The sequence below is a fragment of the Ceratotherium simum genome, chromosome 11 (genome assembly GCF_057802395.1).
Source record: "Ceratotherium simum simum isolate JZ-2026a chromosome 11, ASM5780239v1, whole genome shotgun sequence".
NCBI lineage: Eukaryota > Metazoa > Chordata > Mammalia > Perissodactyla > Rhinocerotidae > Ceratotherium > Ceratotherium simum.
Genome location: NC_141910.1, coordinates 17,742,120 through 17,884,467, shown reverse-complemented (window position 1 = coordinate 17,884,467; position 142,348 = coordinate 17,742,120). Strand labels below are relative to the sequence as shown.

Genomic DNA, 142,348 nt, shown 5'->3' with positions numbered 1-142,348 from the left:
CCTGTTTTTTATCTTCTGTTTTATATATGTTCATATAAAATTCTATTGAATGTCCAAACTCTTTAGAAAGGACCATTCGATTAATTCTGAATTCTGGCTTGATCTATCAGTGAACTCTAATGGTATCCTAATTTTAAAAGCATCTTGTTATCCTCATTTTAAGGACTTAAACTATTTCCCTTTTGTTTTTGCTTATAGTTTTGTTTTTCTTTCTTTTCTTTTTTTTTTTTTTTTTACTCACTCTCATCTCTGTCTGCCAGCCAAGACTATGAATAGAGATGATATACTTCAGGAAGGGGCTATAGATCCAAAATTAATCTCCACCAAAGTTAATTCCTGCATAAATTAAGCTGAATGTGTTTTTCAACACCATAAATCAAGTGTAATAGGTATAAATAAAACATGGACCCGGGTTTCCTCATTTATAACTTCATATCTATGACACTTCAGTGTGGAAAGGGCAAAGTCGTTTTTGTTTTTTCTTCTTTTTGAGAGCTGTTGGTCTAGCCATCTCAAAGCCTGCAGTAGGTATTGTAACATCAACTAGATTTCCTCTCTATGGCTCAATGGTAATGATCAGAAGCCCACAGAAAAATTCCCTCTGCGTACTTAGGCAAAACATGATGACCCTCCTCTTGGGACCAGCAAATCAATAGACTTGCCAGTGAAGATTTGAGAATGGGGTGGGAGAGGAACCAACAGCTCTAGGGGTTGGAAAGATTGCTCTGCTGCGTGAAGCACATGGCTAGTTGTTGGCTTCAGGTTATTTTATGGCTACAATTCTGTTTTTGGAGAATCCACGAGGTGGCATGGAAACAGGACGTCGGGATAGCCCAGTTAATAAGTAACCTGTAGAGGGCGCTGCGATGCACCTCATCCCTTACGTGGCCGGCTCACCCACCCCTCAGCTGTGTGAATGTCCACTGCTAACAGCCTTGCCTGAGAAATTATGCCCCGCCCACCCTCCCACCGGCAGCCCACAGCCAATGAGAGCACAAGAGGCCAGCCTTCTCGCTGCAGTTCTGTCTTGAGGCTTATACTCCAGAACCACGTTGCTCGATATGGTAGCTATTAGCCATATGTAGCTATTTAAATTTAAAATTCAGTTCATCAGTTATGCTGGCCACATTTCAAATGCTCAGTGGCCATATATAGCTAGTGGTAACTGTACTGGAGGGTGCCAATTACATAAAACATTTCCATCGTTGCAGTAACTTCTAGTGGATAGCACTGCTCCAGAGTCTCCCCCCTGTGGATCAGGCCAAGACTAGGGTTCACCTGAGCCCATGTCCTTGCTCCTTCTTTCCCCTTCCCTATCCTGCTTCTCTGCCTCCCTTTTATTTATTCGTTTATTTATCTATTAATTTATTTATTTTCTGAAGAGCACTCCCTCAATAAATCACATGCACCCAAATCCCTGTCTCAGGCTCTGCTTCTAGGAAATTCAACCCAAGACACCATCTAGATTGCTTTCAATTCTAGGCTCATTGTAAACCAACAACTGAACATATATATATGAAAGCCTTAGATTTCCTTACCCGAAAAGATACTCATGCGTGCTTGTTTTGTAAAGCATAGGCCCATTGGGTCAATGGGCCAGGATTCCATAAAGCAAAAAGGGCTTTGGGACACAAGGAAGTATTTTTAAATCTCCCAAGATTGTGACTGAGGAATGTAAGTCTCTGCAAGAGGCATGCAACGCCCAGATGAGGGGGCTGGCTGAGGGGTGCTAGGAGAGCAGAACAGTGTGCATGCCATGGGTGTGAAGGCAGGATACCTGACTGGTGATAGATGAGCCGTTGACAGGACTATCATGAAGCAGAAGCAACAGTGCTAATGATGTAGCCCCTTCCCCCTTTTCAGCTAGAATTCATGTATGATTTAATGACAGAGGGAAGGGAATCTTGGTGCTAGTATTAAATGACCAGCCTGGTGAGTGGGTTTCCAGAACTGGATAAAATGTGTCATAAACACACAAGTATAGCCATCAGGGAAATGCAAATCAAGACAGCAATGAGATACCACTACACACCCACTAGGATGGCTATGGTCAAAAAGGCAGACAATAACAAATGCTGCAGAGGATACAGAGAAATCGGAACCCTCACGAATTGCTTGTGGGAATGTAAAACAGTATAGTTGCTTTGGAAAACAGCCTGGCAGTTCCTCAAAAGCTAAACATAGGGTTACCATATGACCCAGCAATTCCACTCCTAGGTACGTACCCAAAAGAAATGATATGTGTGAAATGAAACAAACAAACAAAAAAACATGTACATGAATGTTCATGGTAGAATTATTCATAATAGACAAAAAATGGAAAAAACCAAAATGTCCCTCAATTGGTAAATGGATAAACACAATGCAGTTTACCCACAGGATACATTCAGCAATCAAAAGGAATGAAGTATTGACACATGCTACACCATGGATGGACCTTGAAAACGTTAAGCTGAGTGAAAGAAGTCAGACACAGAAGGACACAGATTGTATGATTCCATGTGTATGAAATGTCCAGAATAGGCAAATCTGTAAAGACATAAAGTAGATTAGCGGTTGCCAGGGACTGGGGAGGCCAGAAGGAAGTGAAGAGTGACTGCTAATGGGTTACAAGGTCTCTTTCGGGGTGATGACAGTATTCTAAAAGTGATTGTGGTAGTAGATGCACAACTCTGTGACTATACTAAAACCACTGTACACTTTAAGTGGGTGTATTGTATGGGATGTGAATTATATCTCAATATAACTGATATAAACACGCACATAATAATGTGAGTTTTCCATCTGCAAATTGGGAAACGAGACTAGGCCATGGAAAGACAATAGTCTGGTTCATGCCTTTAAGATAATTAAATTAATTTTAAAACCATTTCTTACTTAGTTTAAAAGCAAGGAGCTTTACCCATATACGTGTGAAATTTAATTGTATATCCACACAAATATTAAGTAAATACATACATACTCACAAGGATATTTATTGCAGTATTTTTTATTATAGCAAAATATTAGAAATAAATTAAATTTCCACCCAAAAGCAACTGTTAAAAAAATAAAATGAGTGAGGTAGTTCTAGAATGAAGTGGAAAGATCCCCAAGAAATTTTATAAAATGGAAAAAGCTAGATCCAGTACAATGCATACTATCATGTGTGAGGGGAAAAGAATATACACATACATGTTGCAAATGCAAGGAGCACTTCTAGAAGATTGCAAAAGAAACGGATAATGGTGAATGGTGGATGTCTCTGGGGAGGGGATCTGGGTGCCTAAGGGATAGAAGAGAGGGGGAGATGGACTCCTACTCTTCCCGTGAACCTTTTTATACCTTTAAATCTTGTGCATATATTATCTATACAAAAATAAAATTTCATTGACTATTTTTTAAGTGAGATTAAGAACAAAATAATTTAGAACAAAAGTTCTCAAACAATTAAACTTGTCTGCCTTACAGGTTAGTTGTAAGGATCCAATAAGATTGTTCATGTGGATGCCCTGCACAGCCTGACACATAGTAGATGTAAAATAAATCATACATAGGTTGGAATCAAAATAATAAAAATTACAGCTACCCTCATTAAAGTTTAAGAGACACAATTTTAATAATGAATTGGTTTAAATCTATGATTTTCCAACTGCGATGACACTATTTCACGTAGGAGCGTGATGGGTTGGGAGAACAGAAGCTGGTGGGAAGAGAGGGCTGGGCTGGAATCCCACTAAGCCACTTATTACAGGGGTCACTTTTGGCAAGGTATTTTCCTTTCCTTTAAGCTCCACTCCACATTTGGGTGGGGGAAGTCTGCCAATTTGTACATTAATCCACTCTGTGCATGGGCTTAAAAAGACAGAGAGGGGGCCGGCCTGGTGGCGTAGCGGTTAAATGCGCGCGCCCCGCTGCAGCGGCCCGGGGTTCCATCCAGGGCGCACACCGATGCACTGCTTGTCAAGCCATGCTGTAGCGGCGTCCCATATAAAGTGGAGGAAGATGGGAATGGATGTTAGCCCAGGGCCAGTCTTCCTCAGCAAAAAGAGGAGGATTGGCAGATGTTAGCTCAGGGCTGATCTTCCTCACAAAAAACAAACACACAAACAAAAAAGACAGAGGTACATATGGAAAATCTCAGCCTCACTTAGGAAGCCAAAGAGGATACGCTTAAAATGTGTTAACATTGCCTGTAGACACATGTGGTGTTTGCTTCTCCCTCTTGCTTTCTCCTGCTCTTCCTCCGTTGAACTCCTTTGCCATCAGTCGGGCATCCAGCCTGGAGATTTGTATCAGAACTGTACACTACATCTGTCTGATAAAGGCTACGTTTGTCAGCGGAAAGAAGGAAGAAACAGGTAAAGCCAGTGGGGTGAGACAGTCAAGGAGAGTAGTGTAGAAGCACCAATTGTCGGGACAAAGAAACTTCCTGGTCACCAGCCCAGGAGAAATGAAATTTGGATAAGACAGTAATGAAATCCCCCACAGAAAGAATAATTGAAAGACTCTTGATTCTGTTTGGCAACACAGTGAACAACATTACATCTATTTCCAGAGTATTCTCACTGGGATCTTCCCCATCCACATCACAATGGCCCTAGGTGTGGAGCAACCTCACTCCAGAGACCCTGCCTGTGGGCTGTGCCACTATGGCATGGAAATCAACACATTTTTCAAAGGGTGTGGTCTGAGACCACACGAAATGCGAGGTGTTTGAAAATTGGAATACATTTGGGAGAAGATAAATTTTTAAAGAATATATTATCTGCCTTTTCAAAGAATAGGCTTAGTATGTTTTCAGGTGAAATACTTCTAAATTTAAAGCAATGAGTCCAATTTTTAATTTGAAAAAGATACAATAAGTACTCTATTATCCACGTGGTTCTCAGAGCTTTTCAACACCCTTTGGACTTTCCAGGATGCATTTATTGTATTTTTTTTCAGATTAACAGTTGGATCCTTTGCTTTAATTGAAAGGTTATTTTCACTAAAAAAATTTTTAGCCTGTTATTTGAAAAGGTAACTAACATACTGTTTAAAAGTTAAGTTTATCCTATAATTCCCAACTTTGCAGATATTCTATAGAGCCACTTGGTTAAAAACACAGACTCCTGGGCCCACTCCAGACCCACGGGAAGGGATTTTCTGGGAAGGTAGAAATTTACATCAGTAGCTGCCCGTCTGCCTCTGGTGATTCTTACATATGCCAAAGTTTGAGAAAGGACCACTCCAGAGGGGCTGTGCAGGCTACTGCATAGCTGTCAGCTAAGACAGATCCTGAGGGCCAGCTGCGTCAGTGCCTCTGATGGGCCTCACAGCATAGCGAGCCAAGAGCACTAGCTCTGAAGTCAGGTGTGGGGGCTTGAATCTGGGCTCTACCACTTCACAGCTGGGTGACCGCGGGCAAGCTACTGAAACCCTTAGCTTTTGTTTCCTCATGTACAAAATAAGTTAATGATTGACCTAACCCGTAGGGTTATAACGCTTCTCTGAGGCAGTGTGATGGTTACTTTTATGTGTCCACTTGACTGTGCCACAGGATGCCCAGACAGCTGGTAAAACATTATTTCTGGGTGTGTTTATAAGAGTGTTTCTGGGAGATATTAACATTTGAATCAATAGACTGAGTGAAGAAGATCACCCTCACCAATGCAGGTGGGCATCACCCAATCTGTTCAGGGTCTGAAGAGAAGAAAAAGGTGGAGGGAGGGCAAATTTGCTCTGTGCTTGAGCTGAGAAATCCGTCTTCTCCTGTCTCAGACATCAGTAATCCTGGTTCTCAGGCCTTTGGACTCAGACTGAGACTCACACCATTGGCTCCCCTGGTGTTCAGGCCTTTGGGTTTGGACTAGAACTACAGCATGGGCTTTCTGGGGCCTCCAGCTTGCTGACTGCAGGTTATGGTACTTCTCAGCCTCCACAGTCATGTGAGCCAATCCCTCATAATAAGTCTCTCTCTCTATAGCTCTAAGTATCCTATTGGTTCTGTTTCTCTGGAGAACCCTGACTAACACAGACTTCACCATATCCTTTTAGGCGGACACAGATCAACCCATTACATGATACAATGGCAGCAGCCAGGGAAGACAAAAATCAGAAAGAGTTAGGAGCTGGCAGCCGTGGACAGCAGACCCACATCAGGCATCATGCCGTGGATTGCGGAGTTAGGGGTTTGGAGGAGAGTGAAGGCAGCTAGATACGAGCTTCTCTTTCCGTCTCTGTTTCCAGCCAAGGAAATCAACTGCAATTCTGGAGAACACAAAGGGAAGCACTCCAACACATGCTGCAAAACGCCTCGTTCCTGACCCAGATGCAGTCAGTCTGTGCTGTACTAGAGCTAAAAAAAGAAGAGAGTGGGGGAAGATGGTGACTTTGTACTTATTTTTCTCCAGTCGCAAGTACCCAGTGAAAAGAAACACTTTCAGCTCAAAACTTTTGCTGCAAGGATTCTAGTAGGGTTTGTCAAAATGCCCTAACCAATTGTGCATTCATTATTCCTTGGGAATCCCAGTTCTATCGGCATTTTCTACAACCCATTCAGACCCCATCAGCATCCAAATCTTCCTAGAGGATGTCTCTTGATTTTATTTCATCAGAGTTGAATGTCCTGGTCGGAGCCCTCAGGATGCATCCCTTAAGATGTTACTGATTCAGAATTTCATAAAAGGCCAAAGAGAACCATCCAAACACATTCTGAAGCAAAAGCCACATCTGGAGCCTTCTAGATGCTGCACTCATTCCTTGGCTCGTGGCCTCTTCCTTGCATCACTACAACCTCTTGCTTCCATCATCACATCTCCTACTTTTGTAGTCAAATCTCCCTCTTCCTTCCTCTTATAAGGACACTTGCAGTTACATTTAAAGTCCACCTGCATAATCTAGGATAATCTCCCCATCTCAAGATCCTTAACCACATCTGCAAAATCCCCTTTGCTGTGTAAGGTAACATTCACGAAAGATTAGCACCTGGATATTTTGGGACCCCATTTTTCAGCCTGCCACATACTCATTGTGTCAGAGACTGCTGGTTGCCAATAAGTATCCTTTCTCCCATCCCTTCCTAGTAATGAAAATACTAATTTTTAGCCAGGCTTATTGCAGGCCTGTTAAAACTCCCTAGTTGTTGTTGTTATTTTGACATCTAGATGTGGCAATTGGGATTAAAATTTTGCCAATGAGTTGTAGGTGGCAGTGCTACGTGCAACTTCCAGAATACCTTTTTAAAGAGAATAGGCATGCTCTTCACGGCCTTCCTTCCGCAGTGCCCTAGAATGTGGATATCTGCAGCTCCAGCAGCCACCCGGGACCACAGAACAAAGGTCTTAACGGAGATCTCGGAGGATTCATGAACTGTAAGGAAACAGGCCCATGACGAATTTGTGGTGAACCTGACCTGGATACCTACTTCCTGACTTCTTTTACATGAAAACAAATAAATGTATGTTTAAGGCACCATTATTTGGGTATTCTGCCATGTGAGGCCAAATTTAGTCCTGATTTAATCATTGTGTCTTGTTTCTTTGTGTGTTTGGTAATTTTTATTGTGATCTTTTATTTGGCTTTATGTAGTCTGCGGGAATCGTGAAAATCTAAATTAATGACACCTTGCTCCAAAAGGGATTTGCATTTACTTATTCCTAGAGCTGTGTGTGCTACCAACAGGGGCCGGCTTTAACCTTCTTAATTTGGGCATGCGCCCTGGCAGCAGGCTCAGAGTTTAGCTTCTAGTCCCTGCATTGGTGGCTGGCATTGGGATTTGTCCTCCAAGCTCCACAGTTTGCTTTCTTCTCTCGAATCTAGTTTTAGTTCACTATGTGTGTTTGTTATGTTGCTATTTATTTTGTTTTGTTATCATTGGAAAGTTTCATTTGTTTCTTGTGAGAGCTCAAGCTCTCACAAAAATAGCATATTATAACCTGGATCTAATGCCATTGTAGTTGGGTATTACATCAGGGTATCTTGTTCACCGTTCCACCACAAGTGCCCCAGTTTCACCACTAAGATGTACTACAAAGGCTGTGCATCTGATTGGTCCATCCAACATTTTGGTGAAAATTTGGTACAAGCAGAACTCTTCTGAAAACCAGATTGACACCACTTCCTCTGAACATAGTCTCCACTCATTTATTTGTATTGGGGCTTCAGCTCACACTCATTAACTATGATTTTCTCTTTTAGAGTTTCTGGTAGCTCTTTCAAATTACACAGCCTCACTCCTCTGTCCACAAAGATTCTGACACATCTCTAAGAATATGTATAATAAAATTCTATTAATGGGATCATATTATACTTATTATAACACGTATAATATTCTGCCACTTCCTTTTTTATTTATTAATACATGATATTCCATCTCAGTACTTATAGTCCCTTCACTCTTCTTTCATAGCTGCATAGTATTCCACAGTATGTATCACAGTTTTTGAACAATTTGACTGGTGATAGACAGGTTGTTTTCAATTTTTTGATATTATAAATAGCGCTGTGCCATAATAACCACATATATATATATATGTATAGATGTGTGTGTGCAAATGTGTGAGGAAATATATAGAAAGGATTTCTAAAAACAAAATTTGGGGTTCAAAGGGTACGAATATTTAACATTTTATGGATGTTGCCGATTTGTCTCCCCCAAAAGCCATGCAAATGTAATGGTGTTTGTGACAGAAACTACGAATGCCAGCTTAATGTCCGTTTTCCCTAATTCATTGGTAAGGGATCCCCTATTTTGTTTCAGAGTGGTGGTGTGCCTAGCTAAAGGCTGCATTTCATGGCCTCACTTTCAGCTAAGTGTGACCCCGTGAACATCCTGGGATACTGCTTACTGCAAGTTATGCCACTCTCTGCCCTTCTGCCTTTATTCCTTCTTCAAACCCGCGTAGTGGCTTGATGACTAGATTCCAGTAGCCATCTTGGACCATGAAGTGACCTTGAGGATGGAAACCACGCACTAGGGATTGTGGAGAAGAAAGAAAGTAGGCTGACTCATGGAGAGCCACCATACAACCTGCCTATATCTCCATCTACGTACAATGCTGCCTACATCTTGACTTCCATTATTGGAGAGAATAAACTCACCATTTTCTGAGTCTTTGTTACATGCAGCAGAATGTAGTTCCTAAATAACACAGGGTTCCTGCCAATCACTTAACCAATGAGCCAGCCTTTGCTGAGTACTTGCTGTGAGCCCAGTCATGTGCTATGGATTATCACCACAGTGCACTTGTCTGTGCCCAAAACGGGCTGTCCTTCTTGGAGGGGTCACTGCAACCTGGGATGTGACCTTGTACATTGACCACCCCCTATCCCTTCTTCCCCAAATGATGATCTCAATTAGTCCATGGAACTAATTGAGCAAACTTTAAATTCCCATCTTTGGCTCAGATGACCTAAGGAAATCAGTCTATAGACACACACACACACAGCCCCCCCACCCCAGTGCATACAGAAAATCACATAGCTTCTCACAGCATTCACAAAGCTTCCTTTACTAGAAGGAGTCCTGACTTCAGCTCAGGAATTTTCCAGAATAACTCTTTGGCCTCCTTTAAGAGAAGGCCTATCTAATGAAAAATGTAACAGCTCTATGGAATAAAAAACTGCAGATTAATAATTCATAACCACTATTAAATCAACGAATTTCCTGTTGGTTTGTCAATATAGACTTTTTCAGTTAGACAATTTTATTGCAGTGATGAATACCAACGGCACAGAGACGACTGTTCTAAGTGATGGTCGGTTTCTCCTAACAATCCATATTAGCTGTTGAATAAGTGTGATGGCTGTAGCCTTCCCAAGGTTGATGGGCCTCTACCGGCAGCTGAGCCTGGTCCTGTCCCTGGTGAGGATTGGGCAGGGGTGACTTCCTCACATTGCCCCATAGGGTCCTTCCTGACTGTTGTAATGGCCCGTCACCGCCCTCCCCAGGGTCCTCTCCCACTCCACGTCAGGAACACCCACCCTGCTGGTGACAGGTATTATGGACAGTGCCTGACAAGTCAGTTCTGAGTCCCAAACCAAATCCCACGTTTCCTGGTAAATAAAGACAGCAAATAAAATTCCTTTTTAATCTACACGAGGTCCTGTAGAACTTCTCAAATGGGAATCAAGTGTGACAAAAGTTCACAGTCACCTCAGTCAAACCCAAGAGATGTCTGTTATGAGTAATGTGTCATTGCCACCTGAGTTATTCAGCCTGCTGGAAGGGGAAGGGACATGGGATATGGAGCCAGAAGAACGGAGGGAAATGCTGGCTCTGCTATATTCTTGCAGCATTTCCTTAGGCAATTCACTTAACTGCTCTGGGCCTCAGTTTCCTCATCAGTAGAATGGGGATAATAATCTCTACTTTCTAGAGTTGGAATAATTACATAAGAAAATTGTACATTAATTCCTCTGGCACATGGCAGATACTCGGAAATCTATTGAGTATGTTGACAGGCAAGCCTTGTGCCTCAAGGAAGGGGCAGGAGCCTCACCTCTCCTCCCATGACAACATTTTATTATTGCTTTTCCTCTTTATCATGATTGAGAGTACCTGCTTTTTGGCCCATGAATGATCAGTGGGCAGCATTTTTGCTTCCCCTGTGACTTGTCTGTAGGACACCTCTCTTAGCTTGCAAGTCTTCCATATTTGATCATAAAGATGGTGTCACCTGCCATAAAGCGAATGACAAGCCCCCAAAGGGCTGACGACTTGGTTTCTCTCCTTGTTTTACGGCCCCCAAAGCTTGGTCAAGCCAGGTCTTAATTGGCCCTGTTTGCCCTTCCTCCCCTCACACGCTCTCCTGCTCCTCCTGGTCGGCTCCTCAGAGGTCAGAGGACAATTCAGTCTCATAAAGGTGACGTAGGGTGACCAACTCATCCTGGTCTACCTGAGACTTTTCCAGTTTTCGCACTACAAATCCAGCAGCATCCCAGGACAGGTGGGGGCATGCGCATTTGAATGGCTTGTCTTGGATGCCTTAGCCTATTGTGTGTGAGCTGGGTGCCTGACTCACTGGGTTTGCACTGCCTTCCATCTTGACTTCAGAGATGTCTCCTCCCTGGGGACCAGCCCCAAGGTCACCTGAGCACTCCTGCCCTCAGCCTTACTGGGCCTGGTAAGCAACAGCCCAGCCCAAGGGACCAGCCCCTCTCAGGTGCCCTTTCCCCAGGACAGGTAGGCAGTTAGACATGAGCTACACTAATTAACAGGCCCCAGTTTTCTCCTTGCTCTCCCAGGTTGAGCCTGACAGAACTGTGAGGAGAGGGAGGCCTTGGAGCCTGGAACTGCAGCCCAGTCTCCCCTGCTGGTTACTAATGAGAGTCTCACTGGGCTGAGGCCTGCATTGTTACTGTGTTTACTCTTCTGCAAGTCATTTATCCTCTGGCAGTGTCTGCCCTTGTCTCCAACATCAAATAGTGACCCAGCACCCATGCGTGGCACCATGGAGCATGTTCCCCTTCCTTACGGAGTTTGCCATTTTTGTTTCTATGTCCTTTCAGGGTTTGCCACACCCATTTTGGTCACTCTGTTCCCCATCTTCTCACTTGAGGTGTCTTCTCTCTTGTCCGACCAGGCTGGTTTCCTCTTAATGATGACCCTTTAGATTTGAGGGGAGCTGACTCAGTTTCCACAGGGCTTATGCCTGCCTTCTCCCATTTGATGGGTCCATTTTACTGGCCTCGAGCTAGACCTGGAGCTCATGAAGAGGAGGACTGGGACTGAGCCTCCTAGATGCATCTCTGTTTTGGCCCCGCAGCTTCCATTCCCCTGCTCCTGGTGACGATGGTATCTTGACTTTGCTGGGGGAACCACCCCAACCTTCTCCACACTGTTTGGAATGTGTGGGCACATGATTGGGCCTGAATAATGAGACCACCCATTCTCTCTGACCATCACGATTAGCTCAGGGAGGGCATGGGCCCCGCCAGGCCAAGGAACCTCAATCCCAAGGCTTCTGCTGGAACTGTTGGGGGAACGCGCCCTCTGCCCATTGGGGTTGCTCAGCTGGGGTAACATACACTCAGTCACTTTGGCCGCCATGTGAGGACACCCTGCCTGAGAATGCAGTCACCCAGGAGAAAGAGGGCCGAGACTCAGAAAGACACTGCCCTGGCAGCAAAGTGTGAGCTTTGCATCTTTGGTTCAGCCACAGCAGAAGGTAATTTATCCTTGGCCTTCACCGTTACACACCTCCCCTTTTTTGTTAACCCTGTGCAAGCTGAGTTCCTGTATCTTGAACCCCAAGAGGCATGACTAACACACTGCAGCTTTCTGCTCTGTGATCAGCATCCTTTCTGTTCTACTGGGCCGTCTCTTTCTCCCCAACACACCACATGCGTTCCCATCATTCATTCTGGGCAACCTCCCCTGGCCTGTCCCACCATCCTTCAAGCCCAGGCCAAGACTTCTCTCCTTCCACCGAGACTTTCTTAACCTCAGCTTCCTTTACTGCTCTGCCCTTCTTCTCCATTCTCACACAAGTTGGCTCCACACAATTAAACAACGCCAAGGTCATTGGCTCTTGTTTCCATATGTTGATCTTATCTCTTCAACTAAATTTTAAATTCTTTAAATTCAGGGATTCTGTCTGACACTTCCACAAACCCTGAAGCAGTGTTGGGAAATAATGACTACATTTGTGCAAGCACATGCTGTGTGCCAGACACAGTTCTAAGCGCTTTACATGCACTAACTCATTAAATCCTCAAACAAACATATGAGGTAACCATTATTGTTGCCCCTACTTTACAGATGAGGAAAGCAAGGCTCAGAAAGGTTAAGGAACTTCCCCAAGGTCAACCGGCTAGGAAGTGGTGGGATTAGGATTTTCTCCCAGGCATTCTGGGCTCCAGAGCCCACAGGTTTGATGACTACACTACATGGCCTCTTAGTGAATCTGTGATAAGTATCAATTGCTGGAACACACGGAATTGCAGAGTTTCACCAAACCTAAAGCAGCAGTTCTTACCCTTGGGGGAGTCACGTACTCCTCTGAAAAGCTGAGAGTTGTGTACCCTAGAAAATGTGTGCACACACACGTGTGCACACACACTCCTGACGGACAGAAGGGCGGCACCCCTGAGCCCTGATTCTGGGGCTGTTTTGCCATCTTCACTCTACACTTCAGTCCTTTGCTACGGCTAGGTCCTGGGAAGGGATGTCACAGAGTATGAGAAAGATGGTCTCTGCTCTCCAAAAGCTCCGCCTAAGAATGAGCAAGGCTGGAGCTGACCCGGCAGGAGAGCAGCTTGTCTCCAGGGCCTCCTCCCTCCCCATCTGCAGCATTCACAGGCACAGGGGGCACCCATCGTGTCTGCCTACCTAGCACGTACTCCCCTATTCCTGCAACAGCACTTTGATTTCCCTTTGGGGGACCACCCCCCACCGCATGCAGTGTTATGTGGACAGTCAGCCAAGGTGTCCACCCTCTTCCGGCCGAGGAGTGAGCACATGGGCCACACCAGCCAATGAGACTCTGTCATGGGAAGTCGAGCGGTACAAGGAGGGAATGTGGTTGGAGGTGATTCCAAGACTTAAGGAGAGGATGAGGGTCATCTGCCGCCCAGACCCCCAGAGCTGCCTTGCTGTCCTCCTATCCACAGTCCCGTTCCTCAGCTCTCCTTCAGCTCCACGGGCTACCTGACGTGGCTTTATAATATGCCGACCTGGCGAGACTCAACTACATTTCTCAGAACTCCCTTTCCCGGACGCTTCCGTTAGGGTGGCCGTGAGAGATTCCAGTGTGAGATTTGGAGGGTGGAAGTGGAGTGGCCATTTTTGTAGCTCACACCTGTTGTCATTTATGGGCTGGCTCACCTTGTCAGCACGAGGCAGTGGCCTGGCCTGCAACTGCCCTGCCCTTCCCAGGAGCCTCCTTCAGCTTGTCTGACTCCTGGGCCAGGCGGGTGTGTTTGGCAATGTGACACAGAGTCCTGATTTCTGCAGGACATCCATGCCACCAAGGTCAGAGGCTCAGGTTTCAGGCCTTCCTTGTGGCCCCCAGCTGGTGCGTGGCCCCCAGCTTGTCCTGCTCTCCCCCACTTTACATCCATCTCCCCTTCCAGCTGTCTGCCCTGTGGACCGCAAGCTCCAGCACCAGAGCTGAGGATGGCGGCCTGACAGAGGCTGCTTCCCCAGCTCCCACGAGTGCGTAAGCTCAAATGCCTGTAATAAATCCCTAGTGATTTCGCTTTTCTAGAGGTTCTGCTTCTCTGGTTGAACGCTGACTGATAAACCACCTGAAATCCTCCTGATAGAGTCCTCTTTAGTATGTTTAATCCAGAGTCTATTTCCACTGCTTGCAGCCCTAAAATCTCAAACCATACACATTGTGTAATGCATAAGAAAACGTTTTCAAATTACAAAGCACTAAATACATGCATATTCCTATTACTTTTAATAGTATAGACTGTACTGGAAAGATGAAGAACTCCGGGATCAAACAGACAGATTCAAATCTGAATTCTGCCAGGTAATACTTGTATGACTTTGGATAAAGTTACTTCCTCTTTCTGAGGGTTTTCGTCTCTGTAAAAAGAAAACAAAATTAGTAGTTAGGAGTAGGTATCCACGCATAAAGAGAGAATCCCGGGTTATTAGCGTCAACAAGAATCAGGTTCATTTTTCCGTCCTGTAGAAGTAGTCGAGGTGAACAGCCTCAGGCAGGTATAGTGGCTCCGGAATCATCAGGCACCGAGCTGCTCACCCTCTAGATTCCACCATCCCTGGAGAACAGGCGCATCCTCACGATCCACCTAGCTGAAAGGGAGGCTGGCAAACATAATCTTTGCTGGGCTAAAATAAAAATTGGGCTCAGATTATTGAGGAAAGAGTAGGCATGGGAGGCAACCTGCCACCCACCACAGTGGGAGACAATAGCAGGGCTGTGGTGAGGATGGATGGAAACCAGTGCCCAGTCCACACCAGGCCAACGAGGAGGGTTAGCTTTCCTTCTCCCTCATCCTCTTTCAGGGCTCTCTTGCTCTCTCCTGATTTCATCAAAATCCCTCCCAAAGTCTCCATTCACTATAATAACACTTTTTAATAGGACTTACATCCGTAAGTTCAAGTAGTGAAATTGATGGGGAAAAAAAAATGCATTAAACAGCTTCCACCTAGACACAAAAAAAGATGAGGTTAAGACTTTGGGTTCTAGAGATGGACAAACCATGTCCGTACTTCTGGATGTCCTGCTTACCGGCTGTGGGACTTTGGGCAAGTCTCTTAACCTCTTGAAGCCTGTTCCTCAGTCGCAATTGTCAACATTCAATAGTACTGACCTCAAAGCTTTGTGGTGAGGATTGAAGAATAAAAGGCAGGAGAAGTACTTAGTATCGTGCCTGCTGCATAGTAAGTGCTCAATAAATATTAGCAGCTATTACTGTCAAGATTATGATCTCTATAACAGTGATGCTAGTCAAGTCTCCCTAGAGAGGTTCTCATGGTTTTCCCTCTGGATTCACTTTCACTGCTTTCTTCATCTTCAGTAGGCTGAACAGTGAGAAAGAGAATGAGGCTTCTGAGGTTTCTCCTGTCTAAGAAGCTTTGCTGAGCCGATGTGGAAAATCCACAGCATGTGCCAATCATCCTTAGTGGATGAGTTGAGACTGTGGCTGCCAGGACTCCCCTGCTGAGACTTCTGGGTTTGTCTTCTCAGGGCTCTTTAGCCTGTGATCTCCCAAGAGTTCAGGGCCCCCTGCGTGGGCGGTAAGAGGGTTTCCCCTTCCCCTGACCCTGAGCCCTGGTTCAGTGGGTATGAGGGCCAGGCCAGCGCTCAGTAGGCTTCCAAACGTGTTGACTGCAAGCACCGACTCCCCCTCAGTGGGAATGTTATCACTCATTGCTCAGCCCGGATCAAACCCTTGTTTATCTGCAGGGGGGTGAGAGCCAAACCTCTGCTTCTGTGCCTCCCTGGGCCTTACTTGCTTCCCCTTATCGCCTCTGACCGGCGGTGTTATTTGCACACCTGATCTCAGCTTCCGGCTTGCCAGACTGAGAGGTGCCCCGCTTCTCAGGGCGAATGGAGCGCGGAGCGGCCTCCTGGGGAGATGGAGGGAGCAGAGCGCCGGGCGGGGGGAGTCAGGAGCCGCGGCACCTGTGTCTGTCTGCAGACAGAGGGACTGGGCCCTGCAGACTCTAGACCTCTCCAGCGAGCATTCTTATAAAGAAGAAACGTTGCAGAGGAACAGGAAGCGTGAGCGTCCTCAGCCTCCTGTGTGAGGGAGAAGCGTGCGTCTCTTTGACCACATTGTTTATTTGGGGTTTCTGGTTTTAGCTGCGTGGTCCACGCTGCCAAACGTGGGCAGCTGGAGGGCTCCTGCTCCTCGACTCGTTCGTGCAGAAATAGCTTTTAAAAACAGTGACTACGTCCCATGCAAATCCGGAGCAAGGAGGGTGGGGAGGCAGTCTAGCATTTTTGCAGGAAGATAAGCGCTGGTATAAAAAAGTCCTTACTTTGAGAATATACTGCATATTAAAATCAGAACTTACAGAATGAATTGGTGGTGGGAGTTGAAGGCATATACTATTTATTTACTTTGCAAAACAATTCCTCATTTTATAAAAAGGCAAATGTTTCCTCTTGGCAGTCAGCTCTCACGGTGCGCTATAAATAAGACTGAGTCTATACCAAAGCTAATTACACAACTTTTGGCTAAAAAACCCATTGTGTAAAACAGGCATAGCCATGCTAAGTAGCGTTATCACAAACAAAATGTTTCTTTTCAAAAACACACATTTTGGGAAGAAATTTCCATAAGATAAGGTCTTTCTCGAGGTCCAGTTTGACTTGTGTGCCTACTGTGAACCGAACAGTGAGGATTTTTCCAGCTGCATTTGAAAGGTAAAATCCGTTTTCTCCTGGAATGAACAATCTGCAGTGTCCACCTTTTCCCACAAGGGGGCAGCGCACCACAGGGTCTTTAGTTACAGCAAAGTCCTGGGATTCAGAATGCACAGCCCTGGGAGAGCGTGCCTCCTTCCCAGGGGGAAGACAGACAATTCACTAAAAGGCTAAGAGGCAGATCTGATAGTGCTTCGACATAATTGAAAGCCCTGAGTATTTGCCAGAAACTTTTTGGCTGTTCTCTACAAAAAGGATGAAATCATTTTGTGTGATGGACAATTCTTAGACATTAACAGAAACAAATTATTTTTTCTATGTCAATACAAAATTGATCAACCTAAAGCACCAGCAAAAGTGATTTTAGGCAGGTACCAATACACAATGAATCATAAGTATATTGTTTTCCCTTCAAGTTTCTTTTCTGAATTTATAGAAATGCATGAGGTAAAGTGTTCCAAACACGATTTACCGCATGTGAGTTTGGACTGCCAGGGGATGGAAACAGTGCTTAGAATTTGAAACAAATTATTATTAAGCAAAAATAAATTCCCAAGGAAAAAAATTTAGGATAGAAAATTAGTCTGAGTTTTTAGGGGGAAATTCCTTCTCATATTTTTGTCCTGGGCCAGGCTCCCATTGGGTGTATGAAAAGGATAAGTGATTCAATGGGTCAGGAAAACAAGTGATTCTGCTGTGTCTTGGCTGTGCCCACTGATGGAGAAGATACAATAGCCAAAGCGCATATTGGGTGCCAAGACCCAGATCCAGCCTAATGAAGCACGAACAAACTCCCTAGTCTTCATCTCATGGGAGAACTTAGCCAGGGAGACTTTATGCTTGACTGTTCCGTCACACTAGCAGAATCCACTTATGTCTCCTCATATCCATCTCCCTGTTTTCCTCAGTACCAGAACGCCTGGCTGTGAGTTACCATTACACAGAATAGAATCTATTTTTCTCAGCTTACTATGGTTGGTGTGGCCACATGACCAAAACCACAGCCGACGAGATGAAAGCAGAAGTGGTATTCTTTAAAGGGGCAGGGTATCCTTTTTCTTACTTTTCCTTCTTTCCTGATGGTTGGAATGTGGATGTGATGGTTGGAGCTGGAGCAGCCACTTTGGATGATGAGGTAAAAGATACATGAGGATGGTGGAAAAACAAGATAGAGTCAGGTCTCTCATCACTGTGGAGCACCATAGCAGCCTGGACTGCCTATGTAGATTTTTACAAGAGAGAGAAATAAAAATATTTTGGGGTTTTCAGCTACCTGCAGCTGAACCTAGTTGTAATCAATAGAGATAGCTTGAGAAAACAGGTCAGAGGTAAGATGGTCTATGTTTTCTAATTATTTGTTTTGTCATTTATTTCATAATTTTTATCACCAATCAACATTTATGGAATGCTGTGTGAAGGGCACTGCTGGGAGATCTGGGGTTTTTTTTGTGAGGAAGATCAGCCCTGAGCTCACATCCATGCTAATCCTCCTCTTTTTGCTGAGGAAGACCGGCTCTGAGCTAACATCTATTGCCAATCCTCCTCCTTTTTTTTTGTCCCCCAAAGCCCCAGTAGATAGTTGTATGTCATAGCTGCACATCCTTCTAGTTGCTGTATGTGGGATGTGGCCTCAGCATGGCCGGAGAAGCGGTGCGTCAGTGCACGCCGGGCCTGGGCCACCAGTAGCGGAGCACGCGCACTTAACCGCTAAGCCACGGGGCCGGCCCTGGGAGATCTGGTTTTAAGTTGGCTGAAGGATAGAGTGGGATCAGGACGCCACAAGCAAAGTTCAATTGTTAAAAAATTCTTCATGAAAATTGCTCCAGCACTTATGTATAATTGCAGCTGTATTTGGTCACAGCCATAGCTGTTTCTGACATCTCTGTTTTCCCTGGCAGCAAAGGTTGTGCTTATCCTGAATCTCCCTTTAGGACTTAACCCAAAGTCAAAATTCTGTTCCTGCCTTCAAAGTTGATGTTTGATGCAAAACATACAAAACCTGTGCACAGCTGCGTTAATGGCCACGGCACTGTGAAGCCAGTCTGCGTCCACTCCCTGTGTGTTGTTGATCGAGCACCACCCACTTTTCTGGCTCGAGGTGGAGCACAGGCAGGCTCTTTTCCCTCTAGATCCCTCCACAGCGACACAGGTTGACAGGGTCTGGATGAGACAGAGTTTCCGTGCTGCCACTCGTCCACCCTCCACGGGGAAGATGGAGGGCGTCCACTGGCCAGAGTTTCTCACCACTCCAGGCAGCATTCAGGATGGGGGTGGAGTGGGGTGGGGACATTGTTCTAGCAGCCCTGAGTCCTCAGCTGGCTGGATGGGGGACAGGACTTCTGTCAGCAGATCCCAACAGGTCTCAGAGCAGCATGGGCTCAGTGCCCCAGGCTTGCTCAGGAGGGCGCCATCAGGACCCCTGGCTTACAGGGACGGTGGGGTACAGCCCAGCTCTAAGGGAGAGGCCAGGAAAAAGGGGCCCGGCAAAGTAATGAGGTGGGGCCGCATGACACAAGGGTGGCCAGACATTCAGGGATGGGAGCTTCCTGGGCAAAAATAACCAACCAGCCCTTTTTAGAAACATAGCTGAAAGCCAACTGCCCACTTCTTTTCCAAACTAGCCACAGCACCTGAGTGCAGATTGCGATATTACACTCAGGCTGCACAAACCAGCTTTATATCCAAAGCCCACTTGCTTCACCGACTTTAGGGGACAGTCTGGTGACCAAAAGAAAAACATGTCCTGACAAAGTACCACTTACCTGGAAGGGCCTGGGCCCCACGATGAGAATTACTCCAGGGACCCCTTACCAAAACACTCTATGATTTCCCACCACACCTAGCAAAGTGCTACATGTTAATGCCAAAGAAGGATGGAAACCAGTGCAGCAAAAATGTGCACAATAGCCAAAGGCCTCACTGCTCTGAGGTGGTTTTTTTAGGCCTCACTAAGGCCTGGAGGAATTATTTCTAAACACTGTCAACGTCTGTCTCTAATTCCACACTCACAGGAAGGCTTCAGAGCAATATGCCAGATAAGGCGACACGACAAAGCGGGCGCACCAACTGGCAAACCCAAGCCCCGTGGTGCCTAGGGGACTCGTCCCTCACGGTACGTGAATGGAGTGCCAGTCTGGTTTCTGCACGTTTGGTTCACATGGTCAAGTGCAGGACAGCCTCAGCATTTCTTGGGATCCTAAAAAACAAAGCCAAGGATGGAGGGGGTCCACACTGAGGAAATGATGCCTGGTCCAAGAGGCTAGCTGGCCTCCAGGGCATCGCCAACAGTTGGTAGTAGCTCCTAGTGTGATGAAGCTTGTGAGGCTCAGAGAAAATGCGTGCCATGATCGATTAGTAATGTCTGCAACAGATTAGGGGCAGGAGAGGATGATTGATTAGTAATGTCTGCAACAGATTAAGGGCAGGAACAGTGGTAGGCAGGTGAGTGGAACAGGAGGTCTGTGTTCCAAGTGAAGTGTTTCACCAATTCCAACAAGCTGGTCACTCACTCCCTATTTTTACATCTTTGAAATTGAGATGCATCTTACAACCACTATACCAGACTGTATTTTCCATAAAAGGACACAGTATTTCAAGTCTCACATATCCTTTCAGAACATAGCCAAGCCTCCATCAAGAAGTGGAATACATGTCCCCTTCCCCTGAACTGGGTGGGGGCGAAGGGGCATTGTGACCACTTCAAGTAATAAAGAGTGGAAAAGTGATGCTGAGTGCATTACGAAGCTAGGCCATGAAAAATGACATTGCTTGTACCTGACCTTCTCCTTGGGGATGTTCATCCTTGGAATGCAGGCACCATGCTCTGAGGAAGCCCATGCCCTGTGGAGAGGCCCCTGGTTCTCAGGCCTGGCTGAGGTCCCAGCTGACAGCCAGCACCAACATGCAAGCCATGTGTCACCCTGGAGGCAGACCCTCCAGCCCTAAGCAGGGCTGCCCGACTGATGCTGCGTGGGGCACAGATGGACCTTCCCTGGGGAGCCCTGCCCAAATCGCAAGATTCGTAAGCAAAGCAAATGACTGCTACTGTTTTAAGATGCTAAGTTTTGCAGTGGTTTGTTCTCCTACAGCAGCAGACAACCGAAACCATCGAGGGAAGCCTGGCAGCAGTCGTGGCAGCAGTCACGACCTACACGTGTACACTAAAGCTTGTAGAATAGGTGTCAGTTAATTGAAAGGAAACCCTGAGGACAACAGGGAAGCATGTTTTAAAGAAATGCTGCATCACCAATACTTTTTATGGTACAAAGAATAATACAGTAAGGAAAATATGAACACTGATGACTCTGTTTAAAAAGTGATTTAGAAGGATGAGACTCCGAAGAGGAGGAAATCTGAGGAATACCGTACCAAATCTGTTTTGAATATATTTTCCTTTTTAAGGATGCACAAGAGTGATACATAATGAAAAAACTTACATCTAAATAAACTTAAAAGAACATTCAATGAATATTAAAGAAATGCTAAGTGATAACAAAGCATTCTGTCAGCTTCATTGGCAACCTTTTCCTTTCTCGGTGGTATAAGATAATCTTACAATCAATGACATCATAGATTTCATGAAATATAAGTATTGATTGTTCTTGACTTAAATCTGTCTAATTATCCTGCCAAATACAAGTGTTCTAAGAAAGAATTTCATAAATTTTTCCTTTTTTCTATGAAAATTGAAAAAAGCAAACAAAAACAAAAACCTAGCAGGGATAGGTTTTTTTTTTAAACTCAATTTAATTTTTACTTTCATAATTATGTCCATGGCATTGTTCTATAAAATATTTTGGAGATTTTTAAAAAAGTTAATTTTCTGGGGGCCAGCCTGGTGGCACAGTGGTTAAGTTTGTGTGCACAGCTTCGTCAGCCCGAGGTTTGCAGGTTCAGCCTGGGTGCAGACCTACACACTGCTCATCAAGCCATGCTGTGGCAGGCATCCCACATATAAAGTAGAGGAAGATGGGCAAGGATGTTAGCCCAGGGCCAATCTTCCTCAGCAAAAGAGAGGAGGATTGGCAACAGATGTTAGCTCAGGGCTAATCCTCCTCAGCAAAAAAAAAAAAAAAGTTAATTTTCTGAATTTAATACTCCAAACAAGTGGCTTTCCAAGAACCCCTAAATCACATGAATTTTACATATTACGAATGTTTTAGGTGGCTCTGTCTCTTGAATGGGGGGCGGGGATGAGGCTTAATGAAGGTGTGATAAAGCAAATACCTCTGAGCTTAGCTAAAGCTATGGTGAGAATTAAAGAAACAAAGTGATGTAAGAGGTAATTATTAAGCATTTGTAAAGCAAAAGAAGTGATGATGTTGGCTTTATTACTATTAAGTTAAAAGAATCAAAGATTTCAAAAACAGAAATTTATTCATAAAATATATAAAAGTTTCACAAAAAATAAGGCTACAAAACCCCACAATCTTGTACATCTCAACATCACCAGTCAACAATCAAAAGTCTCACTAATTCAACTTCTGTTTTTTAAGTAAAAAAGAGGTCTTTGTAAATCATAGTATTTCATTTTATGAGTTATACTGCTGAAAACAGTTACTCAAATCTAGTCTGACCATGCCATGTTGGTATTTTATAAAGTAATATTCTTTATAGAAATGTACTGACACTGAAATCTCTCAGAGTGTATTTATGAAGGGTAATTCACAGTAGTCTTACCAAAGCAAACGATCTTAAACCAAATTAAGTGATCCCTACCACAACATTGTAACCCTAAAACACAAGTGTTATGATAAATATGGAACTCTGGGGATGCAGAACAAATTTAAAATATGTTTAAATATAGACAAGTATCAACTTTTTATTAGGAAAAGAACAGAGCTGGAGCTAGAGACAGTGGTGGCCCCACGAGCAGCAGCAAACCAGCATCCAGCCAGGTCGCCGGGACACACCACTCGGCATTTCACACCCAGAGAGAGGCTAGCCGGAGGTTTGCTGGGGCCTTTGTTCATCAGTCAAATCCAACTCTGTTCAATGAGGGTCAGAGGAAAAACTTATTCTGAATTCCATGAGTGTTCCTCTGGAAGGTTTCAAGTCCAAAGTCTTCAGATCAAATTTTATGGAGTTTTGTAACAATCAGTACTCTCACCATTTGATCAAATGAACTACAGATGCAGAGACCCCTTTTATCTGGACTCCAGTCCAAACTGGAAATGGGCTGGGTAGACAATGTCACATTCTGCAGGAGGCTGACCGAGCCCACAACTCCCATCTCCACGCCCTCGGAATCTTTCTTTGACCGCTGAATAGGGTATTCGCTGAGAACAAAATCAAAGTGGGGAGAGGAGGTCAATCTTAGCACTCTCCATATTATTTATATACACATACTCCAATAACTCTATTTTTATGTCTCAGTTGATTACTGGTACTGATAAACACTTAAAGAATCTTTCTAATGTTGAGTTGTACGCAAATAAAGAGAGACTATTTCAACCTCAACCTCATCTGCTAAAAATCTCATAAAAAAGGGTTGGTTCTATTTAAAACTTTGAAACATCATTTCTGCTCAGCATGAGTCTGTATTTTCTCTTTTAATATGAAAGTTCTAGGTTGATCTAGTATTCCTTAATAAATTTACTTGGTGCTCTTGATAATCTTTTTTTGCAATTCTCCTCTAGATTCAGATTGCTAGATGCCACGGGCAAACAGCATGTGCAGAGGCAAAAGCTGTAACATCACAGAACCTCATCTGAACACTTCCAGAATGGAGAAGAGGTGCTGATTTCTAACCCCAGAGCTCCATTACCCAGATCCAAGCCTAAGGACCTTTGGGTACCATCTCTATAGGACGGCACTGCTGGGAGGAGATTTTAGACCTAGATAACATTGCTTCAAAAAAGAAAAAAGCAATTCCGAGAATGTTTGATTTTTTTCCAGCTGAAAATATAAATTTATAAAGGAAGAAGAGCTGAAGGTTAACAACTCACAAATACTATTTGGTCTAGATTGGAGAGAGGGGACAAAGAAACAGCCCTCCCCCACAGAGATGTGCTCCTCGTGAGATACAGGGGCACTCCTCCTCAGAAGGCCTTTTAGAGCCTGTTAGGTATCAACTATGACACCACCTTTATTTCCTAAGTGCTAACAAAGGCCAAGAGTCTAAGAGGCACAGAGCAAGGCAGAGGAGGAGCAGAAACAGAAGTGACAGGCAGATAACTCACTACTGTTTCCTTCTCTCAGATCCTACAGCTTCTTTTGATTAAAAGGAATAAAACATTTAGACGAATAAACAGTTTACAGACTTCTTTCATGTCTCTTGGCAAAGGATGCAGTTATTTAGTATTTAAAAGATAACATAAGGATTTTTTTTCAAACCTTCTTGTGTGTGTTTCAAATATGCAAAAAAAATCAGCATGTTGGGGCCCACTCACTCAAAACACAATTTCTGAATAACCGGATGAGTTCCTCTAGGAACTCTTGCTTAGGTGCTCAGTAAACATTATGATTTAGTTGCATGACGACCAAGAGAGACTGGCAAATGGAAATAAAGCTAAATCTCATTTTTCTTAAACCAGTTCTCCTCTGCTGGTGCAATACTTCACAGCAAAGCCCCAGACCAATTTGAAGATTAGACTAGACATCTGTGATGGTAAGGATTAAAGTTCAGATGGAGATAACCTTCCAGTTTCTAAATACGTACAGACCCAACTTTACTGATATTAACTAAATCCACCACAGTCAAAAATTCTAGCTGCAAACGTGTTTGCATGTCACATGGAATACAACTCCATGTGTGCATTATGTAGAAAACAGACCAGTGCCTCAAGTAAGCTGCCTAAAGAGTGGGCATCAACAGGACAGTGATGCGCTGCTGCAGGGCTTAGGCGATGTGCAGGGCCTCTGCTGGAGTGGAGAGTGGGTTGGAAGAATCAGGGAAGGACAATGGGCAAAGGTGCCAGGGAAAGCAAAATTTCCAAGTGATCTATCTACCAGGCATTCTCTCCCAGAAGTCTTAAAGCTTTTCCTCAGCTTTTTACTCACAGAAACTATGTATGCAGTTTTCACCTAGAGCATTCACTCTCGGTTTGTTGTCGGCTATAGCCCTAAATACTCTAACAAGTACTTTCCAATTGTGGCCCTGTTTTCCAGAATTCCTTCTAGCTTCTAAAAGGAGCTAATAAACAGAGGAGTTGTTTATAAAAGTGAAAGTCCCAGACATACTGAAGATGGTGTTTTTCTTCTATTTCTTTTTTTCAAACTTTATTTTGGAAATAACTTTCACTTATAGGCTTGTATTGGTCTTTTTTTCTTTTTCTTGAGTGACGTTTAGAGAAAGAATTACCATTAACTCCTAGTTTTTCTCAGGCCTCTTAAATGAGCAGCTGACCTCACATCTGCTCCCTCAGGGCCCTTGGGGTTGAAAGCACAGTGCACAGCAGCACAGCTCACACTGTTAACTCACCCTGCCGCCGGGGTGCAGAAAGTGAACTCAACGAGCCTCAGGGGCCTGGGGCTCTGCGTTGGCTTCTATCACAAGGACTTTGTCTGAACTTGGGCAAGTGAATTATCAGGATCTAACACTAAGAATTCCAACCCTTTTCCTAGCTTCTAGGGGTAGTGTTCTAATGACCAGATGATAACACTTCACAAAAGCCTTTGGTCAAAGTTTTCCTATTTTTTAAAAAACTAGCAAAAACCTTGATTTCAAATCTATGAAAAGAATTGTTCCTGAGCTACTCTAATATACGGAAGACACAACCCAAATAACAAACACATTTAGTGCGTCAAAAGAAGGTTAATATGTACTAACTGTAAAATGACTATATTAGTAAAAAAAATGCTTAGAACATAATACTTATGTAATACCATGAAATTTAAAATCATATCAAAATGAGCTAAGTCAAAGGAGGAAAAACAGACAAAAAAGTTAATCTAATCCTACTTGCCGCCCACAAGTAACTGAAAAAAGAGCGCTGTGCCCTGGTGGAGACTTACTACTTCCAGAGGTGAAGGCCGCCGGCGCCGCCCGCGGTCAGAAAGAGCTCCCTGTTCTGCGGCAGGTGTCGGACCTGCCACACAGTCGATTTATGAGCCTAAATGGAACGAGAGGCACACAACTGGTTTATAAGTTGTTATGCTAAATAAAGACTGCCCTAGAAGAGAAACCTGTCAATAAGAAATCTTGACTTCTATAATTTCAACAAATTTATAAAAGCAATTAACGTATTTTCTGGCACTTCTCTTTATTACGGCCATAGAGATTTATAGAAGCCCATCAGAAATCAGGAAAACCATTATTTTTCTTTATTGCTTTAAGAAACAAAGTTCTACTAGATGGAAAAAAAAGATGTTATAAGATTAAAAGTCCATTTAAATTTATAGTACCATATAAATTATGCAAATAGATTTTATACATTTGAATACCTCTAGCTCACTCTGAGGAGGGAAAAAAAAACTCAAAATACAAAAACACTTTTTCCTAAGGGAAAAAAAAAGGATAGATTGAATTTTCTTTTAAACAGACTTTATTTTTTAGAGCAGTTTTAGGTTCACAGCAAAATTGAGTGGAAAGTACAGAGGGTTCCCATATATGGAATGGATTTTAACTTAAAGCTCCCAGAGCTTCATTTTCAGTTTATACCATTTGACTTGTCTAGGCTTCAAAATAAGGACCATGAGGACTTATAGGCAGTGTTTAGGGTCATAATAAACCAGGCCTTTATCAGTCACATTACACCAAGAGATAAAAATGGCAACTGAAGAAGGTTAACACCTTGTTAGCACCTTAACAACACCCAGGAAATCAGTCCTAACAGTGCTGTATTCACTGGGGGAACGTGATGAGAGAGGGAGAGAGGAAGTGAGAGAGAGAAGAGAGGAGGGGTAGGGAGAAAGAGAGGAGGGAGACGCAGGGAGACTGGCTAACCTGATCTACGCCACACTTAGACCTTCACACTTCAGTGAGGGATGTCTTCACATCTGATTTTAATAGTCTTTTAAGCGAATTACCATTAGCAGATAAAAACACATATCTCAAAATACATGCTTTAAGTGTGTGAGAGCCCTCGAGTGATTAGGCTCAAGTTGTTAAAAATTTGTTTTGTAGCTTAAATTTCTCTTTTTCTTCTGAAAGTTGATAAAAATACAAAAAGCAAGAGGGGACATGACCTCTTAAAATAGACCAGAGTCATTTGTTTGACAGATCTAGCAATTACTGGATTAACTAAATGTAATAAAAATTTTTGGAGATGACACTATCATTTACAGACAATGAGAAATGCGTTGAAATGGTACATGGAACAATGCAGTAAAGTGCTTTATGTTGTTGGTAGATACTTAATATATCCTGAAACGACAAAGGCAAAACAATACTACAATTTACAGCTACCCTGTTAAGAATGGAGTTCATTAGGCAGTGACAGTAAATTACACACAATAATAATAATTATTGTAATAATAAAATAAGACAAGATAGGAAGGTTTGAGAAGTACTACTGACTATACGGTGGAGGGAGAGGAAGCAAGGGAATGAATCTTTATTTCCTGAGCAACATATATATTTTAATCTTATGGAAACTACAAATCTATAACTGATCTTCATTTTCATACTCAAGGAAGCTCAGAATCACATTTCCAACCCATCTTTTGCAAATGACAGGATGTTACAACAGGAATTTTATGCAATCCTCTTCCTCTAGATATCATCGTTTTTTTTAAACCAGTATTTTCCCTGTGCCCTGCTTTCTTCATCTATTTTTCTAACACTGTAATACCATATGCCTCCTTCTTTTTGTTGTTAGTGCTAACAAGTCAATTCCGACTCCAGCGACCCTGTGCACAGCAGAGCAGAACCCTGCCCAGTCTTTTTGCACCATCCTCTCACCTTCCAGTGCTACCCAGGTCCCTCTTCCTCGTCTGTCTAGTCTGGAAGCTCCGCTGAAACCTGTCCACCATGGTGACCTGCTGGTATTTGAAACACCAGTGGCATAGCTTTCAGCATCACAGCAACATGCAGCCACCACAGTGTGACAGCCGAGAGACGGATGGTGTGGTTCCCTGATCAGGAAACGAACCCAGACCGTGGAGGTGAGGACACCAATCTTAACCACTAGACCACCAACATTTCCTTCTAAGCTACCTCCAAAACTATCTGGAACTAGGCAAACTATGTATGTATGTATACATATGTGTGTATAAATGAATGAATGAATGAATGAATAGTTTTGCATCTACTATGTACCAATCATAGTGATTAGTGCTTTAAATAATTTCATTTAATATAGCAAACTGAAATATAAAATACAATGTGATGAAATTATATAATGTATATATGTTTTGAAAAGTACACAATTAGGTATTAATACTAATATTATATATTTATTAGAAAACACCAGGCTAGGCCTTGTTGATCAAATTCCTAACATCAGCTAGTTTTCTTGTGATTGCTCCTAAACTACAAAAAAAGATTCCTAGCCAACTGAGGCTTTTATTATAATCAAGAAGTCTAAACTGATAAACTCTGGGAAAGTACTCTTTGCACAGAAAAACTTGTCAGGATCCCACAAGAATATATTAAAAATAGCTCCCCTTGGGGGCCAGCCCAGTGGCGCAAGCGGTTAGGTGCGCGCTCCGCTGTGCCGGCCCGGGGTTTGCCGGTTCGGATCCCGGGCGTGCACCAACGCACTGCTTGTCGAGCCACGCTGTGGCGGTGTCCCATATAAAGTAGAGAAAGATGGGCACGGATGTTAGCCCAGGGCCAGTCTTCCTCAGAAAAAAGAGGAGGATTGGCATCAGATGTTGGCTCAGGGCTGATCTTCCTCACAAAAAAAAAATAGGTCCCTTCATATAAAGACCTGGAAGGAACATTGGTGACTAATTCTATTTATTAGTCTCAAACAGGCTATGAACATTCTTTTTCATAGAAAGACATTTCCATCACATTTACCTTTTCCGAAACGGAGGCAAAACCTTTGGTTGGATGCTGTGTTCTCATGTCAAAAACATGAAACTTTCCCTCCAGGGACGTAGCTACTAATTTATTCATACTTATGTCTTTTCTGTCAAACTCCAAGCTACATACCTGAAAACAGAGAACATTTATTATTGATGGTCTAAAGATTATTATGAACCAACAACTCTGGTTCATGTGAGAGCCTTTTAAACAAACATTTTATCTTTTGATTCAATACATTAAATACTTTTGAAGGTAAAAAAATTTCTTCTTGGTTAATAAGATCAACAAAACCATCTTGAGTTCCCCTGTCCAGTAGATGCATTTGGAATGCCATAAGTGACTTTTTTATAGTTATTACATAATTATTTTATACAGTTAAGTCAAGGCTGATTTAGAAAACAAGAGGGAACTACACTCTTCATTAAAGGTGTACAACTCAGGAACCAAAAACCTGAGAGCACTTGGAGAGGCTATGAATATTTCAGGCTCCCTAACATTAGCAGACAGAAGGCCTCTTACTAGCTCATTTTGGTATCATCCTGCATGGCCCACAGGGGTCCAGGGACAGGCCGCAGTGGGTGGTGACTCACTCGGCACTGTCATACCACATCTGGGTGTGTGTTCACTTTCTGAAGAGGGGATCTATGATTTTCATTAGATTCTCAAAGGGCTCCACAGCCCCATGAAGTTAAGAACCATTGGTGGAAGGGTTGTACCAAGAGGAGTAATTAGAGGCGCTTTCCTTTTGTAGTATTCAGAGGTGGATGAAACACACTCAGAGAAACTACAAAGAATCTGAATGTACATTACCCCATTCTTTATGTTTGTCTCCCACCGCAATGACATGTTTCTGAGATCAAACAGTTTGATATCTCCATTGTCATAGCCAGCACAAACAACACGCTCCTCTTGATTATAAGCGTTGCCTAGAAATCAAGATACAACATTTCAGATCTTTATAAATGCTAATTTGAAGGCTTCTAAAACATCTTATGCAACTACACATATAACTTGTACTAAATCAGATAAAAAAAAAATCACTGTGGGTAGAATCTCATTTTACCAATCCTGACATCAAGATTATTAATTTGATGTCTAATATTGTATTAAAAAAGAGCTCATTCACTGAGATTCTATAGTGAAGGGATATGTGAAAGTATTTATTGGATCCTAAGTTGAAAGCAAATGTTCTCTAGTCTATCTGCAAAGACTAACAGGCCAACGACAGCTCAAACACAGCAGGGTTTGGCAGAAAACAGCTATGCTTCTGTGGCTTTCTTTGGCAGTAACCATATTTGAATGCAAACAGAAACTACTTTAAACTTATTTATTTTGCAAAATGTTGTTCTGGTTTTATCTCATCTTTGCAAGGAAACCTGAAATAAGTTTAACACACTGATGTATTTATAGTTGTATGGATGATCACACCAGAAGTAAGTTTATAACCCATAAGTTCATCCTGCTCAGATCCAGGAACTTTTTCCGGAGCACCTCTTGCCATGGAAATGTCTTAAGTGAGATGGAGGCCTCTGTAACTGTGCTCGGCTATCTGGGCATCTTATCCCAATGTCTTTGTTCTCTGCTGCCTCCAACTTCCTCTTCCTCATAAACTCCAGCCCTGCATTTCCACTGTGGGTTCCACCTAGATGACACAAGAGCATCTTAAACTCATGACGTCCAAGACTGACCTCACCATCTTCCTTTACAAACTATCACACCCCTTGTGGAACTCCTTCAATTAAAAACATCATTCACCCCACAATCAGCCTCAAAATTCAGTCATCTTGGACATAATCCTTTCTCTTGTTCCTCATCTCCAAAAAATTGCCAAATTCTATTTATTTTGCCACAATATTATCTTCTGAATCAATCCCCTCTGCTCCATTCTCATTGCTTCTAACCTATGCCTTTCCTGGAATATTGCAAAGAGCTTCAGAACTCGTATTCCCTTTGCCACTCATCTCTCCCCACTACACAACAGCAGGTTAATCTTCCTAAAGCTCTGATCACATCTCATCCTTGCAGAAACGTTCAGAGGTTTACCACCACCTCCACACCATCTAAAACCTCTGGCCATGGCCCTGAGCCATCCTCAAGGCTATTCCTTCCACCATTTCCTTATACACACTTACAAAGCTATTCTTTATGCTTGAAATTTCCTCCCAATTTCAGTGATTCAATCCTATACATCCTTGGTCTGAGATCAAAATATTCTTCCTCCCCAGTCACCTCTCCCTGGGAGATGCCTTCTGCATTCATCCCTGCCTCTCACGACCTTTCATCACTCCTACCTTGTACTGCAATTAATGTAGCTATCATGCCCCCTTTATTAAACTATAAGCTTCTTGAGGCTAGAATATGAGGCTGTTTCACCTTTGTATGCTCACAATACTTTGCACATACTTGGCATTCATAAAAAATTGTCAAATCAACGGATAAATGTTTTCTTTTTTAAACTTAATGTCCTATATTTAAAACTGTGCTTATGTCCCTTAGATAAATGATAAAAAGGCTTTAATGGACCCAAAGATAACTACTTTTTAATTATTACATCAATTTTTAGATGATGATTCTAAGTACTAATCCTGAAACTTCTCCCCAAAGCATACGTCTTAAGTTTATATATATTGCTCATAATACACACACATAGTAATTCCCATACAATAATTTATTTTTAAAATTAGAAATCTAAAACTTTCCTCTGATCAAATAACAATCCAATTTTAAAATAACATAAAAAGTTAAACAGTTCACATGTATTGTTAAACCTCACTTTTAATGTCTGTTATCTACCCAGGATTATACCAAGAAAAAGGGGAGAGAAAACAGAAGTTTAAACTAAATATGGCCCATATCCTTCATTAGCAAAAATTATTTTAATTTTGGTGCTCAGCAAGAGATACAAGGGCAAACACTAATTAGTCCTACAAAATCAATATTCACTTTAAGTATATTAATAGAGGAACATGGCTATCAAATTTATAAGAAATAATTTTGTAATGGCATAACTATTTTCTAGAAAATAAACATACTCTGTGTAGAGTATAATGTAAGATGTGTTAGGTTACCGTTTGCCTTTGAGGCTCTGTTTAGCTCCACTAATGGCATCTGGTTCCAAACTAGGTCAACATTATCTAGTTAAAAAGAAGTACATAATAACAGCAAATACTTTTGAGCACTTAATAATCCAAGCACAATTCTAAGCACTTTACATGTATTAACTTATTGAATCCTCATAACAACACTATTAGGGAAATTCTATTATTATAAAATTCCATTTTACAAATGAAGCAACCAAGAAACAGAGAAGCTTGGTAACTTGCCCCAGGTCACACAGCCAGTGAGGAGCACAGTAGGATTCACACCAGTCCCTAGAGGCTGATATTAACCACCATGTCTATCTGCCTCAGTAAACTGTCAGAGTAATCCACAAGACAGACTATAAACAGACTATCAGGACTTGAAGCACTGTGCTTTTTACCACCTGATACTTCAGATGCAAAAGTTCTTCAATAATTTACCAAATGCCACAGTCCAACAGTCTCTCCTGTTTTCTCCTTGTACAGGTTCCATATTGGCAACAGGATCATCTTTCTGTCTTGGGTCCCACACCTTCACAGTTCCTGTTGTGAAGAAAAGTGAGTTGGCAAAATTCAATAGTGAACAAGGACATTTCTTTTCTGTATTCTCTTCCTATGGCTTCCTGTGCATATGGCAATATTACAGATGTTTTAACATCTGAAAAATATTCACATTTTTCTGACTTCTAATTGGGCAAGTTGTATTTAATATCAGAGATATAACATAAACGTTAAAATTTCTCATCGTAAGGAAAAAAAAACAAAAGAGAGAGATAACCCTTACGTTACTGTCTGATTTGATTTCCAAATTAATAGATACCCAGAAAAGCCAACAACTGTTCCTAAGTTATCAACAACATATGACTGACAATCAAACACAAATGTTATGTAATTCAAACTATGCCTTATTTTCTGTGAGCCTAAAACTAATGTTATTTATTTACAATAATACCAGTGTCATTGTAATTTTTTTCCTTACTACCCATGTAATCATTGGCATTTTCCTTATACAGATGAATAAACTAATTTTACATCTGTGATTTCTTATATGGGATTTTAGAATACTATTTCATACACAATTAAGTTTAATTTTCCTGTGGCAATAGAGAAGAGGGAAATATTAAATAAAATTAACAAATAATTCTTCTCAATTTAATTTCAACTCCCTCATTGTAATGCAAATTACAGGAATACTAACTAAATGGCATTGGCAATGAGAAATACACTGCCTATGAGAAATACAAATGCATGTAATAAAATAGCTAAAAGGCAAGTACCTGAGAAAGAATAGGAAAAGGGTAAAAAAAACCTTTAAAAAGGATAATAAACTCAGGAAAAGGGGAGCTATCCCACTAGATTTATCGCCAAGGATAAAGTTGGTCATTAAAAAGGCTGCTTTAAGGAGAAAAAAAATTTCCCACAAATGTGACAAGAGGTAATTATATTACTCTACAGCATTCATACAAACTGATGATTCATATTAAGTTTGTAACAGTTAAATGAGCAAAGAACATAGACAATTCACAAAGCAAAATTAACTAGTAAACAAATACAGAAAGACGTTAACACAAGGTGGAATGGAGTACCATTTTTAACTATAAAATTAGGGAAAAAAAGAAAATCAATGGTGGTAGGATAGACTAGCAATCTACCTTATTTATTGTAGCTGATAAGGTAAACAGGTACTCTGGAAAGTTTAACAATAAATTTTAAAAATCATAACATACATTTATTCCAAAAGAGTTATATACCTGACAATACTCATTTCTTCATTATTTTTAAGTCACTATCCCCAAACAATAAACAAAAAACTTAAGTCAAATTAAATGCTTATTAACAGGGGCATGGTTAAGGACACTGTAACACATCCATAGGATGGAATATTATATAGTCATTAAAATGATAATTACAAAAACTATATGGAAACAGCAATGTTTACATATGACAAAACATTAAATGAAAAACGTAAGATACAAAATTGTATTCACATTGATAACTATACAAAATTGTATGTAAGACTGGAAAGGAAAACAAACCTAATAGTTACGCTAGTGTGGTAGACTGAATGCTATTTTTTCTTCTATATTCCATATTGTTTTTATGATTGGAAAAAATATTTGATTTCTAAAACACAGCTGCTCTTGAGTAACTATGAGAAAATTTCATCTCACTTTTCTTTGAAAACAATTTCCTCACGGTCTTGAGCAGCCATTACAAAACTAGCCAAGCCCACAAAGGTACCAAATCTCTTACGTATCCCTCGTGAAGCAACAAAAATTCTGACTCCATTAGTCATTCAGAACAGCTTTGGACATCAAAAGACCTGTCTCCTGTTAGTCACTGCAGGGTGGAAAAGCAGAGCTGGTGACCTTGGACCTTTCTACAATGTTCTGTGATCAGTGGAAGGATCACAGAACTTCAGTGTTCAACCAGCTGTCAATATGACAATTTTCACAAGTACTAATTCTGCTTTTTAAAAAAGGAAAATGAAAAGCTGCCACCCACATTATATCGTCAGCTGCCTCAAAAACCTGTAAAGAAATTTTAAATCCTTCAAGGTTCACAGGAAACTGTGGTTGTTAGTAGTTGAACTAGCTCAAAACTAAATAAGTGCTATACCTCTATATCAAAATTCCCCAACGTCTGAAACAATTGAGGGTTACACAATCAAACATGCCTATTAAAAAAGAATGTTAGATTTAGGTAGTCAAGGCTACCAAGGAAGATTTCCACACAGAGAGAATGCACTGTTGCACAGAGATGTAACTGAAAAAAAAAACAATTAAAATATATAGAATATTCTGACTTACCATCTCGGCTGCCAGTCACGATTTCAGGCGCTCCTTCCCCGATTCCTAGTCCACCTACACCATCTATAGCATTTATAATTTCTTTATGGCCCTTTACAGAATATACTGGGATCTCCGGAGCTTCCAAATTCCTAAACAACAGAACACAGCTTCTTACTTACACTACCTGTCCCAAATGTTTAGGACACTACTAAAAGTTAAGAATGCATACCATGTGTAGAGTTTCGTTTAAAAATAAGGGTTTTGCTCTTAAGTTAATTTATACATTTACTTTCATATTTTTCTCTCCACTTTAGCTTCTTTCAAGCCCTCAGTGAGAACTGTCATCATTCAATTCGGGATTCTACTCTGGAGCCCACTTTACTCAGTGGTCCTCAAAGATGATCCATCTAGGACCTCTGCACATGAACTAGCAAATATGCTTGTTAACAGATGCAGATTCACGACAGACATTCCACAGACATAATGAATAAGGACCTCTGGGATGGGGCCCCAAACCTGCTGATTCTCTGGTACACTCAAGTCTGATAATCACTGCTTTAAATAGAGAATAATTCAAAGTGATTTAGAATGTTTCCAAAGTAGGCTTTGATAGTTTGATCTTGAGATCTTTTGAAGGTTAAAATATGAGTTGTGCTTACTTGGTATACATTTCTTCCTTTATAATGTATTCTTTTCTCACTGAATTTCATACTGATTTTCATCTAGTTATATTGTGTTTTTCAATTTATCATCATGCTGGTCACAATAAATATTATAGTCAAACTGGCTGAAGTTTGTCTAACTCTAGGTTAGTTAAGAGATCGGAATCCAATAAAGTACCTATTACAGAGTGCCTCTGTGTCTACAATGGATGGCTGGGTGACGAATGTCAAGTAAGTTATGTTAATACATCCCTTTTCTTGCCTCCCTCCGTCTCCCCCCTTCTTTTGCTTTTCTATTAGAGCCTCTACCCATATACCTCTTTAACAAGTCAGCTTTCAATAACTCACACTTTTTCTTTTTAATGAATGTAGCTATTCACAACATGTAAACCCAATTTATTACTGGGCCAAGATTTATTAGTAAAATCTCGCTAATCAAAAATTGAGATAGTTTAACCTAGTTTAGAGACGAAGTTTATCTTTGTAGCATTACTGTGAAAGAATCAAGAGATTAAATAGGACTGAAGTTCTACTTAAAAGAACTGTTTCACTACTTTTACAGACTTTGAAACACTACTTTAACATGAAATTATAACACTTACCCATAGAAATAAGTCAGAAATATCTGTATTATACTAGGAAACTCTATTAGGAAGATAGTCAACAGTCATATTTTTGCATATTCTTATGTTGAAATATATTTACTCTAAGAAATAACATTCAGACTGGTCTCTCTCCCAATTTTTTTGAAAATATATGACACAGCATATAAGAACTGATGCATTCTAGTAAATGCTAACTTAATTAGCAGTTAAAGCAAGGGGAAATTCAAATAGCTTAAAACAAGGGGAAATTCAAATAGCTTTATTCTGTTTACATTATGATTCTAAGACAGATAAATATGTCAAAGCAATTTGATTACAAAGTAGCAGATTCTAAGTTAGAATCAAGAAAGGTCACAATAGAAAAGATGAGGTAGGGAAGATAGTGTCTCTAGAACATTACCGTACACTTTAAATGATTAGGTGATATTCCTAAAAAGTAATTAGAGAGGAATTTCAATTCACTCAACTCTAATTTAAATATGAGGAACTAACTCAAGGTAAAACATGAAAATTAAAAGCATTTGGCACAACTGTGATTGTGCTCATTTAAAACAAGTGTATCTTGATTTGCTCATAAGATGTGTTCCTAAAAAGTTGTGCTTAGATGTTAGCTACAGCATTAAAAACAACAATTTTAAATGACTTGGGAGTTCTATATTGAAAAATTAAAACAAACAAAAACTCAGCGTACCATTCTGTAATGCCAAAGATCTTGGTGAATTATAAACAATTAATACCTAATTTTTCAGTGTTACACATGTGCATTTTTATATATTGTGTCCTTCAAGGTGGAAGGGAATAGCCCTTTACGTATAAATACAGGATATTAAATGCTAGCGCCAAACAGCATGCGTGGAAATAAATATTGATAACATTATTCAAAATATCTAAAGAAAAATAGGTTAGTATTTTTAAATGGATTTTGAACATGAAATCTAGAAATATACACTAAAATTCTCACATTTTTATAAATAGTTAAAATTGAACAAGGAAAGAAACATTTTAAAATTAGAATTCTCTCTTTCAGAGGAAGGGTAACAAGACTATCAAAGAAATAGCTTATCTCATGTCTTATTACTGATTAAACAACCTTACCATATATGAAGGTTTCCAGCAAAATCTCCAGTAGCTAAATATCTCTGCTGTAAAGATGTTGCACCAAATGTTCCACATTTAATGGGTTTGGCCTTTTCAATCTTGATAGAAGGGAAGGAGAGAGGATACATTATTTACATAAGTAGCTATCTATAGTCCACGACCTTTATGGCTCTAATATAGGATTTAAATAAGGCACATAATATGAAAGGCAATTAAAACATTTTCTGATAAAAATTATCATGCTTTCCTTTAGTCATTTTTGTATAGCTTAGAAGTATGTAACTGTCAAAAAGAATGAGTTTTGCCTTCCTCTCATCTCACTAATGAGACATTCAAATGCTGACAACTCTACCGTCTCCATTGGTTTGCAAATATGAAAATTTCAGCATTTAATGTGGTATTCTTCTTTAAGATCCTCAGTAGAAATAAGAACATAATAACATATTTTTTCCAGATGGCTAAGGGAACAAAAATGTCTACGTGTCTCTTCTAGTTTTTCCCTGCAAAACCCTATCAACTGAGACTGTTTATGTCCTCTTCTCTCTGGGACCCTTTGAATGCATAGAGATTTGTACAGCCGTGTGTACCAAACAAAGGCACTGCTATCAGTATGGATCAGCCGATCTTTTGAAGTTTCTTTAATTTAAAAGACTATCGCAGCAAGTATTGTGTATAATCACATTGGTAAAACAACCCCACGCAATGCACTATTTAAGGTCTACGGCTTATGGAAATCAGGTGAAAACGACCATATCACTGAAAAGGTCCTTGGAAATGATCTAATGGAATAGCCTCCTGCGACAGACGAAGAGACTGAAGCCTAGAGCTTTACAGATTCACCCAACCCAGGCATTCAACATTTAATGAGTTCCTACTAAATGCAAGCCAATGAACTAGGCAGAAGAGGTGCAAAAATGAATGAGATTGGTCATGCTCTTAACGAGTTTACAACACAAATATGTATCAGTTTCTGACTCCTCCCACACATATCCACATGCAATACACTACTCTCACCTACTCCCACACCTCTGTGGGTCTTCCATTAATCTTTCATTTCCCTGCTGCCCCCACCCTCCCAAGTCACTGAAGTCCCTCCTGGCGTCTGCTTGTCCTGCCCCTGGAAACTCTGAACAGCCTGGAATTAGATAAGGCCACACTCTAGCCCCATAATATCACCTTCCATTTACTGTCAGCCTCAACAGGGCAAAACTATTCTTCTTATTTAATCTCTTACAATCTTTAAATTTTTTATCCTTAACAATTCCAAAAGTAACACATTTTCAATTCAAAACATGTTCAAAAATTCAAACAAAAGACTGAAGGGTAAAAAGTGAGTCTCACTTTGACATTCCCCTAAAGTAATCACCATCCTTCTAGACCTCTTTCTACACATTTACAAACACATACAGGTTTGTTTTAACATAAAGAGGATCATAATACATTGTCCTTTGACTTGATTTTTTTCAGTTAACAATATATCCAGATAAACTTTTTTCCCTCTGCAGAGTTCCCCAGTTTCTAGGGCATCTCCCCTTGTAACCTTTCAGTTCCTGGGACAACCTTCATCCCTTCTGCTAGGGTCGGCCTGTTTCATGTACTTTAAAAAATAATTTCCCTACCACTTTCGATGTCTGGTGGGCATTTCCATACAGGGTACACATAGTAATTTTCAAAGAAGAAGAAAGAAAATAAAATTCACTTACCACAAACTATAACTAAACTTTTCTTTCATGATTCAAAAGATATCACATGGTACAGGGCTTTAGAAACTCCAAGCTAGTTGAGTTTTCTCCCTGTTTGGGATCTGGATAAATTAGCAGTTACTATGAGCCAGGTCTAGGAGAAAGCATTCACAGCTTCCTTGGAATTGTCTACTAAACAAAATCAGTCATCTACAAAAATATGGCTGTAAAAGATCACACTGATGAGAAGCACAGAACCACAGAATGTTAATTTTTCTTTTTTTAATGAATAGGTGGTCTGAGATAGTATCAGTTATTCACTGCATCAGAAAATTGATATTAATTTATTTCAGTTATTTTTCCAATTTTCTGAAAAAGTATCTTACCATGGGGCAATACGCAGGATCAAAACTTTGTCAATTTAACAAAGCAGACAGTTCCAACTCCAAATCACTTATGTCCTCCTCATCTTCCCCTTTCCCCAAATAAAAGTACCTGAAATAATATATTAATAGTGATATAGCTAATCACTAGTAATTAATTAGTCACTATTAACTAATCACCTAATCACTATTAGGACACAATTTCTATGGTTAAACTAATTCAGAACTCCAACTTACACCAACAGATCAAACAGCTACCTAGTCCTTCCCCCCATTTACCTCACACTGAGCCTCGGTCTCCCCCAGCTCCATGTCACTGGTGATGGCTCCCACGGTCTAAGGCAGAGCGTGAAGACAGGCCTCTCAGGTGAGAAGCAGGTGCGCCCTGACGGCCAGGAATATGGTTCCAGGGACTCGGGGAATTAGGAGCTGCAGGGCAGCTGGCATCAGACCTTGATATAACTCTCTGGGAAAATACTTCTCAGAGAAGCCTCGGGAAGACTGGCCACCCATTTTCTTCTCTTCCACCAGCTCAAGTATTCTGCTTCCCATAACTCCACTGCGATCACCTGGAGCAGGTGGGCTGTTCTCTGATGGGCTCTCTCTTCTTCCTAGGCCATGGAAGAGGTAAACGCTAGCCTCTACTTTTCAGTCCCTACAGTAAGCACCAGGTTCTTCTAAGATTTTACTGCTGGTAACAAAAAATTGGGAAGCAAAAACTTTCCTCCTGGTGTTATTCCTTTACCTAACTTCCGCCTTTAGACCCTTTGGATAGAGAAACCACGCTCCTGGAACACACTGATATTCTGGCAAAGATCACAACACAAATTCACGAAAAAAAAGCTAATGGATATGTTTTTCTCAAATTTAAGTTTTCTTCAATAATTTTTTTTAGCTTGTCTGTTAAAAAAATACTAGCAAATGAACACTAGTAGGAAAACCTGGAAATGAGGATAAAAAAATTTTATGTATGGTTACTTGTGATGTAAAGATCAGAATATGCATAATACAGCCAGATTTTTCTACTGGAAAAACCCTTCCCTGTGCAGAGATGGAACTCACTATCCCAATATTTCACGGTGTTCCAAAAACAGGACCACGAGGTCCAGATGTTCCGACACCTGAACTCACCTGCGGATTCCTACCTTAGAAGAAACCAAACTGAGAGCCACTCCATTACATGACAGGCCCTACAGTAGTTTCACATTTGTCACTGCATAGATTCTAAAAGTGGGTCTTGACTGCAAATATAACGGAATGAAATAAAATGTATCTCCGGTTAGAGGCACAGACTCACAGGAGCAGCACCAAGGCCTGTGGTACACAAAATGTATGAAGCCCTTTGAAACCCGGCCTTGCCTGCCTCTCTCACCTCATTTCCTGCTTCTCCTCCCCTCCCTACTACACTCCAGCTGCACCTGCGGCTTTCTTTTTGTTCTTCAGACCCACCAAAGTCATTTCTACCTCATTTCTACCTCCCACTGCCTGGACTGCTCTTCCATCAGATCATCATGTCTTCCTTCTTCTCCCAATTCAGATTTCAGTTTAAATGTCACCTCCTCTAAGAGGCCTTCCCTGCCCCTCCCATCTGAAGTAGAACCCACACATCACTATCACTTGCCCTGTTTAATCTTTTTTATTTCACTTATCAACAAAATTATTTTATTCTTTAAATTATCTATCTCCTCCCTTTCTAGAATGAGTCCCGTGAGAATGGGGCCTTGTCCAATTTGTTCAACACCTGGTCGGTGTTCATCGTTTGTTGAATGAGAGTATAAATGAACATCTATTAATCTCTCAGTCCTCGAGCCGGGGGGAGACGCCACTGCTGGAGTTCCACTCCCATTTCTCTCAGCATGTTTTCACGTGACACACCGTCCACTTTCTGGTGTGATTTATATGCAATATAATATTGAACACCTGTATACTAGATACTGTTCTAAATGTCCTTCTAGACTAGACCATCCCTTATTCTAACACACACAACCGCCCACTAGGTGTTTGGAATGCCCCTTTCCAGATGAGAAAACAGGCTCAGAGGACAGAGAGACTTGCCCAGGGTCCCTAGAACCAGGTAGACTCCAAGCTCTTTCTACTAAACTAGACTGCCCCTAGGTCCATCTGTAAATCAAGTAAATAAACATTTTACTATGTAGCCCCCACTCTGCGAACCTGAGAGCCATCAGAAGCACCAAAGAAACGTTCCAATCCTGAAATGGATTGCGGAGATAAACAGCACAGGCATGAATTAAACCTTTCAGATTTGTGTCCTTTGGTTTTTACCTTCATTCATATCTTTAAAGATATAAATATACAGTATTTATGCTTCCCTCATGTTCTTTTCTCCTTGTATCAAAGAAACATAGACATTTATAGAGACTCGTGGTCTGTTGTGTGAGAATCAAATTAAACTCAAAATACATAAACATATTAAAAATAAACTCAAATGTATAAACATCTTATTATCTGCAACACAGCAAAGACAGCACTTTGCTCAGAAAGGCTGAGCTATGCTGGCAAGTGGACTGAAAAACGCAGGGGTGTTTTCTCTTTCCTCAGACATTCTTGGAAATCATAATAGTAGCTAAATTAAGAGAGGACATTGGAATGAAGCTAACTTTTTATAGTTAATAAAAGGGCTCCCTCCCTGCTCCCGGTACATATTTTATCTTTGGAAAAGAAACGATGAAAAGAATTCAGTGGTTACTTAAAATTTTTCTTGCTGGAAAACGGGTTTTAAAAAAAATGAAAATCGATTTTGTGAAATTTGTTCCACAAATGAGTATAAATTAACTTTTGCTGTATGATAATGAAAATGACCATCAGTGATGGTCATATTTGACCTAACTGTTGGTTCTCTTTGCTACAATAAGTTAACATAAGTAAAGAAGCCCATGATCAATAATTCCCACCAGAGCTATTTTTGTTCTATCTGTGGGTGGGTCTAGTACAGCTTGTCAGTATTTCCTCCTCCACATCCTGGCACTACTTAATTAACATTAAAAGGCTTAGTCAACCAAATGCTAACAGGCAGTGAATTCAGTGGCACAGGGGCTAAAAAAGTAGAACTTTATTAGCTTATTACTAATTTTTAAAGTGTAAACATCCCTAACTATAATTCCATTCTTCAGGCCACCCTAGTCCTTTGCACCAACTAGAAAAAAGGTGCCCTTTACAGGCTGATGAAGTCTCACATCTGTAAGGCTTGATGAGAAATAGATGGACTTCAGCTCTCACCTGAACCCTTGGTCAGGCACCTAGGTGTGGTATAACCAACTGCTCATCTGTACGAGGCCCTGCCCTCATTCCCTATCTACCCAACAAGACAAGGAAGGCATCAACAAGACCTATCTGCTTCCTTCCTCTTTATCTTGGATAAAAAGCATGGGGTTTGGAGCACATGACTTGAGGTGGTTCCACAAGGATAGAATCAAGAATGTTTCCTAACATTTTAATAAATAATTCATCTAGTCCAATGGTAGTTAACCCTGGTATTCATTAGAATCACCTGGTGGAAGTTTAAAAAATACTGATGTCTAGGCCTCACTCTAGTCTAGACGCACGAGTCCCAGTGCATCAGAATTTCTAGGGGTGGGACCAAGGCATGAATATTTAAAACACACACATACACACAAACAACAGCAACAAGACACATTCAGGTGATCCTGATGCACAGTAAGAGATGGGAATCAGTGACCCTGTACTTAACCTATATTCTTTTCCACTGCATCATCATAGCCAAATACAAGTTCTTAAATGTGTTTCTACATGTTTTATCCTCTCTTCAGACAGCAGGCTCTTGAGGAGACGGGACTCATCTTTCAAATACCTTTGGTCCTTCTTTAGCATAGTACCTTGAAATAATAAGGTCTTAATAGATGGTTTATGACAGAAAAAAAAAGACCCAAAGGAAACAGGTGAATATATAAAAAGTGGTTACTCCTAGGGCTGAGATTATGGCTGATGTTAATTTTCTTCTTACCCACATTTTTAAAACGCTCTATCATAAACACACAAAACTTTTGTTAAAAAGCAAGATTATTTTTTTAAAAACTTGCTAGAATCCTCCAGAATCTCTAGAAGGGACAAAGAGCACTATTTCACTTCATGGAACAAGTGTATTCCTGAAATGTACACAAGTCATCGAGTCTTATTAAAAAACGTCACAAGTCTGTAGATGCTCTCTGCTTAAGCTGTGACTGGTTCCTGATACTTCACCATTAGGTTTCTTTCTCCTATTCCAATGTTTCCCATTCGTTCAATCCCCGGACTCCAACTGATTAATGATCAGTAAATCAATAGTTAAGTTTCCCAAGTTAGATCCTTTCACAGACATAGATGTACTCATTCTCTTAACAAGTCATTCATCGAGTGGCTGCTCCTTACAAACCACACTCAAGAAAGACACTGTTCTTGCTCTGCAGGAGCTTACACTCCAATCAGGGGTAAACGGGACAGAAGGATATATCTCTGGCACAGATAATAAGCACCATATGAATGCAATGTAAAGAACAGTTATTTTGTGTGGGGCTAAGGAAGGAACTTCATAAATCAGATCATCTGAACGGGACCTCAGAATAGAAATAGGTGACTGGGGCCTAAGGGGTGAACAACATAAGGAAAGGTGGAAAAGAACAAGCCATGTTTAGGATCTCTGAGTAGAGTGCCTGGCTAGAGAAGACAAACTAAACAAGAAGACTGGCACTCATAGAAATCTAAAGTGGGAAGGGGCCTTACATACCTTCTAATCTAAGCTTTTCTATGGAAATTGTATTCATTCTTTACCTACCAGGTTAACCCCTAGCTCCTCCAAGCAGATTCTCTCCATAGCTTTTGATCTCTGGAGTTCTCAGCCTTCCCTGTAGTCTATTAACCCTAAACACCTGAGTATGACTAACCTTTTTTTTTTCAGGCAACCCACGTCAAAGCATTTTTAAAACTGTAAACAGGTATAAAAATGTTAATTAATGTCATTATTCTCCAATTCTTTCGCTAGTGATCTTTACAAAACTTGTAAACCTGATCTTGCTACACCCTGTTGAAAGCCCTTCAACATTGTCCCATTTTTCTTAGAAAAAAAGCATAAACCTTTTAAATGACCTACAGATCTTGCGACTTCTGGTCCCTGCTTACCACTCATATTTCTTAAGGCGATAACCTCTCTCCCGGCGCTGAACTCCACATATGCTGTTTCCTCTGGAAACCTTCTCCACTCCTAGTTTGGCCTGGTTAGCTTCTACTCATCCCAAATCTGTTTTTACTCTCAGAGAACTGCGTTCCTTTATGTTAGAGAATTCATCTCAGTTTGTATTTGTGCACTGTTGATTTGATTATTTAACTGATTCTCTCTTCCACTAGAAAATAAACTCCAAGAGATCGGGGACCTTGTCATTCACATGCCTGGGAATACCAGGCAATCAACTGATACTAGTTTAAAGAATAAATGTTAGGTTGTCTCCTCCAATTACACAGCAGGCATTCTGGTGCCTGCTTTGGCTCTGCTTGTGTGGAAAAAGCATGTTACTAACATGGTAACATGTTATTAACAGACTCTCCACAAAGAACTGCGCACCGCCCAGAAGGGCCTCAAAGTTAGACACGAAATCGTAACGTCACTTCAGAGACCTCGCGCTGGACTGCGAGGGTAGCTGGAGGTGGATGGAGGAAGGGACCGGCAGGGCGCAGATGAACTAGCCCGCCGAGGAGAATTCAGGACTCGAACGAAATCGTTTAATGTCGGAAGTATTCCTCAATCTGCGATCAGCTTGCTAGCCCCACGCAGCTGGAACTGTGCTTCTCGGGAACCCTGGAGGAAGGCTTTGGCAAAAAAGAAATGCAGACCCCCTCCCTCCCCCCAGGACCCGCACTCGCCCCACAACGGCACTTCCACATCCCACAACTGCGCAGTCTCGACCCGGCACCCACCTCCCGAAGCAGCTTTAGGTCACCGTGCTGGATCTCGTACAACTGAATGACGCCGGTCCCCCGTGCGAAGTTGCCCATGGTCACAAATTTGGCGCTGCAGGGCACCCACTTACAGTCAAACACCGTGTAGTTGAGGCCCTTCTGGATATGAGCGATGATCTGAGGCTTCTCGAAGGCCGACATGGTCCAGCCGATTTCGCCTCTGCCAACGGGCACACCCAGACCCTGACAAAACACTAACCTGGAAACCAGACTCCAAATATTGACGATTGTCCCTTCCGTTTGCGTACTCGCCCCTAAACCCTCGCTAGTTGGATTTAGTTGTCTCAGGTAATGCCAGATGCGCTACTGAAGTCACACAAGATTTTTCTTCATGACGGCCCAAACGTTTATCGTTTCTACCTACTGCCTTTCGCACATACACAGATTAGAGATCACAGAATACTTTGGCTGCCAATAGCGGGGCCAGAGGGAAACTCTAAGAATCAGGCATATTGTAGGATAGCCCTGCTTCCTCACCAACAAACACACAAAATCATGCTTCAGGTCCCCTGCGTGGGACCTCTCAGGGAAGGGGGAGGAGCCCTGGGGCTGGTTGGCGAACGCCGGATTGCGCGAGGTGCGCCTGCGCAGTACAGCAGTGCACGTGTTCGAGCCGGAAGCGCCCACTGGGACTGGAGATTCCTGGGGATGGCAACCGAGATGGAGGCGCAGAGTGTCGGGGCCGAGGACGGCTTCACCCAGGTCACCCGCAAGGGTGGCCGGCGGGCGAAGAAACGGCAGGCTGAGCAGCTGTCCGCAGCGGGGGAGGGCGGGGACGCGGGCCGCATGGACACCGAGGAGGCCCGACCCGCGAAGAGGCCGGTCTTCCCGCCCCTCTCCGGGGACGGGTTCCTGGTACTGGCGGGACCCTGGGACAGAAACGGGGCAGGGGCCGGAGGCGGGTCAAGCCGGTGGTCTCTGGGTGATGTTGAAGCTGCTGGGGCTCTTCTGACGTGAAGTTCTATTAGAGAAGTAACTCTGCTGAAGTTTAATTCGTTCAGTTAAAGGAAGCTTTTTGTGGATGGGCTGTCACTTTACAACTCCACGCCCGTTCCTCCAGACGTCTCCTGAGTTGTGTGTTCTTTTATTGTAGGGTGGGAAAGAAGAAACAAGGAAAGTGCCAGTCCCAGCTAACAGATACACGCCGTTAAAAGAGAACTGGATGAAGATATTTACTCCTATTGTAGAACATTTGGGACTTCAGATACGCTTTAACTTGAAATCGAGGAATGTAGAAATCAGGGTAAGGAGAATGTCAGGCATTTCCAAATATAGCAGGGTTTCTCCTACAGGGATGAAAATGCACCAATAGACTTTCCTTAAGGGGACTTATTTTGTCAAATGGTTTTCTTCCAGTTTTCTAATTTAGTGAGTTTGAACTTCTCAAATGCCTTCAGGGTCTGCGTTTAACACAAATATTAATTAAATTCATATGTTAGGTCTGAGATCGAAATACTGGCTATGCCTGTGCCTGTTTTGTACAGTAATGTTCTCTGTTGAATTGAGAAGAGGTCCAGAGGCCGGCCCTGTGGCGTAGTGGTTAAGTTTGCGCCCTCCGCTGCTGGTGGCCACGGTTCGGATCCCAGGCCCACACAGAAGCACCGCTTGTCAGGCCGTGCTGTGGCAGCGTCCCATATAAAGTGGAGGAAGATGGGCACAGATGTTAGCCCAGGGCCAGTCTTCCTCAACAAAAAGAGGAGGATTGGCATGGATGTTAGCTCAGGGCTGATCTTCCTCACCAAAAAAAGAAAAAAAGAGGTCCAGTAAAGAGGTTATCATAAACAGAAGTATGTAAATAATGAACCCAAGTGCATGCTGCAGTACAGGCAATATATATTTTAAAAGTATTCTTTTGGGGAAAAATATGTATTTTGAGAATAAGTATAAATTATATATATATATGTATTTTTTTTTCATTCCATGGTGTCAGTCCAGAAATTAGACAATTAAAATTAATTGACTTATGTCTTCTTTTTCTGGATGTCAACTTTGTTTCATAATCAATGACCAAAATTAATTACATCTTCCATTTTGAGGACTGTTAATGCTGTTATAGATTTATCTCTGTTGAAAGACCAGAATAATGGAATAATGCAGAGAGGCCCTTCTCTAAATAGTTGGTAAAGGTTAAAATAATAGAACTTGACAGTAGAACTCCTCTTCGTTCCCACTGCCACTTTCATTTTCTGGTTTCATGCCAAAACTTCTTGTTTCCTTATGGGTTTCTGTTGTTTCATTGCTTTAAATCTCCTTTCACCACTCCACCCTTTATACCAGAGCCAGATTAATTTTCCCAGACCATGCTGCTTTTGTTATGATATCCTGGTATCTTCAGTGTCTCTGAAGGATAAAAGTTAAGTTTTTGACTGAACTTGCCTTTCAAGTACAAGTCTCAGTCCTAAGTTCGTCTCACCATCTCTGAACATTTGTATCTTCACACTTATGGGTGGCTTTGCTCTCTGAAGAAGGCCCTCTCCTCCCTACCCCCTTTCTCTTCCTATCTCAGTTCCAGTCATCCTTCAGAGTCTAGCTCAAGTTCTTTCTCCTTTATGATGGGTCCCTTTTTCAGTCGTGTCGTCAGTGCCTAGACTTCGATTGTGCTTAGCTGTCTTGTGTATTGCAGTGTTATCAATTTGGATTCCACTAACATTTGCTGATACTACTCTTTGCCAGACACAGAGTGGTGCTTTGGCATGCACTACATCATTTTGATCTTTAGGACAGCCCTATGAGGTGGATGACTTACATAGCCCCATCTTATAGATGTGAGGAAACTGAGGGGCAAAGGAGTATCTTAGCCAAAGTCATCAAGGTAATAAGTGAATCGTGATGCTAGTAGGGACCTCTCAGGATCTCCTACTCTGACCTCCTTATTTTACAGGTGAGAAAGCTTAAGATCTAGAGTGTCTATGGGACTTGCCCAAGGTCACATATAGGATTGGGACTGGGCTCTAGTTTTAAATGTGCCATTACACAGCCCTGTATTGTTTTTGTGTGTGTGTGTGTGTGTGTGTGTGAGGAAGATTAGCCCTGAGCTAACATCTGTTGCCAATCCTCCTCTTTTTTGCTGAGGAAGACTGGCCCTGGGCTAACATCCGTGCCCATCTTCCTCTACTTTATATGGGATGCCGCCGCAGCATGGCTTGACAAGCAGTGCGTCAATGTGCGCCCAGGATCCGAACCAGCGAACCCTGGGCCGCCACAGTGGAGTGTACGCACTTAACAACTACGCCACCGGGCTGACCCCAGCCCTATATTGTTTTAAATTTGTCAAATATGTGGTCTCTTCTACTAGATTGTGTGAGTGGAAGAGTGGAAATAACAGTTTTGGAATCAGATCTGTGTTCAATCTCACTTTTTCCACTTTTTAGTACTTTAGTTTCCTCACATATAAAAGTATTGGGTGCCCCGTAACATAGTGGTTAAGTTTGGTGTGCTCTGCTTCGGCGGCCTGGGGTTCGCAGTTTGGATCCCGGGTGTGGACCTGCACCAGTCATCAGCTGCGCTGAGGTGGCGACCCACATACAAAATAGAGGAAGATTGGCACAGATGTTAGCTCAGGGACAGTCTTCCTCAAGCAACAAAAGAGGAAGATTGGCAATATATGTTAGCTCAGGGTGCATCTTCCTCACCAAAAAAAAATATATATGTATATGTAAAAGTATTTATATTACTTAATATTCAGAGTTGTTGTGAAGATTAGAGCTATAGCGTGCAAAGCACCTTTGTCGTGCATCTTTTACAGTGGTAGGCATTTTAGGAATAGCAGCTATTTCTGTGATTATTGAATAAACTCCATGAGGGTACCATCCTCGCTTAAACCATTCTTGGTATTAGTCCTCGAGTTGTTGCTTTGGGAAACATCAGCATGTAAATGATGACTGAAGTCAGGAGATAGATCAGGACTCCCAGGAGACTGGACTGAAGGGGAAGAAGACCAACTTGGGCATTGACGGGATGAACCGGGGGCTGGAGCCCTTCAGAATGTGAGCGATTGGGCTCTGCCAGAGGCATCTTGCTGATCGTCCCGGAATCCAATCAGGCAAGGAGCATGGTCGGTCATTTGACGGTCTTTGGGTGGAACTGCCCAGCTGTGGAGCTGGAACCTTTTATTTTGCAAATTAAACACAGTACTTACCTCACCAAAAACAGAGTCATAGAGAATATATTGGGGAAGGGTGATGGTGAAGGAAATTACAGTAATGGGAAAGGTATTTTGTTAGAATATTGTCTTTTTCATCCCCAGCTATAATTTGTGCTAATTTTTTTTTTAACAGACATGTAAAGAAACCAAGGATGTTAGTGCTCTGACAAAAGCAGCTGATTTTGTGAAAGCCTTTATTCTAGGGTTTCAGGTGGAGGTGAGTGACTTCATGACGTCTGAAATGGGGGCTTGAAAAATACTGAGTAAGAATGTTTCAATGGATTTGGGCTTTTTTTTTTTTTTGAGTTTTCTAGTTCTACAGTTTGTGAATTTTAGCTTACCGCTCATTCTCAGGTGTTTATTTTTATATTGTAGGACGCACTTGCCCTTATTAGGTTGGATGACCTCTTCCTGGAGTCTTTTGAAATTACGGATGGTGAGTGTGTGGTGGTCTTTCTTATGAAATACTGTACTTTTGTATTGTGTGTGACTGTCAGCTTTCTAATAACATCAATTGAGCTATATTATTAGCAGCTTTTTAAAAAATACATATTTCGTGTCTTTTAGTAGGGAAATTTAGTTAATGATTAAACTTTATGTGGAAGTGGTGGTGTACTGGAATACACTGGAATGGCTTACCTCTTGACATCCTGCTTTTCTCATTTAGTTAAGCCCTTAAAGGGAGACCACCTGTCAAGGGCAATAGGAAGAATCGCTGGCAAAGGAGGAAAAACCAAATTCACCATAGAGAATGTGACACGGACGCGGATAGTTTTGGCTGACGTGTAAGCATGTGATCTTGAGAAAATTACTGTCATCATTTGTATTTGATATTTTGCTGGTCTCAAAAAGTCGTCAAGATTGTATTTTATGCATAATGTCACCACTAAATCTTTGTTAATGTATGGTTCTGGATGAATAGATACCTACTTTGAAAGCAGATTGTTAGTTGAGAAAATCTTAGAAATTATAGCTTTTTTCTCAATTAGCAATGAAGGAAATGTTTAGAATCACTATTAAAAGAAATTACATGACAGGTAAAGATTTAAATAGTATTTCAGGGGAGTCTATTAAATCAGTAGGGGAGAGCAAGGAGTAGGTGTTTTAAATGCCATTGTGAGGCTTTCCTTTAAAATATATATATATATATATATGTAATTTATTTATTTATATATAAAAGCCTTTCATAAAAGGAAGGTGAATATTGCACGTTGGGTGAGAGCAATTATATGTGAACATAAATAAGATGATACGGGCTTAAAAAAGGGTGTAGGAAGTCAAGCTGGGATTACCCCTGTCTGAGGCTGAAGCTGCTCCGTTGCCAGGTCGGGATTACTGGCAGATGGCTCAGGGATTATATAATGCCAGGAAGTTGGGAAATGAAGAGGTTGACTGAGAAGAGGAGGGATAGGCCTGCTACTAAATCCGGAAATAATTTTATTTAAAATTATGCTATCTTTGCTCTAAACTGCAGGGCTTACCATTATTTAGAATCTAAATTTTAGACGATTTTTATAGTTTTCAAGATAACCATAATACTATGTTGGTGGCCCTCTTTACCTGAAGACAGGTGTATTATAATTCTGATCTTATATGAATTGAGCCTAGAGTTGGAAATATGGAGCCACAGGAAAAGCTTTTTTGAACCAGAAATTTCATAAATTTTGAAATGTATACCACATTTAAAAATATCACATATAGCCCTAAAAACTTTTGTGTACTTAGAAGTCTAAAAATGTAACTGATTTGCTGATCACATTGTGGGTAGTATGTCATATAAATTTATAAGTATATTTATAAGTGTTAACTTAAAAACTGACTAGTTGAACTAATTTTTTTAACAGTTCTATTGCAGTATGATTTACATATAAGAAAATCCACCTCTTTTAAGTATACAGTTCAGTGAGTTTTTTGGCAAATGTTCTGTAGTCCTGTAACCCCACCACACTCACAGACTTCATCACTCCAAAAGTTCCTTGTGCATCTTTGCAGCCCCACCCAGTTCCTAGGCAATCACTGATCAACTTTCTGTCACTATGGTGTTGCCTGTTCTAGAAATTCATGTAAATGGAAATACACAGTGTGTAGTCTTTGGTGTATGGCTTCTTTTAATTAGCATGTTGTTTTGAGTTTCTCCATTTCATTGGGTGTCTCGGTGATACCATCTAATGGCCAAGTCCTCGTCCATTGTGTGCCCATGCCACATTTGTTTATCATAGTTGATGGACATTGGGCTTGTTTTCAGTTTGGGGCTATTATGAATAATGTTGCTGTTGAGTTGCTGTTGACTTGCTTTTTATATCTTTTTTATTTTTCTTACAAACTGAATTACATACTAAAAATTAAAGAAAAGTACTGTCTTATAGTTTTTGCTATAAATAGGCTAATTGAAAATCCACATGTGCAATGACTTGTATTAATTAGGATATAGCCATAAGATGGACTATTATGTGCCTATCAGTGTTATTTTTGATGAGTTGCTTATAACCTGGCAAAATACAGTGTAATGTGAGCAAGATATAAAACTAAAAACTATTTGTTCCAGATATATTCAGTATATCAGATGGGAAATAATATTGCTCATGTATCCTGACAGGTACATTCCATTCCGACTACTGCCCCATTACTTTGGTTGTTTTTAGTAGGAAAACTACTCACACTTCATATATTCTTGCTATCTTTATTTGCTCATTGTTCATGCTCTATTTTATTTTATTTTATTTTTTGTGAGGAAGATCAGCCCTGAGCTAACATCCGTGCTAATCCTCCTCTTTTGCTGAGGAAGACCGGCCCTGAGCTAACATCTATTGCCAATCCTCCTCCTTTTTTTTTGCCCCAAAGCCCCAGTAGATAGTTGCATGTCATAGTTGCACATCCTTCTAGTTGCTGTATGTGGGATGCGGCCTCAGCATGGCCGGAGAAGCGGTGCCTCGGTGCACGCCCGGGATCCGAACCCGGGCCGCCAGTAGCGGAGTGCGCGCACTTAACCACTAAGCCACGGGGCCGGCCCTCATGCTCTATTTTAAAGAATTTTATTTTTATCAAAGTTAGACATACACATACTTTAAAAAGCCAAAAATTTCTGCTGCCTACCTCCATTTCCCCATCCTCAGAGGAGCCAATTTCTGCTCTTTGGGCTAATTTTTAAAAATTATTTATCTCCATATTTCCAAATATCTTGTTTACATACCAGCTTCTTGATTTTTTGTTCAGATTCACTGTTGGCTTTCTACCATGAAAGATGAAGGTTTAGCCTCCTTTCACCCCTCCCCCACCTCCACCCCACACTCCTCCTTTCTCACAATCCAGTTTACTGATTCCTCCCTCTCCTCCCCGCACATCGTGGGTTTTACTAGACCAGTGTTGAGTGTTACCTGAGCGTATTAACAGCTGAGCCAGTTGATAAACTGTTGATTACTCTATCTGTTCTTTCCAACTTTGTTTTCCCTTGAAGAAATAATTCTTATGTGTCTGTGTGCTTTCTGAATTTTTAGTGTACTAATTCAACAAAAAGCTGTATGTTGTCTCTATCTCCTCTTGGTGTATTCAGATGCATCACACAGTTTAGAAATCTCTCCTGGAGCCTTCCATTCTAGAAGCACTGCCACCCTCTCTGCCTGGTGCCCAGCTGCCATCCTGGCTTCTCCTTTCACCTTTGCCCCTTGCTGTTTGGACCCCGTGGCTCTTAGATTCTTTTTCCTGAATACTCATTGATGTGGGTTTTTTTTTTTTTTTTGATATTTGTATATATTGCAAAATGATCACCAATAAGTCTAGTTAACATCTGTCACCATACATAAAGAATTTTTTTCATGTGATGAGAACTTTTAAGATCTGTCTTAGCAACTTTCTGATATGCAATATAGTATTATTAACTGTAGTCACCATGCTGTACGTTACATCCCCAGAACTTATTTTATAGCTGGAAATTTGTACCTTTTGAGTTCACCCATTTCACCCACCCCCTTGAGTACTTGTTTTGGTGCTATATATAGTCCAGGAGCTAGCTGAGCAGAGGAACTACATATTTTGAGACCTTGTTCTGAAAAGGAGTTCTATCCTGACCAAGTATACAATTCTGTTATAAATCATTTTCATTCAGAATTTTGAAGGCATTCCTACATTATTTTCTAGCCTTCAGCGTTGCTGTTGAGAAGTCCAAAGCCATTTTGATTCCTGATTCTTTTAGCTCCTTCCTGGCAGTTACACTGTCGTCTTCAGCCCCCGAAATTTCATAGTGATGTGTGTTGGTTTATTTTTATTCATCTTACTGGGCACTTTCAAACTAGAAACTCCATTTTCTACCGTTCTTAGAAATTTTCTTGAATTACTTCTTTGATTTTCCTTCTCTTTTCCCATCATATCTGGAATTCCTTTCTCTAAGTATCTTCTAATCCTTCTCTTTAGTTTTCCTAACATCCTGTCCTTGATTCATGGGTACATGAAAGTAGCTTTTCTAATCTGGCTGGCTTTGTTTTGTTGTTTTTATTCCTCTCTCCCTGCAGTCTCTGTTTCTGTAATGCTTTCTGCACCTCGCTGGTTGTGGCTCTTACCCTGTAGTATTAGATGCTTCCTCGGATGCTGGTGATCTTCAGTGTGTGCTGTACATAAGAGGGGGGCCGTAACGAGCAATAGAAGCCCTGAGCTCGGTGCATGGTGGGGAGATTGACTGTAGGCTTCACTTAGGATGACTGGCCAGGCTATTTCTTTGGGGAAGCCCTGATGTCAGTGTCTGTAATCTTGCTTACTGATCAGGTCAGGTTCTCCAGAGAAGTATTCTCCAGTCTCTTTGCTGCCAGACATTTAGAGCCCAGTTATGGAAGACAGTTGGAGGTCTCAACATTCAGTGTGCAGATGTTTGCTTGATGTTGTACCTGTTGTTAACATGGTACTCCTCCCTCAGCTGTGCCTGATACTCCGTGGTCAGACACCATGTTTTTTGTCTTCTCCAGTAAGCAGCCCCCGCCCCCCTCTCATAATTTTGCAGTTACAGAGCCGTGGTTGCCTGTTTGCACAGGGTGGGGAAGAAAATCTGGGCATCATCTTGAACAGACTGATTTTCTTGTTTTTAGCCTCACTTTTACCCCAGTTTCAGAAATACCTGAGCCTATGGGGGTGAGAGAGTTCTGCTGATGTTCCCACTGCGAATTCAGTGTCAGTTACTGACATTTTGGAAGATGGGTTTGAAAAGGCAAAATGCTCTATTGTCAATCTCATTTGACTCATTCAGCAAGGAATATTATAAGGATCTGGATGATCCTCAGTGAGTACTGAAGAAATTTAGCTAATCTTTAGAAAACTTTGTGGATGAAATCCAAAGATGTTTTAATTAAGTACAGTATTTCTTGCATTTCTGGGTACTCAATAATCCTAGCTCTGCCAGTGTGTAATTTTGGACAGGTTTCTTGATTTCTTTTAAACTTCTTTCCTCATCTGTAAAGTCAGAATGACATCTACCTAATAAAGCTGGTGTGAGGATTAAATGAGAACATGTATTTAGAGCCCTGGCACGGAGGGAGCACTCACTGGATGGTAGCCATTATTAACCAACAATCTTAAAGAACTTAGTTTTTTAAAAATTTTTTGTTTATGTTATTTCTAATAATTTTGGGGATGTATAATTCACATACCATAAAATTTTCCCTTTCAAAGTGATTTTTAGTATATTTACAGATCATGCAACCATTACCACCACCTGCATTTAGGAATCTATGTAGCATGATTTTCCAGAGTTTCTGAGTTACAGGATTTAGTTAAGGAAATGCTTTTTGTTGCTAACTTGTGTCACTTTTTCTCTTGCAGGAAAGTTCACATCCTTGGCTCTTTCCAAAACATCAAGATGGCAAGAACTGCCATTTGTAACCTCATCCTGGGTAATAGTTTCTTTCTTTCGTGTTGTCTCTGGAAAGGAAAGAATAGGAATCTAGGAACTCAAACCACATTTGTGCATCAGTTTAGGATAAGGGTCATGTTAAAGATGGCAAGTAGAAACTCCGGGGGTTCACAAATGTAGGCCTAGAGAAAAAAGTAGGAATGTTTTTGCTTGGATTCCAACTGTCTGCCTGCCAGAGAAGAGAAAGGGTTTATTGGGTTATATTGCTTAAATCTTTGCTGCTTTCCCCTGATGAGCTGCATGGAAAAGCCATTCCAGAATAGCAGGCAACACCGTGTTTTAGTTTCAACAATAAGGGAGCTGCTGATCAGCGCCCATCAACCTAATCCACTTAGTCCCATTTTCAAACTGTGCAGCAAAGTCAGTAACTTCTGATGAGAGTTACAGGATTGTAGCAGCCTGCTCAGAAAACACTTGGGATTCTCCCTCAGTGCCCAGGTCTGACCAACTAGCTTCTTTTTGAAATATTTGACAACTCGGTGCCTTTGGTTCTTAGGATTTCAAATGTTTTTTGGAGAATATTTGAGTATGGTTTCCTTTATGATTCTTTTGTTGATTTAAGATCCAATGCAAAATGGCCCTGTTCTTTTTAATAAGGAGTTCTAGACCATTTTTTATGTAGCTTCTATATATGTGAGTATATTTGTATAGATAGATAAACTTTTTTTTTCCCTCTGCAGGAAATCCTCCATCAAAGGTTTATGGCAATATTCGAGCCGTGGCTAGCAGAGCAGCAGATCGATTCTGATTTCAAATAAGAGACTTGTTATCTTGTCTTTGGACTCTAGAGAAAAAGACCTTACCCTCTACAAGTGGTCACAAGAAACCATGTGAAGAATTTTTCAGTCACTTTAAGCCTTGGTCCCTTCTTCCATTCTCAGCCAGAAGCGTAAATAGAAAGGAAAAGTTTGATAGTATTCACACTCAACAGCTTTGAGGATAATTTAAATATTGAAATTTAGTACCATTGTTATACTTACATATTAATTCTAATTTATCATTTTTTAAATCACGTGCAAATTTTCAGTTTATAATACTCTCATTTGGAGGGAAAACTTCTTGTTTAAACAGTTCTGTATGAGTTTATAAGTTTCTTATTTATAGATTTATAACTTTTTATAAATTTATAAACACTTCTCTATAAGCAGTAATTGAAGAATGATCTCAGAAAACCTCTCTCCATTATGACCCTTAATACTGGGTGGTATGTGAATATTTTAGAATCAGTTAAGAAGCAGCAGCTTAGCTGTAGTATGTGAACCAAGAAAGGTTAATCTTGTACCTGTTTTGCAGTTTATAAAATTAAAATTAAAGACCTACATCACAAAGTCGACCTGAGCAAAGAGTTTTATTTTTCAAGTAAGTATTTAATGAAAGTAGTCAGACGTTACCAATGTTGGGTATATTTCTTCTAAGTAGTAATATGGTAAAAGAATGATTTTACAACCCTAAGAAAACTACTGCAAATGTAGTTCTGTGTTCTGCAAATGTAATAGATTGTGTTAACTAGTGTCTGCCTATTTAAATATTACCTGATTCATTTTACACATTTTTTAAATGAAAGGAACTCACTTCATTAAATCTGTGATTGTGATACTATGTTCTCTTATACATCTCTCAAACTCTTGACCAAAACTTTTTAACTTTAATGGTGGGAGTGTTAGAAAGTTCATGTAAGAACTAGAAAAAGTATTATTAGCTTCTGTTTCCTTTATATCAGTTAGATGTGCCACTGTCCAAAACTGGTTTGTATATTGCATGGGATTGGATATACTTATGTATTAGGGTAGGAATCCAATGGGAAATTGCTAGAAACATCCCTCCAATAATTTTTTCTTTGGCAATGCAGTAGCATGGAGACAGTATGTGTATGATTTTATCAAATCTCTTTACTCATATCTTTTTGAAGAGGAGGACTTTGTTGGGACTTTCTTACTCTGGAGTCTGCACAGGCTTCAGAGGTACTTGCCCACCCCCTTGCTTTGCCCAGGAAGTTATATTCAAAATTGTGACCGCTTAGGTATACTCTTCTGGGGAATGAGTCCACAGTTTTAATCAGCTTTTCAAAGCACCTGCACCGTGGAATGAACCATTCCTAGGTAACCACAAATGTTTTTGGTTGATTTTTAAGAAAAGAGCATAATTTTGATTGGGAAAACATGGGTTTTCTATGTTCAAGTGCATGAATGTTTTCGTTTGTTTGAATTGACTTCCTTTTGAAGATTTCTTATGTAGTTAGAATCATCAGTAACACAAGAGAGGAAATACATGTCTCTGCCAGTTGCTAAAATTTGGGGTGGTGAACTTGGGTTTAGTGACTTGTGTTTTGGGCCCCTCCCTGGTCAAGCATTTCTCTCTCCTCCCCTGGGGAAGTAGTACTACTTGGGCTTTGCATGTGAGACACAATGTTAGAGGAAACCCAACTAATTCTTGGAATGGGAATGATGAAGAAGGAATAGAGGTAAGAAATCTGTTTCACAGTGGTAGTTAACAAACTCAATCAAATCACTTCTTGAAAGCCCCCTCTAAGGCCTGGACACTAAATCTAACTCCTCAAGCCTTAGCCATGGTTGGCAATGTTTCTGTGGCAGTTGTCATGCTATATACTGCAGTTATAGTGTCTGCCTCCCACAGTAAAGCCTCTGAACTTGGGATACTCAGTACCTAGTACACTTTTTTTTTTTTTTTTTTTAAACAATTTTTTTTTTTTTTTTTTTAAAGATTTTATTTATTTTATTTTTCCCCCCAAAGCCCCAGTGGATAGTTGTGTGTCGTAGCTGCACATCCTTCTAGTTGCTGTATGTGGGACTCGGCCTCAGGATGAACGGAGAAGTGGTGCCTCGATGCGCACCCGGGATCCGAACCCGGGCCACCAGCATCGCAGCGCGCGCACTTAACCACCAAGCCACAGGGCCGGCCCCCTAGTACACTTTCTGACATGTCACAGTGTACGTATTTATTGATACATTGGCTGGGGGAGGGGCCTGAAAGAGGAGTATTTTCTTCAATATTCAGTGGCTGATAAAGGAAGAGACCTTGGTAGTTTCCTGCTAGACATTCCAGAAGATTTGGGTTCCAACTCTAATGCTACCTAGAACTAGGATGGTACAGAAGAAAGCTCACGTTCCCTGAGCATCTGGGAAAGAGACCTAGTTTTCCCGATCCCAGAGCCATGTTAAGATTGGCACATCATGCTTAATGTTAGATTACAGAAATTATACAGTGACAATGTACATAACCATCCTACAACTTGCAAAATACTTGTACAAATGTTACTTATTTGGTCAAACAAACCAGTAAATCTTCAGGTTTGAGAGAGCAAGGACTCGCTAATTTGATCTGGTTAGCAGATTTATAATGCTCAAAGGTATTGAAAGGTTGAAGTAGCAATGGACTTGAGCTTAAATGTTAGCTAATGCAGAGAGAGATTTTTGAGCATGTGGGAATTTTGAAGACAGGATTAATGATTCCAGACATACATGAGCTTGAACACCATTTCTTTCTTTGTGGGTAAATGCTGGAAACTGTCCAGCAACTGAGATTCCTTTTTTACCATCTTTTCTACTCTTCTTTTAAATTGTAGTAATATATATATATATATATATAATTTATCATTTTGAAGTATACAGTTCAGTAGCATTAAGTACATTTCACATTGTTATGTAACACCTCCATCCATCTCCAGAACTTTATCTTCCACAACTGAAACTGTACCCATTAAACGCTAACTCACTCCCCATTTCCCCCTCTTCCCCATCCTTGGCAACCTTCATTCTACTTTGTCTCTATGAATTTGACAACTCCAGGAACTCATATAAGTAGAATAATACAATATTGTCCTTTTGTAACTGGCTTATTTTACTTAGCCTAGTATCTTCAAGGTTCATCCATGTTGTAGCATGTGTCAAAATTTCCTTCCTTTTATGGATGAGTAATATGCTCTTGTCATGTTTATACCACATCTTGACTATACATCTGTAATGGACGCTTGGGCTGCTTCTACCTTTGGCTATTTTTTTTTTTTGTGAGGAAGATCGGCCCTGAGCTAACATCTGCCAATCCTCCTCTTTTTGCTGAGGAAGACTGGCCCTGGGCTAACATCCATGCCCATCTTCCTCCACTTTATATGGGATGCCGGCACAGGATGGCTTGCCAAGCGGTGTGTCGGTGCGCACCCGGATCCGAACCAGCGAACCCCGGGCTGCTGCAGCGGAGCACGAGCACTTAACCGCTTGCGCCATGGGCCAGCCCCGTACCTTTTGCCTATTGTGAATAATGCTGCTATGAACGTGAGTGTACAAATATCTGTTCTAGTTCCTGCTTTCGCTTCTCTTGGGTATATACACAGAAGTGGAATTGCTGGATCATATGATAATTGTTTAATTTTTTGAGGAATCACCATACCACTTTCCACAGTGAGTGCACCATTTTACATTCCCACTAGCAATGCACTAGGGTTCCAATTTCCCCACATCCTCACCAAGGCCTTTTTTTTTTTTGGCTAACAGCAATGCTAATAAGTATGAAATGCTATCTGTTGTCTTTGATTTGCATTTCCATAATGACTAGTACTGCTGAGCAACTTTTCATGTGCTATTGGCTATTTGTATCTTCTTTGGAGAAATGGCTATTCAAGTCCTTTGCCCATTCTTTAATCAGGTTGTTTTTTTGTTGATTGTAGTTCTTTATATATTCTGGATAGAAATCTCTTATCAGATAGATGATTTACAAATATTAACTCCCATTCTGTGGGTTGCCTTTTCACACTATTGAGTCATCTTTTCTCCTCTTAAGACTATTAGAACTAGGTAAAGAAAGGGAGACCTAGAGCTTAAATGCATCTATTGGTTTAGGCTTAACTAATGTATACGTCTAAGATAGTCTAGGATAGTCTAAGGAGTCACAGAATCCAGTGCACAGTATCTCAGAACTAGTGCATACCTGACAATATGGGTGTTCTGGGTATAAAACACCACAAACAGCCCACAACTCTTCTGGGCCAGGTATGTCATTTACCTGTCACAAGTATCTCAAGTGCTTCTTATACAGTGCTAGGCATGTAGTAGGAACTCTACAAAGTTGTTGAATGAATGAAAGTCAAGTTGTTGAATATCTTAAAAAAATACTAATTTTTACCTTTTATGAAGAGTGAGAAAGTACTGAATAGAATTCACTATAAAATTACCACCTGTATAAACAGGGTGTCTCCTATTACCTAATTCATTTAAGTATTTATTGAGCAAACACTAAGAGGTAGAATTCTAGACAATTGAGGATATCAGTGACCAAGGGACGGACATCATTGCCCTTATGGAGCTTTTTCATTCATTTTGATAATTGGGGAAGACAAATAATATAACATTTACATAAGTAAATTATGTCAGAAGAGGTTAAAAGCTATGGCAAAAGAAAAGAGAGTGGGGTAAGGGAGACCTAGGTGTATTAGTATGTTTAAATAGGGCCAGGAGAGTTCCTGCTGGGACAGGACCAACCTGAACAAAGACTTGGAGGCATTAGCTGGAGGACATCTGGTGCAGGAAGAGACACTGCAAAGGCCTGGAGCGGAAGCAAGACAAAGGCTCCAGGAACCACAGGGAGGCTGAGGCGGCTGGAGGCAGAGGAAGGGCGAGTAGTAAATGAATGAGAGCGGGCTTTCTAGGTCCTTGTAATGCCTTGTGTTTTTACGCAGTGATAAAGCAGATTTATTTTTACTTATGGCTTACAATCAAATATCGAACATCAGTTTATATGAGTTTTTTAAAAAATCCAAAAGCATGAAAATATCTAATGGCTGTGGAAGCCCACCAAAGACTGCTGTGAATATAGTCAAGCAAGTTTCAAATATTTTATTTTCTTATTCATACAGTATGAAGTTTTCTAAAGATCCCACAACATGATGTTTCATGCAGAAGAAAAACTAAACATTCAACATAAACCACCCCTCCCCCACCCACACACTAGGAAAAAAAAAAAAAAAAGGAAAGAAAAACCCTCATTCCCCAGTAAGGAAATAATGTTTGCACTATTTTTCTGTAACGCCAGCCAAGATATGCACAAGCAAGAGAAATAGAAAGCATTTGCTAAAATATTTGTAACAAATACTTATGTACAAAAAATTCACAAAAGACTAGTTCCCCCTTGAAGCAGAGCACATGGCAGTTGACACTGGAACAGATCAAACCACTGGCTGGGATTATAAGCCACGTACTGGATCCAGAGGAAGAAAGTTACATGTAGTGGAGATTTTCAGTTTGAACATTAACATTTCCAAAGTTTGGCAACATTATCTTTTTAAATTATGCAAATTATGTAAACAAGAGGTACATTTTAAATCGATCTACATGCAAAACTCCATGTCATGCAAGGACACCAAGCACCGGGATTTTTCTCTCACAGACAGAGCCCATGATGTGCAGCACTCAGTTGAAGGAACAGCGATGGCAGGCAGGGGTGCCCAATTTCAGATTCATTCACCTTGATTCCACCTGCCCTTTTCCACTCATGATTATAAAACCAGTTTCTATAGAAAAACTATACAGGGAAAGACTACTGTCCTAGAAAGCTAACCAAAATGTTTTCTTCCAGCCAATAGTACCTTTGCAGAAAAGGGAAGGGATAATAATATCAAGTGGTGGAACATGATACACTACTTTTATATCACACAAATTTATTAAGTTGTCATCCATTACATATACGGGCAAATCAAGAAAGAAAACCATCATGCACTCTCCTCTCTATGCCTTGTGGTAAAGAAATTTAAGATAAAATTTTGCTCTTATGTGGCATATAGATTAGTGAGATTTCTCCCATTTAAATCACAAATATATGTGGGTGTTTAGTTACACACATGCACATTAAATATCACCAGTTTTTTAAGATTAGCTGCAAGTCTTTTGAAACAGAAGGGAAATTTATGGTTCAAACATAAGTTTAATGACAAATTATTTACCCATGTAACAAAACAGATATCCCTAAGCAGTTACATGATTACTTTAGGTACTCTTCATTAAGTAATGTCTAAGATAAATCATGATTGCCTTATATAGCTTCTGGCCTTTATGTATAAAATCACAACTGATAACTTACATTAATTCAGGGACATTTAATAAATGTCATGGCTCCTAGTTATGAAGTAACAACGAAGCAGCCATAAGCTTTGTGCAGTTACTATGAACACAAGAATGAGCTCTTGGCAGTAGCGCTGAACTAGACTTTCTCCTCAAGCAGAGATGTAGTAAGAGCTGCTCAGCAATGAGACGTAGTCCCTGGAAATATAGTCACAGGTATAAATAAAGTTACAAACTCCTCTGTTACAAAATTAATTAAGGTAAATAATAGGACATTAACAAATGCTTTGTCAATCTCTCAAAGGAGAAAGCACAGGAAAAGGAAAATAGCTGGCCTAACACCCGGCTCAAATTGTACAATCTTCTATCTATATATAAAACTGTGTGAAATAAAAGTAAGGATGTTTTATGTTCTGCTTGGCACTTTTGTACTCTATCATTTTGTTTCTGAATCAAGTATATTAAATTAAAGCCAACCTACTACACATATAGAAAGCTACATATATCTATATATAAATATTTACATATGTATATATAGATACTTTCTTGTTATAAAAGATGAAGAAAAATAAATTAAAAAGCCAACCCCTTCCCTTTCTTCACCACATTGATATGCTCTTTTCATGTTGCTGTCCTTCAGACTTGAAAGTGCTACACTGAGTTATTGAGAGAATCAGAGTTCAATAACACTTAGTTGGCTTCATGAGGCTCATGTTGGAAAATGTGGCTTCACAGAGAAAAATACTTCCATTTAAATACACAGAGAGCATTGCTGGACGTCTTGAGCAGATCTTCAGAGATGGAGAAGAAAGCAAAAGTGTTGGGTGGTACTCTAAAAAAGAGTCACACATCTACCACCATCTTTTTGTGGATATCTAGGCCACCTACAACCTGCAACAGATAGGAATAGATCAAGCTTAACCATGTTCGAGAAACTCTTTTTTACTAGTCTAACCACCCTATCAAAACCACAATTTAAAAAACATACTACTTTAACCATTTTCAGAAGCTGTTTTTAAACCTGTGTTGACCTCTAGTTAGAATTTTCATTGCTTCTTTCTCCCAGGATAACAGGCATTTTCTTGTGTTCTAGCACAAGGATTGGCAAATTCATTCTGTAAAGGGCCAGATAGTAAATATTTCAGGCTTTGCAGGCCACATATAATTTCTCTTGCATTTTCTTCTTCCACTTTTTTCTTAACATTTTGAAAATGTAAAAAACTCAAAGACACACAAAACAGGCCGTGGGCAGGATCTGGCCCGCTCTGTGGTTTGCCAGCGCCTACTTCAGTAGTTTAATATTAACTGATAACTAGCTATTACCATAAAAACTGTCTTCAAAAACCAAATATGGGTTTCACTGTCAGTCTATTCCAGAAGGTATTAAAAAGGACCAAATGAATAAAATTTTCTGCACATTATTTTCCCATGGAGTCAAATACATGTAGAGTTGTTATGGACATATCAGTGAATACTGACAGGGTAATCTAAAAGTGTAATTATCAGTACTATTATTTGTGAGATAAATTTTATTAAGTATAACTACACAAGAAAGTGCCTAAGTCATAAAAGTTCACACCTTGATGAATTTTCAGAGTAAACACCCAAGTAACCAGCACGCAGACCATTATCAGGACACTTCTGCGGCCCCCATCCAGCTCCAGCCATCTTCCTCCGCCCGCCCCACCACACACATAGAGGAAGCCCCTATCGTGACTTTAACATCCTAGATTAGTTTGGTTTGTTTTTATACATTTTATAAATAAAATCTCATTCGTGTCCGGCTTATTTCACTCAACATTATGTCTGTGAGATAACTCCATGTTGTTTGGTATAGTTGCATCTGCATTATTTTTAAATTTAAACTTTTTAAAAAAATTTTATTTGAAAAATAAAGCTTCACCAGCCAATTTGTTCTACAACTTCTGCTATGAAAACCACACTTTGCTAACCTGCCCTCATTCTCTGTTTCCTTTTACCTAGAGGTAATCATTTAGAGTTTTCAGTATTACCTACAGGTCTCCAAATAACATTCCTACATTGCCTTACTTGGATTTAAAGTTGTGGGCATTATCCACTGACTTCCCACCACAGAAGATGAAGATTCAGCTCTTTCACACACACCTCTGCCAACTGTCTCCTGCCCCATATACTTCCCACCCCCCACCCTTTCCAATAGTTATACCTTTATTTTAATTAGATAAAATTTCAGCTATTTAATTATGACTATCTAAAATATTACTTGCAGCAGCACAGAATCACATACTATGATTACCTTTTCTTTGCAGGGTGTTTTATACATTTACCATTAATTCAACCCCAAAAGTTTTGTTCTAAATATATTCAAATATATTATGTAATTCTATTAATTTTACTGTCTTGAAATCACTCCCAGAGCTTTCCAACCTGCTCCAATCTAGGCCTGTCATCTCTGGATCTCCCTTCACCATCATCCTGGAGATCTCCTTCTCTCTCATGTTGGACCCTCTGCTTCCTGGATCCCACATTGTCTTCCTATTTGATTTACAACCTTATTAGAGTGGGAACACATCCTCCAGTAGTGTCAAAAAAGGAGGTCTTGCATACCTGAAAATGTCTTTACTCTTCTGTCTAGTTCAATTGAGTTTGTAGAGAATTCTAATTTGGAAATAACTGTCCCTCAGAACTGTAAAGGCAATGTTCCATTTGTCTTCTAGTTTCCAACCTTGCTACTGAGAAATTTGCTGCCATTATGATTCTTGAGTCTTTGTATGAAGCCCCTCCCCCAGCCCTCCTACCTCAGCTCTTTGGAGTTTGTAGAACCATCTCTTTGTTCCCACTGTTTTAAAATTTCATGACAATGTGCCTGGGTCTAGACTATTTTTATACACTATGCTGGGTTACTTAATAAGTCCTTTCAGTCAGGAAACTCATTACTTTTGGTTCATTACTTTTTGATGATTTCCTTCCATTTTCTTTCTGGAAATCGTAGCATTCAGGTGTTAGACCTAGAATGGATCACTAAATTTCAATTTCCAAGAGCTCTTTTATATACTATCCAATTTTTGTTTCAAGGATTTCACACACACGCGCGCGCGCACCCATGCCTCGTATTTCCCAGCCTAGAGACTCTATTCCATTCTTTCCAATCTCCCACTAAAGTGCAGCAGATTCTGAACAGTGGGGAAGGAGATCTAGTGCTCTAATTGCTTCTTAAACAGACTTTAAGCAGGTCTCCTGATTTTAGCCTCACCTTCACCTCCACTTTCAATTATCTTGTGCCAACAAATTTCTGAGCCTTTCAGGGATTCTGCATCATAAACCAGTTTGCTTCTCAGCTTTCCAAACTGACAGCTTAGAATTCATTTTTTGTGCTGTTTGCTAAGACAGTTTATTGACTTATCGGTTGCCAAATCTAGTTGCTATCCTCTCTACTGCTCATTTTGTCCTTGTTGTTTCATAACATTTTCTTTTTAATACATTTAATTTCATTGGAGTTGAGAGGAAGCAAAAAATAAATGTGTGTTAATTCACCAACTTTAATCCTGTCACTAATCATTTATAAGTTTTATTTGTATATGTTAAGTATTCTGAAAATTTTAAAGTAGGTATATAGTATGTGATCTTTTAAAATAACTATTCCCATCTCTTTCACTGTTATAGCTCGAGAAATCAGAATAAAAAGAACTCAATGAAGCCAAAGTTATGGGCTTGATCAATGTTCAGAAAAGCTGGTTTAAAATAAACATTTTTCTTTAATTCCTGGACTATGCCCCTCAAAAATACAAGTAAAGGAATTTATCACAAATACTGGAAAACGGACTCAAAGCTTAGCTTATGTCTTCAGTGTAAACAGTATCATTTCTATACCTAAAGATGTATTTTAATTTCCTTCCACTGACAGGTGATTTAGATGTAATTTTACATTACATTTTATATTTACTAAATGCAAGTAGACTTCATTTACATATCTCCCCTCCATAACACTCCAGTCAAGAATTTTCCATTTTTGTTTTGTTCCCTCAAGGCTTGAGGTTTCTTCTTTTGAAAACTGGCTGCTGTCTGTGATGCCATTACTAGCCTGATCTGATGTACTCAACCCGATACCAGGCCAAGGGAGTCCTTCAGTGATCTCTGGCAATGGTGAAGGAGGAGCAGAAAGGATAACACACACCTAGAGCAGCACATCTGGCAACAGTTCAAAGTCTCAAGTCTCAAGCCCAACTCCCTTCCAAAAAGACCCAGGCTGTTCTTTAAACTAGAGCACCACCCCACTTTTCAAAACAAAATGAAAAGATAGTTTTCCTTTGAGATGAAGGAAGATACTTAGAGGAGAATGTGAACTTCTCCTTAAATGCCCAAGTAGCTACACTTCAGTCCTGACGTAACACACAACCAGAGTCATTTGTTTTTCCTTGTGTGGTCTAAATAAAAAGTGAAAAGAAAGGGAAGAGGGGAAAATTCCTATAAAGCAGCCAGTCATAAGTGAAAAATTTCAAAACTTTATCTTTGCCTCTCCTCTGGATTCTCTACTATCTCTAGCTTGCCGTTAAAACTCCTTGTAACACATCACAAAGTTACCATCTTTGCTTTAGGGGCAGAAGTAGAGAAGAGTAGCTGAGTGGCTGTGTTCCTGTTTGGAAGCAATGAATGGTAGCAAATCCCTGGATCTACTGAAGAAGGGCAGTAAACTGGAGGCTAAGCTATTGCCCCTTTCCACCTAGGGTTAGTTTTCTAGGGCTCCCCATAACTGTAGTCCCCCCGTCTCTGCAGGGCCCTTGCCCCAAAACACAAGAACTACCCATCAATAGCTTGGAAAGGGGCGGGGGTAACCCCACCATTTACGTTGCCTTGCTGGTGAGTTTAAGATGGACAGGGACTTGATTTCTGTTGTCCTAATGAGCCAAGCTTCTGGATACCTAGCTGAAACTCATGAACACATATTTGCCACAAATGTCTTTCCAGACATTTATTTTTAAATGAAGCTTAAGAATGTAACCTAGTCGTAATCTGGAGGACTACCAACAATAAGTAAAAGATAATAGTACCATTCTTGTGGCATTTTATCAGACAATCACTGAAAATACTAATTCTTGAGAATGATAACTAATTGTTAATTATTAACAATTAGAACAAAGAACATTTCAAAACTGAATATAGGGCAATTAGGCAAAATCAAATATAAAAATTTCCAGTGCAAAAAAACTACAAGGAATTCTCTATTATGTGGTTTTTTTTTTTTTTTTTTTTTAATAATTTTATTTATTTATTTATTTTTCCCCCAAAGCCCCAGTAGATAGTTGCATGTCAAAGTCACACATCCCTCTAGTTGCTGTATGTGGGACGCGGCCCCAGGATGGCCGGCGAAGCAGTGCTTCGGTGTGCCCCTGGGCATCCGAACCCGGGCCACCAGCATCGGAGCGCAAGCACTTAACCGCTAAGCCATGGGGCCGGCCCATATTATGTGGTTTTTAAAATGTTTTTAAATCATAACTAATGAAGAACCAGCTCTTTTGTACTTACAGCACAGAATTCTTCAAAGGATATTCTTCCATCTCCATCCTTATCTGCATTTATTATGGTTTTGTCTACAATCTGCTGTAACTGTGTATCTTTCAGATTGTTCCCCACCATCATCTTCAGCACCTGGAAGAGTTCCCCATTGGAGATATAGCCATCTTTATCCATGTCATAGATACGGAAAGCAACTAAAAAAAGAGTAAGGAAAATCAATGGCAATTACAACACAATCCCAAGTGAATACTTTCAAAGAGAAAGAAAACAATAAGTTGCCAAACATCTAAACTTATAAATTATGAGGATGGTTACTTTCCACATACAGGTGTTGCCTTCAGGTGCAGTTTAACATGGTTGGTTAAGAGTATGGGCTATGGAGTCAAGAGTGCTGGGGCCAATTAGTAGCTGAGGGCAAGTTATTTAACCCTGCTAAGCTTCAGTTCCTGCACATATAAAACTGGGGCTAAAAACTGCTCCAACCTCCCAGGTTCTTCAGAATACTGAATGACATAACACATGTGAATTGCTTAGAAGAGTGTCTGATACACGGCAAAAGCTCAATAAAAGACAGCGATTGCTATTAATATTACTCTCACTTTATGAGTTCATTTGCAGAAGATGTTCGCATATATTCTGTGCCTCAGAGAACTGTTGTTGAATAAAATGTCTCTTTAGTTAAGAGTTAAGTAATTTAAAAAGGCATCAGATGTTCCCTGTTGTAGAGGTTGCCTCTATAAACCAAAACAGTGGACTTTCAGCTAAATATTTCTGAATACAGTGTCTGTAAACTAAGTTACCTAGAACATTAGAACATTTCTCCCCACTTTCATCAAAAAATCTCTTATCCAAGACAAAGTTTATATGGCTGCTTCTAATAGAAAGAAATTCTGTTTTCCTTCTATCTAACTAAAAAGCAACAATGACACATTATTAAAAAATACCAGTTGCAAATGTCCTAAAAGGATTTTCTCCAGAATGTAAAATTTCTGTGATGTCTACTAAGGATCTACAATAAAAGACATCTTTTATAATGCAGTTTGGGGTAGTGGTGCTGTAAGAGTGAAAATGAGCTCAGTGAAGAGAAATACTTACACCTCAACTTCTGTTCCTTATCTCCTTTGACACTGAACTGAGACACTCCCTCAATGAATTCTGAATAAGAACAGAAAATGTTTACAAGTCAGAAGTTTTCATTTTTTACACAGAAAAACAATACACACAAAATTCTTACATACCCACAAAAGGATATTTCCTTGCTGCAAAAGAAAATATTACTAGCAGTGTTTAAAACTGAAAATGCCAAATATGAAACTTCGACCAAGTTTTATATATATATATATTTTTTAATTTGAACTTAGAGTTCCCTAAGGTCAAATCAATTTGAACAAATATTTATTAAGTACCACAGAGCATAACACTCAAAAACAAATGCTTTAAGCTATTTATTTCTTTCTTCTTGGAATATGACTAAAAAAGGGGGACTTTAAAAAAAGACAATGCATTGTTTTACCAGAACAAAAGTAATTTTGGATTTCTGGTTCCAAAATTCAGAATCATTTAAATAAACTGTTGGAAGTTTCATGAAAATGATCATTTTTCTTCATTGCCTGCTAAACCCTAAATCATAATCATCTTTAGCTCCCTTCACTTATAATTCAGTTCCTAAAACTAAAATAAAATCTTGTCGATGATTCCCCAGTGAAATGAAATGTTTATTTACTTTAAAGTATAGAATCAAATATAAAATTATCATGTTAATACTAGCAAAAGCACTACTGTCTTTGTAAAAACCTAGATTAACTACAATAAATTAATCCTTTCTATGATAATGCTCATATCCTTATTACTACAGTTTATTTTTTATCACTGACTTAGAATTAAGTTTCATTCTTTAAAAAAAGGTTTCAAAAAATGCTATTTCTAAGTTTCCCTAAAGTGAGACTAATATTCTAAAAACACAATACTAAATCTAATTTTTTTAGACTACCTTAAAGGACAATTTGATCATTTATGAACCAAAAAGTAAAATGTCTTAGTTCATTAAGGTACACATACCACAGACTTTGAGATCTTAACATAATCTATTATTATAAGATCACCAAAAATATAAAGACATTTAAGAAAAACTAAATTGTTCAGACATTTTCATACACAGAGCTGTAAGACCACTCATAGATTATCTAACTTGTGATGTTAAAAAAGTACTTTCTTACCTTTAAAGTCTACTTCTCCATTCCCATCTGTGTCGAATATATCGATTACTCGTTGTACTAAAGGATTCTGTTGTAACTCAGGCAGAGACATGAACTCTTCCACACTTAAAGAACCAGAATTGTCCAAGTCGAGCTTCTTAAATCTCTTTCCTAGCCTTTTAATTTCATCAGCATCAACTAAAAGCAAGATTTACAAAATGATTTTATGGTAATTACAGGGAAAAAAATCCAGTAGTTACCCAATAGTTTAATTTTCAATTTAATTAAAAGAGTACATATACTGTTGACTAATTCCTTATAACAGAGAAAGTATATCAGAAATATTTTTATTTGGTTACCTTTTTGTTTGTCGGCACCTGCCATAACTGTATGCTGAGTATCAAGATATTACAGGATTGACAATGCTAAGCTGATCATGGAAGTCAGGTGGTTCTTACTAGGCAGGCTAAATCAATCTCTGTTCTGTACCAAAGCACCTTGATTTTCACTTGTTTTTAAATTTTAATTTACTTTATTTCTAATAGTTCATGGTTCAAAATATGAACATGGTTTAAACGTGGTTCAGAATTCAAAGCCTCCCCCCCACATCCTACCCTGTAGACATCCAATTCTCCTCCTTGGAAGCAATGTTACCAGTTTCTTGAATATTCTTCCAGAGATACTCTTTGCAAATACGAGCAAATAAAACAAAGCTTTTACTTTAACCAAAAGAACTACAGCTAACAAAATTCACTTTTCAAGGCTTTAAAGGAGAAAAAAAATAACTAAACAACTTAAGAAATGTTTGCATTAGTCTGTAATTACTCTATAAAAATAATGCAGTGTCAGGTCTCTTATCGTAGGCATTCTTGAAAAAGCTTTCTTTTCTTCGTCGTCTTCTAAATTACATTACTGTCTTCATTCCTTTAAAAAATCAGACTAATTCATATAAAAAAATCTGATCATGGATTAATAGAAATAGTACAAATATATAAAAAAATTAAATACAATCACCAACGTTTTAAAAGAAAATCAACAAGTAAAATATGCTACTGCCCATGAATATACACGTATAATTGCCCACAATATTAGAAACTGAGATTGCAAACTGTTTTGAAAGTTCAAATATATGGCATCCTCATTCTAAGAACTTAAAAGTTAAAGTATATATTTTTAAAATATAAAAACATTACATTAAAATGGAATAAGAACTATAATTATCTGCACTACTAAAATATAGACTGCACAACTACAAGATGTTGCTCTAATACGAAGTAGTTCACACGCAACTGATAAAAGGAGCAATGTCAGCAGAGCCCAGAAATGTCATTGGTTCACAGGGATTTTTCCCCAGTATGTTATGAAAGGATCAGGGGCAAGTTTTCTCAAATTAAACAGAAAAGTCTTAATATGAAAACCTTAAAAAAAAGAAAAGGTGAAAACAACAGATGCCTTCCTTTAGAGAAAATAACAGCAAGTTTAGCAGCTTCAAGAACCTCGAGGCTTTCCAACATTGTCACCTGGTGAAAACTGAGGGTGCAAAGGAACAAGCTGCAGAGACAATTTCTTTCTTTTGTTTTTTTGAGGAAGATCAGCCCTGAGCTAACATCCATGCCAATCCTCCTTTTTTTTTTTTTTTTTTTTTTGGTGAGGAAGACTGGCCCTGAGCTAACATCCATGCCGATCTTCCTCTACTTTATGTGGGATGCCGCCACAGCATGGCCTGACAAGCGGGTGCGTCAGTGCGCGCCCAGGTTCCGGCCCCGGGCCGCCAGCAGTGGACCTCGCGCACTTAACCGCCATGCCACGGGGCCGGCCCGTGCAGAGACAATGTCTCTTGCCTATCACCTCTCCCTCCCACTGCTCCCCGAAAAAGCAATTAACAAAGGTGACTATACCCAGGCTTATTATTTAATTTTTACAGTTATTTTCTGCTGAAGCAGATGCCCTCAAGAACTCATATCTCAAAACAGGATGCACAAGCCTCAGTTTAAGGCTAATAAGTTAAGGGCTACGGTGCTTAGTATAAATGCCAGAGGTAATTTGTGCTAGTATTTTTAAAATCATTATTGTTTTTGTTAGTACTCTGTTACAAAGCTGCATGAGTGACCTACCCTATCCACATTTTTCCTAGACATGTGATTTTGCAGCATGTGAGGTTTTTCAGGAATGCATATATATTGTATCACAGCAGCAATGTCTTTACAGTAATTTAGTGATTCATCTAAACACGGCTTCAAACAGCAAAATACATATATTTATAATAATCCAATCAAAAATTCAAACATACACTTCATGAACACATCAACGGCACAGAGTATTTTATATTAAAGAGTATTCCTTCTTTAACGGAAGAGATGGGAAAAGCAAACTGTTCAAATAAATCTTATTTTCCAATTTTCCATGATGAAATCAGATACCCTCACTCTTGGAGGAAAAAAAACTTATTAAGTCCCACAAATGCTTTTCATTTATTTTTTACTGGTCTCCCCCACCTCAGGGCAGAGTCTATGACATTTTCATTGGTGTTCTGTACGTTACATATAATAGGTGCTCAATAAATGTTTTCAATGAGTACTAATTTTAAATGTTTCAGATTTAAAACTTATTGATCAAAATGCCATCAGTATTTCAAGTAAAATTCTACTTATTTAACCAGATACCAATCAGCTAATCTTTCAGAACAGGTTCTCAAAGTTTAGATTTTGCTGAAAGCTTACCCTCTCCATGCGTGCCTTAATTTTACATACATACCAAAGATCAGTTAACTAGTTTCTTCTAGCAGTCTTGAGTTTTGCCTTAGTTTACAATCATAGACCAAAAAGCATGATGAAGAAATTGAATATAATGGATGACCAAGGTAGATTACGAGTGGAAAAAGAAAGACAATGTCTCCATCAACAGTACATGGATGAATCAGGATCATTTCATTTAGCAATAGCTCTAGAGTGTGGAAAAGAGGGAAGGCAGAACATAATATTTATGGAAACTATCTTTTAGATTCCATTTACTGAGGCTGGGACATGAACAATAGTTTAGAAAGTTCCACTATGAAATTGAAACTGAGGTGCTTGAAGGACTATGTTTCAATTACCTGGACAACCCCACTAAGTGAGAAGACAGCATTCTACAGTCTTGATGAAAGAATAAGAATATTAAAAATCTTAAGAGTAATAAGGATGACTGTTAAATCACATAAATATACTTGGTTCAATACATCCTTCTTTACACTGCCAACAGTAATCTTTCAAAAAGGCATATTCAGCCAAATTGCTAGCTCTGTGCTTAAAAAAATTTCTAGTGGCTTCCTAATGCAAACAGGATAAAAAGTCTAAAGCTCTTGACAATATTCAGCCTCAATTTGAATTTCCATCTTTCTCTTCCCCCATTGCCTTTACTTTAGCTACAAATCTTGGCACAAATCTTCGACAGCATAAATTTCATGCCTCCATTACCTTATAAACCCTCTGCTGGAATGCCCTTCCCTGAACTCTCCATTTATGAGACCCCTCTCAATTTTTCTCTGATTAAAAAAAGAGGGGAGGATGTTCTTAACTGTATATACTGTAGTTATTAGTATCATTAACTCACTTTCTGGCAAAAGCCCTTAAAGCAACATTTAAAATCCATTCACTTTCTTTTACTTGAAGTATCTTATGAAATATTATAAAATAGTTGATACCTGTTCTGGTTGAGTAGCTAAAACTTTCCTCAAAGGCAAAGCAATTTGCCAGTGATCCCACTTTAACTGGACAGTAAGCGGCTTTTTAAAATGCCCCTGAACTATGACTTAGAGGAAACGAGCTCCATCTAATCTTCTCTTCATCACCATTCACATACCCCTTGGAGCCAAACTCACCTCGAGCTTCTTTACGAAGTCAGTGTAGTTTGAAAGAAGGCAGTATCTATTCTCCAACCACCCATTTATTTCCTCCTTTCTGTCCCTTCCTTCCTGCTTGGATTACAACGATGAGTAAGACACAGACTAGATTACTCAGTACTTACTATCGTGTTGAGGCTAGCTAAACAACCGAAGGAATCTGTACCTAAATAATTATGTTTTAAAATGGCTAGCTTGCAAGGCAATGTCACGAATATTTTTTAAAGCCAAGATCTAAGAAAGCTAGCTTTCAAAAACAAATGGTAAAAATAGCTCTTTTAGGTATGGAACAAAGTGACTTATTTGGTCATTACTGTCACCAGAGAAGCAGTTATTCAGCACTTCCCATTTGCCAGCACTGTAAACTAGACATGTTTCAAGATCAAACATATCCTAAAGTATGAAACAAGGTCTCAATTCTTGAAATATTAGCATTCACCAATCTCCTACCAATTAGGCACAGATCTCTGAAATAGATCAAACCCATCTTGGCAGCACCACTAAATGTTTCAGATCTGCACTTAGCTTATTAAAGAACAAATTCCAACTTTTGGCACCAACTTTCATCAAAGATTTTTCCTACTGCTTGGGATCACACTCTCTCAAAACAGACGGACAAGGAAAAAAAAAAACAAACCTCACCATCCTCTTGACTCATCTTGTGACTCAGAGATACTCTTTTTCATATGTTCTGCCAAGTTGAAACATGTTATTTTTCCACTTTTTGTAAGCATACCTTTGAGAGGACTATCTTTTTTAATAGTTGAAAATGCCTACATATTCAATTTAAATTATATTATACCAAGTATTAAAGTAGATAATCTTATAAAGTCCTACTCTATAAAGTCATATATATATATATATATATATATGCACACACACACAGCTCTCTAAAATTTAAGCAAGGCATTAAAAATTTAGATATTTTAGTCTGAGTTTTAAATAGTTATTAATAAGGAATTGATGAACTGCTTACATGGAAAACACCAAATTAAACTGTTGAGACCTTACCCAGATCAATGTACCTTGAGTATACTCAAGGATAAATGTGAAATTAGATGGTTACTGGTTTTAACAAGTGATATCAAGAATCTTATTAATATTACCACATAAAATAATTAAAAACTTGCTTTTAGAGAGCTCATGTTGCTACAGTAAATTTTAATCAATATTTTCAACAGGACATATTAATACTAGAGTGCTATAATATTAACAGAGATAGAAGGTCGCATATTCATTCATCACTCTCTCAGATGAAGAAATTTAACCATCTCCCTTTATTAGATTTTTTTTTCTCATTTAGAAAAAAAGGAATATAAGAGATTCCAAAACAGCACAGAAGAGATCTAGAGTTCTGGCTCTTAAGGCACTGTTATTACCAGATACACACCAAGCTGCTATTCTACTGTTAGGGTTAAAAGTAAAAACAACTTCAAGTATAATAAGCTCTTTTAGGTGATTCTGAGGCTTCTCAGAATTAAAAGGAAAAGAAATAAGAAGAATGGCAGAAAAATGAACTTTCCTCAAATTTTAGCCAATTCCCAGTAATTGTGTAGTAGTAAACAGCAATAAGACTATTGCTCCTTCAGGAAGTTCTTTTAATAGCCACTTTATAAATACTTTATTACCTATTACTCTATCAATGATTTAACAACAAAAACAAAATAAAGCAAGTTTTTTCAAATCCTCCTAGCAAAAATAATGTTTTGAAAGAAACAACTAAATGTAATGTGGGATCCTGTTCAGAATTCTGGAAAAGAAAAAGAAAACTTTTCATATGTCCTCAGTTTTTTCACTAAAATATGCAGTTTAATAGTATAACAATATTAATTTGATTTTGATAACTGCACTATGATTCTGTGAGATGTTAACATTAGAGGAAGCTCAGTGAGGGATATTTGGGAACTCTATTATTTCTGCAACTTTTTTGTAATTTCTCCTTAGTCTCCTCCAATTTGTGACAGCTCTTAATTCTTCCTTTGTTTTTCATGACCTTGAAACTTGTGCTCCAGTATTTTGTAAATGTTCCTCAGTTTCAGCTTGCTGATGTTTTCTCATAATTTGAATTAATTTGGACATTTGGAGCAAGACTACCACTGAAATAATGATGTATCCTTCTCAGTACTAGTGATGGTAACTTTTATCACCAGGGCAAGGTGGTGTCTGCCGGATTTCTCCACTATAAATCTACTATCTTTCCCTTTGTATTAAAAAATATTGGGGGTGAAGGGAAATACTTTGAGACTATGCAAATATCCTATTTCTCCTAAAACTCTGACCTAATTTTAGCATCCATCGGTGGGTCTTGTCTGCAAGATTTTATTACTGTGGTATTCGCCTAATAATGATTTTCTTTTTCCCTCTTTCCTCCTACATTAATTGGAATGCTCCTGTTAAAAACGAAGCAAAACAAAACAAAAATTGTCCTTTCTCTCCATTTATTTCTTTATTCAATTATTCATATCAGCATGGATTCATAGGTATTTATTTAATTCTATGGGTTAAAATTCAATAATGTCATTATTTGCTAGTCAAACTGTTTCAGCTTTGGTCTTTTGGTACTACCTCTGGTTGGCTCCTGTGTGACCTTTCAACAATCTCCATTTTGAGCACTTCCTTAATTTCTGGCACATAAAATGTTCCAGCCTCATCCTGAGTACACATAATATTTCTAGAAGAGATTCTTTTATCTCTTTTGTATAGCTGGACATTTAGAAATATACTATAAAATGAAAACTATAAGGAAAGATTACTCTAATAAGTGATCTCAGAATCTCTACCTTCAAGATACTCTGGAAAGAGCCATCAGACATGACAAAATTACCTAAGGAGAAACATGTACTGAATAACTTATAAACTACCACAAGAATAAAGCGTTATCATGTTGTCAACAGAAGATATTGGGTAGTCTTTCAACATAAAGATTAATTTAAAAGTTTTAAAGTCTTTTGTAAAATTCATCTCCTACAAAGGTAATGACTGTTATTTCCATATTACCCTAAATAAGAAGTAAAACCCACTAGGGGGCGCAGTAGAGACGGTCACAGATAAAAACCATACGCAGCTCCAAAAAAACCCAAAATTTTATAGCGACTTTACGTATACATTAGTAGCTTAACATTTATATTCTGCACAGAATAGTTTGACAACAGAACAAACAAAGCAAAGAAAGCACTCTACCAATATTACGAGAGAATCGAAAAAGTGTATCATGAAATATGGACACAGACATTTGTGCTCTTTCCTTACAAATGAAGAACTTTCATTCACTTAAAAGGTCTAGATTTTAAGAGTATATCATAATTTTCTAACACAAGAGGCAACGCGCACTTTTGGTTTTTTATATTATAATTCTTACATGCTTTAAAAATTATTAGGTGGGCAACTAGAAGGATGTGCAACTATGACATACAACTATCTACTGGGGCTTCGGGGGAAAAAAAAAAGAGGAGGAGGATTGGCAATAGAAGTTAGCTCAGAGCCAGTCTTCCTCAGCAAAAAGGGGAGGCTTAGCACAGATGTTAGCTCAGTGATCTTCCTCACAAAAAAAAAAGGATTTTAAACCAACTTTGAGAAATAACTGACATCCCAAAAATGCATTATTAAATATATAGTTCCATAGGTTTTGACAAACGTATATGCCTATGTAAGCATCACTACAATCAAGATAAAAAGTACATTTCCATCATTCCAAAATGTTCCCTTGGGCCCTCTGCAGTCAATCACACACACACCCACCATCCCCACCAACTCCAGGCAACCACTGTTCTGCTTTCTGTAACTAAATTCTGTCTAGAATTTCATATAAATGGGATCATAATATATATTCTTGTGTCTACCTTCTTTTTCTCATCAAGTTTTTGACACTAATCCAATTGCTTCATACATCAGCAGTTTGCTCCTTTTTATCATAAAGTCCATTGTATGGACATATCTCATTTGTTTATGCATTCATCTGTTAACAGACGTTCCTATCGTCTCCTGTTTGGGACTATTAGGAATAAAGATGCTAAGAATATTCATTGTAAGTTTTTCTGTAAACAAATGTTTTCCTAGAATTGCTGGGCCATAGGGTAAGCATATGTTTAACTTTCAGAAACCGTCAAAAAGTTTTCCCAAGTGGTGTACCACTTTACACTCCCATCAGCAATATGAGAATTCCAGGAGCTCCAAATCCTCGTCAACATGTGGTATTGTCAGTCTTTTTAAGTTCAGCCATTCTAGTGGGTAGCAGCAGTATGTGATTATAGTTTTAATCTGTATTTCTCTGAGAACTAATGATCTTGAGCATCTTTTTCATGTGATTATTGGCAATTCGTATATCTTCATTTGTGAAGCGACTGTTCAAATCTTTTACCTTTTTAAAATTGGGTTGTCTTAAAGAGTTTGTGATGTTCTCTGTACACTGCCTGATGTAAGTCCTTTGTCAGGAAGAGTTATTTAAGTATTTTCTTCCCAGTCCATAAGCTGCCTTTTCAGAGGTGTCTTTTAAAGAGCAAAAACTTCCAATTTTGATGAAGTCTGTTGTTTTCTTTTACGATTCATGTTTTATGTGTACTAAAAATCTTGGCCTATCTTGGTCATGAAGGTTTTCTTCTAGAAGTTCCATAGTTTTAGTTTTCATGTTTAAATCTATGACCCATATTAATTTTCATATATGGTATAAGTAAGGGTAGAGGTAAACTTTTATTCCATATAGAAATACAGCTATTTTGCTGAAAAGGCTCGCCTTACAATGGTATCTTTGACGGTTTTGTCAAAAATCAATCAACTATACAAATTAACATGTTGTACATCTTAAATTTATACAATGTTACAGTATATCAAATATATTTCAATTAAAAAATTTAAAAATCGACCATATATATGTGTGTGTGTATATGTATATATGTGTGTATATACCGTCTCTCTGTTCCATTGATCTATCTTATGCCAATACCACAGTTTTTATGTTTTATAATAAATCTTTAAATCAGGGAGCACTCTCTTCATACTTTATTCCAAAAGTATGTTTCAAAATTGTTCTGGCTCTTCTAAGACCTGTGCATTTCCATATGGAATTAACAATTTGCTTAGTAATTTTTACACAAAGCCTGCTGAGAATTTGATTGAGATTGAATCTTGAAGCTATAGATCAATTCAATCTTGAATCTACAGATCAATTCAATCTATTGAATCTGTAGATCAATCTGAGTAGAACTGACACCTTAACAGTATCAAGTCTTCCAATCTATGAATGTGGTATCTCTCTCCATTTATTCAGGTCTTTTTAAGTTTCTCTCAGTGATGTTTTACAGTTCAGTGTACAGATCTTACATATATCTGGTTAAATTTATACCCGAATATTTCACGCTTTCACTCTATTTTAAATGGTATTTTTATCAATTTCACTTTTCAATTGTTTATTGCTATTATATAGAAATTCTACTGATTTTTGCATACTGTCCTTGTATCCTACAACCTTGCTAAATTCACTTATTATTTCTAGTAAATTAGGATTTGCTATATACACAACCATATCATCCAAGAATAAAGATAATTTTACTCCTTCCTTTCCAATCTACATGTAGTTTATTTCATTTTTGGATTTAATGTACTGACTAGAACTTTTAGTACAATTTTGACTACAATTGGTCAGAGTGAAAAACTATGCTTTTTTTCCCAATCTTAGGAGGAAAGCAGTCTTTCATCGTTTAGTATGATGTTAGCTGTAGGTTTTTTGTAGGTGCCCTTTACCAGGTTGAGGAAGTTCCCTTCTATTCCTAATTTGCTTAAGAGTATTTATCACGAAAGGGTACTGAACTTTGTCAAACACTTTGCTATATCTATTGAGAAGATTATGTTTTTCCTTTTATTCTGTCAATATAGTGAATTACATTAATTGATTTTTTTAGTTAAAATCATACTCCTGGGATAAACTACACTTGGTCATTTTTTTGTATGTGTGAGGAAGATCAGCCCTGAGCTAACAACCAGTGCCAATCCTCCTCTTTCTGCTGAGGAAGATTGGCCCTGGGCTAACATCCGTGCCCACCTTCCTCTACTTTACATGGGACGCCGCCACAGCATGGCTTGACAAGCAGTGTGTCAATGTGCACCCAGAATCCGAACCTGCGAACCCCGGGCCAACGAAGCGGAGCACACTCACTTAACTGCTGTGCCACCAGGCCGGCCCCTTAGTCGTGTTTTATTGCCCTTTTTACATATTGCTGGATTTGACTTACAAATATTTAAGGATTTTTGTACATATGTTCATGGTGAATATCGGTCTATAGTTTTCTATAATGTCTTTGGTATTGCTATCGGTGTAACGCTAGCTTCTATTTTCTGAAGGAAACCGGATTATGATTGATATTTTTTTTTCCATTAAATGTTTGGTAGAATTTACCAATAAAGCTATCTGGCCCTGGAGTTTTCTTTGCGGGAAGATTTTTAAATAAGAATTCAATTTCATTAACAGGTATAATGCTATTAAGATTTTCTATTTCTTTTTGGGCCCGTTTTAGATATTTGTTTTTTAGGAAATTTGTCCATTTAATCTAAGGTGTACAACTTATTGGCATAAAATTGTTCATAATATTCCCTTGTTATCCTTTTAACATCTGTAGGATCTGTAGTGCTTTCAGTTCTTCATTACTGATAATGGTAATTGTGTTTTCTTTCTTCTAAACTGCTCCTTCAAAATGTGAAAGCTATGTACCACTAACTTCCTCCCACCTTATATAAATGACATGACCAAAAATGACCCACCATACCAGAAGTCACTCAGGCAAATGAATCTTGTTCAAAGATGTCACAAAAGAAGCTACAAACTTATAACAACCCTAAAAATGCATTCTTAGAACTGTTTTCACAGCTCACTGAGCTTCAGAAGAAAATCTGTTATAGAAAAGCCATGTAATGTTAAGGGTTAGAAGAAACCTTGGAGAAGACAAACTCAAGATGAGAAAACAGACCCAGAGAAAGTTAACTAAGTTGCTCAATGCTGTAAAGGCAAAGCTGAGTGATAGGATTTCTTGAAATACTTTCTTTTCCTATGGTAGTTTCATCTGAAGAGTCAGCATAGAAGCTTAGGGTAAGAGATACTAAACATTGCTGTTCCTTAACCTGTATTTCTGAGGTAAGTGTGGAGAAAAGGGAAGAGTAAGAATGTTCCCACTCCAGGTAGATAAAAATCAAACCATATATTTCTAAGATGTTCTCCAACTTGTTTATTACTAGTTTTCCTGCTGAAAGTGTTCACATTGCTGTTGTTTTTCTCCTTTTGGTTTATCTATATTGTGGTTAAAAATCAAAATAGGCAATACGTTATTGAAAAAGCATATACTTGTAAGATCATAAAAACATGTCTTCAAGTTTTCTCACTGTTATTAATAACCCTGGCTTAAAAGTCATATTCTTATTTTTTTTAAACCTAAGTGCATATTGTGTAGGTCAGTAACATATCTTATTCAAAAGATGCAGCTCTCAAAGATTTCCATTGTTTTTTAAGTCAAATCCAACCCCAGCCCATTACATCATATTCTCCAGGTTTTCCTCTTATTTTACCTGTTCTTATGTTGTGCTGTATTTAAACACGTTAGTTGTACTTTTCTTTAGCTTTGTACCACTCCCCACCCCCCCAAAAATATGGTATTTTCACAGAAGAATGCATATTCAAGAGTCTTCTTTTACTTTCAGCACCAATTATTCAAGAGTTATTTATGGCCGCTCCAGAGCTCAATCTGGTTTATCGCCAAGAATGTCATACTGCATCCCCAGTCTATTTTTTTTTTTCTTATTGACTTGCCTTTTATCTTAACACTAAGAAATTGCAGCACACAATTTATGTTAACAGTTTTTACTTTCTTCTTGAAGACATTCTTCACAGACAATTCTGGCTTCTTGCTCTAATTTGAACCAACAGCTTTCTAAGCCTGCAGTATAGTTGTTATCCTGGGATTTTCACTGGTATCTTAGAGATTTAGTTCCTTGGACCTCATTTCATCTTCTTCTTTAACTTCTATTTCATTTTTCTGGGTACACATTCAAGAAATTATGAAAGGTAAATTTTCGAAGTCCTTCAACTTCTGGAAATGTCTTTAATTTGATCTCACACCTGAGGAATCATTTGGTTGGTATCAAATTCTGGATTTAGAAACTCAGAACTTCTAATGAACTGCTCCACTGCTTTCTAATATCTACTGCTGCTGCTAAAAAAATCTAATGAAAGTAAATTCCTACTCTTTTTAGGCAACTTTTTTCCCTGTCTGGCAGCTTTTAGGGTTTTCTTTTCACTCTTATAATTTTAAAATTACAAAAGAAATTGAGACTAAATGCATATCTTTCTTCATCTAACCTCTTAAATGCCTTTTCAATCAGAAGATTTGATTTTTCAGGTGAGAGAAATTTTCTCCTACTATTTCACTGATTATCTTTGCTTCTATTTCATCTAACACATCTCCTCAAATTTCTTTTAGACAGATGCTACTACCCTCTGTACTTGTTCCCCAAATCCTTCTTTTCTTGCATACTTTTCCATATCTTTTGCTCTAACATTCTGAGTGGGATCCAAGAATTTATACTTTTGCTAAATGGTCAGCTAAGCTTTTCACCAGCTAAAGTAACTGACTTCTACACACCAGCTACAAAATTATTCAAATTTGTGGCAACTTGCAAATTACTACATGTCAGGGTTCATTGCCAAAACTACAAATTTTTAAGTGCTGTCACGATACAAAATCTGACACTATGGATAAAAAAACAGAGCTAGCACTTCACTTTTCTTAAGACTACTTGCTAAACTTGAAATACTTAGAATACAGCAGATAATCCAGGGATTTTAAAAAAAAAAAAAGGACTGTAACAGCAAAACAAAGTAACAACTCAAAGCCTAGGCATTCGAGTTCATGCACTATACTTTAGAAAAACTGTCATCCCTCTCTTCATTTCTCAGCTTTAAAGCTTTACCGAAAGAAAGCAAAATATAAGTAATTTTCAGTGGACTAGCTAAAATAAATTAGAGTTCAGGATCTCTAAGTCACTAAGCAAACAATAAATTATGGCTGGTAGATTGTTTAAGAAGCATGAAGTATGTAATAAATTTATGACGATTTTAATCTAAAGTAACAGATGGGGGCCAGCCCAGTAGCGTAGCAGTTAAGTGTGCGCGCTCTGCTGCGGCAGTCTGGGGTTCGGATCCCGGGCATGCACCGACACATCACTTGTCAAGCCATGCTGTGGCAGCGTCCCATATAAAGTAGGGGAAGATGGGCACAGATGTTAGCCCAGAGCCAATCTTCCTCGGCAAAAAGAGGAGGATTGGCAGATGTTAGCTCAGGGAGGATCTTCCTCACAAAAAAAAAAAAAGAAAAAAAATAATAAAGTAACAAATGCACATGTCAGTTTCAAAGTGAATAACAAAATTTTTTTTAATCATAAATGGCATTTTAGGAATAAAATGTTTTAAAACATTTTTACCTGTTCATATTCAAATTGAATTTTTATTGACATTAAAAAGGTTTCCTCCAAAGATTTCTGAAATGATGAATAAAGATTTGGGAGTAAACCAGAAATTACTCTTTACAACATACATTATTTAAAAATTGAAGTCAGTTAAGCTAGTTCATATAAGATAAGAAACATAAAGGAATGCAGAAATGAAGGAGGAAGTCAAATTAACTTTAATTTTTTCTCTGAAAAAGTTTTGTTTTTACAACAAAGGAAAATCCTAGCCTAAGTAAAGAATATGAACATGTAAACGTCCCTAAGACAATATGATTGTGAAGAGAAATTAATAGCACAAAGTCAATATCTTTATAGTTTCAAGTCACCCATAAATGTTCAAACCAGAAACAAAACTGCTTGAATACGAGACTATTAGCTCAAAATTAGTGCAGCCAGCCTAATGGCTAAGGATGTCTTCGAGGTTTCTACAGGTAGTTCATTATGCAAAAGGTAACATTCCTTCCGAGTTCGCCAAGCTCTTCCTGGGTCACTTTCTAATGAAAGAAAACTGAGAAATCTTTTTAGATAAAAGACTTATTAGGGCCGGCCCCGTGGCTTGGTGGTTAAGTGCGCGCGCTCCGATGCTGGTGGCCCAGGTTTGGATCCCGGGCGCGCACCGAGGCACCACTTCTCCGTCCATCCTGAGGCCGAGTCCCACATACAGCAACTAGAAGGATGTGCAGCTATGACATACAACTATCTACTGGGGCTTTGGGGGGAAAAAATAAATAAATAAAATCTTAAAAAAAAAAAAAAAAAAGACTTATTAGTCTTTCACATACATTCAATCTACTAGATAGGCCCTGTGTTTACCGATTTTGTCAAAGCCTTTCAGAACACTGGTTTTCTCAACAGTAAAAATTAATTGAATGTGATTTTCCACTCATCCTTTCAACTGTGCCCCAATCTAGTCCTCTGCTTAAACTATCTAAAGTAGTTGCACTCAGTCAGTTTTCCAAGTTATCATGCCAAGTTACAACTAAGGTCTCAACTTTGAGCAAATCACCCAATAGAGTATATATTTCCTAGTCCAGACAGGCTGACCAACAGACAGAAACAAAGTCACAATGGCCTAGAAAATTTTAACTTGATAAAAAGTGAACACTGAATTCAGAAACAAAAAAATCAACGAATACCTATGTCTTAGACAAGTTCAGTTTTGCCTAACTCATGTAGACAAACAAAACATTAATCTTGTAAGATTTACTATAAGAAAGGCTAGAGTATTGTGATTAAAAATATGACTCTGGAGAATGACTGCCTGAGACCAAATCATGGCTTTGTTACTTTACCTGATGCTGTATGACCTTAGTCCAGTTATTAAAGGTCTCTCTACCTCTGTTTTCTCAACTATACAATGGGGGAAACTAATAATACCTCTTTCATGAGGCTACTGTGAGGATTAAAAAGGTTAATGTACACAAGTGCTAGAATAGTGCCTGGCACATTTTAAATGCCATGTAATTATTTATCATTATCTATGAAAACAAACATGGTGACTGGTAACCACTGGGTTTTCCTAAAGGTACAGCCTTTAAAATTATCCAACCAGTTGTCTATATAGTCCAGCTCTGAGCTCTTACTAGCTTATCCAGTCAACAGATATTTATTCAGCATCTGCTTTATGCCAGGCACTGCACTTATGCTTCCACTGACAATGCCTCAATTCTTTTTTTTTTTTTTTGTGAGGAAGATCAGCCCTGAGCTAACATCCACGCTAATCCTCCTCTTTTTGCTGAGGAAGACCGGCTCTGAGCTAACATGTATTGCGAATCCTCCTCTTTTTTTTTTGTTCCCCAAAGCCCCAGTAGATAGTTGTATGTCATAGTTGCACATCCTTCTAGTTGCTGTATGTGGGACGTGGCCTCAGCATGGCCAGAGAAGCGGTGCGTCGGTGCGCGCCCAGGATCTGAAGCCGGGCCGCCAGTAGCTGAGCGCGCACACTTAACCACTAAGCCACGGGCCCGGCCCGACCTCAATTCTTTTATCGGTGAAAATTAGCTTAAACAGCCTCGTATTATTAAAGCTTGCTGTGCTGCAAGTCATATTTAACTATAATTAAATAATTATTTCTCCTTGATATCAATCTTAATTACTTCCCTTACACTTTTTCCATTCATTAAAAAAACCCAAAACTTTTTATATAGAAAACTTTCAAACACATAAAAGGCTGAAAGACTAGTACATGAATCCCATATACCTATCATCCAGCTTCAATCATTAACACATGAGAAATTTTATTTATACATCTGTTTTGATTATTTTAGAGCAAATCCCAAACATATCATTTCCTTATAACTGTTCAGTATTCATTACCTATCTCTAAAAGACACTCTTTTAAAAAACATCACAAGCACATTATACCTAAAAAATGATTAATAATTAATTCCTTGATATTAAATAATCAGTGCTCAAACTTCCCCAAATGTCACCAATGATTTTACAGATTTTTTTGAGTCCATCAGATTTGGCAATTAGGCAGTGTGTCAATAAAATGAAGGTGACCTTAATAATAACATTTTCAGTATAGTAGTACGAGACCACAGCTAGATTGCGGCAGGCCAAGAGATGACCAGAAATGGAGAAATGGAGAAAACTGTATACGCTCTTTTTTTGAGAAGCTCAAATATGAGAAAGAATGGAGAAAAACTGGGAGGAATAGCAGGATCACGATCAAAGAGTAGTTGATTATGTTTGTAAACTGAAGAGAGATAGAGAGCTGAAGACAGGAAAAAACAGCGAGAAGCTAACAAAATAAGGTCCTAGAGATGAGGGGATGAGATCAAAAGCACAAATGAAGAGGCTGACCTTGAACAGGGAAATATAACCCAACCTCTGACACTGAAGCGAAGGAGTTAGTTAAACATAAGTGTGGGATTGGGAAACTTTCTATGTGTGGCAGGCAAGGGTGGAAGCTGGGGGAGGGTGCGGGAGAGTGAGGAGGCAATGAGGTTAACACTTAAAATGTTCTCAATTTTCTTAAGAATTAGGAGACAAAAATCACTGATTTAAAAGCAAGGTACTGGAAAGGATCATGCAGATGGTTTGGACAGAATGTTGAAGATCTGGATGGAATTGAAGGAGACTGAAAGAGACAAATGACCAGACAGGTGAAAGAATTAATCAGCATTCAAATCTAATATAGCTTTCAAGAACAATTTCAAATATCACCCCTTCCATGAAGCTTTGCTTAATTTCCTTAACTAAACGTAATTTTCCCTCCTTGAAACCTTTGTTTTCATTTCTCATAATGCAACTATAATCATTTAGGCATTTCTCTTTCCTAGTAGCTAGACTGTAAGCACTTTGTGGCTACTTACTTATCTGTGTGTGTCACAGGGCCGAAGACAGTACCCTACAGCATAATTTAGAATTTTATTACCTTTTTATTTTTTTTTAATTTTATTTATTTATTTATTTTTTCCCCCAAAGACCCAGTAGATAGTTGTATGTCACAGCTGCACATCCTTCTAGTTGCTGTATGTGGGACGCGGCGTCAGCATGGCCGGAGAAGCGGTGCGTCAGTGCGCGCCCGGGATCCGAACTCGGGCCGCCAGCAGTGGGGTGTGCGCACTTTACCGCTAAGCCACCGGGCCGGCCCATTATTACCTTTTTAAAAAGTAGCACAATTTAAATACTAAAAGAACAAAACAGACAGTAACTACCTAAAGAGTTGAGAGGACCACTGAAGGCTGGGACTATTATATAAGGCCTCACCAAGAACACAGAACTGAGCAGAGTCTTGAAGGGATAAGAAGGCATGACAGGATTTAACCTGAACAGGCAAGTACAAATAGTGAAGTGCCTCAAGGATTGGTTTTAACATTCTTATGTATGATAGCAGCTGTTTACAAATAACATTAAGCTCTTTCAATACTGAAGAGGTTTTTTGTTTGTTTGTTTGTTTTTGGTGAGGAAGATTGGCCCTGAGCTAACATCTGTACCCATCTTCCTCCATTTTGTATGTGGGATGCCACCACAGCACAGGCTGATGAGCAGTGCATAGGTCCTCACCTGGGATCCGAACCCACAAACCCGGGGCCGCCAATGCAGAGCACACAAACCCAAACACTATGCCACCAGGCCAGCCCCAGAACAGGTTTTGTAAATGAGCAAAAAAAAAAGAAAAAATTTACTGCACTGTGTGGCTGGAGAAAAAAGTGGTTACGTGGACAAGCTCATTTTGGGGAAATTCATCCAAATCATGTACAAAATTTGATAAAAATACATTACATTCTAGTGAACCAAGTAAGGAACCGAGAAAAAACTATATGCTGGATAACAGAAGAATTCAGGTGGATTCACAGCTGGTTGAACAGTCACTGACAAGTATGGATCTTTAGAGACAAGGCTCAACAATTTCATCAAAGCATCTAATAGATGAAGTCATAAGAAAGAAGACTTACTAAGTTCTGAGGATAAAATTGAAAGGGACAGTTTTAATAGTATACGAAGTCTATTTAAAGTACCTACCACACATTTTAAAAGCTTGGCTTTTGCCATCCTGGATGTGCAGAATGGAATCCACCTTGCCTTTCGCCCTGGTACATTTTTCTTTGCAACCAGGTAAATGACCCTCAGTCCCAGAGGTAAAGGGAGAGCAGAAGATAAGAACCTGGGAAGTACTGTCCCCTTAGGACCTCTGTTCCTTGACCAAGAAACAAAAACTAACTCCTTAGTACCTCATTCCTATTAGAGTAGAAGTCCCAACAGCCAATCCCAACTCTATTTGCAGCTTGAAGCCTAGCTAATAAAGGCTTCCACACTTGCTTCTTGCCCACTAGCAGCTAGAAGAATAATTACATAACATGCTCAAACTGAATAGTAAGTGGCAAGGCACAATTCTGAGCAGAACACTTTCAATTCTAAAGAAACTGTAAAACTGACAGATTAACTTTGCCAGAGACAAGAATTACAGATCTAGATAACACCCAGAGTACTAGTCTGTAACTACTCTATCTTGACCATATTTCAAAAATAGGTTAGGCAGTGACAGAAGTGATAGTTCTCAAATCCAGAAGACTGCTCCAGTCTATAACAGGGTTCAGCAAACTTTTTCTGTAAAAGGCTAGACAATAAATATCTTAGGCTTTGTGGACTACATGGTCTCTGTTGCAGCTACTCAACTCTGCCATTGTAGCATGAAACAGCCATAGACAATACGCAAACAAATGGGATGGCTATGTTCCAATAAAACTTTATTAACAAAAACTATCAGCACGCAGTAGTTTACCAACCCCTGGTATAGTCATAATCAGGTTTGGTTTTGGTTAATTCTAACAATATACTGGATATCACATTTTATCTTCATGTTTAAAACAGAAATATACACCTACATATGATCATAATTATGTAAGAAATTCATAAAGGAAAGCCTGGGAAGAAATAGTAAAATAAAATGTAAATAGTAGTTGGGATGGCAGAATAATGGGTAATTGGTCATAGAATACCATATTTTAAGACAAAAAGTTTAAAAAACTGTAGAAGTTTCAAAATGGAAGATAAAATGGATTAACAGATTTTAGCTTATGGTAATTGCTATTAAAAAAAACAGGGTACTACCCATGATAGAGAGAATCTGAAAAGAGTAGAGAGAGATATAAAACATGTCCGAAGAGGTGACATTTATGTCAAGAGTAGAAAGACAAAGAAGTCAGTCAAGTAAAGAGCTGATAGACGAGGATTCTACCCAGAGTTTATAAGCAAGCAGAGGTGTTGACGAGAATGAAAGAAAGTGACTGGGCCGGCCCCGTGGCTTGGTGGTTAAGTGCACGCGCTCCAATGCTGGTGGCCCGGGTTCGGATCCCGGGCGCGCACCGAGGCACCACTTCTCCGTCCATCCTGAGGCCGAGTCCCACATACAGCAACTAGAAGGATGTGCAGCTATGACATACAACTATCTACTGGGGCTTTGGGGGGAAAAAATAAATAAATAAAATCTTTAAAAAAAAAAAAGAAAGTAAGTGACAAGTGTTTTAGGAAAAGAAAGGAGACTAATGAAACATAATGAGCAATGGGAAAATGGGTTTTAATAAGACAAAAAGGAAGTGACACCTCATTGCAAGATAAGATGTCTCCAAACAAGGCAGGACCAACTTTATCAAACAGGGACGGAAAGGGCAAGGAAGGTTCAGAATGGTTTGGGAGTTCTGGGACCTCATGATGATACTTAAATTTACTAAAGGTCCCCATTCCAATTCTCTCGATCACCCTCTTTCCCAATCATTGCCTTTCCACACAAGAGACCTTATGATTTTTATTTAAGTCCCCTGGTCCTCTGACTGATCTCTGAAGCAAGAATTTCTAAGATAGTCATTTCCTTTCTTTACATTCTCCATCCAGTATAGTCAGAAATAACCAGCCCAGGTCCCGCTTGGTGGCATAGCAGTTAAGTTCGCACACTCCGCTTTGGTGGCCCGGGGTTCACAGGTTCGGATCCTGGGCGCAGGCCTAGGCACCGCTCATCAAACCATGCTGAGGGGCAGCAGCCCACACAGAGCAACTAGAAGGATGTACAACTATGACATACAACTATCTACTGGGTCTTTGGAGAGAAAAAAAGGAGAAAGACTGGCAACAGATGTTAGCTCAGGGCCAATCTTCCTCAAAAAAAAGGAAATAACCAGCCCACCCACACTTCTTATACTCCTCATTCTCCCCAGAAAGATCTTTCACAATAGCTACCTGGTCTTCCAAAGTTTTGCCTTCAATAAGTACTTTATTTTATGTAACCACGTAAGTTAACTGTTTACTTGAAACTTTGTTAACATGAAAAACTTACATTGGGTTAAGCCACTGAGATTTGAGGGTTGATTTCTAACTACAGCATAGTGCAGATACTAATAATAAAGAGGTCTATAAAAAAATATTTCCCTACTCTAATAACTTAAAAAGACTATAAGTCAAATTCAGTACCTGTTTTAAATAGTTAAGGGCTAACTGCTATATATAGAGAGGTGTGTGATATATATACATACACAGAGATGTGTAAATAAAAGAAATTCTTGATAACAAGAATATGTGACTTACAGTGTGAGCACATTTCCAAAGGATAACTTGCCTCATTTCCCTGGAGAAAAAAAATAATAATAATTAGTCACAAAATTGGCACAAATTTCTTTAAAAGGTTGAACTTAAATATTCTGAGTCACAAAACGCAGGGAAATAAGCCATCAACTAATACGCCTAGATCTATAAACTATACTTTTTATTAAAAAAAATACATATGACAGAGCTCTTGAATCAAACAGGGCTGATTTGTGGCTCTGCCACTTAAGACTCACGCAAACATTTGATTAAAATTTAATTTAAATATTTTAAATACCCTAAACATGTTGTATAACAAATTTTAACACACTGGAGACTATCAATGCTCTAACTTGTCTTGCTGGGTGAACTCATTTTGGGAAAGAGCTCAGAATAAAGCTAACTCCTGCCATCTGTATTTAATTGAGTTTCCTGAGACCACAAAAGCTGTTAAAAAGAAAAAACAAAACCCTGTTATCATTTATATCTGCACTGAAACAATTTTCTATAAGCTGTGCAACTAAAATAAGAAAAATATTAATAGGAAGATGGGTTCAATGTAGGACAGCTGGCCACTTGAACGCCAGCTCAAATTTTTCTTTTCATGAAAAGTCTTATCTCATGGACAGACTCTAAGTTACTATAATTTATCTTAACTCCTAATTTATAAAAAATATAAAACCAACTACCTGTTTCCTAAACTAGGATTCCACGTGAAATTTATTTAAGGAAAAAGGTGCTCCAGAAAAACTACAGACCTGGCCCAATGCCTACATTTAACAAATCTTGATGACTGCCCAGGGAGGTCAAGTACCTAGTGGAAGATCACACCATTTGACTAGTAATGGAACCAGGAGCAGTACTAAATCTAAAACAGTAAAAACTCCAAGTATAAGAGACTCACATGAGGTAAAAATCATGAAGAACTTTTAAAAAGTCTACAGAATTTAAAGTATTGTAAATTGAGTATTTAAAGTTCAGCAATAAAATTGAGTACCACACATCCTATATTCCATTTATGTAATCTTGACGCTGTCTAGCAATAAGTGTATAACAGGATTAACATTTAAATATTTGAATATACTTATACATCCTAAGAAGTTATTGAATATGGCTGAAAAATCACTTTAGTCTGGCTAGCTAGCTTTTAAACTCCTAAAAGTATCTTTTATTCTGCGTAAACTTCAAGTCTAAGAAAAGTTTATCAGTAAATTAGCATCTTCAATTCTTATCATCTTGCCAATAATTAGTCTTTTCCTTGAAAATTATTAACTGCAATTTTACAGAACTGGTTAATTTAATTTTAGGTCATTTAAATATCAAATATATATTAAAGATAGAAGAAATAGCAAACATTAATAAAATTTGACATTTTTAATGAGCAGAGATGGAGTTCTGCTTATTTTGCATCTTACTTAATTGACCCTATGATTCTCACTGTGATTCCTATCGTTTACTGCCTCACATATTCTTTCATGCCCAAATTTTTAAAATACGCTTTTTTAAAAATCTTATTCCACTCTATCTTAAAATTAAGTATGCTTCTTGTGAGGCTCTCAAGAGTATAATGATACTTTGGATTGTCACTGTGAGTTTGTTTTTTTTTAAATGATTAATGTTATAATCATCTTATAAGTAAGGGTAAAAGGGTTACGTGGCAGTTTCAGGGAGGACTTTGAAACCAGGTCCTTGTCTCTCCAACCCACTGACATTTACAGTGTTATCAATTCTTTGTAAATGATACCATCCATCCTCTATCTATATCACTCACCGCTAGCCAGTGTCCACAAGACCCAAGGACCAGCCTTGGCTAGGGCTCCTCCTCAGGGCTTTTCCACCAACACTGAATGCCTCATCTTTCTCCCAAACTTAGAATCCACATATCCAAAAGGTTATTTCAACTTCAACCCATCTAATTTTATACCCAGCAAAACTATCTGTCAAATATTAAGGCAAAATGCTTTTTCCAGATAACCAAAAACTAAAAGAATTAGGCTCTAATACACATGCACTACAAGAAATGTCAAAAGAAAATTCTTCAAGTAAAATAAAATTGATACTAGATGGAAATATGCATCTAGACCAAGGAATAAAGATTACAAGAAACAGTAAATATGTAGGAAAATATAAAAGACATTTTTCTCATTTTTAAATGTCTTTAAAATATAATTGACTATTTAAAAAACATAACAACAATGCACTGTGGAGTACATAATGTGTAGAAGTAAAATGTATGACAACAGCAGCACAAATGTGAGAGAGAAAAATGGGTGTGTACTGTCAAGAGCTTACACTATGAGGAAAACATTACATGATGCTAAAGATATATGTTGTAAACCCTACAGCAACCACTTTCTAATAAAAAGATAAATAAAATGGTATCATAAAGAATACTCAATCCAAATGAAGGTAGATAAATAGGAAAAAAGGAATACAAATCAAATGAGAAAAAAACAGAAAGTAAATAGCAAGATGCTAGATTAAAATCCAAACATTTTGAGAACTGTATTAATTATGTCAAGTGTAAATAGTCTAATAACTTCAATTAAAAGACGTAACTATATGCTATTTCCAAGAAGCCTACTTTAAACACAGGTTACGACAGGTTAAAACTGACAAGATAGAAAACACACAAATACTAATCAAAAACAAGATATAGTGGGGGCCAGCTGAGTGGTTCAAGTTTCTCGCATTCCACGTCGGAGGCCCAGTTTCTTGGGTTCATATCCCGCGCGCAAACCTACGCCACTCGTCAAGCCATGCTGTGGTGGCGACCCACATACAAAATAGAGGTAGACAGGCACGGGTGTTAGCTCAGGGCTAATCTTCCTCAAGTACAAAAAGAGGAAGACTGGCAACAGATGTTAGCTTAGGGCAAGTCTTCCCCAGCAAAAAAAAAAAGAGAAAAATATACTGGCTACTAACACTGGACAGTGTAGAATTCAGAAGAAAAAGAATATTACCGGGGATAAAGAGGGCTATTCCATAATGTTAACAGAGTCAATTTATTAGGAAGATGTAACAATCCTCAATATATCGTGATATTGTGATTTACAATAAGAAACATATTTGGCCTTACTCCATTTTTAGCACAGAGCTCCTAAAACTCTTGGAACTTCTCAAGTGTGGAGAGACATAAAGGTATCTTTTGTTATATTAATGAGGTGACTGAGAAAGCACCTAAAGATGGGGGCTGGTTGCCAGGAGAACCAACCATGTGATCAGAAGGACTTTCAACCCTAACCTCTGGGGAGCAGGGCAGGGCTGGAGGCTGATTCAATCACCAACGGCCAATGACTTAATCAGTCATGCCTTTGCAATGTAGCCTCCGTAAAAACCCAAAGGAAAGGGTTCAGATAGCTTCCAGATGGGTGAACACGTGGCGATTCAGGAGAGCAAAGCACCTGGAGAGGGCACAGAAGTTCTGTGCTCCTTCCCATGAACCTCGCCCTATGTATCTCTTCCATCTGGCTGTTCCTGAGTTATACACTTTTATAATAAACCAGTAATCTAGTAAGTAAAACGTTTCTCTGAGTTCTATAAGTCATTCTAACAAATCAAACTCAAAGAGGGGATCATAGGAACCTCCAATTTATAGCCAGTTGGTCATAAACCCAGGTGACAACCTGGACTTGCAATTGGCATCTGAAAGGAAGAGAGGCAGTAGGTCTGTAGGACTGAGTCCTTAATCTGTGGAATCTATTGCTATCTCTGGGTAGATAGTGTCAGAATTCAGTTGAATTATAGGACACACCCAGCTGGTGTCCAAGAATTGTGTAGACGTATGGGGAAAAACTCCACACACACATTGTAATTGGGTCCCAGAACTCTTTTATACATATATGCTGAATAACGGAGCTTCAAAATAAATGAAAACAAACATTTAGAGAAATGAAAGGAAAACATACAATGACATTTGTAGATTTTAACATTTCTCTCAGAGTAACTGACAGAAAACAAGCAGACCAAAAAAAATCAGAAATGTTATAGAGAAGATGTGAACAACACACTATCAACCAACATGTCCTAAACAGAATATTCTTTTCCAGTGCACACGGAACATTCACAAAGGCAGACATTATTTGATCTGCTCCCACCTTAAAAAACTAGAAAAAGAATAAATTAAACCCAAAGCAAGAGGAGAGAGAGAAAAAAGCAAAAAATGAATGAAATTGCAAGTGGACAAAGAAAAATCAATAAAACCAAAAACACATTTTTTGGAAAAGGTCAATAAATAAACTCCCAGGCAAATCATTACAAATCCTACAGACATTAAAAGAAAAATAAAGGACTATTCTAAACAATGTATGAAAATAAATTTTATAACTTAGATGAAATGGACAAGTTTCTTGAAACCAACCAAAACTAACTCAAGAAAAAAGAGAAAAGCTAAATGCTCTATAGCTGTTAAACTGAATTTGAGTTTAAAACCTTCCTATAAAGAAAACTATAGCCCCAGATAGCTTCATTGGTCAATTCTATCATATATTCGAAGTCCAAAAACATACCAACCCTACACAAATTCCTTCAGAAGGCAAAAAGGAATAGTTCTTAACTCACTTTATGAAGCCAGCGTTACCCTGATACCAAAATCAGACAATGACGCTACAAAAAAGAAAACTATACTCCAATATCTCTTGACAACCATGGATGCAAAAATCCTTAACGTCTGAGCAAATTAAATCCAGAAAAAATTTTTAAAAAATAAAACATCATGACCAACTGAAGATTATCCCAGCAACACAAGGTTGGTTTAATATCCAAAACCAATGTGATTCACAACACTAACAGAGTAAAAAAGAAAAAACATCATATGGTCATCTCAACAGATGGAATAAAAGCGTCTGACAAATTTCAACACCCATTCGTGATAAAACAAGAACAACAACTCAGCAAACTAAGGGTCTTCCTCAATCTATAACAGCCTACAGCTAACATGATACTTAATAAGGTGAAAAACTGAATGCCTTCTCCCTAAGATCAGGAACAAGATAAAGATATCTGCACCAGTGCGATAAGGCAAGACAGAAGCAATAACAGGCCTACAGATTGGAAAGAGGAAGCTCAACCGCCTTTACTCACAGATGACATGACTGTGTATGTACACAAATCCTAAACAAACTACAAAAAAGCCATCAGAACTAATAAATGAATGAACCAAGGTCACAGGATACAAGGTCAACATACAAAAATCAAATGTATTTCCATATTCTGGAAACAACTGAAAAATGAAATTAAGAAAACACTTCCAGGGCCGGCCCCATGGCTTAGCGGTTAAGTGCGCGCGCTCCGCTGCTGGCGGCCCGGGTTCGGATCCCTGGTGCGCACCGACGCACCACTTCTCCGGCCATGCTGAGGCCGTGTCCCACATACAGCAACTGGAAGGATGTGCAGCTATGACATACAACTATCTACTCGGGCTCTGGGGGGGAAAAAAAATAAATAAATAAAATCTTTAAAAAGAAAAAAAAAGAAAACACTTCCGTTTAGAAAATCATCAAAAATACAAAAAACTTAGTGATAAAGTTAATAAAATATGTGCAAGCACTATAAAATGAAGACTGAAACAAAGCTGAGAGAAATTAAACATGATCTAAGAAAAAAACACAGAGCTATATTACGTGCATAGATCAGAAGACTCGTTAAGATGACAATTGTCCACATACTGATATACAGATAGAAAACAATCCCAATCAAAATCCTCGTGAAATATTTTACAAAAGTCAATGAACTGATTCTAAATTTTATATGGAAATGCAAAAGACCTGAACAGCCCAACAACTTGAAAAAGAAGAATACTGTGGAAGGACTTACACGATCTGACTTAAAGAATTATCATACAGATAGTTATCAACAGAGTAATACGAGTGTTAAGAACAGATGTAAAGATGAATGAAACAGAACAGAATGAAAAAAATAGATACATATACAGTCAAGTGACTTCTGACAAAGGTGTTGAGGTAATTCGATGCAGAAAATCTTTGCAACAAATGATAAAACAAATGGATATCAGTATGCAAAATAAAAAAGACAAGACTTGAATATACATTTTACAACAAAATACATATACATAGCAAATAAGCACATGAAAAGACGTTTCACATCGTTAGACATTAGAGAAATGCAAATGAAAACTACAATGAGATACCACTATATACGCAACTAGTATATACATGGCTAAAATTTAAAAACTGACATACCAAGTGTTGCTGAAAATAGAGAACAAATGGTTATGTGGTGGGGAGAATTCTGAGATGGCCCTCTGAAAATCCCAGCCCTTGGTCTACAAACACCTTCTCCCAGTTATTCAAACATTAATCTAGGTACTGCTGCAAAGAGATTTTGTATACGTAATTAAGATTCCAAATCAGACGACCTTAGAATAAGATTATTCCAGTGGGTCTGTTCTAATCATAAGATCCTTTTAAAAGCAGAGAGAAGTCAGAGATGCAAAGACTGAGAAGAACTCAGCACAAGGGAGACAGAGTGAACCACATGCCAATGAATGCAAGCAGTCTCTAGAAGCTGCGAGTGGCCTCCAGTTGACAGTGAGCAAGTAAACAAAGACCACAATCCCACAACAGAAAGGAACTGAGTTCTGCCAACAACCTAAATGAGTTCAGAAACAGAATCTCACCCAGAATCTCCAGACAAGAACTCGGTCTGGCTGACAGGGGGATTTTAGCCTTGTGATACCCTAAAGAGAGACCTTGTGCTGAACTCCTGACCCACAGAACTATGAAATAATAAACAGGTGCTGTTTTAAGCCACTAAGTTTATGGTAATTTGTTACAGAGCAATAGAAAACTAACACCCAGACATATGTGGCTAAAAGTAAAGATGTGAAGCATCTAAAATTTTTATACATTGCTGGTGGGAACTCAAAATGGTACAGCCATTTTGGAAAACAGATTAGTAGATTCCTAATATTAAGTTTTAACATAACATTCAGAAATGAAAACATGTCTACACAAAGATTTGTATACACTTGTCCATAGAAACTTTATTGTTAATAGCCCAAACAAGAAACAATCTAAATGCTTATCAACTGTCAAATGGATAAACAAACTGTGGTGCATGCAGACAATAGAGTACTACTCAGTAATGAATAGGAAAAGACTACTGATACACACAACAACATAAATGAACCTCAAAAGCAATATGCTAAATGAAAGAAGCCAGATACAAAAGGTTGCATGCTGCATGATTCCATTTATAAACTCTAGAATAGGCCAACTATAGTTCCTGAAAGATCAGAGGTTGACAGGGGTGGAGGGAGACTGCAAAGAGGTACCAGGTAACATTTTAGGGTGACAGTAATGTTCTACATCTTGATTGTGGTGGTGCTTACAAGACTATATACATTTGTCAAAACACATTAACTGTACACTTAAAACTGATTAGTTTTATTATATGTAAGTTTCACCTCAATAAAGTTGATTTCTAAAACTCACTAAGGAGTCCCAAGTATAATGCAATTGCTTCAAAACACAGATTTAGGGCCGGCCCCGTGGCTTAGCGGTTAAGTGCACGCGCTCCGCTGCTGGCGGCCGGGGTTCGGATCCCGGGCGCGCACCGACGCACCGCTTCTCCGGCCATGCTGAGGCTGCGTCCCACATACAGCAACTAGAAGGATGTGCAGCTATGACATACAACTATCTACTGGGGCTTTGGGGGGAAAAATAAATAAATAAAATCTTTAAAAAAAAAAACAAAAACAAAAACACAGATTTATAAGTTTCTAGTTAAGAAAGATGAAAAGCCATCATTTTCTTTATAATAATAACATAGTTTCATACTACTATTCACAATCTAAAAACTATGTGAATTTTTATTTCTATAAGATACATATATGCATTTCAAGGTAGCAAATTACATATTTTTCAGATTAATCTTGCAGTATCATCAGAAACCAGAAACTACCTAGTTATAGTAATCTTAATCCTTATAATTCTTTCACCCTTTATTCAGTCTCCTCAGATTTTAAACTCCATGAAGGCAGCAAGTGTCTCACTACCTTCTGCTATCCCTTGCCAGATTTAACATTGTTGTAAATTTATTCAAGGAAGAATTTTATCGATGCATGTAAAAATCTAGATAGTCTTACCAAACTTGGTTTAAGTGGCATTTTAAGTGTCAATGTGTTAAAGAACATAAAGATTAAGGGCATATTAGGGGACTCAATAAATTCTTAAAAGCCCAGTTATTTAAAAACTTTAGATTTTCACTTTCCTCGAAGCTCAGTATCTTACTGACTTTTCATAATGAGTATCATTTAAATTTGGATCTACACACACTTTAAATAAGCAAGCAGTACTCTAGTACTGAGTAATATTTATAGTTCACAAGGAGAGCTTATAACCAAATAAGACAATGTTGTCACCTCTTAAAGTCTACTAGATAAAGATAAATGTCTAAATATTCTGACAGCATGCCTTTTGAAAATATTCTAAACTTTACAGTATGCATCTATAAAATTATTTTTATTCTCTCATATCTTGACACTTGAATATCAAAGTAACTCAACAAAATGACATAAGAGATCCAAAACTCTTTTCTTCATTTTCTTGCCAGAAAATTTCTTTAGAAAATATTTTCCTATTCTTACTGATTTAATATGTACCAAAATTGATAACTGTCATAAAGTAAATTTTAAAAACAATACTGAGTAATATGACCCTGCGGAAAAAGAATCAATCCAAATGTCTTTATCTACTCAAAGACAAAGCTTGCCAACTTCCTAGTTGATGTAATTGCAACAACGAAATCAATTTTTTTCTAGGGTAAAAATCACTGACCATCTTAATAAGTGTTCTAGAAATATAAAACAAGATGTGAAACTGTGGATAGGTGCGTATGGGGGAAAGGGAGTGAAAAGAACAAAGGACAGAAGCAAGGGACAAAAATCACTTTTATCCCTTTAGGCACTGACTTCTCTGTGGAGGAAATAAGAAAGACTAGATTAGTTCAAGGGATCCTTCTAGCTGTATGAAATGTTTTGACTACTAAGGAAGATGTTGGACATACTTAAATATGGAAGAGAGAGGTGGAGAAAAGACAAAAGGGAGAGCAAACAAAGACCCAGAATGTTAAGAAACTTCAAGATATCCTGCTGGTCCAAGAGACAAAAAGTTTCCCAAATAGAGTATGCTTAGCTTTTTATTATTTTCTTTTGTAGGCCAGTTCAACAGTCATATAAGAAAGGAAAAGGCAATAAATCTCAGAAGTACAAGTTCTTAGCAATATAAATCAAACATGACCTTAGTTACAGCTACAAATCTGGCACCAGAGATTTTGTGGATACTCTACAAAAATTAGTTATGACGCTATCACATGGCAGGAATATTCATTAAGACAGTATACTATTGTTAAACAGTGACTAGTTTTCCAATAGAAGTCAATAACATATCTGTACTTGTCACATGATTTTAGGAGGAAAACAATACTAAAAATTTCCAGCCTGGTAAATGCCAAAATTACACTCTATAGCTTGCTTGAATTCATCTAGCAAATGTTTGAAGGTACATAACATATGTTAACTATTTTAAAGATCCTACTGCATAATGAGGCCTGGAATAATCATACCTATTATCCAATTTCACAGTTTAAAACTTATGTCCTATTAAAAAATACCTAACCTAACTAGTCCTATTTTTCTCTACTACCCAAAATTAACCGTGATTTTTGTATGTTTATCTCGTATCCTGCAATCTTGTTGAATCCATTTATTAATTACAGTTTTTTTGTAGATTTCTCAGGACTTTTTATGTAGACAAATTGTGTCATCTGCAAATAGGGCCAGTTTTTCTTTCTTTCCAAATATACCTTTTATATTCTTTTCCTGCCTTACTGCACTGGCTAGAACTTTCAGTACTATGTTGAAAGAGTGGTGAGAGCAGATATCTTTGCCTTGTTACTCATCTTATGGAGAAAGCCCTCAGTCTTTGCCATTACGGATATTGTTAGCTGTAGGTTTTTATAGATGTTCTTTATCCAATTGAGTTAGTTGGATATATAGCTCCCCCATATTTCTATTTTTCTTAGTTTTTTAAAAAATCATGAATGAGTCCCGAATTTCATCAAATGCTTTTTTCACATCAACTGATGCAATCATGTGATATTTCTTCTTTAGTATGTTAACGCAGTGGATTATTTATATAGAGTTTCAAGTAGTGAACCAGCTGCCCTGCATCCCAGTAATGAACCATGCTTGGTCATGGTATGCAATTTTTTTTACATACTACTTAATTCTATTTGCTTATACGCTGTTAAGGATTTTTCTATCTACATTGATATGGGCTATTGATCTATAGTTTTCTTTATTGTACTGTCTTTTTTTTATTTTGCTATCAAGGCAATGGGCTATTCAAATTATCTATTTCATACTGAATGACGTATAGCTTTGTATTTTTCAAGGAACTGGTCCATTACATCAAAGTTGTCAAGTTATGTATACAGAGTTGTTCACAGTATTCCCTTATCTCTTTCACGTCTGCAGGGTCTATGGTGATACCCTCTATCTCATTCCTGATGCTAGTAATTTGTTTCTTCTTTTATTCCTCTCAGTCTTGCTAGAGGTTTGTCAACTTACTGATCTTTTTGACAAATCAGCTCTTACTTCATTGATTTTCTCTACTGTTCTGTTTTCAACTTCACTGGTTTCTGCTTTTATATTTCTTTCCCTCTCTTTGCTTCAGGTAGTTTTTTTTTTTTTAAGGTTCTTGAGGTGGGAGCTTAAGACTATTAATTTGAGATTTTTTTCTCTTTTCTAAAGTGTGCATTTAGTGCTATAAATTTCCCTCTCAGCACTGCTTTAGCTACATCCCACAAATTTCAATAGGTTATATTCTTATTTTCATTCAGCTCCAAGTATTTTTTTTTTTTTTTTTGTGAGGAAGATCAACCTTGAGCTAACGTCTATTGCCAATCCTCCCCTTTTATGTGGAGGAAGATTGGCCCTGGGCTAACATCCATGCCCACCTTCCTCTACTTTATATAGGACGCTGCCACAGCACAGCTTGACAAGCGGTGTGTCAGTGCGCACTCAGGATCTGAACCTGTGAACCCTGGGCCACTGCAGCAGAGCGCATGCACTTAATCGCTACACCACCAGGCTGGCCCCTCCAAGTATTTTTATTTCCCTTGAGACTTCCTCTTTGACCCATGGATTATTTAGAGATATCTGTGTACTTTTCAAGTGTTCAGAGATTTTCCAGTTATTTTTCTGTTATTGACTTCAGATTGGATTCCACTGTAGTCAGAGAACACATTTTGTATGATTTCAATTCTTTTAAATTTGTTGAGGTTTGTTTTCATGGCCCAGGATATAGCCTATCGTGGTATATGTTCTGCAGGCACTTGAAAAGGCAGTATATTCCACACTGTTGTTTGGTGGAATGTCCTATAAATGTCAATTAGGTATTACTGGTTGATTGTGTTAAGTGTTTCTATAGCCTTGCTGATTTTCTGCTTAGTTGTTCTATCACTTGTTGAGAAACAGGTGTTTAAGTCTCCAACTACAATTTTGAATTTGTTGTTTCTCCATTCAGTTCTATCAATTTTTGCTTCATAAACTTTGCAGCTTTATTGTTTGATGCGAACACATTTAAGATTATTATGTCTTCTTGATGGATTTATCCTTTAGTCACCATACAATGGTCATTCATTGCCTCTGGCAATTTTCTGTGCCCTGAGGTCTACTTTATCTGGTATTAATATAGTCATTCCTGCTTTCTTAGGATTAATGTTTTCAGGACACATCTTTTTCCCTCCTTTTACTTTCAATCTGCCTATATCATTATGTTTGAAGTGAGTTTCTTATAGACATTATAGAGTTGGGTCGTGTTTTCAATCTACTCCGCAAATATCTGTATTTTAATTGGTATATTTAGATCTTTTATATTTAATGTTATTATGGGTATGTAGACTCACGGATTTTATTTCAATGAGTTATAATCTTTTACCACCATTATCTAATTTGAGGCTTAAATTGTCTCACATTTGGCCAGTGGGAGTCCTCCTCCTCCAGGCTGCTTCCTGTGCCCTTTTAACATGTCCCCACCATTCTCTGGACCCTCCTTACCTTCTAGTGCAAGATGTTCCAAGCATACATTTGTACTTTCCCTGCCCCAGTTCTGAAATCAGCTATTTCTCCAAGGAGCCCCAGGTCCTTTCAGTGGAGAATGGTTAATGGTATCATTTGATGAAGAAAAGTTCTTAATTTTAATGTAGTCTAATTAATCATTTCTTATTTTACACTATGTTTAGATTAACTCCTAACACACCTGATTTCTCTTTTACTGAGCTGTTTGAATACAACTCTTACGATATGAATTTGTATCTGTTTATATTGCTTTATTAATATTCTGAAGTATTTTTCTACATGTAAAGAATATCTATACCCTTTTACTGAACCATTAGTGAGGAGGAGAGAGTGAAATGCCCATTCATTTTCAATGCAATATGCTAGGCATGATCAAAGTACAAACACTGCAGACTCTCAGGTCCCCAAACAAACAATTTTGAAATTGTAGGAGTCTATGGACATTCAGGTAGACATATGCAGCAAGCACAGAACCTGGGCTTAGGGAAAAGATTATGATTAGAAATACAATTTTGGAAATTATCAGCATAGGGATGGTAGACTTCCCCACTCAAGGGAGAGTTCATAAAAATTGGAAAATGGAATAAAAAATAGTAGAAATGCCTACATTTAAAGAATCCAAAGAAGAGAAATTCAACAAAAATAAAGCAAATTAAATAAAGGAAGGGAATCAGGAGAATATGGTTCTATTCTAATAGTTTAATACTCTATTATGGTTTTATCATAATCTATATTATTCTGTTTTCTTATACTACAACAGAACATCATTATTTTGGTTCTATTATGGTTCATATTCTAATATGGTTCTAGAAACCACTTAAGGAAAGAGTTAAAAGTCACAAAGGGGACAAACAATAATTACTCCCATTTTTTCAGTAGGTTCAGACTTCTTATAAGTCATATTATTAAAAGCAAGGTATAACTTTAATTTGATCATTAACAACTCTAAGTTATGCAGATTGCTATACTAAGACCAACTATACTAATTACCAACACTAGCCCTACAAAACTATCTTTAAAATGACCTTAGAGGGTGAAATTTTTTAAATGATCTATTTACTATAACATACATTGTAAGTTCCTCCTTATTTAATGAACACACAAAGATGGACCACAATATTCTAGGTCTCTCTCAGAGAAAAATATTTTCTGAGTGGTCACACAACTACTGTGGCTGTGGAATGGGTAAGATTCTACCTTAACTAAGACTTAAATTAAACACAAAGAGGAGTTGTTTCCATATAAGCAATCAGTTTCCCATTATGATTATCTTACCACACTGCAAGCTCTATGACAGCAAAGCACTTTTTTCGCCAAGACCAATGTAAAGAAGCTTACAGCTTGTTTTCTTCTAGGAGTTTTATGGTTTTAGGTGTTAACGTAACTTTGAATACTTAGTGAAGGCCTGCCAAGTTTGTCCATTGTAAAGTTATATTTTCCCCTTTGTATTTAATAAGCATCTTGTGGGAATTTATTTTTAGACTATGTAAATATACAAGTTACTCCTCCAACTTTCACCCACTCATTTTAACATCCATTGACGATTCTTGTCTGAGTCAATTATATTATGATGACTCCTGGGATAGCCAGCCTCTAAGATGATCCCCACCTCCTGGTATTCACAGGCTTGTATAATCCCTTTCCCTTGTGTAACTTGCTTTTAACCAATAGAATACAACAATATTAAAGGAATATCACTTCTGTGATTAGGTTACAAAAGATGGTGACATATTTTACCAATAGTCTTTCTATAGCTTTCTCAGCTTGCTCACTTTAATGAATCAAGAAACCAAGGGTGGCCTCTGGCCAACAGCCCACAAGGAACTGAATGCTGCCAACAACCGATGAGTGAGTGTGGAAGTGGATCCTTCCCCAATCAAACCTTCAGAGGAAACCACAGATTGCAGGCTGATTTCAGCCATCTAAGAGACCACAAAGCAGAAAACCCAGCTAAGCCCTATAGAAACTGTGAAATAATTAATGCATGTTATTTTAAGCTACTACATTTTAAGGTAATTTATTATGGAGCAATAGGTAACTGACACAATTGCCATATGGTAGTTTTCTAATTTTATCATTCCTTCAACATTTATTACTTGGCTTTCTCCTGTAGGGAAAGGCTTTCTTTTCCCCTCCATTTCTTTTTTTTTTTTTTTTTTTTTAAAGATTTTATTTATTTTATTTTTCCCCCCAAAGCCCCAGTGGATAGTTGTGTGTCGTAGCTGCACATCCTTCTAGTTGCTGTATGTGGGACTCGGCCTCAGGATGAACGGAGAAGTGGTGCCTCGATGCACACCCGGGATCCGAACCCGGGCCACCAGCATCGCAGCGCGCGCACTTAACCACCAAGCCACAGGGCCGGCCCCTCCCCTCCATTTCTATACGTATTTATGTATTTGTTTTTTTCACTAGTTATTCTTCAGTGCATGATACACAGAAAATAACAAATATTTTTGAATTACCACTGAAATATGCTTTTGTAAATCTTTATTAAGTAAATCTCTTTTTGTTATCTGCTTGGATAAATGTATTGAGTCCCAAAGAACTGGTATATGAACTTTCAATATAGTCCATTTGCCAATTAATCTTCCTCTTTATGCCAAACCAAGTTTTTCCAGGAATGAGGCTCCCAACATTCAAGAAAACTCTCAAAAGAATGAGTATTTGTCCAAAAGAATGATATTTTACAAAGTGCTTAATACACTGTAAGCCATTAATAAAAACAAGGATTTATGAATAAGATTTCATTCCCAAATGTAAAAAGGTATCTCTCAAGTACCAACAGATACATGACAAAAGCTTTATTAAAGCGATCTTTCTGAAAGTCTACATTTGCCAAAAAAAAAATAACAAAAAAAACCCTACTAGCTATTCTTCATCTTGTTTTAATCTAACAATGAAATTTCTTTTCTTCAAGTTACTACAATTCTTTACATAAAGTCCTAAAATCCTTCAGATACTTCAGATGTACTAATTTAAATTTCAGTAACTACTTTAGTTCAAATTAAACATGCAATACGATAAATGTTGTTACTTTGTCAAGTTCTAATGGACTTTTTTAAAGGTAAAAAACTGATGGATCTAGAAAATAATCTTTAAAAATTAGCTTTGTGAATATAAACACGGAAAGAAAAAAGGAAAGTTTACTGAGTACCAAGAAAGTGAAATAACATTTACGTGCTGGGCACTGTTAAGAGATTTTACACACATTTTCTCATTTATACTCCAGACAATCTTCTGGGTATCAAGGTTAAGTAGCTTGCACAAAGTTGCACAGCCAGTAGTGGTAGAAATCAAATTTGAACTCAAGCTAACATAATTCCCATAGTATTCTTACTAATAAACCATAAAGCCACATCCTTCTGTATTCTATAAGAGAAGCAGTTAAGTTACTGAAGCCCTTTTTTTCTCATCCTAGAATACTTAAACTCAAGTGGCTTGTCACTGCCAACTCACACTTGCACAGTAACTTTTTTTTTTTTTATAATTTTATTTATTTATTTTTTTCCCCAAAAGCCCCAGCAGATAGTTGTATGTCATAGTTGCACATCCTTCTAGTTGCTGTATGTGGGACTCGGCCTCAGCATGGCCGGAAAAGCGGTGCGTTGGTGCGCGCCCGGGATCCGAACCCGGGCTGCCAGCAGCGGAGCGCACGCACTTAACCGCTAAGCCACGGGGCCGGCCCAGCACAGTAACTTAAAATGTGTTGTTCATGTATCTAACACAGTAGTCACAATCATAGAAACATAACAATAAGAGGGTGTGAGATAGGTGGAGACAGCCAAGAGGAGAAGTAAAGGGATGGAAAATATAAGATACTATTGCTTGGAAACTGTCCAACAACTTCTTGTAGGGAGCAATACTAATTTGGCACTGTATTTAATATAAAAACACACACAATCCCAAAACAAAACAGAAAACTCTAGGGGCACAGCATTTTCAATAATCATAAGTGAGAAAATCTCAAAACAGAAGAAATAAAGTCCTAGCAGTGGCACAGTTCTGGATGATGGTAAGAGACCATTTTGACTACAGCCACAGGAAACAGCTAAACTACAAAGTATAGGTTAGTAAGCTGCAAAAGGTCAAGGAACACTAAAGCAAAGATGTACATAAAGACTTAAAGAGATAGTAGAAACCGGAGGGAAAATGTGACACAAGGACTTAAATTTTGAATGAAAAACTTGAGTAGAAAGATATTAGATGATAGCAATGAAAAGAAATAAAGGAAGGTAGTCAGATAGAAGGAAATGACCTTGCAGGTGAACTAAGAAGTAATAATCTATTAGGGGTCAGCAAACAACGGCCTCGGGCCAAATAAGGCCTACACCTCACGAGTTTTCTTTTTTCTTAGTAATATCTTTTTTTGTAACTAAGATATAATTGACATATAACATTATATTAGTTTCAGGTGTACAAGATGATTCAATATTTGTATATATTGCAAAATGATCACAAGTCTAGTTAACATGCATCACCATACACAGTTAAAAAAAATTTTTCTTGTGATGAGAACTTTTACAATCTACTCTCCTAGCAAATTTCAAATATGCAATACAGTATTATTAACTATAGTCACCATGCTTTACATTACATCCCCATGACTTATTTTATAACTGGAAATTTGTACCTTTTGACTACATTCACCCACCTCCCACTTCTGGCAATCACCAAACTATTCTCTGTATTTATGAGTTCAATTTTGGGTTTTTTTACATTTTTTTTTTAATTCCACATACAAGTGAGATCATACAGTATTTGTCTCTCTGTCCGAATTATTTCACTTAGCATAATGCCCTCAGGGTCCATCCATATTGTTGGCAGATGGCAAGATTTTCTTCTTTTTTATGGCTGAATAGTATTCCATCACACACACACACACACACACACACACACACACATTTTATTTATCCATCCATCCATCCGTCCGTCGATGGACACTTAGGTTGCTTCCATGTCTTGGCAATTGTAAATAATGATGCAATGAACATGGGGGTGCATACATCTTTTTGAGTTAGTGTTTTCATTTCCTTCAGATAAATACCCAGAAGCGGAACTGCTGGATGACATGGTAGTTCATTTTTAATTTTCTGAGGAACCTCCCATACTGCTGTCCACAGTGGCTGCACCAATTTACACTTCCACCAACAGTGCACAAGGATTCCCTTTTCTCCCTATCCTTGCCAACACTTAACTATTTCTTGTCTTTTTGATAACAACCATTCTACTAACAGGTGTGAGGTGATATCTCACTGTGGTTTTCATTTGCATTTCCCTGATGATTAGTGATGCTGAGCACCTTTTCATGTACCTGTTGGCCATCTATATGTCTTCTTTGGAAAAACGTCTATTGAGATTATCTGCCCATTTTTTAATCAAATTTTTTTTTTGCTATTGAGTTATATGAGTTCTTTATATATTTTGGATATTAACCCCTTAACAGATATACGATTTGCACATATTTTCTCCCATTCAATAGGTTTCCTTTTCATTTTGTTGACATTTTCCCTTGCTGTGCAGAAGCTTTTTAGTTTGATGTAGTCCCATTTGTTTGTTTTTACTTTTGTTGCCTTTGCTTTTGGTGTCAATTCCAAAAAAATCACTGCCAAGACCAATGTCAAGGAGCTGACCGCCTACATTTTCTTCTAGGAGTTTTATGGTTTCAGGTCTTACACTCAAGTCTTTAATCCATTTTTGAGTTGATTTTTGTGTATGGTGTAAGACAGTGGTCTAGTTTTCTCAACACTATTGAAGAGACTGTCCTTTTTCCCATTGTATATTCTTGGTTCCTCTGTCATAAATTAATTAACCATATATATATGGATTTATTTCTGGGCCCTCTATTCTGTTCCACTGACCTATGTGTCTGTGTTTATGCCAATACCATAACATTTTGTTTACTATAGCTTTGTAAGGGTTTTTAATAATAGCTTTATTAAGATATAATTCACATACCATACAATTCATCCATCTATAGTGTACAATTCAATGGTTTTAGTACTTTTACAGAGCTGTGCAGCCATTACTACAATCAAATTTAGAGCATTTTCATGATCCCAAAAATAAAGCTCATATCCATTGGCAGTCACTCTCCATCTCCCTGCCTCACCCCAGCCCTAGACAAACACTAATCTACTTTCTGTCTCTACATATTTGTCTATTCTAGATACTACATATAAATGGAATCATACAGCATGTGTTCCTTTGTAAGTGGCTTCTTTTACGTAGCAGAATATTTTCAAAGTTTATCCACATAGTAGCAAGAATTAATACTTTATTTCATTTTACAACCAAATAATACTTCACTTTATGGATATACCACATTTTATTTATCCACTTTCATCAGTTAGTGAACATTTAGACTGTTTCCCTTTCTTTGGCTATTATGAATAATGCTGTTATGAACATTCATGTATAAGCTTTTCATTTCATTTATTGTGGGTATACACTTAGGAACAGAATTACTAGGTTATACGGTAACTCTATGTTTAACATTTTGAGGGACTGTTTTCTAAAGCAGCTACAGCATTTACATTCCCACCAACAATGTTAGGAAGGTTCCAATTTCTCCACATCCTCACTAACACTAACCTGGTCTTTCTGATGTGGTATCTCACTATGGTTTTGATTTGCATTTTCCTAATGACTAGTAATGTTTAGCATCTTTTCATGTGCTTATTGGACATTTATCTATAGAGAAATGTCTACTCAGATTCTGTGCCCATTTTTTGTTGAGTTGTCTTTTCATAAAGAATTCTTAGAATTCAACAATATGTTCTGCGTAGAAGCCTCTTACCAGGTCTATGATTTGCAAAAATTTTCTCTCCTTCTATGGGTTGTCTTTTCATTTTCTTGGTGTCCTTTAAAGAATAAAAGTTGTTAATTTTGATGATGTTCAATTTATCTTTTTTCTTTTGTTGTTTGTGCTTTTAGAAACAATTTGTCACCTGTGTTTGCAAGTTAAGTTTTACTGGAACACAGCCATGCTCATTTGTTTATGTATCTTCTATAGCTGCTTCAAGCTACAATGGCAGAGTTGAGTAGTTGCAAAAGACTGTATGGCCCACAAAGCCTAAAATATTTACTATCCTGCCCTTTATAGAAAAAGTTTTTCAACTTCTGATCAAACACAATACCAACAATTCCCACCCACCCTTAACTTAAGATGAACAGCCTTCCTGCACTTGAAGGGGCTGCAAGGCAGATGATATCCTTTAGAAGGAAGCAGAATTTTGGTTACAGTAAACTATTTTTGTGAAGAGGCTGACAACACGGGGTGACCAAGGAAGAAGTACAGTATAGCATCAGAAGCCAGATATAATTTTCACTGCCTACAATCCCATCAGTAATCTGTGACTTTTGTTCAGGGTACCAAATAAAATATCGATGAGGTTGTTTTCACTACTAAAGGCCTGGCCTCTCGCGACGAAGGTAAGCTAGGCCAGCTGATAAGAACTTTAACTGCCTTGGAGGAAAATGGTCAAAAGGTATAAACCTCTAGTTATAAGATAAATAAGCACTAGGGACGTAACGTACAACATGATGACTATAGTTAACTCTGCTGCATGATATATAGGAAAGTTGTTCAAAGAGTAAATCCTGAGAGTTCTCATCACAAGGAGAACTTTTTTTTCTTTTTTCCTTTCTTCTTTCTTTTCTTTTATTTTATCTATATGAGATGATGGATGTTAGCTGAACCTACTGTGGTAATTATTTCACAATATACATAAATCAAACCACCATGCTGTACACCTTAAACTTATACTGATGTATGTCAATTATCTCTCAATAAAACTAGAAGGGGAAAAAAAAAAAACTTAACTGCCAGAGCAAGGAATTTGGTCTCTTTCTAGTACAAAAGAAACATGGAGATACAATGGGACCTAAGGAAAAAACCTGCTATGCGACTTGCAAGAAAATTTTTCCTCTCTAATAAAAAGAGACACTTGAGGAAGTGCTCCCCGCTCCTCTTCAGCCAGATGCCGGTATCTGAAATTGTGGCAGCCCTCTCCTGACACACAGAGCTTTAAAGCAAACCAGACCTATGTCCTTAATGAAACTGATGAGCTGCTGAACCACCCTATATCTCTCTGGCTCTGGGCTTCTCATTTTCTGAAATAATACATTCCTTATTATTTAGGCCACTTTCAGTTAGATAGGTATTCTGTTACTTGTAGCCCAAAACACTCTGATACATTTTCTACTTTGTTAATAAGTATATTACTGGACAGAGAGCTGCAGAGAAATTAAAATGAAGTGATTATTAAACCTAGATCTGCCAGGAATACTACATACTAGTTTTTAGTAGTTTGATTTTTAAGAATTCAAAAAGCATTTTGCACTTCATCAAGCATCTTAGGTAATTACCTTAACCAATACCCACCAGAACTCTGAAATCAGGCAGTCTTGTGGCCATTTTACCGACATATACTTAAAAAAAAAACAACTCAGGGTACTCCAATATAGGTCTTCCAAATCTATATCCTATGCTTGTTCCACCACACCATATTATGTCTCATACTATCAAACAAAATTAACTGAAAGCAACATAGTCAACAACAAAATAATTACATCATTCTTTCAGCACTTAAATGATTGCTTGACATTATAAAATTCTATTTGATGAGTAATGTGACTAGAATGAATAATAAAATGTCCAAATAGCTGCTACATGTTAAGTTCAAACTGGGCAAGTGGAGTGACCAGAAGAAATCTAGCACCTTATAATAGCTACTTAAACACATACTATATCGTATTATAATTTTTCCCTCTACATGCCTGATTCAATCTATGCTGTGAAATCTTTGGAGCTATGTCTGTCTTTCTTGCATCTTTGTACCTAACACTATATGTTTGATACATGTAGTAGGTTAACATAAATGTTTGCTAAATTAAGAAATCAAAGATCAAAGAGTTGTAGTCTCACTTTATCAGCTGTTCTACAAAATATTTAGAAAAAACGTTAAGATAAATCAGCTTAAGTAAACAAAACTAAACAGTTATAAATTTTGAGTTTCCTTTATTTAATTATGAAAAAGTTTACTTACTTTTTAACAAATGAAAATAGCACTCACATATAACTGACACTTTATTCAGATGTGTAAAAAGAATCTTGAAACATAAAAGAAGTCCTGTAACTTTTACAATCAATAGCAGTTTCCTTTCCAGTAGCTCTCCCATTGTGCCTAACACACTTGAGCTTTCTAATTGTTTATTCACAGGACTTTCAGAGACCTCCCTAGCCCCAGATGATAAATATAACTTAACTCAGCTGTACCTCTGCAGGCTTTCCAAGCCAGCAGGACAAATGCCTACTTACCTATCCACCATTTATATTTACATTCCATGAGAGATACTACAATGAGGACTGGCTTTACAAAGATGAAAAAAAATGCATCCCCTGCTCTAGAAGAGCCCATGGCTTAGAAGGAGAAGCAATTAAACACAAAGAAATATGGGATTTACTATAATGAAAGTTACTTAGAAATGCCATTAAGTGCCTGGGGGAGTTGAGAAAGTTTTCACAGACTGCCTTTGGAACAGGATCTTGATGTTTGCCAGACAGAGAAAGGGGAAGGACATTGCAGAGGGAAGAAAAGGTACACACACAGGGTCCAACAAGTAAAAAAGGATGAGGTGTTTTGAGAACCAAGTAGTTTGACTTGGTTATGGCATAAGGATGGCTAGAAATAAGGATCAGAACATAAGCGCCATGCAAAAAAGTTTACATTTTTAATTCTGTAAGATGTAGCATTGACTTTTAAATAAGGCAGTAACACTAGATTTCCTTTGCAGAAGAAAAACTCTGGTGGCAATAGATAAGACAGAACGAAGGAAGAAACTGGAGGCAAAAAGAGCAAAGCATTAAGTAGGCTATAGAAAGAGTCCATGTGAGCAATCAATGTAACTGCAACAATGCCAGTGGCAATGGGGATGAAGAAGCTGATTCAAGAGGCATTTGGGAGAGCTAAATGAGAGGACACATTTACTATAAACAATAATCATGTTCCTGAAAAACCTTCATGGTCTTAAAACTACACATTAAAAATAACATGAGTTAAGGAAAATAGAGTTGGAAGCAGACACTCAAAACCTATGCAACTCTGTAACCAGAGTACTAACAATACCAACAAAAATCCTAACAAACATATTAACATAGATAAAGAAGTGCTAAATAACTAATAAGTATGAGACTTTTTAAAAGCACAGATGAAAAAGAAAAAAAGTGTAAGGGGTATTTGAAGCTAAGTTACAGAAACAAAGGAAATATGCGCAAACATCTAGAGGAACTGTGCAATAAATTCTTCCAACACAAATGGCCAAACTGAGTCAAGAGGAAGAATGCAGGCTTTCTGGGTAGTAAGTATACAGTACTATATTCTTCAGCAGCTCGCAGTTTTCAGCTGTTAGTGTGTTTTGGATTCAGCTGCCACTACTTGATGGCACAAAGCATTAATATGATGGAACGTGATAAACATTTTCCTCTTTATCAATAGTATGTGAGCCAGACTGGAATGCCTCAAAAGTCCCTCGAGTAAGCGACTGAGCCTCCCACCCCTACAGCAGGTTAGGCTGTGTTCCTAGGTTATACTCTTAGCAGAGACCGCAACTGAGGACTGCTTAAGACTTAGGTAGTAGTAAAGGGGAGAAAAAGGTATACCAGGTTTCCAGATAGGAGTGAATGGACAGATACGTTTCCATTAGGAAAATTAAGGAATAATGAAGCATGAATAGGAAGACAATAATGAATGTGGTTTTAGCTATGTTGAGTTTGAAGTGCCTTACAGACTGCCTCATTTAGATAAATATCCAGTAAGCAGTTAGATCCACAGACTGTAGCAGAAGATGATGTGGGCTGAAAATATGAATCATCGGTACATAGGATATGATGAAACTTTGAAAATAAACAAGAATTCATGCATTCACTCAATTCACTCATTCAAGAAATATTTACTGAATTCCTATAATATGCAGGGGTCTATGCTGGCAGCAGGAGTATATTAAGAGTGAAGCACAAGACAGCCATGATGCCCATGCTCACGGAGTTCACACTAAATCATGGGGAGACAGAAAGCAATCAAACACCTATAGAACTAATTAATCATGTACAAACAAGACGTAAAAGGTACTAAAAGTAACATGAACTGACCTGGTATAGGGGGTGGGAGGCTCAGTCACTTACTCGAGGGACTTTTGAGGTATTCCAAACATAGCTTATGCAAAAGACTCTGATGGCAGAATAAACAGATGGAAGAATAAATATAGCATACAATACTGAATAAAATGTAACGCTAGAGTACAGAGAAAAAGCAGGAACATGGGGGAAGAAGCTGAAGTAAAGAACAGGCAGAACCTATGGAGACTATGAGCAGTGTCAAGGATTTTAGTCTCTATAATATATAGGATTTTAAATAGGAAAGTCATAAAATCATATTTAAGAGGGTCTTGGACCAAACTCAGATGAGAAGCTAGCATAGCAACAGAGATTAAAAATAGTCAGAGAGGTAGAACAGCAACTAGCAGAAAATGTCACAGAAGCCAAAAGAAGAGAGAATTTCAAGAGTTCCCAACAAGGTCCAACATTACAAAGAAGTCAAGTAAAAAGAATAAAGAACCAAATACATTTAATGAGCACCTACTGGATTTCCAGACTCTCTCTACTGTCACCACAGTCTTAGGAGTTGTTCTTCTCATTTTACATAAGAACTAAATAAGGTCTAGAGAGTTTATGGTATTTGTTCAAGGTCACTTAGCTAATAAATGGCAGAACCAGAATTTAAATTCACATCTTTCCAACTCAAGATCTCACAGTGGTAATTAGAAGATTACTGCCAATATAAGTTTCAGTGAAATGCAGATACATAATCACTCTAGACCAGTGCCATTTAATAGAAATGTCTGCAATGATGGAAACGTTTTATATCTGTGCTAATGCAGTAACCACCAGCCACAAGTAGCTACTGAGCTCTTGTAATGTAGCTATTGTGACTGAAGAACCAGATTTATAATTTTATTTAACTTTAATTCATTTTAATTAAAATTTAAACAGCCACACGTAGCTAGTGGCTACTGAATTGGACATCACAGAACTAGACTGCAGTAGACTGAAAAACAAGAAAAGAGGAAACAGAACGAGTCAAGAAGCATGATGGTAAAGGTAAAGACAGAGAGTAACAGCCAGACAGGAAGGCAGAGCTGAAGTATACCTAATGTTCATAAACTCACTATTTACTTTAGAAAGATCATTATGAGTTAGTTCATAATTCATGAAATTCTATTTGTTAGGAAAACAGTTGCAACACAAACACACATAAAATCACAGGTCTCCCTTATTACCTCTTAGCACTTGTTTTTCCCGACATTCCAATTTTTATTAGATTGCCTTACAAGCAAATAATACTAAAGGATGCTGGCTTATCGCATGCCTATAATAGGAGATTGCTCGTGGCATCACACTCAGGAAGATATGAAAGAAAATCATCCCTGAAATTAGAGAGATTAAGGATAAATAAATAAAAGCGCTAATAGAGGGGCCGGCCCAGTGGCGCAAGCGGCTAAGTGCACGCGCTCTGCTGCGGTGGCCCAGGGTTTGCCAGTTCGGATCCCGGGCGCGCACCGACGCACCACTTAAGCCATGCTGTGGCAGCGTCCCATATAAAGTGGAGGAAAATGGGCACGATGTTAGCCCAGGGCCAGTCTTCCTCAGCAAAAAGAGGAGGATTGGCAGATGTTAGCTCAGGGCCGGTCTTCCTCACAAAAAAAAAAAGTGCTAGTAGATAGCTCTAATAAGGCCAATGGTGAAGGTTGGATCCTTTTTGTAGGTTGCTATGCATCACTCTCTTGTAGGTTTTTAAAATGCATACCCAGTTCTAACAAACAAATAAAAATGAATACTCTGCATTGTTTACAAAAGAGACCTGGCTAGAGCACAGATGAATTTAACAATGTTACCAGAAAAACAAGTCAAAGTGACATCTCATTTACAGAAATGTTTTTTCGGACAGCAATAGGGCTACCAACATGGCCTTCCTGATGATATTCGTAAGAAGGGGCTTTAACTAACAAAAAACTCTCTTGAGGAAGGAACCTATTAAGAACTTATGACTTACTGAATTCAGTGCTAAATTTTAAAGGATTTCCTATAGAAATCTTCAAGTGTTTTAAATATTTTTATAGTACAAGACCATAAAAACCAAAGACAAACTCAGAAACATATATTATTTCATTTCAAAATTTTATTCCTGTGCTAGAACTATACATTAGCTATAAGTATACTGTCAACTCATGACCACCAAGAGGGTATGGGAGTCCAAGGAGAAAATTCAGAAAAGGAGAGGGTGGATGTGGGCTGCTGCAGAAAAGGTTTATTTAGAAGAGTAAAAATGAGGAAGAAATTTTAATCTGACAAGCTTGAAATAAAACAGATGCTTTAGCCACTAAACTTTGGAGGTCCTTTTCTGTTTTAATTTAAGAAATTGTTATCCATGTAGTTAATGCTTAATAAGGTGATAAGCAGAAAAAATAAGTGCAAGAAATGTTCTAGTAAAATATTATTTTCCCTATGAGTAATTTCATAAGCATACTGTCATAGCATACCCTTGTTAAAAGCACCAACCTCGATCATTATGAAATTGCTACCTGATTAGAAAAATTATGCTGAATTGTTTTTGACTCAACGTTTACATCTGAAATGCAGTTAAAAGCATCGGAAAAAAACTGATTGTAATGAGTAAACTAGAGCGTGATATCATTAAAATCTCTTTAAGTCTGACCTTCGTAATCTTTTTAATAAAAACTAAATTATTAAAAAATTAATAAATCCATACACTGGCATAGGTTAAAAAAAGAAGAAAGAACAAAGAAACACACAAAAAAACTCCCTCTTGGAAGAATATACAAAAAATTCAACAGTGATCAATACAAGGGGAAAGGATGGCCAGGAAAGACTTAACTTTCTATTTGATACCTTTAGGTATGGTTTAAATTTTTAAGCAAATGTATTAATAGTGTCTTTAGAACTTAAAAAATTTTTTAAGACTATCAATATACAACCAGATGTTCCCCTTACATAAAATCTGAACTCAAAAATGGTTCCTTTTAGATCTATGTAACTTGATGAGAAGTCACTAAAGCAAAGACGGGACAAAGTATTAAGCTCTACTCTGGTTAAAACTCCTGTTTCCTGGATTCACTTCCTAGGTCACTGACCCCTGTTGCCCTCTCCTGGGTCCATCTACTATTTAACAATACTTAACACCCTGTTAACTGCCTGTCAAATCCCCCCAAATCAATTTTATAATCCTTTTCCATACTCCTCACCATCAATCTCACTCCATTTGCCTTAGCCTCAACCTCAATTGCAGCAGATGATCTTGCCTCAAACTATCTGGAGTTACTGAGATGATTTAGGCCATCTGGTATGAACTCCATTATTAAAACATATCTGTTGCCATGGCCTACTCTCCTGACCCTGATTTTTTTCTCTCTCTTTTGATGTCTCTCCTTCCTTTTATCCCTCTTCTTTCTACCACTTCTAGGGCTCATTCCATTAATCATCTTTCTTACAGCTCCCTCTCCTGGCTTCTCTTCTGATTCTAAAGAATACTGACATCTACTATCCTTAAGAACTTATCCCAACTGTAAACCACTGAAGCCAACTTTTGTTTGTCCCTTTTTTCATAAATGTCTCAAAAAAGGAACTGCTACTCATTGCCTCCAACGTCTCATCAGCACTTACTCCTTTATTCTATTTATTCATTCACACATTCCTTCTTCAAACACTACTTAATATCTATTATATACTAAGTATCTGGAATATAACAACGAAAAGACAAAGACAAGGACTCTGCATTTTCAGAGTTTACATTCTCTTCTAATCTTATTTTCATTACCTAGGACTTAAATGAAGTTACTGTCTTCAAGATTATTACCTCTATAACAGTTTTCATTTTTATCTCCTTCCCTCTGTTAACAGATGAGAAAAATCTCTCCTCTTGTCTAAGGAGAGTCATAGTCCCTCCTACCCCCTTGGAGACGTCAAACTATTAATAACTCCATCTTTTCCCTTCGAATCTTCAACCACACCTCCTCTTTCCTGGTTTGTTCCTTTAACCCCAAAATAAATTCTACCTCAAACCTAAATTCTCTAGCTTTCATCTTCTCTCCTTCTAGTCAAAGCTGTAAGGAACAGTTTACACTCGATGTCTGGCCACCCATTTATTCCTCAACTCACTGCATCCTGGCTTTCCTTGCTACCAGTACAAAATGGTGTTTTTTAGTACTGTTACCAAAGTCACCAGAACTCTCCTGATCCCTCCAAAGTACACTTTTAAGTTCTTCTCTTTCCTGATCTTTGCAATATCTAGACACTGCTGACTCCTTCAAATGTGACATCACTCTGCTAATTTTCCAGCTATCTCTCTGGCTATTATCCTCAGACAACCTTCACAGGTTCCTCATCCTCCACCTTCCTCTTAAATGCAGTATTCTTTAGGATTTGCCCTCTTCTCTTTTACATTCTTTCTCTACAGGATTTCATCTAGTTTCACGGCTTCAACTACTATCTAACACAAATACAGACAATGCTCAAATCTTTAATCCAAGTCCAGATTTCTCTTCTGAGCTCCAGACATAGAGAGCCAATTATCTGTTGGCCATATCCACCTAGATGACCCATGACTACTTTAAATTCAACATGTCCAAAACAGAAATCATCATAACTCCCTCAAATCTCCTTCTCCTATATCTCCTAGGCAGAGAACATGCGTTTCTAACAAGGTCCCAGAAAACACTGATGCTGTTAGTTCAAGATCCATATTTTGAGAATCACTGCTCAAACATATGTTGCCTCTTCCTACCTCCAGAATATCAAGTTCCTTCTGCTGCTAGGCCATGATATCTACGCAGCAGGCACTGTTCATATTTCACAGCACTCCATCCTACTGAACTTAGAATCTTACAAAATAGGATTCCAAGTATTAATAACCAAATGCTAAGAGAAGACTAGAGATGAAACAACAGTCATCTCAGCAAACTGAAAGTTTCTTGAGGACGGCGTACCATTTCCCATGTATCTCTAGAACTGAATCTTACCCAAGTAGGCAGTCAATAAATATGTGCTGAATGGACGGCACTATCCTCTATCCAGTCACCCAAGCCAGAAGCCACAGCAGGATTCACCCCTTTTCTTCTCCATAATCCAACAGTCATCAAGTCCTATTGTCTACTTCCTAAACGTGTCTCATACCTGGTCCTTCCTCTCCCTCTGGGCTATTACTGCCTTCTTTCAGGTCCTTATTTCTCACATGAATTACTTTGATAATTTCTTAATTGGTCCCCATGCCTCGATTCATCTATCCTATTTTATTATCCACACGGCCATCAGATCCTCCGATGTCTCTTAAAAAGTAAATGAGAAAATGTCATTCTCCTGCTTAAAAATAATAGTTTCCCACTGGCTTTAGGAAAAAAATGTTAACTCCTTCATATGATATACAAACGCCTCCATGATCCTGCCTCCATCTACCTGACCACCTTCTCTCTCCCTTCCACCCTAACCCTCTACCCTCCAGCCGTGCTGAACTGGCTTGTATATCTCATGCCTCTAAGGCTTTCAACATAAAGCTCTCTATCTAGAGTGCCTTTCCCATTGGCTAAACACTCATTCTTTTAAGACTCAGCTCAGATCCCATCTCTTCTAGAAAGCTTCCTTTGAGGGACATTCATCTCCCTGCCCCATCCCCCCTCCAGTTTGGATTAAGCCTCTCCCCTGCCATGTGCTCTTACAGTACCCCATGTTTAGTCTGTTAATAGCACACATCACACTGCAGAATACTCCATTTAAGTTCCTTGGAAATTACAATTATGTCTTATGTTCGTATAGTGAGTGCTAGGTATATTAACAGATGCTCAACTAAAATTTAAATACATTCTCTGCTAGTTTCTAATCAGTGGCTCTCAAAATTTAGCATATATCAGAATTACCTGAAGACTGATAAAATCTAGACTGCTTGGCCCCATCCTCAGAGTTTTGGATTCAGTTGATCCAGGGTGAGACCTAACAAGTTCCCAGATGATAATGATGCTGCTGGCCCAGGAACCATATTATGAGTATTGTGCTCCAACACATGTTGTCTCTTCCTATCTCCAGGCTTTAAGGAATCTTTTCCTAGCTGCCTCCAACTCTGTCTACTGCACTGCAATCCTAATAATCTTTTTAGATCCAGCTCAATTGTCACCTCCTTCATAAAACTTCTCCTAATCCCAGATGAAATTGATCTTGCTCTTCCCTCAATTTCTACTGAGCTTTATATATATATAATTCATATGATAACTCATGCTAACTTTTTTCACACCTATTGGCATTTGTCTTATGTTCCCTACTTTAAATGAAGGTAGGAAACAATCATTTTAATATCCTCCACAACCAAGCACAGTAACTAGTGAACAGCAGGCAGAAATCTACAAGTATTTGCTGATATGAATGAATCCCTGTTGCCTGCCCAGACTCTGGGCCCACAGTCTGTCTGACTCGCTTACTCCTCCTGGCCCAAGCTGACTTCCTTATACTGCCTTGTACTCGCCTCGCTACCTATGACAGATGCCTGATCCACACTTGTCTGTCCCTCTCATTGCTAACTGACCCTTAGTCAGCTTCTTTACCTTGTACTCTGAGCCTTTTTAATTTTCTCCTCCACTGTGGGACAAAATGAGTGAAGAAATTTTCTCCTCATGACTGATGTGAATTTTAATTTTGCTGGCCATAAGACAGGTTGCTTCTTTTTTTTTTTTAACATAGCCTTTCTTTGCCACAGAACCTGAACTAGAATATATTGCATACAAGTCTAAGTGCAGTTACCACAGACAGCAATAAATGTGTTTCAAGTTCTATTTTCAGATTGTGGAGATAATTTTAATAAAAAGTTTAAAAATACAAAGACATAAAAAGGTCATTTATAAAATTTAAGGTTGCCCTAAGAAACAAAATGTAAAAGAAAAGCTAATTACTCATGCACTATGTCCATATATGCATCCAGAACAAAATCCATATTACCTATTAAAACAACAACAGCTACAAAAAGCCTGGTGATATTTCTAAATTATACTAAGGACATAGTAAAAACTATTTCTGCTACATGAGAAGTCAACTAAGTTTCTAAAACTGCCCCTATAAAATTTACTCCTTCAAAAATACTCCGAGACTGTTTTCAATCACACTAACCTAAACATTCTTCTTTTGATTTTATTCTTTCTCCATTCCTCTGCATGTCAGTAACACTGACAGACTCTATCTAAAACTACATATGCTTACCCAGAGAAAAAATTGTGAAGGTATCTATTTATTTATTTCAATAAATAAACATCTATTTATTTATTTAACCCTAGACAACTGACCATTAGTGGTTAGGGGAAAATTCCTCGGAGCTCAGTACACAGATTTTTATATAAGTATACAAAATCTTCATCTCGCCTAGATGCTCAACAGTTTAAAATTCAAATAAAGGGGAAGGGAGACAAAGACTTAACTCTCCAGGAAAAAAGAAGTAAACTACTTTTAACGTAACAACTAAAATTATTATCTATCAGAAAAGATTCTTGATAGCTTCAATCCAATCTTAGCCTTTTCCTTTCCCCTTACTTGAATCCATGAATATTATTCATAAATTAAAATCCGTTGACAAAAATGCAAACATGTTCATGATACTCAGTAAGAGTTATAATAAAGATCTTCCAAAGGGAGTGAAAATTTTCAGAATTGTATGCTGAATTAACCAGCAAAATGAACCAGATCACTCCAAAGCCCAATTTAGTTGAGTTACTCAGTATCCCATATGGCAGAATTGAGCTACAGATATGGTCTTGATACTTTCAAAGCAGTGCTGTATTCAGCAGACCAAAATAATCCTAAAGTTGGGAAGCCACCGTCGCGACAAATTACCTAGGTCTTGAAATGGTATTGAGAGGATGGTAGAAAAAAGAGCCAAGAGTGAACTAGAAAATAAATACTGAAAAGGAAACTAGAAAGAAGAGGGAAACAAAGACCTGGAGGCAAGCAATAACGTACAGTAAATCTTAAAATATTTTTAAAAGATAAGGAAACACTGAGTACCAGGAAGATAAATTTAAGAGCTAAAAGATTTCCCAAATGCAGTCTGTTGTTCAAAAAAAGAGACGGGTAGTTGGGGGGACGCCCTACAAGGAAAAAACAACTATTTGGAAACCAGATCATTCTGCTTAATATATAAACAACAAAAGCCTAGATCATTGTTCCTCAAAATGCACTGTTTATAAATGCAGGTAAGAACATTCCCTGCAATGGTCAAAGAACTTCAAGAGAAATACACGCAGTAAGGAAGTTGTATTGAAGCACTAAAGGGCACTTCATAACTACAAAAGACTACGCCAACAAGACTACCATGAATGGCTGTGATCTAAGTTGTTTTCTGTGACAGTCTGGAAAAGCATAAGTTTTGCGACTTTGGGGACCAAAGTCGTCTCTGGGCTGCCTCCCAAGTTGGCAGAGAAAAACTTCCTCTACATATCAAAATCACTAATCATTTAAGACTGCTCCTAATCTGGATTTTAAGTACACTAATAAGTGCCCTTAGTCATTTGTCCTGTATTTTAAATAAAAGGTGACTTGAATATTCTAATTTCACTTTCTTCCCTCACAACCACGCCAAACTGATTTTAAGTTGCAATCAACAGAATTTCTCTCTTCCCTAATCCACCACTCTATGTCTGAAACACTTTAATTCTACATACAGGGTGAAATACATACAATGAAAAGGTCCAAGAAATTACCCAAACAGTCAGTCTAAAAATCTTCTGACAACCGTTCAGTGACTTTTAGAAAAAACGGAACCACCAAATCACACGTTCGAATATCTGATAGAGAGAGAAAAGCACTGCGAACTTTCTCTACGATGTATACAATTCTTAATTACAAAGGGGAAACTGCACCGGCTACCCGGAGAAAGAGAAGCGGTATGGTAACAGGCTAAAAGGGCGTCGTTGATTTCTTGGCTGCAGTGACAGAGGCGGGAGACACACCCCTAGCGTCGGTTTGAAACACTACAGCAGCGAATTCTACCTAGGGATTAATGCGAGGGTAAGGAAAGACAAATTTAAATCGCCATGATTCAAAAACAACCACCACCAGAGAGAGACTTACGAAGGTACCAAAGAAAACGAAAACCCCTCGGTAGTAAGGAAGCATTAAAAACCAAGTATCCTCATTTTTCAAAGACCGAGTTAGACTCTGTTTTCATGAGCGTACACCTTGGACCTTTCCGGTTCGCCAGTGCAGAGCGAAAAGCAGCAGCGAAAGAAACCCCGCCAGGTTGCAAAGAGCAGCGAAATAAATACTAACAGGAGAGGGGGGAAGTAAGTGGCAGGATTCCTGCCGAGACTCACTCACTGCTTGAAAATGGAGCGTGAGTGGGAGAAAGAGCCGCTCTGGAGAGGAAAGTGGGTCTTATATAAATAAGAGCCATTTGTCACACACTATTATTTCCACAGGATTTCGGAAAATCCCCGAACTTGAGAGTAAGTCTGGGGGTGAAAGGGGGGGCTCCACGTGCAGGAGGGTCGGGAGAGAAGTAACGCGGGGCGACGAGGGGACAGTCCCAGGCCGATGGCCCTGGTGAGGAAGCGGAGGTGGAGGCAGGGGCGGAATCCCGGCGGTCGCGGGGGGAGGGGGCGGGGGCGCCCCGCAGAGGCCCGGGGGCGGCGCGGGGGCCCCGCCGTCCTGTCAAGCAGCCGGCCCGCCGCCCCCGCCAGCCACCGACGCACGCGGGCCGCCAAGGGCTCTCTCGGACCCGCCGCGACACCGGGTCGGCCGGGTCTCTCGAATTTTCCACCGGGGAAAGCCGACCGGGGGCGTCGGGGCTCGCCCCCGGCCCTGGAAGCGGCGGGCGGGGGAGGGATGGTGCACCGGGGAAGCCAAGGTCTCACCATTTTGCTCGGCGGTCGGCGGCTCGCTCGGGCAGAGGAGAGTGTCGGCGCTCAGACGGGCTCCCTCAGGAAGCGGCGGCGCGGGCGGCCCAGCTGCGCTCGGCTGGGGCGGCTGCGGCCCTCGGGACGGCCGCGGGGGAGGGGGTGCGGGCTGGGGGAGGGGAGGCGGCGCCGCGGGGCCCGCGCCGGCCGGGTGACTGGGCACGGGGGAGCAGAGAAATTAAGGTCGAGATTCAGACACAGAGGGAGCGGGAGGAGAGACTGCGAGCAGGGGGAGAGGCAGACAGGAGGGGGAGGGGGGGAGAGGGGGCCAGGCGAGTCGGGGGCTGCAGCCTCGCGCTCGCGCCGGAGCCGTGACGGACTCACTGCAGTGGCTCGCGCTGACCCGCAACCTCAAGGCACGAAAAAGGGGGAGGGCGGGAGAAGGAGGAGAAAGCGGAGCGCAGCGGCGCGCGGGGCGGAGGGCGGGGGCGCGCGCGGAGCCGGCGGCGGGGGCGGGGCTTCCGCGAGCGCCGCACATCCGGGAACCCGCGTGCCGGCTCGGCGGCGGCCGCCGCGGCGCTCTGTCGAGCTCTGGTTGGGGAGCGCGGAGCGCGCGGACCACGTTTGTCCCTCCGCCGGCCGCCCCCTGCGTGCTGGGCGGGGGGAGGACAGGGGTGGGGGTGCGGACGTCCGTGACGTCGCGTGGCGGAGCCCTTCCTGTCATGTGGCTGGAGGCGGGGGGAGGCGGGGGAGGCTGGCCGGGAGGGGAAGGAGGAAATGCTAGGGTTCCCCGGTAGGGAGGAAACGCGAGGGGTGCGCGAGCACCGGGCAGCGGGGTACTTGGGCCCGGGGTGGGAGCGTTGTCGGGGAAGAGGAGCAGATGAGCAGCCTTAAGGTGTTAGAACCACCCAGACACCGCACCAAAAAAAGAGGAAAATCCCAGTCCTGGGGCTAGAGGGAATCAGTTCGCTCTTGAAAAAAGGTATATTTGCATCAGTGTACCGACTTGGACCCACTACGGAATTGCAGGGTGCACCTGGACTGTTGTCACCCCAGTGCAGCACCCGCAGGCCCACACTCCGGTATGAGTTGGCAGAGTTAGGAGCCGGGTTGGAAAGACAAGGGGGGGAGCCAAAGCTGGCCATAGCTCAAGGCGTGGGGAACCACGTTATACCGAGTTGAGGGGCTGCTTCCCACTCCCGCAAAGACTCGCCCCCGTATCGGGATTTTCCTTAAACCTTCCAGGCTCCCCTTTGACGGTTGCAGCACTGTTTGTTTTTGAAAAACATTCGAAGACAGATTGCCCACTTATCCCTTTAGTAGGGCTATATCCACTTTGGTGGCTGTTACCATTCCCAGAAAATTCAGATTACAAGAGTCCAGAAAAGCATAAAGAGGAAAGTTATGTTCAGAGAAGAAACAAATAGAGCACTGATTGGAGAGGTTTGATAAGGATAATGAAGAAAACATTTTGCAAATTTCTTAACCAGTTATTCCTTTTTAAATCTTGATAATCTCCTGTGTGTGTGTGTGTGTGTGAAAGAGAGAGGAAGAGAATGTTTTATGAGTGGCCAGAAACTCCTTACTGACAAATCCTTTGGGTAGTTTTATAAAAAGCCATAGTGTTTTTAAAGGCAGTCTGTTAAAACTCCTTACATGAGAATTTTATTCTTTTTTTGTGCTAATTATTTTTCCACATGATAAGCACTCACCTTTTCTAGTAGAGGCTGAGTGATGTGCCCTAGGTGTCCCCCCGCCCCCCCCCCACTTATTTTAAAGAGCTACGTTGTTTGTGTCAGAATGAATAAGGAAAAGTAAATTAGACTAAAGACAAGGTCACATAGTGAATGTGTCAAGGAAAGGCCAAGAAATGACACTGTTTCTTCCACCATTTAATCTAAGTTTCTTGACTTAGATTATGTTGCTATTTAGGTACTAAAGTGTTACAAAACAGGGGAAAGTTCCTAAACTAAATGTGTGTAACGTTTTCTAAGTATATTATTTTTAATTAGTTTTTCATTATAAAATTAAGAAATGCTCATTAAAAAAAAAAGTACTATATAAAAAAATTCCTCCCCCTCAGTTCCATTTCTCAGAGACAATCACTGTAACTGCATTTGTGTGTGTGTCCCTTGTTCAATGAAAATCAAATTATTGTTTTTACTGAGGATTAAATGCTAGGAAGAAATTTGAGCTATATGGGATGCAGTAGAATTAGAGTAACTCATAATTTTGTCATGATTTTAGCCAATTTAGATGATAATCATTCAAGTCTCTGTTGTGAACCTAAATCAGAAATTCAGGAGCTCGCACTGTGAAAGATTGGTTAGTCTCTGTTACTGACCAAAGCAAGAGTCACAAAGCCAGTCTACCTGCTCCTTCTCATCCTACAAATCTAGAGTTCACCACTTACATTCCCTCAGCTTTGTGTACACTGCATCTTGTAATAGGTTGCATCTCTGACACTGAAACTAACTACCAGTCTATTCTGAATCCATTGGGAGAAATAAATCCAAAATGCACCTTTAATACCCAGGTTTTTCCTGTAAGGCCAAAAAAGAAGGTATGGTAAGTAGTCATTCTCCTTTTTGCCTTTTTTCATTGTTTTGATGTAAAGTTAGGTATGAGAGGAAACAGTACCAAACAGTCCTGCTAAAAGCATGGACTGCTAAAAGCATTTCACTTATCTAGTTAAATAACTAGATAAGTGAAAAGGCAAAAGACATATCTAATAAGTGGGTTATTTTTCCTAGAAAAGTTAGCAACCAAAAGATGATGCTGGGGAGTATTATGTCAGATAGGTTGGAAGGACACACACTTAAAGACAGAGATACCAGTTACAAGAACAGTAGCAGCTAGGCGTGAAGTAATGAGAAGTGTCGATGGCAGAGGAATGGAAGAGGTGAATATGAAAGACATGAAGCAGAAATGGACTGACTGTGCAACTCAGTGGCTGTAGGGAACAAAGAGGGAGAAAGAAAAGATGACCAGTTTTAGTTTGGATGACAGAAAATAGTGATACCCTTAAAAGAAATACAGAAGTCAGGAGCAGTTTGGTGCCTGAGTGAAAAGAGATGAGTTTGGATTTAAAAATGCTAAGTTTGAGTTGCTGATGAGATCTCCCAGTGGAAGCACCAAAGTAGAAGGTGGAAGTGCAGGTTAGAAAGGAATAGAGATGTGGGAATCAACTTAAAAACAGAGGTTGAAAGTGAAATCTTCAAATGTTCACTTAGAAAAAGAGGGGACCCAGGGCCGGCCCCGTGGCTTAGCAGTTAAGTGCGCACGCTCTGCTGCTGGCCGCCCGGGTTCTGATCCTGGGCGTGCACCAACGCACCGCTTCTCCAGCCATGCTGAGGCCGCGTCCCACATACAGCGACTAGAAGGATGTGCAACTATGACATACAGCTATCTACTGGGGCTTTGGGGGGGAAAATAAGTATTAAAAAAAAAAAAAAAAGAGGGGACCCAGAGATAGTAAGAAAGCTGCTAAGTAGAAAAAAAAAATTAAAGGAAAAGGAAATTTTAAGAAAGAGAGAGTAGTGTTTGTCATATTTTACCTCAGGCTTCAGCGTCTCCACAATTGTCTTTAAGAAGTTAGAAATATCACAGGAAATTCTATCATGTGTAGACCTTCTAGATCATTGTGATATCCAGAAATCCGCCTCCTTCTTAAAGGACTGATCACTGTTATTTATTCGTATATAACATTTAAGGGTGGCAGAAGAAACAAATTACCATTCCTGTAGTTGTTTAAGGTGTTCCAGTGCAGTATTTCCCCCAAACATCCACTTTTATTCATGATTATACTGACTGATATCAGCTGGAAACCATGTTTGATTTTACACTCTTCTTATACATAGGAAGAAAATGCCAATTAAAACCACTTAAAAAAAAAATCTGTTCCTTTTTAGTACACTTGTTGTTAATGTAGATTTAGAGGAAACGTCTACCTCTCCTCCTAGATAAAACAGATATGTCCCACCTCAGTAATCCCAGATTCAAGAATTTTTTGCATCTTTTTACCACCTAGTTTCACACCACAAAATTCTCTTGCAGTGGATGCTTAGACTGTGTGGGGAGTAGATCGGCGTCCTTCCCAGAATCCTTTTTTGAATGGTGGAGAAAGCAGTGATGCCAGCTAGCCCCTGCTCCAGGGCATGGTTGAGGAAACGTTCCTTGGCACCTGAGATGGCAGGGAAGTGGCTCATTCCCTTCTTGCTAAGCAGCAGAGGTGTGAGCCAAGGATTATAAGTTCCATCTTGAAAACTCGTTTCTCCATAGAAACCATTTTACAAACAGTTCTCTAAACAATGGCCTTCCTACAAAAGCCTAGTTAAATTATAATGTAGCTAAAACGCTGTATATTTACAATTAAAAACAATGGTAGAAAACAGCGCTCTTATAATATATATAGCTTTATGAATTAATGAGTTTGGGGAAAATGTATACCAACTACTGGATGGAACTTTAAGTTTTAAGCATAACTACTTTTAAAATTATGGATTATATGCAACTTTTCTAATTCTCGTAAGAGAATTAACATTGAATTTGTTCAGAATAAAATCTTCCCTCATTTACTTTTCAGATAAAACACAAATTAGAAATATTTTTAAATTAGCAAAAGTTTAAAAAACTTATGTAATAAATTGGTTATATAAGTTATTTCTATATTATATACTGGACCAAAAACGAGAGAAAGAAAAGGCTTCTTCCTAAGATTTATTCCTAAACCTCTTGAATCCATATCTATTTCCATGTATTGGAGGAAAAACGCACGGTGTCTTTAAAGGCAGTCTGTTAACACTCTACATGATGAGCTTCATTCTTTTTCTGTGCTGATTATTTTTCCATATAAGTAGATTACAATTTAGGTAGTTATCATAAAGATGATAGTTTAAACCATGAGATAGAGGACAGAAATAAGATAGCACAGGAGCTATAGGGCCAGACCAACAGCAGAACCAAAGATAATATCTACAAGTAAGTGGCAGAAGGAGAAGGAAGTGACAGAAGAGATGATGCGCCAGGCAGAAGGGCAGGAGACTCAGCAAGGATGCCCTGGAAGCTAAAGGAGAGGAGTTAGGATGAAAGGAGTGGTCCAGCAGTGTGGTCAAAGAGGACCAAGACAGATGGAGAAGTGCAGGCAATTGGTTTACATCCATATATATCCACTGAGATGTGCTAAATTATGTCTCGAAATTGTTTTTCTGAATCAGAAGTCTATCAGAAGTCTCACTTGTTTCTTTGGTCTCTTGCACATAAAAGTGAGTACTAAGAAAAAGCCACATATTTGGACTTTGAGATTATTTCCATTTTACTAGTTTACTAAGTCTTTACCTTATAGTATTTACCTATACCTATCTATAGCAAATACCTAAGAGTGTTTACCTAAACATAACAGAACATATGATTGAAATGTAAAACAGACATCTTCCGACACTAGAGAAGGCCTGTTTGTCATACTTGTTAACTCACCAATATACTTGCACACTCACAAATATCTGCATGTGCTCCACACGTGAGACAGTGTGTAAAACTAGAGTGAGAGCCTAGTTCTAATCCCACCTCTGGCTCCAGTCCATTTCTGTATGAATTTTGGGTAGTTATTAAAGTCTAAGTCTGCACTGTCTAATATGGTAGCGTCTAGCCATTTTTGGCTATTTAAATAAAGTTGAATTAATTAATTAATTCAGTTCTTCTGTCTCATTTAGCTATATTTCAAGTGCTTGATAGCGGCATAACTAGTGGCTACCATATTGGACATCACAGAAAGTTCTATCGGACAGCACTCATCTAAGTCCTTTACCAGAAAATATACATCACCAGCCACTAATATAATGTTTGTTTATTAGGGTAAGCAAATTTCAAATATTACAAGTTAATTGAAACTATCTTAGGTGCCCTTGGCATTTGAACAACCATATAATAGACGCTCAAAAAAACCCAAAAAAGTATATTTGAACAAATGAAAATGTGCCAGTGTCAGAAAAAAAATGTGTGTGTATGTTAAAGACAGATGGAAAAATGAAAAATTTTTAAAGACTGTTGTAGGTACTTTTACTGACAAAATGTATATATTCTATATAGCTTTTTCAACATCAAACAATATATTGCAACAAACATAATAGAAAATTTTAAACTTATAAAAATATTTTTAGCAATTGCATAGAATTAATAGTTAATTTACTTTGTTTTCACTAATGATTTTTATTTTTTATTATAATCAATTTCCACATTTTACCCACAGCATTAATAGGGATTTCAAGTAGCAATCAGGACACTATAGAGAAATTTTAAAATGAAAAAAAAGAATGTAGTAAGGGATAAAGTATTAATGCTGTCATCTCACAAAGATTCTTAAGAGATCTTTAATAAATAAAGGATCAGGTTTTCAGTTTTATATTCCATCTAAAAATAACATTCCTTAGTGCTGAATCAGGACTTTGAGCATGCAGCATACTCAATCTAGTTCTTTCAATTGTCAGGGTTTTTCTCAGGGAATTTTCAAAGTAGACTGTGGCTTCCAAAGGAAGGGAAATGAGTAACTGGCAAAAGAAGATTCATTTGGCGTAGAATAATTGGTTTGGCCATTCATAAACTTAACTCTTCTGCTATTTGGAAAAGGTATGCACTCCAGGATCAGGCTGTCCCCTAGAAAAGGAAACAACATTTTACAGATTATAACCCACAGGTACTGGGGATTAATTGGCTTTAGACAGCAGACCTCAGAAGTCCCCACTAACGTCTCTTGGGAGTAGGGACACAATGCGGTGCCATTACAGTGCCATTAAGTTGCGGGTAAACGATAATTGGAGCAGAGCTTGGGGTGGCATTTTCTAGATGGGGATGTGGAAGAGTAGAATACGCTGAGGCTAAATATTAGCCATTACTAGACTGTCCATTACCTCCATTGTTTCCACTAGAGGGAACTACCCTGAATGCTCCACTTTTGAGCAAGCCTGTTCTTTTTTTTTGCCTGACTCTGGGCACTGGATAATTTTTTAGTGACGTAAATGGAATAGTTTAATCCTAAAACATCCTTGGAGGAAAATCATTGGATCATTAACATGGTTATTATAGAAAATGTTTTAAATACAGAAAAGTGCAAAGAAAGGAAAATCATCTGTAATCATACCACCAAGAGATAATCATTGTTTATATTTGGATATATATCCAATTTTTTTCTATGTATATTTACAGAAAAAAATTATATGTGTAGTTATATCATATATATTACATATAATTATATATGTGTATATATATATATATTTGGGACCTACTGTTTTATAACATACTTTTTCACTTAACATTTGGGAAATGTTTTCCATATCTGTAAATATTCTTCAAGGATATGATTTTTTTTTTTTTTTGTGAGGAGATCAGCCCTGTGCTAACATCTGCCCATCCTCCTCTTTTTTTTTGCTGAGGAAGACTGGCCCTGGGCTAACATCGTGCCCATCTTCCTCCACTTTATGTGGGACACCGCCACAGCATGGCTTGCCAAGTAGTGCGTCAGTGCGGGCCCAGGATCCGAACCGGCGAACCCCAGGCCGCCACAGCGGAGCGCATGCACTTAACCACTTGTGCCACTGGGCCAGCCCCAAAGATATGATTTTTAATTTTTATGTATTTAATAATGTCAATGTATGCCATAATTTATTTAATGATTCTCCTATAACTTAATTTTGATTTTGGCTGTTTTCAGTTTTTTCCTGTTACAGACAACAGTATGTTATACATCTTTGTAAATCTTTGTGCACATCTCTGTTTTTTTAGGATACCTTCATAGTAATAGAATTACAGAACCAAACGGTATAAAAATTTTAAAGATTTTTAAAATATATGTATTATCAGAGTATGCTCAAGAAAGTTTGTACATGTAGACTTTCACCAGCAATGCACATTTCCCAGCAGCTCTACAGACTATGTGTTGACATTTCTTTTAAATGTAGATTTTTTAAAAAAAACTGGCACCTCATTGTAATTTGCATTTCTTTGTTTACTGGTAATATTGAACATTTTTCTTAAATTTTGACCTTTTAACTGAACTCCTAAGAATATATCCCTGTGACTTACCTGTTCATCACCCACTTCTTGGATAAATTTGTGATTTTTAGTGATTTATAACAACTTTTTGTATATGAAGGTTATAATCCCCTTATCATGTGTTAGGATAATTTCCCCCAAGCCCAGGAAAAGATTAAAATTCAAAATTCAAAGTACAGTTTCTACTGAATGCCTATCACTTTTGCACCATCATAAAGTCAAAAAATCTTAAGTCAAATCATTATAAGTCAGAGACCTTATGTAATGTATGGAAATTCTGCATCAAGATCACATAATGAAGTACAGATGCAGTTAAAAAATGAAATCTTCATGAGGCTGCCCGATGGCGTAGTGGTTGAGTTCACGCACTCCACTTCCATGGCCCAGGGTGCACAGGTTCAAATTCCAGGCGTGGACTGATGCACCGCTTGTCAAGCCATGCTGTGGTGGCGACCCACATACAAAAATGGAGGAAGTTGGATACAGATGTGAGCTCAGGGCCAGTCTTCTTCACAAAAAAAAAGAAGAAAGAAATCTTCAGAGACTGAAAAATAGCTGAAACTGTTATCTTCTGAAAATGTCATATGATCTAGGATCAACTGTGTGTAGCATTTTGTTATTCTGTATCAATTGCACGCATAGCCCATATAATATATACAGTTATAAAATATTCTGTGTGATACACATTGCTTTATGGTTTTTTCTCTATCCAAGTACATACACTACTCAAAAAATTACATAAAATTTTATATCATATTGCTCTTTCTTTCCATGGTATCCTAAGTAAGGCAATTAATAGAAAGTTAAACCAGCCTATTATTTGTATGTAAAGCTAGCTGCAACATAGTTCCTTTACATCCACATTTTATGAGTACATCAAAACAATTTGCTTTACCAAAAGTAACATCATAACTAAATATAGTTACAAACTTGCGGTACAGTCTGGTTAGTTAATTCTCATTCTGTCTTTCTGCTGGAATGGGTTCTTCTTTGTGCAATGTTCTAAATTAGAAATATCTTAAAAAAAAAACAAAAAAACAATCGACTGGTTATATCAGTTTTCTTGTAATCATTAAAATTATCATTGAAATTTGTTTTTTCAGGGCAAACTTGTTGGAACCAAATTTAAAATATTCGGTAGCACATTCTCTATAATGCTATTCTTCCAGGAAGTATAAGAGCAACTAAAAAGAAATTTTGAAGAAATGTACCTATGGAAATAAATATATACAATACAATGTTGTAAATTGTAAATATTCAGTAAATGAGCCATGCCTGCATATTAAGATTGCAGCACTAAAATTAATCAGTATGCTTTTAAAAATTATTGACTCTTTTGAAAAGAATTTTTTTTCCAATAATTTTATTTTATTTATTTTTTCCCCAAAGCCCCAGTAGATAGTTGTATGTCATAGCTGCACGTCCTTCCAGTTGCTGTATGTGGGACGCAGCCTCAGCATGGCCGGAGAAGCAGTGCGTCGGTGCGCACCTGGGATCCGAACCCGGGCCTCCAGCAGCGGAGTGCGCGCACCTAACCACTAAGCCACGGGGCCGGCCCTGAAAAGAATTTATAAACATGTATGAGATATACAAAATTTTTAATACTGGAAATAGAACTTGTTAGTTCTGCATAGTTGGCAAATTGCACTAGTGCTAAAATTCTCTAGGTCACAGCTGGAAATTACAGTCTAGATAAATTTTATGCATGTTATCAGAATGAGGAAGTTGATTGTATTTCTAAGGAAATATATTTTAATTAAAAATTGTGTATTTTTGAGTATGGATGAAATATTTGGTAAATAAGTTTTCTTCAGAATTCTACATGTTCTGTGGTTTTAAACTGGTCTTTGGAGGTCCAAGACAAAGAGATCCTGGTGCTCAAAGGGTGTGTGTTTGAAAATAAGGACATATGGGATTGAGATCAGGAGAGGAGTCTTAGAAGACTCAAATCAACTACTGGTTGAGATGTGCATGTTCTTGTGACAGAGTAAATAGGCATTGGATGGGCAGGGGCTGTAGGATGTTTAGATAGTGGTGGATGGAAGGATTAGACACCATAAACACTAAGTTTAAGAACTTTGAAGCCCAATAGAGTGCTTCAGGATCCAGAGTTGGTGGAGAAGCATTGAGGAATCTGAACTTGGCTGGCTAGTAGGGCAATTTTAAGCATTTCGAAGCCTGTACCATATTTTTAAATCTTCTCAGTTGACTGAAAATCAACTAAGAAAGGAGATTAAGTGCTGGGGCTGGAAGTAGAACCCAGGACTGCATAACTCCAGAACTCAAGCTTTTCACTGCTATGTTGTTATACTGCTGTTTGGTGCATAACTGTGGTGTGAGAGTGTGTGTGTGTGTGTGTGTGCGTGCGTGCATTATCCCTTATGTATTTCATTTTCTTTTTAAAATAAAAATAAGATCAGGCTGTTTTGAAACTGTTTCCCTCACCAACTCCTGTGTCCATGTAACACGTTCGACTTTGGAGAGCTCTGGTTACAGTAATCCAGGTACCTAATCCTAAGCCAAAGAACCATATTTAAATAAAAGCCAATTCCCTTTATAAAAAACAGTCCCAGAAGGCCATACTAAAGCTCCCAATGATGTGGACCTTTAGTCTGTCAGACAGCAAGCCCAGAAGTTGAGATAGGAGGAAAAACAATGGTCCCATTTTTCTGACTTTGTAAAAACAGTCAAATCATGGAGACATTTGGGCACATTCATGACTACAGACTCAACAAGCTTTCTCACTTGTAATATTTTGGGCTATTGTGTAGAAATAGAAATATATTCTTCTCCACTGTTTCCTCAATTAGTGTTTCTACTCACTAGATAATAAGTAACAGTAAACTTTTAAAAAATTACAACTTTGTACAGTAAATAAATGTGTTTCCAAGATACACAAGAAGCGATATGTGGGGTAAGAAAGTGAATGTTTAAACTATCTTTTTGTTTTTAAACGCAGCTATGGTTCTATCGCTTGAACATGTAGCCCTCCATAATATTGTTTTGTTATTATATTTCATAGTTGGAGTTTGTGATTATATACAGTAAATCAGATAGTTAGTTTTACTAATATGGAGGTTGGTGAGTCAGATCCAGCTCAAGGAGTTTTGCTCTGCATTTTCTCAGTCCTTCCAGGGGAGCAAACTAGTCCTTCCCTCCAATTCCTCCACCATGTGGACAGAGCAATCACAACAAATTTTGGAGTCCCTGTCCATCAGTAGGGTACAAAACTTGAATTAAAAATGGCTTTTTAAAAAGGAATACAAATAGAAAATGTGCCTTTCAAGATCACAGTCCCTGTCTGGGACGCATCTTCTCATCTCTAACGAGGGATTTAGAACAGATGAAAGCTAAGCACCATCCCTTCCAGCTATAAAGTCTATGCTTCTATGATTTCTCACAGACCTTACGAAACCTGCCAGAGCAAAACCAGCTCCTGCAACTTGCAGCTTCTGAGAGTAACACAGAGGATCCTCCTAATTTCTTGGAATCAACAACTATTTCACTTCAGAGTTTCATTTTAGTCTGCTAGCTGCAGAACTGGGGCCTGCCACCTTCACTTCAACCTGGATCACATGGATCAAGGTCAGAGAGAATCAGGCCTTCTTATTCACAATATGTATGTGCAAATTAATTTAAAAAGTAAAGCTAAGGAATATGCTAATATTAAAAAGTTCCCAGGACAAAATGATTCTTTAAGGAGAATGGGGAAAACTTCTTGTAAAGAGGTCATCAAAAATTACTTACACTCCTGGGAATAAGACCAAACCTCCAAAGACAGCATTCAGCAAAGCCTTTTCAATTTCAAAAGGTCCTTAGTTCTGCCCCAGTGCGGTTAATAAAATACTTCCAGGGTCTTCTTTAAAGAAGAAAGTCCACTAGTACATTAGACTCTAGTGTTCCAAGAGATTCTTTGTCATAGAAATAATGTACAGTGCCCAGACTGATAGAAGAATAGGTGATAAATGGGAGAAAACACAGTTTAAAAAATATTTAGAAATAAAGGTCTCCTAAAATAGCAAACACAAAAGGAGAATTAGTTAAAATCTCATGTAATCGTTGAAGGTATTTAAGGGCTGTGTTGTCCTTCTTCACTTAAGACCATATAATTTTCTAGATTTTGAAAAACCCAAAATGCTTAATTTATTCATATTACGTAATGAAAATGTTTCCTGAAGAGTTTTTCAGCAACACAAGTGCATGACACAACATGCCATAGTATATATTGTACTTAATCCACACTATCAAAAATAAGTGAAATCCACAACCTAACAACCAGCCTGGAATCTCACTTCCCTATGATGGAATTAGGTGTGTTTTAATTCCAGGTAATTGATTAGGTCTAATCATCAAGATAGAAAGCTTCTAATTTGCCGGCAGTCAATGTTATAACTGGGGCACACCAGTGACAGGTAGCACTGGAATTAAAGCACAGACTCGAATGTTAATTCACCCACATTCTGCCTACTAGCCCCATTCGCCTCCCGAACTACACCCCCATGTATCTTTTGCATGCAGAGCTCTCTTTGAAGCTGTGAGAGTTTCATGCGTGGGAAATCAGGGGAATCAAAGCTGCCTTATACAAAAGCATATGGTTAGGAGTCCAGGGGATGCTGAAAAATACTACATATTATTAGTCTCCCTGTGGGGAACTCCACTGAGTCTGAGACCCTCACATTTTGCATTTCTTGTGCCTAGGGTATTTAAATTGGTGGCCTCATCCTATAGCACCAGGGTTTGTTTTCACATTTAGTTCCCTTGGATTTTTTTTAACCTACTTTGACAAAAAAAGAGGGAGCAAAATAGGAAAAGAAGGCAGGGGTGGGGAAAGAATAAATCATTATGCAGCTCTCAACCTCCACCGGGAAACAGCAGTACAAACCCACAGATCCAGAATTGTCGAGCAATGGGGCTGTTTGTTTACAAGTCACAGAATCAGTTATGTAACTAGATAAGTAAAGGAAATCGGGTGAATGTTTGAAGGGGGGAAAGACCAAAACTTTTTGAATTAGTCAAGAGACTTCGTCTCTGAAATAGATTCATACAGACGATGCGTACTTATTCTTAGTTGCTTTATGAATTTAGTTTTTGAGTTTTATTGTACCCAAAATACAGTGTTTCTGTGTAGATAATGACCCCTTATTCTCTATCATTAAATTTAGATTCCTGAAAACACTTGCTCAGCATGGGAGAAAGTATCAGAATGCATTTTAGGGAAATTGGAATAGCTTTTTATCTGCTGACCTAGAACTCCTCTGATTTCGCAGGAGAAGTGTATTATATGACCAATAAACCAGTTCTAATTCCTCTCCATCCTTCACCCCGTAACTTCTTTTATTGGTTGTTTTTTTTTTTTCTTTTTTTGCTTAAGTCCTAGGACCATGTAAGGTTTATAAAAGGAAGACCTTTAAAAATATTTCCATGTAAATAAAATTTTTTTGGATCTGAAACAGCGTAAAAATTTCTTTATAAGAAAAAAGTTAGAAAATCAAATGATTTAAATAGGTCATATTGAACTATAATAAATTTCATGAATAACTTAAGTTACTCTCAACAAAGGTCTTAAATGAGAAAGTTTTTATCATCTTTTTAGTACCTGTATTTATATTTAATACTCTTTAAAAATATGACTTTTTCCCTGAAATCTCACAGCCAGATTTCAGTGCTATAGAGTATAATTAATAAATTTCTGATAGCAAATTAAACTCAAATTACTAAGGTTTCAGTTAGTAAGTTTATGGGACATTGTTTTCTTTCTCATCCAGCTAACTTGTTCTTCAAGCTGGGTCAGTTTAGTATTATATCGTACTCCCTAGGGAAAACCCTAAGGGAATTGTTGGAGAAGAATTGTGTTTTTCATCAGGCAGACAAAAGCTGAATTCAGCTCCTCAGGGAACCTTCTCAGGGTGTTTTCTGCTAATGGCGCCAGAGCCGCGTGACCAGGAGGGAGCTGTACAGCTGAGCCGTGGTACCAGAGGGCCGCTCAGCTCTTGTACCTGCCACAATAGACACAGAATAGGGATTAAGTCCAAGTCAATCTTTCAAGGAGTATGGGGAGTGGCCATTTGTTTGTGTTTAATTTGAGTCTTGGCATAGAGCAGGATATTTAACGGCCTATATCTTTCTACCTAAGCTAAAGGTAGGGCTGCTTTGATTCACTGTCTGGAGATAAGAGGGGTGCAATCAGCTATAATAAAGACTATGCTCACTGGTAATTTTTCAATACATATATCTTCCCAGCCGAGGAGCAAGATAGAACCTCCATAATGGGGGGTCTGATATTTAGCATCTTGGAATGGTGATGTGAATTTAATAAGGTTTCTCCATCCATTTAATCGTCAGTAAATATTAAACAGAGAAATATGAGTCAAAATGAATGGACAAAGATGGACATCAACTTAAGAATGACCTCTCAATTGCTATTCAAATTCTTAGGTACTTCTGGGTCGGCCAGTGGCTTAGCGGTTAAGTGCGCGTGCTCTGCTGCTGGCGGCCCAAGTTCGGACCCCAGGCGCCCACCGCCGCACCGCTTCTCTGGTCATGCTGGGGCTGCATCCCACATACAGCAACTAGAAGGATGTGCAGCTATGACATACAACTATCTGCTGGGGCTTTGGGGGGAAAAATAAATAAGTAAAATTAAAAAAAAACAAACTCTTAGGTACTTCTTTAAGGCCATATTGTTTCAATAATAGACAATTAAGATGATTTATGCAATTTATGTGGAGGTAAACTGTATGAACAAAATTTATACATATTCATTCATGGTATAGGTTATTAACCACTGTTCAAAGACAGTGATAGTGTGCAGAGGTGCCTACAAATTTTTTTTATTATCTTTATCTTATCTTGCCTGCTCCCCAAAGGCATAATAAATATCATTATTTAAAATAATAATCACAATTATAATAATACTGTACCAATAATACCTTAATTTGAATGATGAGCTTAACCTTTCAAAGCATTCTTAGGTATATGAGCTAATTTATTCGTTATTAGAGTTCATTATTTCATATAGTACATTTTTCTGAGATGTGACATGGCATCTTATCTTATTACAAGATGAAGATGGGATGGATTTTAGACATTTCAAAAAATGAGTATACTTAATTTCTGTATGTATATTATACTTCAGTACAAAGTTTACAAGGCTCTGATAATATAACATATGTTTTAATTTGGTATAGAAATTACTAAGACTGCATAAACTAAGTCAATTCTCAAAAAAGGATATATGTAGCTTTTGTTTCTTTAATAAAATAAAAGTGTCTTTCTAAAGTGATTTTAAACTACCTGTCCTTCAAAATAACTTTTAACTGATCATTTGCGGGTGCTCTTGAGCTCTCTGGGGCTAGGACAGAAGTTCCATTAGAATATCTCAGTTTAATTTTTAAGTTCAGTGGAAGGACAGGAACAAAGAGGAGAAGAAATGTCTCTCTGTACAGTCAGGGCAGCTTTGGCTATAACTTCTTGGAGGTGGCTGTTAGAGGTAGTGGGAAGAGAATGGACTGTGGAGTCCAATGGTGTGGGTTTAAATCTCGGCTCTGTTACTTAAGCTCACTGAGCCTCAGTTTCCCCATCTATAAAATGAGAACATTGCTTTGCAGAGTAGGTGCTCAATACTATTACTGCAGGCAGGAGACATCAACCAAATGACCTCTTGGGTTTCCTGTAAGTGCTGGAATTAAATAATTGTAAAATAGACGAACCAATTTCCCTTCAATAGTGAGTAGTTGAAAACACCACCAAAGATAGCAGAATAAGCTTTTAAAATGGCTTTTATAAAACCTTCCTTTGGCTTTTCTCAACCATAAATGAAAGCTACTCTATTCATAGTCTAAAGCTGAGGAAATAAGCTTTTGTAACGTGCTAATATTTTCGCTTCAGGAAAATAACTGTTCTAGGAAAACCAAAATGTTCCTACGCTTAATTCTACTGTTTGAAGTAGAAAGATTTGTGTGTGTTTTTTTTGCCTGAGTTGAAAAACCAAAGACTGTTTCAAAAACTTTAAGGAATGATCAAATGCCATATAAATTCTAAGTTATGAATCACCTGAGGACCTTAATGTAGCACATTATAAATACTAATTAATTTTTACCAACACCCTGTGGTGACAGCATTATTACTTCTCCTCCGCTTTTACCAGGCAGGGAGACAAAGATTCCACGAGACCAAGCAACTGGCCCTGGGGATGTGTGGAAGTTTTCGAGCTAGAATAGGGAACCCAGGAGATTGGAATCAGAGCGCTATGTGTTTACAATTTAAGAAGAGACTCATTCCTCACGTATAAAAACATTTCTGCTTCTCTTTAGATTGATATAGTTGTGGGGGAGTGGTTTGTGTGCCCTACTGAGACTCTCAAAAATGTTAGCTATTTGTTTCCAGGACCCGAAATCACAAATCATTTGTTGGTAATGCTAACATCTCAATCTCTGAGATCTAAATTTACTTAGTAAACTTCAAATTGTTTCTATAAATGGATTAAATTTTCCCCTTATCAGATAAGTGATTTACTTGTTTATTGTGGTTTTACTTTTACATTTTTGTCTCAACACTTGTAATTTGTAAAGTAATCCAGAGATTATTTTGTAATCTCATCCTCTTTCTTAATCATTTAACGTATAGCGGGCACTCAATAAAGACTTATTGGCTGAAACACAATACCTCTCCCAGTTATAGATCGACCAGTGACTAGTATAGAAAGTTGTGTAATGGGTAACACAATGTATAAACAACTTTACTCATTCAAGCATTCAGTTAATACAGCACATTTACTCATTTAAGCAAGTAATTTGTAATTAGAAGAATCTCAGGAATGAGCCAGAATTAGCTGAGATGACTTCAACTCGGTTAACTTTGGTAAATAAACACTGAGTACCATTTGTTCTTCAAAAGCTAAAAATTTGACAACTGGGGTCTGATTTATGATTTTTAAAAAACAGAAAGAGAATGAAAGTGTCAAGAGCCAGCATAACATACATTTGTCCACATTCTGTTTTCCAAAAAATCACTTATCCTAGCCAAGAATAATGCTAGAGGCTGCTTGACTATCAGTATTGGGTAGTATGAAAAATGGTATTCACCATCACTGGGTAGTTTTTTTTCCATAACAAACTGCAAAATTGGTTTATATAGCATCCATATAACTCTTTGCTGTCATACTTTTGGAATAGTGATGTATAAAATAACATCTTGAAATTGTTGACTATAATACAGAAAAATAGAATTGAATTTGGTCTTATGAGATAGGTTTCCACTTCGAGGTACAACATTGCACTTCTGAAAATGAGCCTTGCAAATGTTTTCCACTAGAATATTTATGGATCTAGTAATTTAGGCAGTCATTCCCTAGAGTAGATTATAACATGCCAGTAGCTGAAAGATGAGAATAAAACCTAAAGTGTCCAGTTGCAACTGGAGAAAGACATTAAAAAAATGCATTAAAAAAGTCTTCAAAAAAAAACTTTTTTTTTTTTAGATTGTTACTAAGTTAAAAAGGTCCACACATTTAAAAAACTGTGTTTATGACTTCTCTGATAGACTGCTTTCTTCCCTGTGTCTGGGTTAAAATAAATAACTCCTGAGATTTTAAATTTAGTTTCTCAAATAAGGCAAAACCAGTTGAACTGCTTTACATTATTTCCTGAGCCAGGAATTGAGGCCAACAGTCATGAAAAGATAACCACAAGTTGACTTTTTGTGTTTTGTAGGTTAATATCAGCAAAGAAGTGGGGGAGTTGTTTATGTCCTTAAAAATAATTTCAGGAGAAATGAAAGAGTCTTCATCTTAATCTTAATCATATTATTTCTCACTCTTTTTCAGTAAAGTCCTTCATATGCCTAAATTACTGAGTTTAAATACATGCTAAATGCCACAGCTGCTACTGATAACTATATATGCAAGATTAAAGCTGTTAACATACATTTTAAGAGCTTTGGCAGACTAGTGTTCTTAAAACCATCTCATTTTAGAGACCTTTCTAATCATGAGTTACATGAAATGGAGTAAAGAACCTAAGAAAAAAATTAGGCAAGGTTGTTTCATTGAGCTGTCCCACTTCCCTCTGGGGCCTATTAAGTACCGTACAAACAAGGCTGCCTCTTATTTCGGCTTCTTTGGTGTTGGTAACATACCTCTCAGGTGAGCGGAGCCAGCCCTCTAGAACTGACTGTCTTGCCTTGAACAGTTTGTTATTCGTATTTCAGTGGCTCTCTTTTCATGCCTGTTTTTCACTTCATGATATCAAGAGTATCTGATACTGATCAAATCAACCGAAGGTAGACTAGGAGGCAAGCATTTCAGAATAGGACATTAATGCAGTACTGGGCATATCTCGTTCACTGGCACAAGTTGTATGACATCTGGGCAGGAAAAAACCATTCAGAAATGTCTCCTTGCCTCCCTCATATGGTTATAATGGTTTGACAGGCCAAGAATTAAACAGAAAAGAAAGGAACCTGTTTTTAAAGCCAGGTCCTTTATTTATTTTTTATTTATTTATTTTAATTTTATTTATTTTTTCCCCCAAAGCCCCAGTAGATAGTTGTATGTCATAGCTGCACTTCCTTCTAGTTGCTGTATGTGGGACGCGGCCTCAGCATGGCCGGAGAAGCGGTGCCTCGGCGCGCGCCTGGGATCCGAACCCGGGCCGCCAGCAGCGGAGCCCGTGCACTTAACCGCTAAGCCACCGGGCCAGCCCAAAAGCCAGGTCCTTTAGATGACATGCAGAAACCACATGTGTTGGCATTTCATCACTGAGTCTTATTCAGGTATCGACATTCATCCAAACACAGAGGAGGATGGAGCCAAAGAGCAAAAATATGTTTACTTTGGCCTCGTGAAATTCATCCCTGGGAAAATCTTAGGGGTATGGAGTCTTGTGCGTGTTCACACGTAACACCCCTTACTGTTAATAATGGATAACTACGTATGTCGAGAAGAAAACATGCCCTTTAGAATTGAGCTTAGACCTTGGGGATAAAGAGATCTCCCCAGCTAATAGCTGATGGGAATTGTACAGTCTCGAATTTGCTCCCTGCTGACCTGACATCATTGAATTTGGATAAGCAGAGCCAGGTTC

At 38.7% G+C, this 142,348-nt stretch overlaps 3 protein-coding genes across 4 annotated transcripts; 1 reads left to right on the top strand and 2 right to left on the bottom strand.

Moving 5' to 3' along the window:
* Nucleotides 1-22,171: 22,171 nt before the first annotated feature.
* Nucleotides 22,172-45,435, bottom strand: DNAAF10 (dynein axonemal assembly factor 10). 2 transcript variants are annotated; one of them, XM_087436647.1, is made up of 9 exons: nucleotides 44,956-45,435; nucleotides 36,963-37,063; nucleotides 34,619-34,749; nucleotides 32,250-32,351; nucleotides 31,797-31,862; nucleotides 29,539-29,654; nucleotides 28,720-28,854; nucleotides 25,770-25,867; nucleotides 22,172-23,092 (listed from the first exon to the last, which is right to left on the bottom strand). In XM_087436647.1, exons 1-9 carry the CDS (start codon nucleotides 45,136-45,138, stop codon nucleotides 22,885-22,887), a joined length of 1,140 nt encoding a protein of 379 aa, XP_087292773.1. In that variant the 5' UTR covers nucleotides 45,139-45,435; the 3' UTR covers nucleotides 22,172-22,884. The 2 variants fall into 2 exon arrangements, with proteins under 2 accessions (XP_087292773.1, XP_004435663.2); XM_004435606.3 differs by lacking the exon at nucleotides 31,797-31,862 and having other exon boundaries at nucleotides 44,956-45,431.
* A 174-nt stretch (nucleotides 45,436-45,609) lies between these two features.
* Nucleotides 45,610-56,365, top strand: PNO1 (partner of NOB1 homolog). The gene is made up of 7 exons (XM_004435605.3): nucleotides 45,610-45,852; nucleotides 46,091-46,240; nucleotides 49,275-49,358; nucleotides 49,517-49,577; nucleotides 49,809-49,926; nucleotides 54,944-55,014; nucleotides 55,715-56,365. The coding sequence occupies exons 1-7, from the start codon at nucleotides 45,646-45,648 to the stop codon at nucleotides 55,780-55,782; spliced, it is 759 nt and encodes a 252-aa protein (XP_004435662.1). The 5' UTR covers nucleotides 45,610-45,645; the 3' UTR covers nucleotides 55,783-56,365.
* Nucleotides 56,366-60,865: 4,500 nt separating this feature from the next.
* On the bottom strand, nucleotides 60,866-123,721 carry PPP3R1 (protein phosphatase 3 regulatory subunit B, alpha). Its single transcript, XM_004435604.3, has 6 exons — nucleotides 123,240-123,721; nucleotides 90,185-90,224; nucleotides 69,811-69,987; nucleotides 68,690-68,749; nucleotides 67,604-67,788; nucleotides 60,866-62,992 (listed from the first exon to the last, which is right to left on the bottom strand). The coding sequence occupies exons 1-6, from the start codon at nucleotides 123,240-123,242 to the stop codon at nucleotides 62,945-62,947; spliced, it is 513 nt and encodes a 170-aa protein (XP_004435661.1). The 5' UTR covers nucleotides 123,243-123,721; the 3' UTR covers nucleotides 60,866-62,944.
* Nucleotides 123,722-142,348: the final 18,627 nt, after the last annotated feature.

Excerpts from the sequence above, each read along its gene's own strand:
- PPP3R1 (XM_004435604.3), bottom strand. Across the intron at positions 68,750-69,810 it reads TGGAGAAGTAGACTTTAAAG|AATTCATTGAGGGAGTGTCT; the intron begins GTAAGAAAGTAC and ends GTTCTTATTCAG. Across the intron at positions 62,993-67,603 it reads CCTTTGAAGAATTCTGTGCT|GTTGTAGGTGGCCTAGATAT; the intron begins GTAAGTACAAAA and ends TATCTGTTGCAG.
- PNO1 (XM_004435605.3), top strand. The coding sequence starts at position 45,646 with ATGGCAACCGAGATGGAGGCGCAGAGTGTCGGGGCCGAGGACGGCTTC. Across the intron at positions 49,578-49,808 it reads GTCTTTTGAAATTACGGATG|TTAAGCCCTTAAAGGGAGAC; the intron begins GTGAGTGTGTGG and ends TTTCTCATTTAG. Across the intron at positions 55,015-55,714 it reads CATTTGTAACCTCATCCTGG|GAAATCCTCCATCAAAGGTT; the intron begins GTAATAGTTTCT and ends TTCCCTCTGCAG.
- DNAAF10 (XM_087436647.1), bottom strand. The coding sequence starts at position 45,138 with ATGTCGGCCTTCGAGAAGCCTCAGATCATCGCTCATATCCAGAAGGGC. Across the intron at positions 28,855-29,538 it reads AGACAAACATAAAGAATGGG|GTATGTAGCTTGGAGTTTGA; the intron begins GTAATGTACATT and ends CTCTGTTTTCAG. Across the intron at positions 25,868-28,719 it reads TTGCCTCCGTTTCGGAAAAG|GCTCATAAATCGACTGTGTG; the intron begins GTAAATGTGATG and ends CGTTCCATTTAG.